Raw genomic sequence first — 136,177 nt, 5'->3', positions numbered from 1 at the left:
AGGTTGATAAGGGTTTAGAAATTAGTAATAAGTAATGCAATTACTTTTCAGACAGAGTAATTCGTACAGAAATCTAATTACACTGTATAATATGTAATTAGTAGTTAGTAATCAATTACTTTTTTAGAGTAACTTACACAATATTGGTTTGAGACTAGTCAGCTGTTTGAAACATTGTTTGAAGCACTGCATCATGGTAGATGAAGTTATTTGAAGATGCGCAGCGGACCGTTTGTGGGTTGTTGTGTAATGGATTTATTGTTTCTTGTTGTAGCTGAAACCATGTAGCCTAAGAGAAAAGTTAGACAGAATCAACATTTATAAGCTTATTTTTGAGTCTGTTGCTACATATAATGTTTCTGTTTTTTAGTTAACTCAGTGAAGGTCAAAGGTTTTTTTTTTTTTTGCCTACTATTTCTGCACCTGTACAGAAATATGATATGGCAAAAAATCTATAACACTTATAACACTATACACCGATTAGCCAAAGCATTAAAACCACCTGCCTAATATTGCGTAGGTCCCCCTCGTGCCACCAAAACAGCGTCTTTTAACTGCAGCGTCAACTCGCATGTCAAAATAGTATTCTGAGATGCTATTCTTCTCACCACAATTGTACAGAGCAGTTATCTGAGTTACCATAGACTTTGTCAATTCAAACCAGTCTGGCCATTCTCTGTTGACCTCTCTCATCAACAAGGCATTTCCATCCACAGAACTGCCGCTCACTGGGTGTTTTCTGATTTTGGCACCATTCTGAGTAAATTCTAGAGACTGTTGTCGGTGAAAATCCCAGGAGATCAGCAGTTACAGAAATACTCAAACCAGCCCATCTGGCACCAACAACTGTGGCATGATTGTTGGTGCCAGATGGGCTGGTTTGAGTATTTCTGTAACTGTGGTGGGTATTCTGAGATGTGGGTTGGTCCTGGCACAAGGGGGACTTACACAATATTAGGCAGGTGGTTTTAATGTTGTGGCTGATCGGTGCTTATATATATAAATGTATGTATATACCGTATATACCGATCATATATAGGCCCATATGAATGTATAATAGGTAGTATATATATATATATATATATATATATATATATATATATATATATATATATATATATATACAATTGACATAACATTCTTTATAAAAAAACTTTTGTTTATCCGCTAAACTAATTCAAAGTAATGTCTATATTTCCTCCTTATTTATTTACTCATTATAATAGGCCTTCAGCTGTTAAAATGCAAAAAGATATATTTGAATGTAATTCATGTTTTAAATGTATTCTACATATTTATAATATTACTGTAATTTTAGAAATTATAAATTGTAACCCAAGTAAATTATTTAAAAGATATTAACTTAAAATTGAGAATAAGTAAATGTAATCTGATTACAAGAATTTAAAATGTTATATATCAATGGACATATCACATTTCTGTATGGGTGTATATTGTACATTGTTTGGCAATGTATCTTGTAGTGGACAGAGTTTTTGTATTGTATTGTATAGTTTATATTGTTCTGTAGTTCTTTGTACTGCATTGTGTATTGTATTGCCTTAAACGTATTACTGTAGATTTTTTCATTTGCACATTCACATATTATCCCATGGACAATTTCCACCAGCCTTGCTCTGTGGCAATAAAAGTTTATATTCTATTATATTCTGCTTGGAAATGAAATGTATCAAAATTAAAGATACATGTTTGTTTGATATAAATATGGTATATCTTCAATTTATCTTATATTTTTAACTATTTTCAACCCTTTGTGTATGGATTTTCATGTATCTATTTTCATGTTGACTCAGTGATACAGTGTTCCCATTATGTCATCAGAGGCATAATTTGTATAAGGGCTGGAAAAACATGTTTAATGTGTGTGTGTGTGTGTGTGTGTGTGTGTGTGTGTGTGTGTGTGTGTGTGTGTGTGTGTGTGTGTGTGTGTGTGTGTGTGTGAGCGTGTATTTATCACTTTGTGGGGACCAAATGTCCCCATAAGGATAGTAAAACCCGAAATGTTTGACCTTGTGGGGACATTTTGTCGGTCCCCATGAGGAAAACAGCTTATAAATCATACTAAATTATGTTTTATTGAAAATGTAAAAATGCAGAAAGTTTTCTGTGAGGGTTAGGTTTAGGGGTAGGGTTAGGTTTGGGGGATAGAATATAAAGTTTGTACAGTATAAAAACCATTATGTCTATGGAAAGTCCCCATAAAACATGGAAACACAACATGTGTGTGTGTGTGTGTGTGTGTGTACGCACATGTAGACTGTTTATAGCTTCTGCACTGCCCACTCAGATGAGAAGAGTGCAGTTTTACAAACTTTCCACTCAAAAACAACTTGCTGAGAATCCTTAATGACAACATATTGTTACTCTAATCAAATTAAGATATGACCATGTACATAAACAGGACATTGGCAGCTCAGAGCAAGTCTTTGTTGCTCAGTGCTCCTATATGCTACATAATAAACCGTGACATACCGTATGTGCTTTAGTGAGCGAGAATTTGTTTGTAGAGATGTTTTCTGTGCATGGAGGTACACTAAAGCTCCAAAACAACTGAACAGCTTTGCTGTATCATGCTCATACATTCCCATGGGAAAATTCTCCTCTCCAAGAGATTGCAAAGAGTGCAGCAAAGAAGGCATAACTTCCACTCGGACAGTTACGAGGACTGAAGCCAGAGAAGAGGCTCTATGCACAGCCAACTGTCTTTTCACTAAATCATATCTGCCATTGTTCTAGGTGTGAGATCCTTCTCTGTCTGCTCCTCCAGAGGTGCTTCTTTAACCACATTGAATTGAAAGAAAAAACTACAACCTATTTGTATTTTGGCTTGCAAAGCTAAGAAAAAAAACTGTTAATAACAAGTCCTAGACCCTACATTTACTTTGACAGCACAACTCCACGTCAGCAGCATGACAGAAGCTTGGTGGTTCTGCAGGCCAGATGAAAGGCTTAGTTAATAAGTTCTGTTAGTCATCCCAGCCCTGTCTTTTTAGAGTAATGACACTTCAGAACAGGTTAGCCTAAATAAAATAAAGAGAGAGAGAGAGAGAGAGAGAGAGAGAGAGAGAGAGAGAGAGAGACTTAAACAGGACACTCCCTCCATTCCAGGTATGCACAGGGTTTTTCGCTGTATCAGCCAACACATTCCAACGTATGGCTCTTTGCTGATGCTTTGAATTATCAGGTAAACTATAAGAGTTGCTAATCCAAATGTTTTTGTCAGCTGTTAATCGATTAACTTCCATATATCTGATAGCCATGTTTAAAGAAACACATTGAAAGGCATTTTTTTTGCAAAGAAAAACAGCAAGAAAAAGTGAAATGCAATTGTTTGTTATCATAGGCACTGCCATATGGATGATAAGCCTGAGCCTACTTTTAAGTAACAACATGCTGCCTCCTGCTGGAAAAAGGAAAGCCAAATTTAAAATAAACTCACTCTGACCCACTCATATTATTTTATAACATTATAGTCAGTGTTGGGTAAGTTAATCAAAATAATAATCCACTACAAATGACTAATTACATATCTAAGCATTTTTACTCACATTACCTTATTGATTACTTTATCGAAAAGTGCGAATGACTTTACTTTTAAGTTCCTTTCTAAAAGACTTTCATTCAATCTCTGTATTTCCTCCTTGTTCATTGTTGCACAGGGTTCAGCTGTCACAGAAATGCACGTACATCTGAACACATGAATTCATACTGTAAATGTATTATACATTATATTATTTTTTAAATATGTTTTCACTTAAATAACTACTTTACTTGAAAGTAACTGTAATCTGGTTACAATAATTTGAAATCTACTGAGGAACACTACTTTTAGACTAATAGACAATTCAATTAGAGTTACTAAATTGTAATCTGATTACACTCTAAACTGATTGTCTTCAGTGTTGATAAATCTGTTACAGTTTAATATCTATAAGAGTTCCCATGTAATTCACACAGTACTGTTCAAATATCTGCCCAGAACCTGTACTGGTGAATCATTGCAGTGTTAGGTGCAACACCAGGGCAGGAAGTGTTTCACAATCTGAAAAGTATTTGGTGAACAGGAAGTAGAGACAATTGAAGGAAGGGTAAAACAGTGCACAACACTTATTTTCTCAACTAGGGAACCTAGCTGGACCTTTGAATCATTTGAACCTTTTTAATGTATTCTATTGCATGACCCTCAATGGACAGCAATTTGACCAACGATTGCCACAAAAAGTTTAGAGGTATTCAGGTATATGTTTCTTTGTTGTCCTTCTGGAAACTTTTTCCAAGAATTCTATCTGAGAATGTTTATTGATAATTTTATCATATGCTGTTTTTATGGTTTGACCTGACTCAGATATTTCATTACATTCACAACATTCATACACAATTTTTTCCACTTAAACATTTCCATTATGTGCACATTTTATCATCACAGGCCAGTTTATCATGAGAAAATTACAATATCAATAGATCTAGATTTAGGTTTGACTGATTTCCTGAAAAACTGGGCACAAAGATAGCAAAGGAAAGCTTGATTTGTATTTAGAAATGAAATACAACATCAGCATCTAATTTGCATATCATACTTATATTTATACATAAATAATTATTTATATGTAACAATAAAATCTCTCTTTTTGTAACTGGACCTCAAATTTATATCATTTGATAATTTACTTCTGAAACATTGGGACAAATCTAATTGTTGAATTATGTCGAGAATAACTGAGCATTTAGCCACAAAATATAATGCCATACCTATTTACTATGTCTTGAGGTTGTACAATGATGGGCAAATGAAGTAGCAGGGTTGGGAGGGTTACTTTTGAAATGTATTCCACTACAGATTACAGTATACATGCTGTAAAATGTCATTTGTAACATATTCTGTTAGATTACTCAAGGTCAGTAAAGCTTTCTAAATACTTTGGATTACTTCTTCAGCACTGGTAAATTTTTTTTCACTTGTTTTGACTATAAAAACTTCCAGTACAGTAAGACAAATTACACATGTTAAAAATACATTATCTGAAAAACATAAATATCTTATGCAGGGGTGTTGATCAAATTGATCTTGTTTAAACTATTTAGATATTTTTACAGGAAAACAGTACAAAAATTATTAAACAATTATTGATGATCTTACCTGGTAACATGCATATACAATAACTAGAAATAGCATTTTAGCTTAGCGTAAAGCTGACAAATTACACAAGGTTTATTTCTATTTCTTGTGCTCCAAACTTACTTCAAACATAATTCTCTGTCTGCTCGTATGAATGTAACACTTCATATGAAAGTGTTTCACTGCTGTTCAAATGCACTTTGGATTGCATTATTTATATGTGTAAATGTTTTCCATCTGAAAGGACAAAATATTAAATGAAACAAATGACAATAAAATGCAAAGTAATCTCTTCAGTAATCAAAATACTTTTTTTGAATGTAACTGTAGGCTATTCTAAATACCAATGATTTAAATTGTAACTAGTGGAATACAGTTACTTATTTTTATATTTTAAATACGTACTCCAGTTACATGTATTTCTTTAATCCCCAACCCTGAGTACTGGACATTATAATAACATTGTGAAAAGATGACTGGATTTTAAATGGCTATTTTGCATATGTACGATATAATCTTCACGCATGTTGTGTAGTTGATCCAGAGAGAGTATATTTGTTGCACTACAGCTAGATGGCGCCATTACTGCGTAGTACTCCATTGAGTGTCTGCCAAGGAGCTTTGAAATACTGTGTCTGCAACAGGAACTCGAGAGAGAGAGAGAGAGAGAGAGAGAGATCCAAGGCAACAGCTGAAATGAATAGATACATGAATAAAGAATGCACGAATAATAATATATAGGTAGTGGTTAACATGCAGCAAACCTTTGGTGGCAATGAATAGTTCGATTTGTGCTTGCGTGTAGTTGGGGTTGCTATCACGTTTGAGCATGCTGCTAAGCATTTCTAGGTGTCGAATTCCAAACAAAAGTTATCATTCCTTTTGTTTGGAACGACACTTCGGTTGGCAGCCCCTTCCCCAAGTGTGCTTCAAGGGCGCAAAAATGCTGTTTCGAAAACGCCCTACTATGTTTTAGGTGGTTGGGGGTTCTGGCAAGTTGCTAGGCATCGCTAGCTTTTAAAGAGAGAGAGAGAGAGAGAGAGAGAGAGAGAGAGAGAGAGAGAGAGAGAGAGAGAGAGAGAGAGAGAGAGAGAGAGAGAGAGAGAGAGAGAGAGAGAGAGAGAGAGAGAGAGAGAGAGAGATCAAAAGCACATTAAAGGCCTTGTGTTTGTTAAAATCTTGGCTCAGCTGAACATTCCTTCAGTGTAAGTCTATTGGATTTTTTCAGATTTTGATCACTTGCGCTGCAAAAAGTCCAATCAGCATATTGCAACCCAAGTCAGAACAGTCTGAACAGTCATTGTCAACCCAACATAATAAGTACTTCTGTTTGCAACATTTAAAAATACAAACATCAGTAACTTGGTGGCAGTGATCAGACTTACTATGACATAATTGGTTAAAGGATTAGTTCACCCAAAAATTAATTAACCTCTGTGTTGTTATTACTCTATATTACTTTCTTTCTTTTTCTTGACACAAGGGGAGAAATTGTGAGAGAAAAAAATGCATTCAGTGATGTCATACAATGGCAGTTTATAGTGACCACCTCTTCAAGCTTCAAAAGATTGCAAAAGTATAATTCATAATTGGTGAGAAACAAATAAAAATCGAATGTATTATTTAGTGAAAATGTTCAATGACCGTTGATCTCCTATCATGATAGGGCACAAGAGCAACAGTTCACGAACCCCTTCACAACACTGGGGCATTCAAGTGAAATCTTGTTTTGGTTATCAAAAAACAGGTCCTCCACAGCAATAGTGACAACAGAACACAACAGCTGCACACAAAAACAGAGAAAATAACTTACTAAACATGTGTGAAGAGTTTGTGGACTGGCACCAGTCTGGCACCAGTCCAAAAACTTTCAAAACTTTCCCCATTCTGATGGTTGATGTGAACATTAACTGAAGCTCCTGACCCGTATCTGAATCATTTTATGCACTGCACAGCTGCCACACATTGGCTGATTAGTTAATCTGTCACATTGGATGATTGTTGGTGCCAAATGGGCTGGTTTGAGTATTTTTGTAACTGCTGATCTCCTGGGATTTTCACATACAAAAAAATTCTAGAATTTACTCAGAATGGTGCCAAAAACAAAAAACATCCAGTGAGTGGCAGTTTTGTGTATGGAAATGCCTTGTTGATTAGAGAGATCAACAGAAAATGGCCATACTGATTTGAGTGGACAAAGTCTATGGTAACTCGGATAACAACTCTCTACAATTGTGGTGAGAACAATATCATCTCAGAATACTATTCTGAGATGCGGGTTGGTGCCGTTTTGGAGGCAAGAGGGGGACCTACGCAATATCAGGCAGGTTGTTTTAGCAGGCATCCCAACCTGCAAAAAGTCATTTCAGGGAGGCACTCTCCCTCTGCCATGGCGCTCCTGTGTCTAGATACACTGTCCTGATTAATTAAGTTCGGGAGAAGAGATAAAAGCCCGCCCACACTGACAATTGATTGGTTGACTTACCGAAACAGGCCAATCAGGATGCTCTCTGTCTTCACTTCTTGATGCACACACACACGCAAGGTCTCTCGCTCTCTCCCTCTCTGCCGTGCGCGCTACACGATTTGGAGCACAGTCTAACCGCTCTTGCTCGCTCGCTCTTGATTCCGGGAGATTTTAACTAATTTGCGGGCATCAGGGAGCCGCTATCAATACGCGGGAGACTCCCGGAACTTCCGGGAGACTTGGGATGTCTGTTTTAGTGTATGTGTACAGTATATTGGTATATACCATAATTTTACATTTATATGAGGAAAAAGTAGCACATATTTGTGTTATGCAACCTTACGATGAATCTGTGGATTTTGGCTTGATGCCTTGGCTGTCCAAATTATTTGTATCTCTGTTACACAATGTTTTGGAAGAGTGCCCCCAAATTCATCTGCTCACTTTAAACTTTTTGTTTATTAAAAGCAATTCATGCCTGGGCAGCTGACCTCTCCTTTGCTTTCGGACTGTTTTGTTTTGAATTGCATGGACAGAATATCCATCAAAACTAAATACAATTTGTCTGCATGTGATTTCTGTACTTGAACAACAACTGGGTCATGTGAGATGTTCCTGGCAATTATGTGCTGGCTTAAAGCTTTCGGATGATAACACTTTTCCATGTGTCTAAAATATGGAAGTAAAATTGGCCCTGAACTGGTAGCTTACAGATCTCTGCATTTCTCAAACGGCTATGATTTCTCCCACTTCTTTTCCTAACAGTAAAATAGAAACACTTTGATGTACAGATGTGGCCAAAAATATTGGCACCCTTAGTAAGCAAAGAAGGCTGTGAAAAAAAATCTGCATTGTTTATCCTATTGATCTTTAATTAAAAAAAATTCACAAAAATCTAACCTATAATTGAAGTAAAAAAACTGAAACATGGGAAATATCTTTTATCTAATATTTTTCTCCAAAATGCATTGGCCATAATTATTGGCACCCTTTTATTCAATACTATTTACATCCTTCCTTTGCCAAGATAACAGCTCTGATTCTTCTCTTATAATGCCTCATGAGATTGGAGAACACCTGGCAAGGGATCTGAGACCATTCCTCCATACAGAATCTCTACAGATCCTTCAAATTCAGAGGTCGTTGTTGGTGGACTCTGGGGTTCAGGTCAGGGAACCATTTTTGTGTTGATTTTGATGTTTGTTTTGGATCATTGTCCTACTGGAAGATCCAACCAGGTCCCATTGTAAGATTTCTGGCAGATTGTTTATGTGTTGGTATTTGATCTTGGATTTTGAGTCTGTGATGCCATGTATCCAGCTTTTTAAGAGGCTTTCTTTCTTGAAACCCTCCCAAACAACTTGTGGTGATGTAGGTGATGCCTGGTATTTTTTTTAGACTTTCTTACCCCAAGACCCAACTAATTTCTGCAATTCTCCAGCTGTGATCCTTGAAGATTCTTTGGCCACTTGAACCAAACCGTCCTCGTCACTGTGCATGGAGACAATATAGACACATGTTCTTGATTGGAATTTGTTAATTATTGCCCTGATGGTGGAAATGGGCATTTTCAATGCTTTGCTATTTGCTTATAGCCACTTCCCATTTTGTGAACTCAACATCCTTTTGCCACACATCAGAACTATATTCTTTGGTCTGACCCACTGTGATTGCTGATAAAGGGAATTTGGCCTGTGTTACCTCATATTTATACCCCTGTGAAACAGAAAGTCATGGCTGAACAATGTCATGTTCCTAGACATCCAGGTGCACTAAAAATGTAAAATATGAATGGGAATATACTTCAGATATATTTAAAAAATATGTATTTAATAATGAGATATTTCCCCTCTTTCAATTGTTTTACCTCAATTAAAAGGTTAGATTTTTGTGAATTCTTTGAATGAAAGATCAAAAGGATAAACAATGCAGAAAATATCTGAAAGTTGAGTCACTCTATAAAGGTTGCGACCTGCAAATCAAGCTGAGAAACACAAGGAAATTTCCAGATCTATCTAGCTTCATAGCCCAGACCGCAATTACTTGAATGTGAAGCGTACACTAATTTATACCACTTTCAGAAATTATTTTGTCTCTTTGAAGTTTCAGTTTTATTGGCAGGGGATCTAAATATTTAACCCGACAGCATTGCTGGATCTAGTCAATAATAAACCTGATAATGGCCTTTCATGCATTTTAGCCTCAAGCTGTTCTGTACATTTCCACACTATGTGGAATGTAGCCTCAACAGGAGGCAGCGTTATACAAATTATTTCCGAAACACCTTTGTTTTGACCAAATACGTTTTAAAAAATGACTTGTATCTAACTTATCTAATTCCAGCCATCGTAAGTTCCTTGGGCTGAAGGTTGAGCAAGTGGAATGCTTTTCTTTGCAGTGTGCAGCAAGTTGTTATGGGGGTCTGGGAAGATCAGCACAGCTGTGAAATCTCACAGTGATTCCTGTTTGTACAGTCACAGACTAGGTCAAAGTCCCACTGAACACAGGGAGCTACCAAGCCCTTGCTGCTTTATGATAGATTGGTCCTAATAAGACATTAGCTTAACACTGTGAGTTAACCAGATACAATGCGACAAGTAATTTGACTTTTTACACCTCAAGCCAAAACTTCTCTGTCACAACAATCAATGCCAATCAATCCATATTTCACAGAATGGGATACCTAGTGTGGGGCTGTAGAAATAGAACCAACAAAATGTACTGTCACTCATTACGGTAAGTTTAAACAAATACAAAAAATGAACATGGAAAAGACTTCTGTTATCACTTGTTGTTTATCATGTCACGCTTGGTTAGTAGAGGAAGTATGTCTGGAATTACTAAAGACTCGTTTCATGTGTTCAGAATCGGTTCTTTCTTTTGGGAATCAATAAATCCATTTGTCGTGCACTTTGATTTTTTTAAACTTTGCAGACTTTTTACCTTCACAAATAGCTATATAACACTACATGAAAGATAATATTTGAAAAAACCACAATAGATGCTGTTTTAAAAGCTTTTGTTTCAATGATATGAGACTTATTTTTTTATCTGGATAAATTATGCTTATAAATGACTCAAAACACATTAAAAATCAATAAATGTTCACAAATTAATTACCTGAATAAGCCTCTTTTATGATGAACATGTTTTACTTTTCTTTTTTTAGTTTGAAGTAATAAAAAAGGACTGTTATAAATAAAATGATAAAAGAGCTTAAGTTCTTATAAAGAGACAAGTACTGTAAGTAGGCATAAGTAGTTTGGAATTATTTTTGGTTATTTAAAACAATTCTATTAAATATTATTGTTTTAAAATACATATATTTGAAAAACTTGTCAACCAATTCAAAGTCAGGTGGTGTAGCATAATTAGCCATTTTGTCATGTGACAAAATAGAGATGACCCCTTTAGACACTTATGGCAGCATGTGATTAAAAAAAAAGAAAAACTGATATTTTGGCACGCATATGAAAATGCATATTTTGTTCAGGTCAAATGTAGTAACCCTTAGAAAACATCTAGATATTGGTTTGGTCTTGAAAATATTAAATCTGATGTAACTTTTTCCAGTGTTAAATACTTTTTTCTATCCCAGATTAATATGCACAGACAACTGGTTCATTTTCTCAAACACCGTAAACATTGTATCTCTGTGGCGCTTTAAAAAAAAACCTGTGTATGTTTTGCGAGACCTGTCCCAACGCAGTTACTCAACCAATGGCATGAGTTGGGTGACAGGACTATCTGAACAGCTGCGGACAAGAGGCGTATTCAGGAAGCTGTTGAATTTATACATTTTTGCATTTCCATTTGGTGGCGGTAGTGCTGAAATGACATGCATCAGTCAAGACATTTTTAATTGTATAGCAACTTACACAACACACATCGCTTCAAAGCAGCTTTACTGAAAATCATGCATTAACAGAAAATTAAGCTGTAATATCTATAATGTCTTGGGAGTCACCATTGTTTAATTTGATTAAATACGATTGTGAATTGGGTTTAAAAATGGCTTCAAATCTTTTTTTAGTCCGTATTTCAAGAAAATGCTATAAAAGTTCTTAAAAAAATGCATCAAATCAACAGAGACAAATTAAATTTCTACAATATTGACACATTTAAAACATGTTTTTTTTTTTAAACCTTGTTTGTCAATGACCCTTTTACAAGTTCCATTTTTTTTTTTTTATAATTCAGCACAATGTCAATGTTCCCATGCATTACCATTAAAACATGACAAAGACATGGAAACGTTTTAGAAAAACTCCTTTATTTCAACAACCATCGATAAAAAAAAAAATTAAAATAAACATTGACTGGAGGAAAAATTACATTCTTGTCCAACACATTTGAGGAACTGTTAAGTTGCTCTTGGTGAGCACAGCATATTTTAGGCATTATATCTCTATGTGAAAGAGTTGGACAAACTAATATCAAAGCATTTTCTTTATAATATTAATGATTGAAAATTTCTACCACCATACTCTAAAGCACTGCAAGGCAAACATTTTGTTTGCAACATTGAAGTGCATCTATTTATCCACTCTAAACCTACTAAAGAGGAAGTAGCAAAGTAAACCCAATCGGTGTTATATCAGCATTCATCATAAAACAAAGCAGAACAACAGGCATACATATTACATAAAACACTTTAACGTTTTAGCCATAAATGAGGGAGAGGAAAATTAGAACCCAATGGGGTCTTTGGCATCAGCTTTATGGTTTACAACATTTTATTCCCAAGAGTGTTTTTGACTGCATGACCAGACGAATATGCCACATTCTGAAATTCACATTCTTAATAGAACCACTCTACTCCCCATGTCACCATCAGAGTTTTGTCTGGCAGGTCCATACGCCTCAACAAACAGGACATCCCACAATCTTTGGCACCAATATTACCAATTCCCTCAAAATAAGAGATAGATAAGACACCAACCATCTCCATACAACCTCACTTTGGCTCTGTTAAAACACTAATGGTTAGAATGCCAGATCTGAATGAGATGTTTTAAAGTGGAGAGATTATGGATAGGACAAAACTATGCATGGAGCCATATTTTTAATTGCAAATACAGCAAGTGGAAATAGGTGGCAACTCTTTCGGAACAGGAAATCAGGGATGTGGCATCAGTGCTAGGCAATCTCATCATTGTAAATAAAACTGGCTGACCCATCTCTCCTTTAAAGCAATTCTTTGTGTCATTCACCTACAGATTTTTAACATCACACAAGAAATAAATGTACAGAGAAGACTTTCAATACAAGCATTGATGGAGGAGTAGCATGGAGAGAGAAAAAAACAATTTATACAAATACATGTATATACTGTATACACACACACAACAAAAACTTGCCTTTACAAATCTCTATACAAGTAAAAAAAAAAAAAAAAACCTGTTACTGTAGTTTTTCAGATTTGTGGCAATGAAGGCCATAACTGAGGCAGCCTTAGCATTCATTTTCTAAAGAGGCACGTAAAGGGGAGGCACTGACTGTGTCCCTGAACTACCAGAATCAGTCCTGTCATAGGAACCGGTCTCCCTTTCTCTCTTACATACACACACACTTTCACATTATTGACACTTCCCTTTAATCCTACTCCCAGCCAGAGAAGAAAAAGAAAACACTGTTGAGCTTTTAGGAGACACTATCTCCCATTAGGACTCTTAAACTCAATGCAGGAACAGCTTCCTGAACAGAGCAAGAGAAGCACCACTGTAACCCAGCATTAGCCATCATTTACCCACACTGAGGTGCTGTATAAGTTGTTGTGCCAGGGCAGGAGAAGAAAAAAAAAAAAGAAAAAAAACATTGGTTTCACAGAGTGCTGTTGTATGTGTTCTAAGCTAAAGCATCTTGTAGGCCAAGTAATCCTGCATGGAGAAAGGAATAGGCAGCGTGTAAACCTGCTGGGTGGGTATGACTCTCCGCAAGGCCATGCGGCACAGGTGCTGGAGGCTTGCAATACTGCGTGGACAAGCCCAGAAATGCACGCTGCCATCACGAGACCTGTGAGATGGACAGAAAAAAATAGTTCAATATAGAAATTAAAGTTACTGGTCCAGTGTATTTAACTTGGCACTGAAACCTGCCCTTTTAGTAAACCAAAGTCACCATACAATAATCAATGTCATCTTGAATTTGTACAGCCCTGCCCGTGACCTGTCAGAGTGCTGTCATGCAGTTAAGGATGAGGATTTACACCCTTACCGTAATGCAAGCCAACCAGTATAATGGTGCCAAAATAAATTCATTTGAATTAAAACTAGGCAGCAGAACCAGTTTAGTGTCTGTATTTCTCATACTGCTTTATTAAATGTGCTAGTTTTTTCACATTTAAAATTATTTTTCACAAACAGTCAGAAAAACATAAAAACGAACGAATGTGATGTAATTTACTGCCATTGGTCCACAAATATTCCAGGGTTTTTGCAGAAAAAGGCACTCATGAAAGCCACTTTCCTTACACCTTTAAGGGATTAACAGAGCAGTTTAATAAACCTAGGTTTCTCCCAAAGAACACCGATTATGTGGTCAATTAAACTAGGGCTGAAATGATAAACTAGGGTCGATGTTGTTAGACAAAATAAATTTGACAAATATTCATTGTGGAATAGTCGTTTGATCTAATTTAATGTAACATGAGATCACATTCAACTAATGATGAGCAGCACTGCAGCTCACACCTGACTAAGGAGAGGAAGAATTACACAGATCACAGTCCAGATTAGTGTTGCAACAGTATGAGATTTTCACAGTATGATAAGTCTCAGAAAATATCACGGTTTCACAGAATACGGTATTACACAATTACTATTATCAGTGAAAACAGAAGGATTATTTTATTTATGTATTTGAGCAAATACTTTATTATTATTATTGAAACCATTTAATTTATTGATGTGTAAAAAGTCTCCCTTTTGAAAATAAAAATAGAAAAAATAAAAGCTAACAGAATTATAATAAATCAAATCATAAACATGATAAAAACAAATAGCATGTAACTATAACATGTTATATAACTAAAGTATATTAGTTTATATGTTAAATGAACTACATTAAAAATAACATTTTGAAGTAATGTCCTACGATTATTAACACAAAATATACTGCTCCTGTCTAACTTTAACTCAGTGATTCTCAACTGGTTTTGCTTCAGGACAGATTTTACATTGGATATCAAGTGTCGACCTGCCATAGATTAAACGTAACCTGTATTTAATGTATCTTGGGTTGCATTTCCTTTTATGTTGCATTGTTTTGTTCATGGTTTTCCAGTACAAGGACATGCAGCAAGTGACTGTTTTTGTTGATGTCAACGTTTGACTTTCAGCACACAACAGAATAACAGACTGCATGACAATGATAAATGATTACTGCAAGAGTTAGATTAACATACAGGCGCGAAGGGACTTCAACATTTGTAAACTGCACAAATAATTAATGCATATTAGTCTCTGGCTTGCTTTTGCTCGCATGTCAATGATGCCGAGATCTACTTTTATATTTAATCACTGAGAAGGTTTACCTGCAAAATTAGTAGCACCAAACATCACAAGCAGCCTCAAGAATCGACAGAGCAGCCGTATAACACTTTTCCTTGAGCAGAATATTGCACTACAGATCGCTAAGTTTGTTCCAAGAGGAAGCGAGAGCTACAAAGAGCGCACTCACGTGCATGGTTGCCAGATTGCACCAAATAAGTATAACATTAGGTGGAATATTTCCAATTTGCACAAGCATAAATCTGAAATTGTGGGTGTTGCGCCTCTTATTTGGCAACCCTGAGCATGTTAAACACTTGTGGAGACACGTTATGTCCCAATGCAAGTTAACCGAACTATCCAATGAAAAATACAAACGCTTTAACGATAAATGAGCCGTGGGCCACATTAAACCATGTGGAGGGCTTGATCCAGCCTGCAGGCTGTAAATTGCCCATGTCTGCTTTAACAGTTTGCGAGATTATCATTAATTCTGCCTCGGCCATCGAAATATCTTCAATGGGAGAACCATGGCATTGCTCTTTCCCTGCTGTCTGCAACCCAGTCCGAATAAACCAATTGAGAAACAATGCTTTAACTCACACACACTCATGTCAGACCCCCTCTCCTCTCTCTGACATTTTCTCCGCTGCATTTGTGTGTGTGTGTGAGAGACGCAAGTTGATGAGTCTTACAGGCAGATGAGGAAAGGAGATGTGCAAGCGCATGTGAGATTCTCCGTCCGGTAGCATCAATATTCAAACCGTGGTATTCTGTGAAACCGGTATACGCAACCCTAGTCCAGATGTACACTAAACTTTCCAAACAGCTTCAGGTGTGGCAAAGACTTCCTCTCTCACCTTTGTTCACTTCAATCCATCTTTAACCCCCCCGCCCACCCCAAAAAAAACACCCCTTCTTATTAATAAAGCTGCATATTGCCAATTTTCTTCACAATAAGAAATGCACCGTGACAAGGTATTGAGTGTGCATCAGCCGGGTGCAGTTTCAATCTCTCCACCTTAGATCGGGACATTCGCGCAGCTAATAGAAGAGCCGCTGACTGCACAGAGAAATGCCAGTTTCAGAGTTTGTAGTTATCTACATAACCTGCATCTGTATTATTTGAACTTTAATAAAGCTATAATTTAATGTTTTTATAATTCCCTCATACTTTGCGATCTACATCAGCCGTTTGGAAAGTTTAGAGTGCATCTGGACTACGAGCGGTGTAATTCTTCCTCTCAGTCATGCGCAAACTGCAGTGCTGCTCATTAGAGTTCAATGTGATCTCATGTTAGGTTAAATGAGATCAAATGACTATTCAACAATGAAAATTTGTGTCGTTGTCGATAATGTCGACTAATCATTTCAGCCCTAAAGTCAACACAGCAGAAATAATTCAACATTCCTCTGAGTACAGTGGGAAAAGCACATACAAACTATATTAATTTATCCACACCAATGTAAAATATCAGATCATGAGATCCTCAAGATCTCATATACAGTATGTGCAATCCTAGAGTTTTATGAAAGAGGGAAACCCCACATTTGCAGTGCAATTCTACTGCAGGTCATGATGCAAATTTAAGGAAACAAATACAGCAACAACTCTGGAAATATTGCAAAGCACAGAGAACAAAAAGCGAAGTCTTTCTCAGATGCAATGTTTGTTATTTACACAAGCTTGGTAGGGAAATAACATTGCTGTGGAGAAAGCGGTACAGGGGTAAAGAGTACACTGATTATACAGTGGATGTAAGCAGAATTGCCACTTTCTGGTGACCAATCATTTTCATCATAAAATATACAAGTGTAACCAGTGCATATAATGGATGCCACGAATGCAGAAATGTAAACAAGAGAAATTATACATAATTATGGCATACATATTACTTAAAATCATCAAGTTGATACAAAATCTTTAACTGATCTTGTGTGAAATCTACTCATAGAAGTCATTTATAACATTTTAATGTTAAATGCAGTCTTATGTGCCTCAGTTAAATTCTCTAAAAAGCCTCACTGTTTCGAATTTGTTTGGAGCAAAAAAATGAAGACCTTCTCCAAGAGTATGTCAGGGCCTTAATAACATAGTAGTAACACATTATTACCCAGCAGCTAAGACACTTCCATCAGTAGAAAAGGCACAACAGAGGCCATTAGTGAGATGGGCGATGGCTTGAGGACTCCTCTCATCAATGCTCCAGAACCGCACCAACCTGAGGAACAAACACAATGGATTGTTACATTTACCGTGTGATTTCCAGTGCCTCACAAATGTATTCTTTTAAATGTCAAAAGCAAACTATGAAGCCAAATGCTAAACAAGACAATATCAAATTTGACTCAAACCTGGCTAACTAGATATATTTTTTATAATTTCATTTTTAAATAAGCAAAACAAGTAATATGCTCAGTCAGGAATATATTTTTATCCCCACGTCTGCCAATTTGTGGAGCACAAACAGCTTCATTTTCTCAGGAAGAGAAGAGAAAGACGTCTCCACCATGAATTGGCAGGAGGTGCAGCTAGGCAGATTTAGCAGAAACTGGATGCCTCATAGCGATTAATGGATGTCATATGAGAGGCATGTGATCTTTCCCAGAAAGAGGCCCTGCAACAAACACACCCCTATCACTCCACTAACACTTCATGAAAGCTGCTTGCTGCATCACAAACTATCAGTAACCTAGTTTCCATCCACTTTCGTGCTGTTTTGTTAGACAAATTGAAAATGCTTAAGATGTTGGCGAAATTTGCAGTCTTCTGCCTGTTTCCATTCAAATGGCCTTTTATCTCTAAAAATGGTTTGCGTGATATCATGCTTAGAAAACTCTTGCATACGTTTTGTTTGATCATAAAAGAAATCTGCCCTTAAGCTGTTTCCATACAGAAGTGTGCATATTTCGGAAATGGTGTACCTTTGACCTCCCAAATGTCCCGAGCCCCCTGTACAAAGAAAAGGCAATTATATAGGCCTAAAAATATGATTTTTTTTTGGTAATTATCTTTTTTATTTCATGCTTTTTTTTTTTTATTTGATATTTGTTATTAGGAGGAGGGCATGAGTGTGCGTGCCTAGTGCTGAACAGTCCCATCAGCGGGAGAGAGATAAGGAGTCGCCTTCATGAGTGCTGGAGAGAGAAACACACACAGATCTCCGTGTGTGTGTGTGTGTGTGTGTGTGTGTGTGTGTGTGTGTGTGTGTGTGTGTTTGTGGTCGACGCCCGTTATTATGTTCCAGTTTGATGTTATAATTTAAGTCTCGAGTGTTGATACGTTTTCCGCCTCCTTTCCTGAACCCCATTACAGTAAATTATTTAATGCAGGGAATTTTGACTACATTTTTTTCAAAAGCTAAACAATTTGGGTATATGTTAGGGTTACAAAAAAGCACACTGAAGCTTTACTCCTATTATTGTGTGTTTATTTTTTATTTAAAACATCTTGTGTACAACCATTTTTTTTTTGTATCGTGGGCTAATTTCATGACTACCATCTATTAATTTGAATGGTGTGGAAAAGCCAATCCAAAACCAACCATTAAGACCAATCCAAAACAGTGCTTCGCATACAATAAATGGGCTTTCAAGTCCAAATCCAGAGAAACTGATAATTTAGCAGTGGTCTCTTAACTTTTTCCAGAGTTTTTCCTGTATGTTTCTAGAAATGTACATGAGATACTCAGAATTTTGAATACATTAAAACCAAGGAAAATATGTATAATTAATATGTAATATGTACAAGTCATGGCAGGTTGACATTAAGTTCAGCTAATTTACTTAAGTAAATCAACTTATAAAATGCAAACTTAGTTCTACAAACATAACTTTTTATGGTATTAATAATAAATTATGTTTAAAATGTCACCTATAGAAATGTGTACTTCATTTATTTAACTATATTTTTATGGATTTTCCTGAAAACAATGTGGTGGACCATTTCTGGTGCTGTACAGCAAAAACAAAATCTTTTGATGGCAATTTTTAGGGAAAAGTTAAGTCTATAAGATAAAAAATATATATATCTCCCTGTTAGGGAATAAATAGGCATACTTGGCCAAAAATGATAATGTGATATGTAACTAAATGTGTCTTGACTGATGAAATAGTGTAAAGTAGTGTGACTTGTTGAATTTCTTTGGATTGGAATTCAGTAAAATTCAACATCCTTTCATTCCAATTAAAATTCCAAATCATGAATTGAAAAGTTAACTCTGAATTTTACACAAACCTGCCCCCAACAATTCCATAGTTTACTAATTTGAAATCATGACTTTTACACAAGTAATATTGGCATTATATTCATGCTGTTTAATCATAAAGGAACAGGCCCACTCAGTGAGCCTTGTTTTCCCCAAGGTTATTTTTCTCCATTAACCAACATCTTATGGAGTTTTGTCTTCTTTGCCACAGCTGCCTTGATCTTGCTCACTGGGGGTCTTAATATAAATATAATTGATTTATTTTAAGGCACAATTTACAATAATTTTTAACCGTACTATTATGACTCAAAGACATTACTATATTACAGCTTTTTCTGTTAAAGCATAATTTTCTGCAAAGCTGCTTTGAAATTATGTGTTGTGAAAGCGCAACACAAACAAATTTCTTTACTTACCTGTCATCAGTGACACTGGAAATGTGCCGACCATCGTGACAGAAGGCAACGGAGCGAACCCATCGATCATTTGCTCCTCCAGCAAATATGGGTGAGGGAGGAGGGAAGAGATGCCTGGAGGAGATAAGAGATCAACAACATGAGCGTTAACACACCGAGGAGAGAAAAAAACAAAAACAATAGACAAGAGAAAAGGAAAAAGCAAAGTTTTTACCCCAGCTCAAGCAGAATGGTTGCTGAATGAGGGTCCCATACTATGACACGGGTGTCATAGGAAGCTGTGGCCAGCAGAGCCCCATCAGGAGAAAACTCACAGGACACCACATCGTTATGATGACCCTCTAGCTTACGGATAAGTGTGTACTTATCCATGTCCCACAGGAAGACCTGCAATGCAAGAAACGTTTGTTATAGCCCACTGTACCATTTCATACATAAAATAAACATGTCAAGAGTTAGACAAATAAAATTAAACAGCAAGATAGAATGTGTTGTGCCATTTTTAGAAAATATTTTAAACACTACAACCAAACCCAGACAAAAATTGCAAGACAGTAACACATGCCATTGAAACAGCAGGGCTTAGTTGGAAATGTCAAATCAATGCACAAATTTCAATCTCTACAAAAGCAGATAGCAGTTGCAAGTAACTTTATCCATGTCAAATAAAATAAGCATACTGCTCAATTTTAAAAATAAGATGTATGCTAAAAATTACAAATTTGCTTATAATTACTGCAAAGTACATACAGAAATAATACACATTAAAATTATATTTTTTTTATGAATTACTACAATGTGGAAAAAAATATATACAAACAAGTAGTAACTTAAGGTAACATAATGTTACTCCACTGGTATCCCCTTTCAGTTTAGTTCACTTGAGTTTACAATAGGCTTGTACCGCGGCGGCGGAGGCCTACGAAGAGACACAGATACTGCAACAGAAGAGAACATTTCATGGCCAAAAGGTTGACTCCTTTGGCAAACACAGAATACAGAAACATCAGACTGAAAACTTTTCTAAATCAAAATCAGCTATGAGATTTTCTAGAGCTTGCTTTGCTCCAGCACAATACTTCAGCTTCTGGCAAAAATGTAATCAAACAGTTTGACATTCATTTAGGCCTAAGCAAACATCCTTGTTAATCTTTATTTGATCCAGCTATAGACATTGCACTTGAGCAAAAGCATACATTTCCATTTCAAAAGCTATTTGTAGTTTAAACATCCTGGTGTTGGTAGTGAAACTACAATGGTGCAAATACAAGTCTTATGTGAGATGAAAGGGCTTCCGTGTCCAAGAACTCTGCTGGTATTCAAATTAAGCAAAGCCAGATATTTTGCACATGAAAGGTCTTTTTGCAAGTCTGGTATGATTCTATACATATTAGTAAACTCCTGTTTGCTCCTCTAAATGCTCAAGCATAATGAGAAGCAACTGATAAAACTTGAGAACATCACAATTTGTTAATCAAAATATATATATATATATAAAAAACATCCACATGATAATAGGACTGGGCAATATGAAACAATTATGCAATATCTGATTACATCAACCCCCATGCCGAGGGTTGGTCAATATTTTTGCTTTATTGATTTTGTTTAAACAAATCTTTTCATTTCTAAATTCAAATTGCACTAAACGTAAAGGAAAAATTAAAATAACGAAGTGTTAAAAAAATCATATACAACCACCTCCGCAAATTCAAACATTTATCATCTCCAACGGCCCCATTTGCCATCACGCATTTATCCGCCTACAACAACAGATGAAAAATTAGTAATAGCCTACAAATCAAGTAATAAAAGACCCACTTAATAGGTGCTTAAACAAATTGAAAACCGCAGTTTTCATATCATGTGCAAGCCTAATAAATTCCCTTGTGTTTCCAAAACAATACTGCCAAATATGTGTTCTAATCAAATTTGTGTTTGCATTGCGTTTTGTAATTCAGTTAATGCTGCCTAAAGAAAATAACTAAATATTAGGTTCAAGGTGAACGTGGTTTGTGTTATTTTATGGTTTAATCACTTTCATCCGTTTCTTTAATACAAATCTCGCACACACACCTGCAGAGTTGCGTACAAAATGCATGTTAAGCGCGAATTGCTCCTTGGAAATATAGCAAACTAAACTCACATTACCTCCTGAGATTTGCAGCATTCTCATAGCCAACAATATTCTTGAAAATAGTTTTCAGATGACTGAAACAGAAAAGAAGGGACAACTCTTTACATGTGCATGTTCCACGAGACACCACAGAACAAACAAATGCATCAGACAAACACTGACGACTTTTTTTCGGTTCTTAAATTTAAGTGCGTTTCTTCAAGAGTGTGTCTTTGTGTCAAACAGCATTGCTTGTCATGTGTCATTCCGAGACGACTTACATGTTAACCACCACTGTTGCGGGTAGATTATCAAATTACCTGTGTATGAAATACCCACATTTGGACGAGGAGCTGGATTTAATCTTGTCGCACATGGTGGGTGCCAATTTCACACTCTGGGCTACTGTTTAATATATTTGGCGACTAAAAGATCCGTGGTTGTCATTTCTCTATATTGTCATCGTCTGTAAATGACTGTTGCAATTGGCATCGGGATATTTTTTAAATATCGTCGATATCCGATTACTTCTTCCTATCGCCCAGCCCTCCATGGTAAATGTTTTCAGCATGGAAAGTATTCACAAATCTGCTTCTGGTCCAAGTCTGGCTTCTTGCATGACGCAACAGGAATTCACAAATTTGCATAATCAGTTTACTCAATTTTAACAGAACCTATTTTCTTCAAAGTACTGTAATTCCAAAGTGGACCAATATTATTGGACTGCAGGCAGACCGTTGAAGCACAAGGAGCCCTTTCATTGCTCACACATACCAGCAATGCTCCCAACCCCCCATCAACTATGAACCCAGTTACAAAAGTGTGACTAGGGTTTTTGTTTTTAAAAGAAAAAAGACCAGCTGCCTAGCATCGTGGCTCAGAAACACATAGGTGCCATTAGTTCGGTAAACTAAGGCACTAATGAGTGGGGCTCGGTTTCTACTGATTGGCATGTGTACACACACAGCAGACACAATGCCTAGGACTCCCGTTTATACTGGATGACGTTAGAGGAGAAATGGGATGGAAATACCACTGACTATAGAGATGGAAAACAGAAACAGAAGGGAAAGGGGAAGGATGGGATTAAGGAGGTTTTCACTGCCAGGTAAGTCTTCTCTACTGAGAGATGTGGTAGAGGAAGGGAGAACTGCGACAGCAGAGGTAGACAGACATGGAGCAGAACCTACGTACAGGAAACCCTTGCGGGCAAGAGCATGGAAGCCCTTGGGGTGTGGGCACGGGCACATGAGCGTCCAACGGGGGCCGCGATGGCAGCCGTGCCCCACGTGGTCTGCACCGGCTGCTCTATATGTCAGCACGGCGCTTCCCTCAAAATCACTCAAACTGTTCTGCTACCACCTGGGACAAGGAAAGCAAGACACTTATGCACAAACACAACTGTACAGTTCAACCACTGCAGCTTGCTCAAGGGTGGAGAGTTAGCTAAGAGCTGGAGGAACTACAGCCATGGCCAAAAGTATTGGCAGGAGACATTTTGTTTCACAAATTATTCTGCTTCAGTTGTTGTGGTGTTGATTCAAATTGTTTCTAGATTATTGTGCAGAGTGATCAGATGCATTTTAAATAACTGCAAAAAGCTTTATTGGCCAATTTTTTTTTTACTTTCACAAAAACACAAATTTCATTGTTTTTCGGTCCTGACACAAAATGACCAGCCAACATAATTTCACTAATCATATCAGCAGCACCTGGGAAAGTGAGAATGAGTACTAATCAGGTGAAATAAATCACCATCATTCAGATTGGATTATAAGAGCAGACTGTTTGCTATAAAAAGGAGGGAAGTGCTTCCAATCATTGCGTTCTTGTTAACAATGGTTACCTCTAAAGAAAGACGTGCCGCCATCATAGCTTTGCATCAAAATGGCCACACGTGCAAGGAAATGCTGCAAAGAATATAACACCATAAAAGAAACATTTACCGGATCATCAAGAGCTTCAAAGAGAGTGCCAGGACCGTCTTCTCCTGAGTCAGCTACGGAATCGTGTCACCACCAGTGCAGAGCTTGCTCAATATTAACAGCAGGTTGGTGTGAGTGCATATGCACGCAGAGTGAGGCAAAGACTTTTGGACAATGGCCTGGGGTCAAGAAGCCACTTCTCTCCAAGAACAACATCAAGGACAGACTGAAATTCTCCAGGAAGTACAAGGATTGTACAGCAGAAGACTGGTGCAAAGATATTTTCTCTAATGAAGCCCCCTTCCGACTGTTTGGGACATCTGGAAAATCGATAGTCCAGTGAAGCATCCTGAGACAATCCATGTGTGGGGTTGCTTTTCATCCAAGGGAGTGGGCTCTCACAATTCTGCCCAAAAACACTGCCATGAATAAAGAATGGTATCAAAACGTCCTGAAAGAGCAACTTCTCCTAACGATCTAGGTGCTATTTGGTGATGAACTGTGCATTTTCCACCATGTCACAAGGCAAGAGTGATAATGAAGTGGCTCGGAGATCATTACATTGAAATTTTGGGTCTGTGGCCAGGCAATTCCCCGGATCTTAATCCCATAGAGAACCTGTGGTCAACCCTCAAAAGGCAAGTGGACAAACAGAAGCCCACAAATTGTGATCAAATCCAAGAACTAATAAGTCAAGAATGGATCTCAATCAGTCAGGACTTGGCCTAGAAGCTGATATCCAGCATGTCAGGGCAAATTGCAGAGGTTATGAAGAACAAGGGTCAACAATATAAATATTGACTCTTTGCATAAATTGAGTGTTTTTGCTAATAAAAGCCTTTAAAACTTATGAAATGCTTATCATTTTTCCCCCAGTATACCATAGAAACATGTGAAAAGATAAATCTACAATTACTGAAGCAGCAAACTTTGTCACTGCCAATACTTTTGGCCATGGCTGTAAAGTGTTGGATTTGGGGATGTCTTATTGACAACTTTGAGAGTAAATCTGTAATGCTTTCCTTGATGTGATGCCTTAAGGGCTTACAAATATATACAATCAGCATGACAACTCATTGTCAAATTATTTAGACATCTCATTGCCATGTAGCCTATATAAAACAGAACATTTTTACTGTTAAGGGTGCATCTCATTCAAATTATTTTTTCTTAAAAATAGACTGTGTAGCCTTTCACATGCATAAAGTCTATCATGTTGTAAATGGCATTTTTAGGTTTTTGGATGGAGATAAGAAAATAGCTGCATTGAAATGTTATTGAGACATTTGCATTTCTTTCATCTACATGCGTATAATAAGACACATCTATTCGAAAAATAAAAAAATAAAAAATAAATTCTTGAACCACATCTACAGGCAGGATTTGCAGGAGCAGATTATGACACAGAGCATTATGATGCTTTAAACATTAATTTACCACTCATTGATTGTTCATGGCACAACAAAAACAGGCTTTAGCAGACAAAAACAACCCAACACATTAAAAGAGAGGAATAAAGAACAGTGAAACATACCGCTTTTCCTGCACCAACAGAACAAAGGACTGATGAATCAGGAGAGAAAGTGCTGCAGTAGACCCAGTTTTGATGGCCACGTAGTACTTTCACCATGTTACCTACAAAGAACACAAACAAATTAGGTATACGAGATATAGTGATACATGTCGCATTTCATTTAGGGTTGATGCTAGATCAGATTTAACATTTACAGCTAGAAATATAAACAAGGTGAGATAAATCTTATATAATCACTTGATATTACAGAAAGAGCAGAGAGGAAAATTTAAAGAATGTCTAGCTTTGGTGGTCATATTTTTCCGTTTTTAAATACTCTGTATTTCTGCATGACTTCAGAAGTGGGAGGTTTACCTTCCCAGAATAGTAGATTTCCCAGGGAACAACATAAATATACTTAAGATAATGTTGAAATTATTTCGGTTTCAGTGACAGAAGTCCCAATGGTGACCATTTTGAGACTGGGGTAAATTTAGATGAAATCTGGCAAACATTCCTTCATGCTTAGTGTAAAAAAAGAAAAAATGAAGCTCAATTTTTCCCCAAAGTTGATGAGAATCATGTGATCCCCTTATAGCAGCAGTTTGTTGTCTAGGAAAGAAAACAAGCAAAGATTCCAATGTGGCCACTTATCACAGGGTTGGTTGTGTATGTGAATGGGACATAGTGTATAGCGCTTTGGTAACCGCTAAGGTTAAAACAAGGCGCTATATATGTGCAGACCACTTACCATGAAAAATACTTGGCAAAAGTTTAAATGTGATGAAGAAAAAATTATTATTGTGTGGCAACTAATTAAGATATGCAGTGTCAAACACAGCTAAATTTGGTCCACACCGTCATCTTTGAGGTCCCACACACGTAGAGTCTTGTCTCTCGAGGCAGAAACCAGCACTAAACTTCCATCTGGGGCAAATGTCAGGTCCCGCACAATTTCTGTGTGGTCCATCAGGTTCAACAAAAGCTTTCCTGTGTACAAGAAAACAAAATTGAGGATAAAAGGTAGAAAAATAGCCTACAGCCAAATCACTCTCGGCCAACTACAGTTTACAGTACAAAGTCCAAGCTAATCGATTCTGCGGTGTCAATGTTTTATCCCCATTAACAACACCTTGCCGTTCCATCTTGGGAGCGACATAGTTATATACTTTCTAGAACAAGTAGGGCAGTACAGGAGTCACACCAAATCACAAAATTCACATTTTAAAAACATTTTTTGTCTCTTAACGAATCAAAGAAATGGGAAATATTTCAAGGCACTTTGCATTAGAGTAAAAGGCAACAGAGGAGAAGAGGGAAAAAAAATAAAAAAAAAATAAAAACACGATTTCACAGCATGAATGCACCTGAATAGCTTGGAGGCATGTGTAAGCACAATGAGAGCAACCTGTCAGGCTAATCCACATTGAATCCCTACAATTAGTTTAATTTACATTGACTCAAACTCTTAACAAGTATTTCTGGAAATTTGATTGGGGTTTAGTACCAGGGTCAATTCGCAACCTGTCAAGTGTGAATACAGACGTTCACTAAGCTTGAAAAATTACAGGTATATGGCACAAGCCCTATCAAGATACTGTACAATACAGTGCTATCAGATTTCCAGGGGAGGACGATAAAGGCAATTGGAGGAGGTCTCACATCCTGAAAAGACCAATTTGAGTAAATTTATGGCAGTGCAGTTTTAGTTAGAAGGGAGGTGGAGTCATCTACTGAACAAAACATTTCTAACTCCTCAGAACAACCAATGGCAGTGTCTGTACAGGACCTGCCTACCCATTAATAAATTCTGAAGCAGGCAGAAAAAATTATAATAACTCATAAGTGCTGCCAACGATCTTCTGCAGTCAAGAACCACCTCCCTGTTTTATGAAAAATCCAATACAGCATTTGGCAGGGTTCTCCAAACACCGATTCATGTTTTGATCATTAAAAAACTGTGAAACGTTACAAGAGGCCAAGACAGCACCCCAGTGGCCATTCTCTAGGAAGCAATGAAAAATGGTTCAAAAGTTCAAACAGCAGTTGTATTGTGAAAGGTATAGCACACCTCTAAGAATCGATCACTCAGGTTTGAGTAAATATGTAAAAGTAAGTTTGTTTGTTATTGACTGGTGACAAAGGATTGCACTGAAATGCTAAAGTGGTCAGTGGTCAGTAGGGGATATAAAATTTTTTACATGATCTGAGCACTATAAAGCAATAAAAAGAACAGGTCAAAATGACCAAAGAAACAGAGCTTAAGAGATCATGTCAACACCTTATATAACCACCTCTCCTGACCACGCACACACCTGCTGGGAAACTGAAAAACAGGAAGCGACTATGCAGAAGAGTTGTTGTAGAACATCATGGGTAGACTTTTATTGCACATTTACTTACATTTAACCGCATTTACTACAAACTGAATCTAACAAGCATGTTATTCTACCTTGCCCATTTCATACTACACACCCTGAGAGGAGCCTCACCTGTATAGACGTCCCAGATTTTGATGCGGCCATTGTTGAGGCCGGTGGCAAGCAGTAGCTGGTCCTGACCGAACTTGAAGCGGTGCCATTCGATGTTCACGCAGCGACTCTGCTTCTCAGGAACGGAAGAGCCAAAGGCCAGCCCCCACACAATGTCACCGCAATCGATGGTGTGCTCTCTAGGCTCACCTGGCACCAAACTGCTCTCACTGTTCTGCCGAGAGAGTCGCTGAGACCCTGCACCACTCGACCGATCTTCCTTGCTTACAGAACTAGGACAATGAAAAGAGTTGGTGTTGGGATGAGGAGCATGATTACACATGTTGGTATGATTACGCTGTAGGGCTGGGCGATATTATGATGTAATCAGATACCGACGTTCTTGCAAATATCCCGATGCCAATTTTGACACTTATTGACAGATGATGATTATTGACAATATCAGGAAACAGAAAAAAGGAACTGGGATGCCAATTTTGACACTCATTGACAGACGATGATGGTTGAACATATCGGGAAATAGCAAAAGATCTGGGAATTCACCAAGTATTGTAAACAGTAGCCCAGGGTATGAAATTAGCACCCGTGACCCACTAAATGCTACAAGGCTGAATCCAGCTTCTTATTTCGCAAGCTCCTCGTCCAAATATGGGTATTTCATGCACTGATAACTTTGCTCCTCTACACGCAACAGTGGTGGGCGACCTGTAAGATGTCTCGTAATGACACATGACAAGAATTGCTGTTAGAATCAAAAGATAAGTGCTTGAAGAAACACTTTAGTCACTCCCGTCTTAGTTTCTTTACTACTACTTTATTACTTATTTGTATTAAATAAAGACAAGTGATTAAATGATTTAATCACTTCCGTCTTAAAGAAACAAAAAAGGCGAAAGTGATTAAATTATAAAATAAGAACATGTTCACCTTGAACCTAAAATTTTAATTTTGTTTTCTTTAGGTAGTAGGGCTGCAAATAACAATTATTTTGATAATCTATTAATCTAGCGATTATTCAACTATTCAGCAATTAATGCAACAATTAACCATTAGCTCTTAAACAATTATTCAGCTTGTGCCCAGACTTATTATTGTTCTAATAATAAAGAGGACTAAAATTATCCTTTAAAAATACCTCAAAATGAAATTCACTGAATTAAAGTGGGGGAAAACTATTAAAAAGTTTAATTCAGTAAAGTAACGTTTATTTCCTGCTGTACAATGATTTATTTGAATTGCTTTCATTTCATTGTGTACACTATCCACATGGTGTCCCTTTTGTGTAAAACTACAAATAATTTGCAACTGAAAAAGGTTTTATAATACCATGTCTTTTATGGATGTAGCATTTACAATGGTTTGTTTTACTTCTGACCATCAAATAACTTCCTTGTTAAGGTTTAACTCTGTTGTTAGCCCTCCTTATGTTGTAAAACTAGCGGTCTACTTTTAGAAATTATGAAGGCTACTTGCATAAGCATTTAATATTAAATCCAGGGAGAAAAATGTCACATTAAATCATGTTCTTAAAGTACGCACAGTCCCAATTTATATGTAGCTTGTTGAGGGTGAAGTTGGATTGCTGCATCCAACTCTGGTCTCATTTTGTTTTTCTGTTTTTTGCCAATGGTATTTTTAACGTTGAACGTCTGTTCTGCTGAGGGCAAGCAGCCAAAGGGCACTGATGCGAACCTCATTATGAGGACTTCACATTCTGAGTAGGACAATGGCTGTTTTGGCAGGCCCATGTACTCGGTGGCTGCCCTTCTATTTACGGCGTAAGGTGAGATGAGTGGTGACCTATGCAGTGCTACTGATAGAATGCTAAACTGGACCAAACACTGGGCACCACTGTGGTGTAGCCACCATGAATGCCCAGTAGGCCAAACCAGACGACCAGCACACGCCAAACACTGCCTTTTGTCAGTCCATAAAAACACAAGCTGTATTGTATCAAATCACAACAAAGAGATTGTGTATACTCACAAGCTGGCTAAACATTTTTTCCATGGTACAAGTCTAACAATCCGATGCCCTTGAGACCAAGCGAAATAGGAACCGTCAGGTGCAAAAGATACAGTCCAAGTCTCCCGTCCAGACTTCTGGTCAAAGGGAGCAACAGGAGGAAGGAGTTCCCCGATAAACTTGGCTTTACCTATTACAACAGAAAACAAATTAAAATAATCATAAGTAAAGAGTTACATGTCACTATTTTGTAACAAAAATGTATACATGGGCTACATGGCATTTAAAGAACAAAAAGATGAGGTTGTGTTCAAATTTAAAAATGGGTTGAAAATTAATCTAATCCAAGTTATTTTTTCAGCAAAGGTGTCTGAATGGGTTTACAGAGTCATAAAGGTACATTACAGCTGTATACTTCACAACTGTTGTACAATTAAAATGTATAAATTGATGCATATAAAACAGTTTAAATTTTTTTATTTTTTTTCACTTTCTCTGGTAGGGTCAAGTGCAAGTAAAAAAAAAAATGAAATTAAATGTTCAATAGCTGGCTTGTATATTCCTTTAAGTTTTATTTCTACTTAACTTTCGTTTTCTTGACTTGTCTCCATACAATAAAGACAATTAAGCCTGACTTTGTAAACACAGTTTTTATGTTGACTTATTGATTGAGAGTGCAGGTGGTGAAGCAAGGAGTCTGGAGAAAATGACTGTGGGGGAGGGTGTGGACTCGCTAAAGTTGTGATGGGTCGTTCATGAACGATTCGTTCATTTTGAACTAATCTTTTGTGACTCAGAAGACGAGTAGTCTCAGAGAGTGATTCGTTCATTTTGTTTGCCGCATAGGCAGTGTGCAGTAATAAATGATTAGTTGACCTTTCAACTCTTTTGGTCCGAGTCGTTCGTTCTTTTGTAACGTGACAGCCGTATACGATATGCACACACAGGAAACAGAAAATATTAGGTCACCTCTCGAGACATCTGGTCCGAGTCGCGTGACAAAAGAACAAATGATTCCAGAGGTGAACTAATCATTTCGGTTTCTCGTAATTTGTCCATGTCATTTTTTTCTCATTGGGACTATAATCAAAGTTTGCGTAAGTAGACGTATTGAAAAATTTAACATTTTAATTTAATTCTGCTCAAATAAACTATGACTTGAATATGACATTTACTACTAATAGGTATATTCTAAAATTAAATTAGGGCCTGTATGCACATACCAAAGCGTGATGCTTCAATCCCATTCGTTACATTTGAGGGAATTTTGAGTAGATGTGCCTGTATTTCCAAGAATTACCGAAATAAACTTAAAAGCACAATTTAACCTATATTGAAGTTGTCTGATTCCACTCACGAGTTATTGTTTAGAAATAGGTTTACGTTATAATGTACAGTAAATGCCCAGTACCTTTTGAACACGGAATAAAACACGGAATAAAATGTCCAAACAATACACTTCCAAACTTCCACACACACACATACATATACACACACACACATTTTATAATGTTTTTTTTTATTATTTATTTCATAAAATAAGTTTAATGTAAAATGTAGACCAACAAAAACTATGTAAAAGGTTTTAAAACAGTAAAAATGTTCAAAGCGAGTGGAGAAACGTTACATTCTCACTTTAATAAGTGCAGCACATTGATCATTTAAACTTTAACATACAGACGTGATCTGTGAAGCTAACTGAACTCTGCCATCTCCTTATTGCAGACTGTGTTATTGTTTGCCAATTTACTGTCACAATTTTGGCATGTTACGTAATATACATCCATAGTAAAAATATATATATATTTTTTAAATTCCAGCAAATCATACAGGCCAGGAAAGCAGATGTGTTGAAGGGCTTGTGTGATTGCGGATATGCATTTGCTAACGGACTACAAATGACTCAGAGTCAGGTTGATTATCGTTGTGATGCAGCCATTTTATAACTATTTTAGTACTGCTAGGCTTCTGAAATGTGTAGTAGTTCAGTGGCCGACGAAATGTAGACTAAAATATCAACCGGTTCCCCCAAAACAATCGACTCCAGCTTTTCGATTCTCGATTCTCAACGCGTCGGAATCGATTCTCGGCACTGACTCGGGCGTTTGTTTGGGTTCTATCTGCCTTCTCGGTTAATATTTTGCAAGGATGTCTTCATTTACACGGACTACACAAACAATGGAAGCAGGTGATATGCAATAAAGCCATATAAAAGTGTGTTCAATGTTAGATACAATAAAGAAAGGAAATTTGATTAATAAATGTTAAAATAGAAGCAAAAATATGTAGGCATAAAGACCCATCCCCCATGTAAAGCAGCCGTAGCAACGAGGAAAAAAAAGACTCACCTATTTCATTTTCGTTGACAAAATCTGGGAAGCTTGCCATCTAAATTGAAACGCGTCCCTTAAACCTACGTCTTCTTGGTTACTGAAATAAAAATCTTCAAATGAATGCGCGAAACAAACGGCGAGGGGGTTGTATGTGTGTCCTCAGTAAATTCGATGCCTGGGAATGCGGCGTGTCGCAAGTCGTCTCAACGCTTCTTTTTTTTTTTTTTTAAATAAACGACAATTAAATACGACAAAAAAAGATTCCTGTTTTTTCTTTAAAGAACAATTGTGCTTAACAAACTGAGATTTAAAAGAAACCAAAAACAGCAAATAGTTGTCTATCTCAAATTGCGACGTGATCTATTTGAAAGCTGTGTTTTACAATGGCTGCAAGCAAGAGTTCTGGGGATTCGAACAAACACTCTTTTGACGTCATACGGGTTGCGACGACAGAGCACCTCCCTCTGATTTGTGCAAATACTTTTAAGCGTGGCCTCTTATTGGCTGGATAACCGAGAGCCTAAAGAATGGAATGAAATCGTGTAAAACTGATCGTATAAAAATGATAAGAACCGTAATATCAGGATGTAATAATGTCGAACTCGAGCACGAGCAAATCGGAAGCCAAGGCACTTATTCATAAAGCTGCAAATTATATCTGGCAAAAACTTTGGGATGGAGAAATAAAGGGGAGACAGTTATATAAGATACAGGAACATGTGGGTACAAGAGGAGGAAGCTCATCTTTATTAAGAAGAAGAGAAGAATCAATAATAACAAGAATATGGATAAAATGGAAATTTTTATAAAATAAAAAAGCACCATAATGGGTTATGCAGTCACTGTGATGAAGTAGAGGCAGTTGAACATGTTATTCTACATTGCAGAGTCTACAACAATGTAAGACAAGAATTACACTCAAAATTGCAGACAAAGAGAATCCAAGGAATGCCATTAAAAAGTAGTGAAAAAACAAGGGACATTAGAAATGACAGATGATGTTTTGAGGTATATGAAAGCAACAGGATTATATTCGAGAATATACGTTTTGTGTGTGTGTGTATGTGTATGTGTGTGTGTAAAGGGGCTTTTGCACCATTACAGTAGGCACTGCACGGTACAATTCAACTGCTTTTTTGTGGTTTTCCACTGTGGATAGTACCTGGTACCTGATACTTTTTTAGTACCACCTTGGTCAAGGTTCCAAGAGAGCTGAGCCGATACTAAATGTGATGTCAAAATCCTGCAGATCACTGATTGGTCAGGGAGAATCGTCACTACCAGCGTCAATGGTTTTCATTGTCATCAACCCGCTAGTTTTAAAGTCAGCAACAGCGATAACAGTATCATTTGTTGAATTGTGAAAAAAGAAATGGCTGTGCGCAAAGCCACGCCGTGGTCAATAAACGAGGACCAGACGGTCCACTCGTTAGCGATGAGTGAAACGAAAAAGTCTCTCAGGAAGTGTATCAGCTGTTGGCCACACATGGTTGGTCCTACCAACAGTGTAGGGAAAATGTAAAAAACTTAAAAGTGACTACAGAACCATCAAGGAAAAGTGGAAGTGTTTTGACCAAATGGATGCTATCTAAACTGCCGAGCAATGGGAGGGAGAGTGCCCTGGACTGCGTTGATCCACGATGGAGGATGGTACATTTTGTTATGTTAACTCTATACTATGCTTGGACGCTTCACTTTATTTAGATGACCAGCTACTGGAAGCTTGCTTCTAAAACAACCAGGCCAATTTAACTGTTACACTTGTGTAAAGTCACCATGCAACAACTGCTTTATGCAGCACAATGGCTAATAACAGCTAGCGGTCATATTTTTGTTTTGGTAGTCATGGCAGTAGAGACGGCACAATTAAAGGCTATGACGATCAGCCTATAATCCCACCCATGTTTAGATGGCTCTAAACTGCAGTGGAAATGCAAGCTCAGAAAAGTAAAGTGAGTAGAGTTGAGGTGAGTCGAACCGTAACGTGCAGTGGAAAAGTGCGATAAGAGCTGTCCTTCCATATTGCTGTTCACAGTCCAGTTCAGTTGGTGGCGGTAATGCACCAAATGCTGGTTGGAAGTAGAAGAAGAAGAAGAATACATGCTGATAAGGAGTGTGAAGATGAGGCATTTAAACCCACTGTTGGATGTAAAGTTTTATATGTGAGAGCGAAAAAAGACAGTACGTGAATAAGATAATGGAACTATTTGAAATGTTCCAAAGATTTAAACTGAAAGTACAGAAATTTTCATTTACTATTGTTCTGTTGTATTGTTAATGTCTCATCGTGACAAATTCCTATGAGGCATTCCAGAGATCAAAGAATATTATGCTAAAATGCCCTGTTTCACATTTGAGTACCCAAAACAACTATCCATATTATTTTTATTTATAGATAACATATCTTTTTTTTTTTTTCATTCATTTTATTTCTCATTTTGTTTAGATGCAATTAAAACAAATGTAACAATGTATTTAACCCAAATCCTGTAGAAGTACATAATGTTAAAATGAAAAATGTGTCTACAGTATGTTTGTCTTCACAATTATATAAAAAACACATCTGAAAACTATTTCTAGATTATCTCAGCATCTGTTTTAAACAAAATAATCTTGAGAATGAATTCAAAACATAAACCTTGATGCCAACAAGCAGCACAGTGATGTTCATTGTAACAAAATGGGTGAAAAAAATAACTGATAAAAATGAAAAAAAAAAGAACAAGCATTAAGAATATTCCTCTGTCAAAATCAGCAGTAAGAGAAGAAAGACTCTTTAATCAAAGACAACTGATATCAGTCCGTTCCTTTAAACTGATCAACCAGGTAAAGAAGATCAGTAACAAAGAGGTCATTTGCAATGCAGACAGGCATACAAAGTATTATGGGATAGTATACAACAACCAGTGTTTCTCAACAAACAGCATATCTGTTGTTGGTCCTGTTTCACCTTTCCCTTAGAAGGCCAGCCACCTGTGTCCCAGACTCTGGGCAGGCGGAGGGGAAGACAGGAACTGATAGACGCTTCTGGAACAAAGGCTGTGTGCTCTTGCCTCAGAGATATCTTTGAATAAATTATGTCTTTATTCTTGTGTCTGTGTCTCACAATATACAAGAGTGCCCAAATGCTATTTCTGTTTCTGCTGTTATTGTTATCACATACATACTGTGTGTGAAATGTTTTGTGATTAGAGTGAGGGGACTCTCATAAAATGTTCTGTGGTAAAATGAAACTGTTATCTCTTTTAGATTTGCTTATCTTCTGCAGGTGTCTTTTGGCTATATATCTTGCGTCCGCAACCACTAAGTTGCCTTTGCATAGACCCGGATATGTTGTATGCATCTCCATAAATCTCACTAAGGCTCACATGAATCGTGGTCTCGTCTTTGTCTCAACACAGGTTTCATCTTTCCTCTCTCACCTCTTCAGCATTTAACAGAGTCGCATCTAAAGCTGGCTATACACTAGCTGCTTTTTCCAATGATTTTCAAGTGTTAGCATCATTACTGGCCAGGCTGAGGGAGACAGAGCACCTCTCAGCTGGAGGTGTTAATCACTTGAGCACCGGGACTCCTAGCCAAGTTAATGGATTTAACTCAAGCATTGAAAAGACACAAATATGTTTGTTTGAAAAAATCATTCTGTCACTGAGAAGAACTGAAAATATGACAAACTGATCTGAACTTTTTTTATAATCACACCCAGCTGCATATCATCACAAATGCTGATTAAATTTAATCAATTCAGAAATAATACAAAACCAACTAATGACTGATAAAAATAACGTTGATGGACATTTTACAGTTTGGGTGCATTTTAAAATATAACCTTGTGAATGTCATCCAAACTATGAAGAAAATGCAAGATTGTAACTATTTTAGTACCTGTTTTGGAACAATCAAGCAAGCTACAGGTGTGAAAACGCCCCAAATCACTCTACTGCAATTGCAGTTTTACTCATGTTGCTATTTTGTCAGAGAGAGATAATTGCAGTGAGTTGTTATGTGTCACCCCTCCACAATTTATTATTATCTGCAAGTGTGTCATACCTCTGACTTAATAGAGTGAGATCTCAGCAAAACAGTTTGCATGTGTGACACCTTCTGCCAAAATGAGTTGTTTTGATTCTGCTAGTGCAGAGCCAGCTTAAGCATGGCCAAGGTCAACCACATGTCCTGTGCTTTGGAAATGACAACCTGAAACATTTAAAAGAAAAATGTTGTCAGATAAGACTAATGTTGAGCTATTTGGCCTGCAAGCAAAGCCCTGGGGAGATTTTGACACTCCCATCCATACCGTTTATGTTCAATACATGACTTATGGTCCCGTAATGAGTCATTGTGAAGGAGAAATGTGAGGTGAGTGTATGACTTTTGTTTAACAATGAACAAGGTAGAACTCTAGACATTATTTTTAATTTTTGAGTGGGAAAGTATTTCAAAAGTAACTTAAAAGTAAAGTAATTTGTTATGTGATTACCTTTTAAATAAAGTAATTAGTAGAGTAATCTGATTACAATATTAGTGAAATAATTTGTCATTTGTTATGGATTAGGACTATTATTAAGTAACTTCCCCAACAATAACAATATGCTTTGGGATTTTTGTTTTTGTAACTGGAAAGCTTGTTGCTATCAAGTGGCTGTGTCAAGTTCAACAATTGAAATTAGCATTTTCAAACTGACATGGCCATCAGGACAGCTGTTGTAGCTGCTAAAGTGCTGTGTGTGTTATCTTAAAGAGAGTGAAATACATTTTCTTTCATTCTGGAGAAAGGAAGTCTTCTGAACGCAAATTACTTTTTAAATGTATGTTATAGAGAGGGGGTGGTGAATTCTTGTTGGATTATTTTAGGTAAAAGAGACACAGTAGACACTAGGCTACTGACACAGTAATATATCTTATGGTGTCGTACAGACAGGGTTGGGAGGGTTTTGAAATGTATTCCACTACAGATTACAGACTACAAGCTATACAATTTAATTTGTAACATATTCCGATTACTCAAAGTCCGTAACGTTTTCTAAATACTTTGGATTACTTCTTCAGCACTGGTAGATTTTTTCACTTGTTTTGACTATAAAAACTTCCAGTACAGTAAGAAAAATTACACAATAAAAATACATTATCTGAAAAACTTAAATATCTTATGCAGTGTTGTTTCTAAAACAAGATCAATCAAATTGATTTTATTTTAAGGATTTTTTTGATATTTTTACAGGAAAATAATGCAACAATTATTATCAAGAATAAGATTTTTACTCTAATATCAAAGGTCTTACTAGAAAAGAAGAAATTATGATCCAGCGTGAATTTTCTTGATAAAAAAAATATGATCTTGTCTGGTAACGTGTGCATGTAAAATGGCTAGAAATAGCATGTTAGCTTAGCTGACAATTTAGGATTGCATTATTTATATGTATAAATGTTTTCCATCTGAAAGCTAAATATTAAATGAAACAAATTATAATAAAATGTAAAGTAATCAAAATACTTTTTGAATGTAACTGTATTCTAATTACCAATTATTTAAATTGTAACTGTAGTGGAATACAGTTATTTACATTTTGTATTTTAGATACGTAATCCCGTTACTTGTATCCCGTGTATCACCAACCCTGAATACAGATAAGTGAGATGGAAAAGTTTTTCTTTGTCTTGTTTGCTAATGTATAATAGTGATTGTTTTATTTTGTCTATAGGTGATAATTGACCCGAGTACACCAAATTAAGGTCATCCAACTGGATATCTAACTGTAAATAATTTCACCACAAATAACGTAATTTAACCTTAAAATCACAGCAGTCAGAAAAACAACCATTTTGTTGTTACAAGTTAAGAAACAGAAAAGTGAATGTACTGCCCTCTTCTGGCTGTGTCTAGCTACCTCTTACAAACAAGCTTTTTGTTGTGCAGAATGACATGGCCAGACAGGGTACAACAATTTTATTGTTTATTTCAATAGCTAATAAACATCTGGATGGTAAGAAAAGTCTGGAACTTGAAATAGTCTTAAATGATATGGAATAATCACACTTTTTGGACAAGTAGACAAAAATTTGACAATTTTTTTCTCTCTCCAGAGATTAAACTAAGGGTACAGAAAGAAATAATGCCAAGATCAACAGATTTTGTAAAAAGCCAGTTTGGTAAAGGACATACAGTTGCTTCCATTTAATAAAAAATAAAGAGTACATTCCACTTATTGTTACGAGCCGCTCAAAATCACGTGGCTTACACACAACACCCACTAAACTGATCTTCCATCAATTTCCATTTTATCTCTCCCATACAAAGATACAAAATTAAATAGGAGGACCTTATTCAGAATCCAAGTAAACATACAAGGACATGTCAGCTAGAAAAGGAACTTTGCTACTGCAGTAGAATCAATAAGTCAACACAGTCCTTGAATTTTTCATATCAATCTCATGATGGGAAAACAAATGGTTAGCATAATGGTTTTATTTATTAAAATAAAAAAGGCAGTGCTACATGGCCCATTTTTGAAACCTCTGCACAGCAGCTAACCTTTTTTCATTGTGCCGTTACAAGAAAGTGAAATGAGGGCAAGTTCCCTGAGAGGAATAAACATGTTTAAGGAATATTCCAGGTTCAATACAAGTTAAGCTCAATCCACAGCATTTGTGGCATCATGTTGATTACCACAAAATATTATTTTGTTTAATCCCTACTTTTCTTAAAAAAAAAAAAAAGGAAAAATCAAGCTTCAGTGAGGCACTTACAATGGAAGTCAATGGGGCCAATATTTTGAGGATTTAAAGGCAGAAATGTGAAGCTTATAATTTTACAAAAGCACATTTATTTTCTTGTTAATACTAATGTATTATTTGAGCTAAAACGTTGTTTAATAACTAAATAAAATGTTTATGGTCCTTTTAAGCCTTTAGGTTTTATGGCATTACATCGTCATGCCAACAAAGTTGTAAAATTGGATTTAACTTTACAAAGAAAAGGTTCGTTTTTAGTTTATAACACTAAAATCATGGTAACACATTGTTTATATCTTGTGTTTTTTCCTCTAAAACAGTGAGTATTTTAATGTTTACAGATTGGCTCCATTAACGTCCATTGTAAGTGCATCACTGTAACCCAGAATATTGCTTTTTTAAAGAAAAGAGACAAGTCCAAATTAATTTGTGTGGCAATAAACATTATGCAACAAATGCTGTTAAATGAGCTTAATGTGTTGAACCCGGAATATTCCTTTACAAGCGCGATAGAAGGAAACATCTCACACAGGCAGCAGTGCATGCTGCAAACCACTGTAGCAATGAAAAGATATTTGAGGCAGCATTTATGGTTCTTCAGATACCACGCCAGTGGAACAATTTGGAAAACCTCTAGGCACCCTTTTCTGGAACGACAATCAACATCCACTTTCATTGTATGGAAAAAAGATGCAATGAATGTGAATGGTGACTGAGACTAACATACTGCCTAGCATATTTTGCGTTACAAGTATTTTTTCATTTTTACAATGGGCTCGGCGGAATAACTGTCCTAGGAATAACTTGAGTCCTACAAGGTTTTGCTACAGCAAAACATTTGTTCTTTTAATTCACATAATTTACTAAACAGATTAAAGGAATATTCCGGGTTAAATACAAGATAAGATCAATCAACAGCATTTGTTGATTACCACAAAAAATTATTTTGACTCGCCACTCCTTTATCTTGAAAAACAAAAGGCAAAAATCAAGGTTACTGTGAGGAACTTACAATGGACATGAATGGGTAGTTAAAAGGCAAAAATGTGAAGCTTATAATTTTATAAAAGCAATTATTTTAAACTCATGTATTATTTCAACTGTAAAGTTGTTTAAATCATTATTTTTGCAGTCATTTTAGGGCCTGTTGACATAACATCGTCATTGTCAATGAAGTTGTAATATGGACTAACTTCACAAAGAAAAGGTTAGTTAGTCACACTAAAATCATGTCAACACACATTTTGTTTATGTCTTGTGGCTATATTTTCAAAATGGTATTTTAACATTTAGCCATTCACTTCCATTGATGGTGCTTCACTGCAAACCACATTTTGGATTTTTTGAGTTGCTAGTCAATTTTTATTTTTGTGGTAATCAATATTATGCTACAAATGCTGTAGCTTATGCTTAACTTGTATTTTACCTGGAAAAATTATTTAAAGAAATCAAACAGATATGTATGCCACCGCCACATTTCATCATGGCTATTAACACTTCACAGCACACGTAATTGTGTGTTCTAGGCTTATGCATACACAGTTTGTCATTGATGATGCCTATGGCTAACTACATAATCAGTTACAATGGAGCACAAGTCAATTAATTATTGACAAACACAAATAGTGCCTTGGAAAATATGATCATGACTTCATATAATGCCTTTAAAACAAAATTACAAGCTCCCAAATGCATATCTGTAAAATAAAGGACACAAGAAATATGACGAACCAGTAACATAGTGGAATCAACATGATTGAATTTTTTGCCTTGGCACATGTAATACTTTGACGTTTTTAAGTTTTGTGATCTATTAAACTATTCGATCTAGCTGCTGGACAACATACTACTAACAAACTGATCATTGATGTAACACAGGGTCCTCCAATAAGCAACTTTACACAAAATCAATACATTGGATGCATAACACAAAAAGGAACATAACAGCACATTCTTATTTGATCACAGTTAGACCTCTGATCTTATGACATCGTCACGTGACCTACTGGAAGCACAGGGTTGGGGTAAATCATTCAGAGAGATTCACAGGAAAGCATACCACACAGCAGCGTTTGGTTGGTTTAAGGACAGCATCACTCAAATTGTTCTATGCTCAAACTTCTTTACAAATAGTTCTGTTAATTTAAAAAAAAAAAAAAAAAAAAGTGACCACTTCAAAACACACTTGAAAAAACAAACAACAGTATTCCAATGTTTTTAAAACCAGATATGGCAGTACAAAGATGAGATGCAGCGATTTGTCTTGTTTAAGTCATATAAAAATGACATTGAATTTTGGTATTGAGAAATATGTACAGTTGTAATAGCATACACATACAGTTGAAATCAAAAGTTTACATACAGGTTGTATCTTTTTAACCACTCCATAGATTTAATATTAACAAACTATAGTTTTGGCAAGTAATTTAGGACATCTACTTTGTGGATAAGTAATTTTTCCAACAATTGTTTACAAACAGATTGTTTCACTTTTAAATCACAATTCCAGTGGTTAGAAGTTTACATACACCAAGTTAAATGTGTCTAAGCATCTTGGAACTTTCCAGAAAATTATGTCAAGCCTTTAGACAATTAGCTTTTGAAAGGGAGTGTACTGAACTGGAGGTGTACCTGTGGATGTATTTTAAGGCCTACCTTCAAACTCAGTGCCTCTTTTCTTGACATCATGAAAAAATCAAAAGAAATAAGCCAAGACCTCAGAAAAAAATTTAAGTCTGGTTCATCCTATGGATCAATTTCCAGATACCTGAAGGTACAACATTCATCTGTTCAAACAATAGTATGGAAGTATAAACACTTCATACCGCTCCGGAAGGAGACATATTCAGTCTCCTAGGGATGAATGTAGTTTGGTGCGAAAAGTGCAAATCAATAACAGAACAACAGCAAAAGACCTTGAGAAGATTCTGGAGGAAACGGGTAGACAAGTATCTATATCCACAGGAAAATGAGTCCTAAATCAAAATAACCTGAAAGGCTTCTACAGTTTGCAAGTGCACATGGGGACAAAGATCTTACTTTTTGGAGAAATTTACTCTAGTCTGATGAAACAAATATGGAACTTTTTGCCCATAATGACCATCGATATATGTGGAGGACAAAGGGTGAGGTTTGCAAGCTGAAGAACACCATCCCAACCGTGAAGCATGGGGGTGGCAGCGTTTCACAAAATAGATGGCATCAAGGAAAATAATGTGGATATATTTTAAGCAACATCTCAAGACATCAGCCATGAAGTTAAAATCTTGGTTGCAAATGGGTCTTTCAAATGGACAATAATACCAAGCATACCTCCTAAGTTGTGGCAAAATGGCTTAAGGACAACAAAGTCAAGGTATTGGAGTGGCCATCACAAAGCCCTGACCTCAATCCGATTTGAAACCGAAAATTTGTGGCAAAACTGAAAAAGCATGTGTGAGCAAGGAGGCCTACAAAACTGGCTCAGTTACACCAGTTCTGTCTGGAGAATGGGCCAACATTCCAGCAACATTGTGAGAAGCTTAGTGGCTACACAAAACGTTTCACCAAAGTTAAACAAAAATGCTACCATATACTAACAAATTGTATGTAAACTTTTGACCCACTGGGAATGAGATGAAAGAAATAAAAGCTGAAATAATTCTCTACTATTATTCGGACATTTCACATTCTTAAAATAGTGATCCTAACTTACCTAAGACAGGGAATGTGTTCTACGTTTTAATGTCAGGAATTGTGAAAAACTGAGTTTAAATGTATTTGGCTAAGGTGTATGTAAACCTCTGACTTCAACTGTAAATAGACAATGTGCATGGCCTTACTTGGTAGGAGACCACTTTGGGTACAACCCTCTTAAAAGGAGGCCATCTCATCTGTATCTTATTTAATTTTATGAAAATTGGTACAGGAATGGAAATAGACTATTCAGCACCCTAAATTCAGACCAACTACAGACTGAATGGAGACCTGAATATTGCCGTTCTTTCCTTAATAGCAAAGATAAAGAAGATAGGAAAAAGTGTTTTTGTAAGAATGAGAGATAAAACTGGGGTACATACTTTGAGGAAAATTCTTTGATGTTTAATGTGCAGATTAGAATAATTGGCTAGACTCTGGGAATGGGCAGAGTCCGTTAAGAAATCAGGGAATACTAATGTGCCAAAATAACTCGCCATTAATTGCTTCATTTGGCTCAAACACCTAAACATACATGATTAGACTAGAAACTAAACAGTAATAAACAAAAATATTTGCCTCTTTTCAAATACTGACAAGTCAGAATTTCTAACAAATCATACACAAGTGGAAAAATTCCTAAAGTAAATTTTATTTTTTAAACCAAAAAAAAAAAATCACAAACAAGGATTTTCTATTAGGATTCAAAGAGGTAAATGCAACAAAAATATAATTCAGGTCAGGAAATCAGTACAACATCTGTTGAGTTTTACATATGAAACCAAATATTAACAAACAGTTACAATCCTAGAATTATAATAGTAATCAAATGCAGATAACAATAATCGTAGGCTTGCAAAAGGCTGCTACAAAATGATAATACAGTTTTGCCATAGCCAGTCGGGGCGTAGGCTGTTCCTCTCGAGTCCAGGATTGCTCGCCACTGAGCCAAGCACTGGATCCACTGAGATAACGAGCTATAAACCATGGGTCATTCTGAGGTCACCACGGAAACCCTAATTTCCCAAAAGCACAGAAGGATCTGGAATGAAATAAGGAGGAATGTAGAAAGATAAGGCAAAGTCACTAGATGTCTGATTGGACGTAGGTGGAAAAAAATATTAATATTTCAAAGTATTGTGACACGTCATTTAAAAGGATGTTTATACAGATCCTCCATACAGCTAGACTGCAAGGGTTTTTGTATAATGATAAACACACTGAAAAACCTTTTATGCGGGCTCTATGATGAAATAAATTTAGGAAGTTTAGCAATTAAAAGAATATTCCGAGAACAAAACAACTTAGGGTGCTGTCCCACTAGCACTTTTGGTGCACACTCGGGCTCGAATGATGTCAAAGTTCTGTTCGTTTGGATAATGTGAACGCTGTTTTCCAAACTCTGGTCCACACCCGCGAACCACAGCCAGGTCCGCTTGAAAATGTAATCTGGGGTACGGTTCATTTGAACTTTGGAACGGTTTGCTGCTGAAATGTACAGAATCATGCCAAATCTCTGAAGTGAACCGCTTGTGATGACATCATTTTCGCAGCTCACATTCTTCTCTTGGAATGCATCAGTGGACTCACAGCAGACAAACGCTAACATTCATCACATCATTGCACATTCAATGCATCTGCGAGAGACAAACACAAGTGTCTTTCTGTGATTGGCTATTTTTCGTGGTAAATCCAAAGAGACAAACTTTAATACTTCACTTAACACTAGGGCTGCTCCGATCAATCGGCCAATATTCAGGACCTATGACTTGATTGGTAATTTGGCCGAACACATAAACTGAACGCTTATGTTGAAAAAGTTGCGCGGCTCGTTTAAGACATCAGCAGGACTTTCATGGCATCACAGAGTGTGGGGAATACTGGCATAGTGTAATAAGACAGCAAACTTGATGCAGCAGTTAAGAATGATGCAGTGGGAAAGGTATGGCGAATATGAAAAGCTTTTGTACTTTTCTGTTAAGGTGACACATGCAGAAACATGCACTCTCGCTCAACACTCCTCATGAGAGAGAGCATGTGTTCCCCTCATTAATGTTCAAGCAGCAACAAGTGAAAAATGAACCATTAATACAATCATCCAACCATATGAAGAGGCCGGGAAGGAATTCATAAATATAAATCATTCTTTATACAACAGTTAGTTCCGGACTTCGAATCTGATTGGACGAGAGATGTTCCATGAGCACAGATGGTCTGACACCATCAGCACTCGGACACTTCACTGTGTGTTTATATCACTCCACTTGTGTTCGTGCAGTTCTAAAGTGTAAGAGCAGTGATATGTGTTAAAGGGGACCTAATGTGCAAAATTCACTTTTACATGGCATTTGAACATAAATGTGTGTTGGCAGTGTGTGTACACAACCACCCTATAATGATACACATTTTTTTAATCCCCATTCATCATAACCACGGTCTAAAATGTCAAACGTGACAAAGTGACATCACTTCACGAACAACTTCAGCATTACTGGTCAACACAGCTGAGAGACACAACAGACTGAATAATTACAAAATGGGTGCCGTTTAAAATTGCAGAGGACATTGCGGTTTCTATAGTGATCAACTCTTGCGCACTGGCTACCGCAAAATTAGTTCCGAAGACAAAATGGAGGAGAAACTGATTACTGCCGTAACGGGTTTTCACCGTAATATATTATCTGTCCTTGTTTGCTTACAGAGATATATATATATATATATATATATATATATATATATATATATTATTTATTTATTTTTTTTAAACGATGCGTGGACAAAGGTGTCTGAAATTGTTGGTGTGCCCGGATTATATAATAATATATTAAAAGACTTCATGAGGATTTACGCTACTTGTGATATGTCTGCAAAAAGATACCGGTCGACATGTCTGCATGTTTTGTGGCCCCTTTAAATATAGTTCACAAAACCAAGCATTCTGAACGAACAATGCCACCTATTTCAACTACATCAGAGCATCCACAAATCTTTCATAGTGTTGTTGGCAGGTCAGCCAGAGCTAATTTTGACACTCTCGCTGCCTCTAGTTTGAACGCACAGTGAGAAAGCTGATCTTCAGAAAGCATCTCTGCTTGGGTGTGGCAACAAGTGATAAGCACACGCTCAAGTCACACTCACGCGCAAGCACTTGTTTGAAAGAGCACAAGCTGTGATATTATTTCTGAAGTGACATTTTTGAATTACTTGAATTTTGAATCCAAGGTTTGGACGCATCATTTGGTTTGCACCAGTAACAGCAGATTCTGATCCATTATGTAAGAAAGTAGTTCCATGCACAAATGTGTTTTTATGACTGTAAAATGTTTTTCCTCATTTTAAAAAATTTACTTGTTCATTGAACTGTCACACTCGAGTGCTATATGGCCCTACATCAGCACTGCTATGATTCGGCCACAGGCCGAGTGCTGTAGGTAATCACAGCAGTGCTGATATAGGGCCATATCGCACTCTTGCTCGTGTGATATTGCTCAATTAAGATACCCTAATATAATATATTAAATATAAAGCACAAATAAACTAGAAATAAAATAAGGAATAAAAATAATTATATGAAATGACAAAGAATTCATAACCAAATGTCACATTAAGTTTAATTGCACATTTAGGTTTATCAGTTTGTCTTCACTTTGACATTAACCTTAATTTGTTTTATCTATCTTAATATAGAGAATATTTTGTTAGCCTATACTTGATTTAAAGTCTTTTTTTAAAGATTTTTTTAAAAAAGCATATTAAACTTTTTTTGTCAGCAAAATCTAGGCTAAGTGATATTACTGGGAAGAGGAAAATTAAATTAATAGTGACCGTGTTCAGAAAGCTTCGGTCGATCAGGTGACAAGGAGATTGGTATCGGCTCTAAAAATCCTGATCGGAGCATCACTACTTAACACAGGGACGCTTTCGATTTGTTACCTAGTTACAGTGGTGAACAGCTGCCGCTTGTACTCACGTTGATGATGTAATCAGGCCGCGGTTTGGATCCAAATAATATGATGTGAACACAGACAGTGCAGGCAGTGAGGGGGAGGAAACAAACTTGGGTTCAGTCCAAGCAATTGAACCAAGTGTGAAAGGACCCATTAGCTCAAATCAACAGCATTTGTGGCAAAATATTGATTACCACAAAAATATATATTGACATGCCCCTTCTCTTCAAAAAAAAAAAAAAATCTGGTTTCAAGTGAGGCACTTACAATGGAAGTGAATTGGAGCCAATCTGTAAACATTAAAATACTCAACTGTTTCAAAAATATAGCCAAAAAATATAGCCACAAGATATATATATATATATATATATATATATATATATATATATATATATATATATATATATATGCTGCTCTTTTGCTCAGTTTTGTTCTCAAAATTATCTTTTGAGGGTGGGGTTTTGAAATGAGGGAACGTGGCTAATTCAATGGCTCAGTCACGTGAAAGCTTCAGAATGCTAAAATCGTTTACAGCATCTTAAAGTCTAATGAAGATGAATAAAAAGAGAGTTAGTAATGATTGCAATATCTCACAAGTGCAAAATTATATCATATATCGATGTAATTTCATCTCACAAGTACCCTGCTGATTTCCCTAATATGGTGTAAATGATGTAGGAATCTCACCATGATAGTGGTTCTTTGTGTGGCTCCTCCTCTTCCTGAACAGCTAATCGTCTGAGCTGACTTTCTTCATCTGGAAATACACACCCATAGCATCCAAAATGAACCATGTATCTGATTTAGAGTGACAGATTGCTTTGTAAAACCTATCCAAATAGACTTTAAACTGCCAAGGAATACTGAGCAAACACACTGGTGTCTGAAATGGAAAATAGAAAAAGTCCTACCAATTGGGTTTCCTTCAACATCATCTAGGAGGTTGGCAGTGGAGTTGGCTGCACCCAATCTGGGAGAGTGGAGTCAAAGTAAACAGCAGACAACAAATTTACTGAACTGAAAACAAGGTCAAGCTACTGTGCCAAGAATAATATATAACATTTGCTGGGGCATTCACAGCCTTTTCAGAAAAAAATCAAAAAGCCACTACACTGATTGTACTAACATGCTGCTTACCAATAAAATAGCATCATGACTAAACCGTTATCAAATATTGAGTAGATCTTGAAATATATAATTGCGTGCCAATTTCAGCACTTTTATGCTTTCTCAATCCATATTTTTATTTTATACAATGTCATACGTGTTCTGATCATACTGTGTTAAATTAGTTTGACATATTCCTGGTACATGCCGAAGGATACGAGTGATGCCGCAACAATGTTCTTCTTTTAGACTTCCTTCGCTTCGTCTTTTCTGAGAACCCTCTGGCGATTTCAAACAGCTTCTTCCTGGTTGCTGCAGATGAAAATGCAACAGAAACGTTAGGAAGATCTGTACGTTAAATCCTACATTTTCAAGTGGACCTGGAGGCTTTAAGAGAGAGCCTTACATTTCCCCATGTGCTTTAGCTTGTCTCTAAACAGAGCGTCATCTGAGACTGCTGTGCATGCTTCTATGGATCCAGAAGCATAGTGGTCACCTGTTTTTGGGAAAAAAAGATATGTAAAGGATCTCAAGTGCCTCATGAATTTCCATTAAAGGGATAGTTTAACTTTAAATTTCAGAATGTTTTGATCAGTTTCTCACCTCCACCTATCATATCGCTTCTAAAGACATATGCAACCACTGGAGTCATATGAATTACTTTTATGCTGCCTTTGTGATATTTGGAGAGTCACACACTTGCAAGAGCTGTAATATTCTTCTAAAAATCTTCGTTTGTGTTCAGCAGAAAAAAATAAGTCATACACATGTGAGATGGCATAAGAGTGAGTACATGAGCAAATTTGAACTGTCCTTTAAAATAAGCCACATATATTACGCTTTGGCTTGTACTGACTGAAAAGACATTATAGTAATACATCTCGGTTGCCAGTGAATTGCCATATGCTTGCTAAGGTGTTCTGGGTGATTGCAAAGTAGCTGCTTGACATTCTGGTTCCTGAATGTTGTTCTCATGAAAGACAATCAAACAGCCAGGGGATTATGTCCCCTCCTTCAAAGTAAGTAAATAATATTTTTGCCTGTTTGATTGTCTTTCAGGAGAAAACTGCAAGTCTGAATGTACACATCTAAACAGAGGGTTTTAAAAATGTACATTATGCACATAAAGTGGGATGTACATGCTCACACACACAAGCATGCACAGAGAGTTAAAGTGAATGATATCTACCTGTGGAGTTCTCCGTGCTAGCTGATGAATGACTGGATTTGGATTTCTTTGACTCGTATTTCAATCGATCTGCAACAGAGACAGCAGGTGTTATGGAAAGAAGGCCTGGTACTTTGACATACCGCATTCAACGAGAACATTAAATCATCTAATGAGGATAGTTTCTAAAAAAAGGAGATTGAGACATATCTAGCCGTGAGACTAGCTCTGCATAAAAGCACAATAAGTATCAACTTAACCCTAACCCTCGATGTGATCGACACTGCTAATGGGCTTGCAGAAAAACTAAACAGTTTCATATTTTCATAATTGGCTAAGTAAATCAGCACTCTAATTCACTCATTGGGATTTGTGTAGGTGGAACGGTGAAGGGAGTGGAAGCTCGGCTGTCCCTTTTCGTGTGTGGGCAAGTGTCTTCCTACCTCTTTCCAAGGCAATGAGGAACTCTCGGTTCCTCTGTAGCTCTTTCATGAACTCCTCGTTTTGTAGGAAGAGAGCAATGCGCTCGTCCTCCAAATATTGCTTCAGTTTGCGCTCCTGCTCAGAAGCCACCACAGTCACGGCCTTCTGGGGTACTGAGGAACAAGAGGTGGAGGAAGATGGCTGGGAGATGCTACTCTGAGAGCCCTGCAGAACAGTAAAATTAGGGAAATTTATAAAAACATTAGACACTTAATGAAACTCATGAAAAAGTCAACAGCTGAAAGTAAACAAGCTGTTATACTTAAAGGGTTGGGTTTTAGCACAGTTCACTTTAATAAGATTTTTTATAAATAAACAGTTCCAGAAAAGATTAAGTAGAACCACTAGTCTACAGCAATTAGTTTAGATGTCAAAACGACTTTTAAACACAAGAATTTCTAGTCCTCCAACTAGAACTGTTCCCATTATGCGATAATAAATAGAGAAAAAAGCATGGTATTTCTGTCCTCAAACATGAAAAAAATAAATATTTGAGGTGAAAATATGCTTATTTGTCATGAAAATATCACATTTAATTTACATTTAGTCATTTATCAGACACATTTATTCAAAGCGATTTACAAATTAGGAACGTAGCAAGTAATTTGTACAAAAGACAAAGTCAAAAATATCTGTAGTATTACACTGCCAAGTTCTCAAAGTGGCTGGAGTATTAAAGAAGCTAGCGTTTTTATTCTTTCTTTTATTTTCTATTCTTAAATATTAAGTGGGCATTTAGTGTGGATTGGTTCAGTGCTCTTAGAATATACGTTTTTTCAGCTGGTTCTTGAATGTTGAGATGGTTTCAGCTAGTGATGCACCGATCGACCGGCCAAGGCCCGGAAGCAGCCGATTTTCGGCATGCTCGGCCCAGACCGGTGACTGGCCGGTCAGCCTCAAGTCTTTCCGATTCCACGCCGGTCTGTTTCGTTGCCACCCACGCAGGCAATAACGTCACAGCCGCAAGTAAACATGTCATTGGCATGGAAGTTCTTCACAGTGAGTGATGAAGACAAAGTTTGCAATGTGTAATAATTGTAAGGCTAAAAGTTACCTGTGGGGGAACCACCACAATAACGTTCGGAACAACAAACCTAATTGGACACTTAAAACACCATCACCCAGCTGAAAATGCCCATTTTCAAAAAGAAGCTAAAAAGTGAAAGCGGCTAAAGCTAGCCAGAGCGCAGAGCCAGCCACAAGTCAGCAGCCTCTCCCATCTTTCCTTGGTATGAGCAGCGAAAAGACCAAAGCAATTACGAGGAAAATCGCGAGAGAGTTTTGTTCATAGGCTTGTAATCTTTGGAATTGTTTAGTTAAGATGAGTAATAGAGAGAAAAAGGTCCATTTATAAAAATAGTGGAAAATGACATCTGTTTTGTTATATAAAGCAACTCATTTGCAGTTAATTGTTATTTCTACCTCTTTTCAGTCACAGAGCACTTTATTTTGAGAGTTGTTTAAGTGAGAGAAGATCCTGTAACTTAGTGCAGTTTGGGGGAAATTGTAATGTTTAATAATTTCTTTTATTATGAAAATAAAATTTTGCATTGAAGAAAGGTAGATTTTGTTTGTATATGCGGTCAATAATAGTTCTTAGAAAGAAAATCGGAAAAAAATCAGTATTGGGAGGTCACACTTTCAAAAAATAAAATAAAAAAAATTGGAAATCGGAATTGGCCAAGAAAATTGCAATCGGTGCATCTCTAGTTTCAGCAGATTGTGTGGAGGTTGGAACTCATTCCACCACAGAAGAACAGAGAAAGTGAATGATCGTTAAATAGACTTTGTGGCTTTTTGTGATGGACCACCAGGAGGCACTCATTTATTGACCGCAGAGACCGAGATGGGACATAGAGCTAGAGGAGTGAATTGAAGATGGTGCTGTTCTACAGGCTGTTGTGAAGGCCAGAGTCAAAGCGTTGAATTTGATGTGGGCTGCTACAGGTAACCAGCAGAACGAAATCAAGAGTGGTGTGACGTGAGCCCTCTGGTTGATTGAAGACCAGATGCACTTCTGCGTTCCAGATCATCTGCAGAGGCTTAATCATGCTAGCTGGGAGTCCAGCAAGCAGAGCATTACAGTAGTCCAGTCTTGAAATGACCAGAGCTTGGACTGGGAGCTGTGCAGCATATTCAAACAAGAAAGGTCCAATTTTTGATGTTCTGATGTTGTTAAGTGTGAACCAGCAAGACCGGTTGATGAGATGTGGGTAGTGAAGTAAAGCTAGTGATCTACCACTACTCCCAAGTTACGAGCTGTCCTGGTTGGCTGGGATCACCTTGCAAATGGCCTTTAAAATGTTTATGAGACTGACCCCATTAATAACAAACACTCTTCTTCACATTAAGCATGCTGGCTTTCTGTGTGAGAATTGCTGTAGCACAAGAAATGTCATGCTGTCAAATAGTGAATACAAATTGCTCATTGGCAGCATGGCTTTATGCTTGAACTTAAGATGGAAAGCTATATATGTACAAAGTAACAAGGAAGCCATTGTAGTTAAAACATTCAGACTATGATATGGCATACGAAACACCACATTAGGCTCCCTGCTTTATTGCATTAGCATGTTTTAGTGCACAAACTCCTGGGTAATAGTGCTTTAATATTCCTGAAAAGCAAAAGGGCTGGAGCAAATCAAAAAGGCCCAAACTCCACAATAACAGTGACATTTATATCTTCAAGCAGTTTTTGGACAGAACACCCTGAGGATACTTTAAAAACAGCTTGAAGTTTGTGCTAGATAACCAAGAAGATAAATGGATTTTAAACTGGTTTACAGGATTACATCTACCTGGCTGAATTTCAGTCCCTAAACAAGGGTAAAAGTGGCTATGAGACACCACAGCCAGTTATTTCATGTTAAATGCTCACCTGTATACTGTCCAATTGTTGAGGCAGGATTCGCAGGAAGTCATCAGGCAGGTTGCCAAGTAACGGTGGATTCCAGTTTTTGTAACCTTCAACTTGCCTTTGTCCTGGAGGAGGCTGGGCCTCAAATCTGAAGGAAAGTAGAGGTAAAGATCAGACAGGATACACCCTCTGTGACTTATTTAAATGACAACTCACATGGAACAATGCAAATGTCTTATTTACAGCTCCAACAGTGTATCTGACCCCTTGAATATGTCTGAATTTATGGAGATTGTGGATAAATTGGATTTCATGGATGTTCACCCATGGTTGTGTTGAACCACGTGCTTAAGGCTCAACCAAAATTGCAGTTTGGTTTATGGAAACCAGGGGGCATCAATTACAAAACTGAGACTAAAAAGGAATTAGTACTCTGAGACCAGTGACGATGACCGCATTACATGTTTCCAAGGCCAATACTTTTAGCATTCTTTTAAAATGGTTTTCAAACCATTTATATTCTTCTTTTTAGTTTTAAAGGGATAGTTCAGCAAAAATGTACTCACCCGTGTGACACTTTTTTGTGAAAAATGTACTGCTCATTTTTGCATGCAATGAAAATGAATGTTGTCAGTTCCTAACAGTCTGCCTAACATTTTGTTTCGTGTTCCACAGAAGAAAGAAAGTCATATGGGTTTGAATTACCATGACGGTGAGTAAATGAAAACAAAATGTAAATTTTGGGGTAAACTATCCTTTTAAAGTGTCTAGATTTATGGAAGGAATGATTACTAGAGAACATCAAAGTGTTTTTTAACCTGGGTGGAGGGTCAGGAGGGGCATCGGGGTATTTCCTGTCATATATGTGCATGTCATATGTTGGTGGGGAGTAGACCGGGGGCGGCTCCTCATCTGAGCTGTCCGGCTCGAGGGTCCGCTCTAGAATCTGATAAAGGTGAAAGCATAACACTAAACTCAGAGCAAATGTGAGGAAATGTAATTAGAGGCTTTCCATTGAAAAACACACACAAAAGACAATGGGTCTCATTCCCTACTAACTGCATACATAACGTAACTTAGCAGTGTTTTTACATAAGTTTGCAGAAAAGGTCCTCACGCAAAATTTTACCAGATTGCATATTTACAGGTGCATATATGTACAGTAAACATTTTTCTTAAACTTGTTCTGCTATTGATTAATAATGGTTATTCTAAATAAGGCACTGGGTGCCTGCCTTTTCTCCCCAATTAGGAATGCCCAATTCCCAATGCGCTCCAAGTCCTCATGGTGGCCTCAATCCGGGTAGCGGAGGATGAATCTCAGTTGCCTCCGCATCTAAGATTGTCAATCCGTGCATCTCATCACGTGGCTTGTTGAGTGTGTTACTATGGAGACGTAGCGCATGTGGAAGCTTCACGCAATTCTCTGCGGCATCCACGCACAGCTCACCACGTGCCCAAATGAGAGTGAGAACCACACATTATAGTGACCACGAGGAGGTTACCCCATGTGACTCTACCCTCCCTAGCAACCGGGCCAATTTGGCTGCTTAGGAGACATGGCTGGAGTCACTCAGCACACCCTGGATTTGAACTTGCAAATGCAGTAGTCATTGTAGTCAGCATCAATACTCGCTGAGCTACCCAGGCCCGGCTGCAGTTTTTAATATAGGTTGGCCTAGACTATATGTTATCCTGTTTTGGACCTCTCATGGAGGGGTCCTGAGTTACCCAACTATGCATTTCTCAGATCCCAATTTTGTGCTCTGAAATAAATCAGACCTACGGTAGAATCACTTCGTTATTGAACTTCTAATAATAATAATTTAGGCCCGCCTGTCTGTCTGTCTCCCTCTCATATATATATATATATATATATACACACTCACCTAAAGGATTATTAGGAACACCATACTAATACTGTGTTTGACCCCCTTTCGCCTTCAGAACTGCCTTAATTCTACGTGGCATTGATTCAACAAGGTACTAAAAGCATTCTTTAGAAATGTTGGCCCATATTGATAGGATAGCATCTTGGAGTTGATGGAGATTTGTGGGATGCACATCCAGGGCACGAAGCTCCCGTTCCACCACATCCCAAAGATGCTCTATTGGGTTGATATCTGGTGACTGTGGGGGCCATTTTAGTACAGTGAACTCATTGTCATGTTCAAGAAACCAATTTGAAATGATTCGAGCTTTGTGACATGGTGCATTATCCTGCTGGAAGTAGCCATCGGAGGATGGGTACATGGTGGCCATAAAGGGATGGACATGGTCAGAAACAATGCTCAGGTAGGATCTCAGGATCTCACTGGGATCTGAGAAATGCCTATGCATTTCTCAGATCCCAGTTTTGTGCTCTGAAATAAATCAGACCTACGGTAGAATCACTTCGTTATTGAACTTCTAATAATAATAATTTAGGCCCGCCTGTCTGTCTGTCTGTCTCCCTCTCATATATATATATATATATATATATATATATATATATATATATATATATATATATATAACATTACGGTTTAGCACATACCATATTTCTATGGGTACTTATGGTTTTAAGATGGTTACATTTAGAAACAAATGTTGGTTCTAAATCCTAAATAAAAAAAATTATGAATCATGGTTTCTGTGTGAATACATTTGGACAGGTTTTTTTCCCTTCTCAAATACAAACGTATGCACAGTTAGTAAATGGGACCCAATGAGCAAGAGTCAATGAGATTTCCATTTTAACAATTCAATCTGAGCATTATTATTAGCCAGCTATAAAACATGCATTAATAGTATTTAGATCTTTGGTACAAAGAAAATAATTCTCAATTTATTTATGGAATCTTTGTCACTCAATGCTTGCGGTGACTTTCATACAGAAAGATAAGCTTGTTCTGCTATAAAGTACAGCACATATGCATGCTGTTCCAACACATTTCCACATTATAAATAATGCAAGAGCAAAATACATAAGTGGGGAATCATGGTAGAACATATCAACAAAATGCACTGCAGTTTATGCTTCACTTAGGGTTGAATCAAAGTCTAACGGTAGAGCATCTCCACTGGGCCATGAAGCAGACGGTTAGTGCACGCACACAGACAGAGAGACCATAATGGGTCTCAGATTAGACTCAAAGACCCAGCACTGACACGGTTTCTTATCAGAGCAATCAGGTGTAAGAAGACCGAGACTAAGAAAGATATTGACTATTATACACTGCATTAACAATGTGAAAAGGTGTGAGAGAAAGCCAGGCAAAACTTGGCTAATGTTTCTCTATACATGTTCATGACCCATTTCAAATTTTTTCGATTAGGACTTTCTGTCTGCTCATATCTTTTGCTAGTGATGATATTGGACCTGTTAGTTTGGGCAGTACAGCCAATATAAGGGATTTCTATATCGTAACTAAAAGCATATTCAAAAACACACAAGGGGCGGATGGCTGCATAGAATTTCCTGAATGACGGACATTTAAACTTTGCAGAATTCTACAGGCACAAATTACTCATGGGCCTGCTCATTATGAAACCGTGTTGGGCAACCGGTTACCCTGAAGAAGTGCAACATAACAGGTGTTAAAGCGTGCTGACCTCTGGTGGGATACTGTCGTCCGAATCAGAACTGTCATCTGAGCCCTGCCCGTCAATGCTCATCTGCAGGAGCTGATCGATGGTGGCGTCTACAGCTCCGTTGTTGGAGCGGAGCACGCACTCGATCACCTCATAGTCCATGGTGGGGAACATGATTTTAAAGTCCTCCATGGCCTGGTTGAACTCCAGCCGTCGAACTTGCCGGTTGGGCCTGGAATTGTTGAGATCACCTGATCCTGAGCCTCCACCACCCCGAGACCCTCCATTACTGCTGCTGCGTCTGAAAAGGCTGGTCATCCTATGACCAACGTGCCCACGCAAGAAACGATGACACTGAGGTCAAGTGTCACCTGAGGTCTCCAACACCCAGTAACTTTCTCAGACTCTCTCTCTCTCTCTCGATTCCTTAGTTTGGTCTGCAATGATTCAAACTCACTTTTTCATCATTTCAAAAGCAATCTAGTCCACGGGAGAGAGAGAGAGAAATACGTTATTTCTCTTCTTTTGCTCGTTAAGCTGTATCCAACATAGAAGTATGTAATCACTGGTGCAGAGAAGGTAGATGTTTAGGTCTTTAGTATGCTAACATCCAAGATTCAGTGTCCAACAGTGCAATCTCCCTATTAGTTCAGGTTCATACTGAAAACAAACAGAAACAAGCAGTTATCAAGGATCTGAAGTGAAACAGTTCATTAAAGCAACCTTTGACAGTAAAACATAAACGGTTTAATGGTCTGAATAAATGTTTCTCATTGGCTTCCCCTGGAGGCCAAAAGACCCCTATTTGGTTGCTAGTTATGGCCACACATGGTGCTACAAAAGTCATCTATCCCTGAGGGATGGACATAATGACATGGGCAAAAAAAAAAAAAAAAAAAAAAGCAGATGAAAGATGAGAAAGTGAAATACAATGCGAATAATGAGTGTTTTACTCTAGGGTTGGAAATATATAAAACATTGAGAAATCCAGGGGCTGGATGACTGTAAGGGTATCCAAATACAACATATGGAAAAGTCATAGGTCTCATTACCCTACAAAATTCATTACATTACATATTCATTTCTGCATTTGGCAGACGCTTTTATCCAAAATGACTTTCAACGTATTCATTTGATAAATTTGTGTGTTCCCTGGGCATCGACCATATTTTCTTGGCACTGCAAGATCAATGCTCTAATAGTTGAGCTACAGGAACAAGTTCACTGTAAATAAATTAGTGAAGATCATAGAGGGCATGAGTCAACCTTTTTTAGGTCAATGATATGAAGGTAAAATAGTGTCTAAATGATATGCATGCGCAGCGTGAGATTTGTGAATGCGTAAATCAAATGGCAAGATAATTTTTTTTTGCATGCACAAAGAATGCTTTCTAAAGGTGGCAATCAAGTTGCAAGCGTAAGAGAAAAAATGGATTAGCCATACTTTAATGCTTAGCACAAGTGTAATTCATGTGTTGTGAATCTGTAATTTCATATTAACAAAGAGTAAATGAGGCCTGTATTCTTCTGACTTCCTTTTTCATGTTTCAATTTAAGCTTAACTCAAACAGAGTTAGGCCAGATTAGCACTAATCAGAGTCTAAGGAACCGCACAGCGAGACTGTAATGGTTAAGATTAAGAAGCAGATGCAGCATTTGGAATGGTCTTCGCTCAATAAACTGGTCTACAAGAAAAGGGCCATAGAGTACCTTTGACTTCAAATGCTTTTAACAGATTAAGACTTTATTTCAGCCAGTTTTTCCCTAAAATAACTATATACAACATTATAAAGTTTGCTGTGGAGAAGATACACTCACAGAGCACTATAGGAACACTATGGTCCAAATAAATTGCCCGACGTGTTGTGCATTCTGAGATGCTATTCTGCTCACTTAAATAGTACACAGAGTGGTTATCGGAGTTACCGTAGCCTTTGTCAGCTCGAACCAGTCTGGCCATTCTCCGCTGACCTCTCTCATCAACATGGTGTTTCCATCCTTAGAACTTCTGCTTTTTGACACAATTCAGAGTAAACTCTAGAGACTAGGGATGCACCGAAATTTCGGCCCGCCGAAAATGGCACTTTCGGTTTTCGGCCGAAAGAGAAAAAAGGCCGAAAATATGAGCCGAAAATATATACCTCCTCGCCCCGCCCCTCAGTGCTCAGATTTCATTCTGGATCGATCTAGCCCTTATTACGGCGCTACCAAACAAAGGTCGATCATGTCAGCGGTGTGGAAATTCTTCAAAGTTTCTGATAAGGACATCAAATTTGCGATCTGTAGTGCTTATTCAGCAGAACTTTCAAGATATATATATATATATATATATATATATATATATATATATATATATATATATATATATATATATATACACACACACACACAGAGTACAGCAAGAGATTCTACAGGAAAGTGCCACAACTAGCGCTGCTACACCCCAACTTGAGATGTATCTAGCGGAACTACGCCAGAAGCGACAATCCCCTTGACTACGGTCGCATAAACAAAGAACGCTTTCCGTTGCTTGCTTTCCTTTTGTTTTAATTAAAATTACTGTTGCATATTTAAACTTTTTGAAAGATTCTAGCTAAGTTCATTACTTGACTGTTGTTTTGCATATAATAGTTTTCTAAAACTTTACATTATTTGGATAATTGTTAATAAAATCTGTAAAATTAGATTTTTACAGAACTGAATGAAGAATAATATTTAATAATGTTTTAATATATTTTTTGTCCAATATTGGTGTGTTACTTTCAATAAAAGTGTGATTTATTTTATTGGTTTGTAGTTTTTCAATTCAGATTCATTAAATTCATGAAATTAATGAAAAAGTATAATATTAATACAATTATACACACAAAAAAAATCTTTTTTTTTCTTTCTTAAATAAGTTAAAAAAAAATAAGTGCATCCTGGATTTTCGGTTTCGGCCCAGAATTTTTATTTCAGTGCATACCTACTAGAGACTATTGAGTTAATAGTAATAATTATAGAGTGAAAATCCAAGGAGATCAGCAGTTACAGAAATACTCAAACCAGCCTGTCCGGCACCAACAATCATGCCACAGTCAATCACTGGATAACATTTTTTCAAAATATGAACTGAAGCTCATGATCCATATCTGCATGATTTTATGGATTATACTACTGCCACACAACTGGTTGATTAGATAATTGTATAAATAACTAGGTGTGTAAGTGTTCCTAATACAGTGCTCATTGAGTGTATACACTACAGTCTATGTTCATATTTGCATTGACAGAGTAAATGTTTTTAACAATGTATGCTGCAGTTAGCTTATAAGTAACTTCATATTTCATGAATTAGTCAATTAGTTTCTTATCCTAGATATCCTGTATCGTATATATGTAAATATAGGGCTGCCCCTGACCAAATATTTTTCTAGTTGACCAGAAGTCATTAGTTTAAGCCATTAGTCGACTAGTTGTTGCACATTTATGATTTAAATATAATTATTTAAATATATGTATTTTTGGGGGGCATTAGAAAATGGTGAGTTCCATGGCTGAGGAAGAATTTTATAAGTAACATTGCTAAAACTGTTCTACATTACAGAGAAATACTAAACCGTAATAATGAGCCTTTAACATATCAATTTTACAAGCGCACGCACAAAGCGAGCCACAGCGACACCGGCAAAAGCGGGAAAACCAGCAAGGAGACTGCCTGAACATTTTGTTAATTTATAGAAAGAAATGCACATTAGTGTTGTGCCTATAGATGATCTTGGGGATAGTTATTATTATAGTTGTTATGATTAGAAATAGGCTATTATTATTATCAAATTAATATTACAAATAATTTGCCCATAGAGACACAGACATGCGTTTGAAGAAACACACTTTATTATATTATTAAGAACAGATGACAGAAAAGTGGTCTATACGCATGTATGACACACTTTGTACGGAGGCATGCAATCTCGTGGAACACGGGCATGTAAAAGGTTTTCATTCTTTCTTTCTTGTGGATTTTTTTGCAAGAACAGTATCATCTATGTCTGCTGCAAATGACCTCAGACATCTCAGCTCAGGAGATACTTTGAGTTCAGTTCACTTTATTTCCACAGAGCAGTTAATTGTGTCCACAACTCTGCAGCCTATCTGTGATTAAAACATACAATAATACAAAAACACGTTCACCTCAAACCATGATTTATATTGCAGTGATTATTATCATCATAATAATTATTTTTACATTTATAATTGTTTTTATGTCTTTATTTGTGTAAGTAATTTTCCAGCTGCATGTAGAGAAGGATACCTTTGTTATATTAATAGCTTTTTCGTTTTTTTTTAAACGTATATGATTTAAGTTTTTCGTTTTTTAAATAAATGAATTGAATATTCAATGCAAAAAAATCACTAAAGCAAGAATATTCACCGTTCCCTCAGCCAAGGGGTTGGTGATATAATTGGATATTGCAAAATATATACAACAGCGGTCAAAAGATTTTGAACAGATTTTGCTCTTATGGAAAGAAATTGGTACTTTTATTCACCAAAGTGGCATTCAACTGATTACAATGTTTAATCAGGACATTAATAAAGTGAAAATTGCCATTACAATTTGAACTACTTCAAAGAGATCTCATAAAAAAAATCCTCCATGTGCAGCAATGAAAGCTTTGCAGATCCTTGCATTCTAGCTGAGCTGTCTGTTTGTTCAGATACTCAGGTGACATTTAACCCCAAATGTCCTGTAGCACTAGCCATATGTGGCTGTCTTATTGGGCACTTCTCATGCACCTTACAGTCTAGCTGATCCCACAAAAGCTCAATGGGGTTAAGATCCAAATATCTGTTGTCCAAACTCAGTGTTTCCTTGCCCATTCTAAACTTTTCTTTTTTTCTTTGCAATTCTTCCCATAACACCTGCACACCTGAGTCTTCTCTTTACTGTTGTACATGAAACTGGTGTTGAGCGTGGAGATTTCAATGAAGCCGTCAGCTGAAGACATGTGAGGCATCTATTTATCGAACTAGAGACTTCTCATACTTATCCTCTTGTTTAGTTGTACATCTGGCCAGAGGCGTTTCCAGCATTGAAGGACATCCGGGGCTTAGCCCAGACAAGTTTATTGTCATACTAGCAACCACTTCTCTGTAGTCCAAAGCTGGTGAGAGGGTATTCTTTGAGTTTTGCTCTGGCTGGGCCTGTTTCTACAGTTCCTAAATCTTCCATTCTAGTACTATCCTCAACTAACTCATCCTCTCTCCTCCCTGAATCATCTGTGATGCAAAAGAACAGATACAGCACATAACTTATTGCAAATCAGCTTCAAACAACTAATTCATCAAGTGCTACATATGTCAAATTGTAGACCAATACCATTGAAGAAACTGTATTGGGAAGAGCAGATCAGTGGGATTGCCCTAAGGTCTATCATGATTCTTGAATTTTCATGTACATTACCATAAAGTCATCACAACAGAGTTATATTATAGTGAGTAAAGTGAGGTAAAAATTATTTTTTATATATAAATAATTTATATTTTTTGACATAAATAGACAAAATGATGTATAAGATCCTAAGTTAAAGCAATACATGAATGACTTTAGTCTAAGTTCATTGACACACCATGGCATCGAACTGTATATAATTCTCAATGTTCATCTATCAAAATCCTTTCATTAGGAGCATTGGGATAAACAATGTTTCACTTTTAACTTTAAAGTGACTGATTAATTGTTAGCAGTTTCCATGCCTGATTCTGGCACAGCTGCTGCTGCTGGCTCCTCAGTCTGTAGCTCATCTTTGCTACACTCTACAAAACCATTTAATCAAATCAAAGTGTATATTTACTACAAACTAATATCACAAAACAAGTCACACATACATTTTATGCTAATGCTCATTGGTTATCCTTAGAGAAAACAACAGATGATAAACAAGAAAAGTATGCTTCGAACGGGACTCGAACTGACGTCTCCGTCATGAGAGGCGGCTGCGCTAACAAGGAGCTAACAAGTTGCATCAGTCGATATTACACCTTTTGAGGTCAGGAGAGTGAGGTTTACTCACTGCACAGCTATCTACCTGCTGGTTCTCGTTACAAGTGCAGTGTGATAAAACTAGTGTTCCTGGCTACCTACTGACTTCTTTCGGAAAAATCCCCATAGCCCCATTTGCTTCATTTTTGCTGTCTTTCCTGCTAACTGCTGTTAACTCGCCAAAATAAACGTTAATTGATGTCAACTCCTCCCCTTCCTGCTGCATATTCAACAGAGAGGAAGAAACGGAGTAGCCCATAGGCTACTGACAGCAAAGAAACTTATTCGATAGGCTAGATTATTTTTAAGACCTATGTCTATTTTACAGGCTGTATGCAGTATGTGCAAAGCCGAAGCACAATGAAATAAGGCCACTTATGATTTCGGGGGTTTACATAGGCTATTGTCCGGTTTCATATTTGTCAGTCAACATTTCAAAATACATTCGGGGCTACACTCAAAACATTCGGGGCTGAAGCCCCGGCAAAATCGGCTGACGCCGCGTCTGCATCTGCCCTTCCACATCTCTTTCTGTCAGAAAAGCTTAGCTTGTTAGAGCAAGTCTTTGAATACTGTATTTTACACCTTTGTAAGAAATCTTCAGTTTTTTGGCAATTTCAAGCATTGTATAGCTTCATTCCTTAAAACAATGATTGACGTTTCTTTTTTGCCAGATTTGACCTAATATTGACTTTGAGATCCACAATGTTAAGCTTCATTTAACGAACCAAATAGCTTTCAGCTGTGTTTGATATAATTGCAAGTGATTTTCTAGTACCAAATTAGCAATTTAGCATGATTACACAAGGATAAGGCATTCGTGTGATGGCTGCTGGAAATGGGGCCTGTGTAGATTTGATAAACAATTTATTTTTCAAAGAGTGATGGTTAGGGCTGCACGATTCTTGCTAAAATGTGAATCACGATTTTTCTCCATGGGAATTGAGATCACGATTCTCTTACACGATTCTCATTTTTTTCAAACAAAATTTATTGCACTCAAGTACAAAAAAAAACAACAACAACAAAACACAGGACATTCAGTATAATAAAGTGCAGCAGGAGTAACAAAACATTTTCTCCTTTCTTTATTTTAGACCCCTTAAAGTGAATAAGCTTTATGTTGTTGAACATAAGAAAACATTAACATATACAATAATAAATAAAAAATAACTAAATAGAACCTGTGCTTTTTGCTCCAATTGGCACAGAACCTTAAAGGTTCTTGGCCAAGAACACTAACCCATCAACATTGTGAGGTCTCAGGGAGGAACATGTCTCAGGGAGCTGGCATGTTACAATGTTCCCCCCTGTGCTGAAAACCCTTTCTGATGGGGAACTTGTAGCAGTGATACAGAGGTATTTCCTTGCCAGCACAGACAGTTTTGGATATTGTCCCTTGTGTTCTTTCCACCAGATTATGGGGTCATCTTCGCTGTCAATGTTTCTTGTGAGCAGATATGAGCCTAGCTCCATGTCAACATCATTCTCTTGAGAAGCATCAGATGGTGCTGCTGCCTCATTGCCCTTTGCTGCTTTTAAAAAACAACCTAAGGTCTTTCTCTTCTTTTCTACGGGGGGCAGCGAAGGCTGGGCGCTGGGGTCAGTTGTGGGGGACTTTGCTGGAAAAGAGAAAAGATCACATAAAAATCTTAATATTTTACACTTGTTAACACAAGTAACATCTCAGCAGTTAAAAGCTATGGTGGGTTAGCTAAATCCAATTTCAATTATTTGCAGCTGTAAACAATGTAGCCTAATGTAAATTTATTACTCTGTGAAAATAAATATCTTGAATCATGTAAAGATATACTTACCATACCAATGCTAGTCATCTCATTCTTCAGTCTGTCCTTGACACTGACTTTGTTGTCCTCGCTGACATAGTTCAGTTTAAAACGTGGATCCAATACTGTGGCTATGTCGAGCAGCTCCTGAGTGTGTGGATCACTATACTTTTCTTTAAGGTAATGCAGGATTTTCGACTTAATTGATCGTGCAAGACCTGTATCATCTTCCTGCACTGCCATCATTGTCTCAAAAAGGTGGAGGACCGGCTTGACTGAGGAGATAGTAACATACTGCTCTCCTGACAGAGCATCAGTAAAGTCTGCCAGTGGGGTGAGTGTCTTGTTGATCACTTCAAGGACTTCGATATCCTGCCAGGTTGGTGTCAGGTGTCTAGCCTTCCGGTCAGCAGAGAGAACATGTCCAATAGCAGTTTGCTGTTCAAGGACCCTCTGGACCATAGCTTGTCGGGATCCCCATCTTGTTGGGCACTCCGTTTTAAGCTGGTGTTCAGGCAGGTTGAGCTCCTTTTGGGCAATAGCAAGCTCCCTCCTCCGCTTCCAACTATGGCTGAAGTAGGCCAAAAGCTTTTTACAAAGACCCACAGCACGGTCAATCCGGGAATCTTTCATTGCATTGTCTATAAATAAAAATATGCTTTATCAACTCTGCAGTAAATTAATTTAACATTCCATAAATTTTCTTGCATTAAATGTAAAAATGGCTGTATCAATATTATGGCAAACATAAAGCAGGATCAACTTAATTGTGTGTGCTTCTATTTAAAATTGATTAAAAAAAAATGTTTTAAAGTATAAGTAATTAGTTAAAAAGGCACATTTAAAATGTAAAAACATACAATACAATCCTCAATGTTCATTTAAGCCTCAGAATAAAAATGGGCATTTATACTTTTATTTTTTCTGCTTATGTCTGGTTAATTTATAAATAAATTAGGACTGCACAATAAATCTAAATGCAATCGCGATTAGGCAAATGCTGCAATTGTCATGCGCATCTTGTCAGTAAATGCTGCTCCATCTGAAAGCTGGTGATGGAGATTTACTGCTGATTACAGAATCTGCTTTACTGACAAAATGTGCATGACAATTGCATTAGACCAGTGGTTTTCAATCCACAAACTTAGTGTAGTCCTAAATAGTACCTTGTGTTCTTATTTTATTTCTGTTTTTTTTGTCATATGTTGTTGTTTTTTTATTTTAAAAAAATGTACATAAAGGACACATTTTTCTGATTTAAATTAAAATATGAAAATTATGAAAATGTTTAATACACAGCTCACCTATAGCCAGATGTAGCCTATGGCCAAAACATTGAAGCCTTGTCCACTTGTTCAGGGAGGCTGCTTTTACAATGTTTGCTCCACTGTCTGTGGTGATGCACACCATTTTGTCCTCTTCCAAACTCCAGGAGTTGAGACTGTCCTTTAGTCCCTGTGCCAGTTCCTCGCCAGTGTGATCAGCGGGGAAGAACGTCGTCTGTAGACAGCGGCTCCTCATGTTGAAGTCATTCGTTATGAAATGCACTGTCAAGCTTAAATACGGCTCCATGGTTCGGCTTGACCATAGGTCTGTTGTTGCCGCGAAGTACTGCATATTTAGCATTTCTTCCTCGACTGTAGTTCGACACTGGGTGTATAGACCTGGAAGTGCAACGGATGAAAAATAGTTGCAAGAGGGCAACGAGTAGCGCTTGTCCAAAGTCTTTATCATTGCCTTAAATCCCTCGTTTTGAACTATGTTGATTGGAGCCATGTCTTTAGCTAAATGATAAGTGATGGCGTTTGTTATCTCTTTGTGCCGCTGGGAACTTGGAGGGTATGGCGATGCTCCGTACAACGTCTGAGTTATGGAAGTTTGCGTGGTTTGGCGGCTGGTATTTTGAGATGTGGCTCCCTTGTCTTTCATGGCTAACTCGTACTGTATTTTGTGGTGACGTTTGAGGTGATTGTATAGATTAGTGGTATTACCTTGTGGTGCTGCGACGATGCAAAAGCACTGCTTGCAAATTATAACTCTTTGCGCATCGTCTTCAGGTTTAAATCCGAAAAAGTTCCACACGGTGGAATGTGCTCCTTTTTTCTGTACCAATGTTGTTACATCCTCACTCTCACCGTCGCCACCAGGATTTTCCACACTGGGGTTCATTTTTACCTCTTACCGCTACAAATCCACCAAGTAAACTGACTTTTACCGTTTAGATCTGCCGCCTTGTTACACATCAGTGTAAACAGCGGAACGTTGCCAATGAGGGAGAGGAGAGAAGTGATTGAGATTGAGCGTGACCAATACCGCGCGAATGCAGCATGATGTAAATACAGGGAAATATACGAAAGTGAATCGCCATCATTAAGAAATGAGATCGCATTTATGTTTGAATCGAGATCGTGATTTTTTTTCGATTAATCGTGCAGCCCTAGTGATGGTGCTGTTTTATACATCAGCAATGTCCTGACTATACTTTGTGATGAGTTGAATGCCACTTTGGTGAATTAAACTACCAATTTCCTTCCGAAACAGCAAAATCTGTACATTATTCCAAACTTTTAGCCGTCAGTGTGTCGTGAAGGAGGGAACAAAACAAATTTAATTCACACACATTATATATTTTCCTGGACAACGAAATAACCGACCGTAGAGAATGCACAGATGAGTAGGTTCTTAGCCTGAGAGATGTTGCCCTTCACAACTGTTGTGTGAACAACACACATTTTAATTGTACTTTTTGTACTGAATTTTCTTCCAGTTTCATTTGAATGTTTTGTTAAAATAAATAAAAAATAATGTTTGAACATGTTAGTCGGTTTGAACGTAAACACTTCTTTTTTCTGCAAACAACTGACCAATCAAAACTTGGTTGACCAAGACTCATCTCATCAACTAACTTTTGGTCGACTATTGGGGGGCAGCACTATAATGTACATTGATTATTTTGTCATCATCACAAAATAAACCATGAAAGTATGGTCAGCACCCAGATTAGTCTTGTATCACCATGAAGTCGTTGTTTCATTTGCAGGAATGAACGGCTGGCTGTACATTATTACAAAGGTTCTTATCAAATAAATGGAGATAACATTGTTTTAAGGAAATTTGTTTAATTATCTAAGAGACATTAGAATTATACACAAGAGTGGTGGGTGGGTGTCTAAGTAGGTAGGTAGGTCAGTAGACAGACAGAAAGTCAGATCAAAACTCATAAGTGCCAACAAAACTATTATCTTCATTAATTTTATATGCAATCATTTACCTTCAGACTACTCTGCTGAAAACTTCCTCAAATCCTTAGCGTTCTCAGTCACCGGTCCTTTCCACATCTAGAGGCCAAGAGTTTTTCACATATCTGCTTTCTGTTAGAATGTGAAACAGGAATTCTAAAAATGCACGCGTCTGCAGAGCAACTTAATGTGCGAGTCTGCAACTTAACAGTGATGTTCTGGGATTTCTGTCCCTTTCCTTCTTAACCCCCTCATTTCCACCCTCCCATTCGCTCTTCTCTCAGTGCAGGGCAAAGAAATCCCTGCTCCGGCTAAACAATGCACACAGCCGAATATGAGCCAAGCCCACATAGCACTGCCAGGACCCATTACCTCTCACCAGCCTCTCGTTGGCATGGATGCATTTTGTGATGTAAACAGGATGCATCGCCATGCAGTGATATGAAAGTGTATGCACGCATGCAGAGATGCCGTCTAGAGAGGGGGGAGTTCTGTTCAGAGCTCAAAGTCAAATTCCCCTCGTAGCCAAGTCTGTGGCTTTAGGATTGTTTGAGTGAAAAGGTATTGTTTTAGCTCACAACTGAACTAAGCGCCTATTTTGCATCTATTTAATCATTCGGCTTAGACACTGTGATGCCTTGGCGACGCACAATGAGAGAGGTCAAAGAAACAAGAGAGTATAAACTCTTTAGCAAGTAGCAATGGCAGCCTAGAAAAATAAGCTGAAGACAACAGTGACTTAAGTGGGATAAGTTTAACATTTGTTACAGTGCTTGCAAGGCAGAACTGTATAGATTTTCACCTAACATTCTGTTTAGAGTTTGATCTTTTCCCTAGCCTTAAGTATTATATTTATGCAATAATTCAGACTCCATTTAAACTTTGTTTTATAGGCGATCGCAGCCTTTTGGTGTGCCATTTATTTCTGGTTACTGGTACTCTTAACATTTAATAACAAAATTAAATTAAATGTTGAAAATCTACCATTGAATTACATAAATAGATTTTAAATTTTGGCTGATAAAAAAAAAAAAAAAAAAAAACTTCATTATGAAGATTAATTGTCTGTTTTGGGGCTTTCACGATTATGACGACTAATTGACTGTTTTCGGGCTTTGATGATATCACGATTGATTATCACGATAAATCTGTCAGATCACTAAACACTGAGACAGAAGGACTGCAAAGGAGCATAAAAATGGTAGACGAGCACTCATGTAACAATTCCTCAAGTGTGTGCTTTGATCAATATTTAACCAAGCTCCAGTAACTTCAAAGTGCCTTAATATAAGATTATTAAAACTGTTTAGGGAGTAGCTACTGTTTAAACCTGATCTTTCAAACATCTTAAAATGTTGACAAGCACAGTGCCATCTGAGGAGATTGTGCAAAACCACCAGTCCACTTTTCAGAGAGAATAAAAAAGAAAATTCACAGAACAAAAACAGCCAAACAAACCAGTAAGCCCTTTCTGAACAAAGCAAGAAAAACATGATTTCTCCAAGAATGAAGGGAAGAAAAAACATGGGTCTGTTGATGAAAGATCTTTTCCAAGCAGTTTATGACATGATAAAAAGAATTCTAAATCTGGATGTTCAAATTTCAGGCTGTTACATACAGCCTGACTTCAAAACATCAAATGCAGATTAAAGAAAACGCTTGCTCTGTTGGGTGCAAAATCAATCTGGCATTAAAAAAATAAAATCAAACAAAGTAAATGGATGGAAAATAATAGATCTAGTCTAGTTATAATGTAATTTATTGGGGGTGTCAATGAACAGAACAGACCCATGGGAGGCAGGAAAAACTGGAAAGTCTTCACACAGGCACACAATGCAAAATTAATTGTAAAACAGACCTTAGACAGTGGCGGAATCAATTATACAGTCTATGAAATCTGGCTGCTTTTACTCATATGTGTATACTCTGAATGAAGGAAGCGTAAAGACAGCAAAAGTAGAATTATTCATGCCTGTAAAGGAGAAATTTTCTGGTGTCTGTAAAGACGTCTATCGGAATGCTGAATGATTCACTAACTGGATTGTTGCCCAAGAACCGTTAATTGGCAAAACTTCTTGAACAGTATTTGATTCATCACCGTTTTTCATTACATTTGGAACAAACCTAAAAAATGGATGGGGTTCATGTTTTGGCCTGAACTTGTCATTACAGGCATTACATTGCAGACACTTTCATCCAAATAAACTTGAAGTACAATCAAGGAATACATTTCTTATCAGTACATGCGTTTCCTGAGAATCGAACCCACAACACTGGCGTTGCTAGAAATAAGCTCAAGCAATTGAGACACAGAAACACATTTTAATGCGATTTGAAGAGGGTAAGCAGCATTTTTGTGAAAAGCATTATTATTTCTGACTCTTAAGTCAGATGAATGAGCAGAAATCAAACAATGAACCAAACTGCAGAAGGCTTCCACAATCCCCCCTCTTTCCTCTGACCTGGTTCCAAAGAGGAAATGGTCTCAGCCAGAATGAGGGAACTAAGCTTTCAAAACAGGAAGGAAAGAGGAGGAAAACAAAAAAGCTGACTTGACTTAAACCCCAGCATGTTCACTGTCCTGCTTCTGAAAGGGGTTTCGAGTTTTGACCCTGGGGGCATCTGTTAGCTAGTGACATAAAACCAATAATGGTGGTGATGATCGTAACAGACTTTTTCTGGGCCATCTGTCACAAAGGGAACAGAAGTTTGACACTGTCCTCCCTGGGAGCTAAACACATAAAATATTTGCCACGGATATTTTCTGGAAGTAGAGTGGCTCCATTAAGCCAATCTTCCAATACCAACCATAACCAAGGATTTCTTAAAATATCTAAAAATGTTTAGACCTTTCAAAATGCATTTCTAAATCTGGTACATTAACTTATGCGAAGCAATATAGAAGGTAATACTATTTTATCATTATTAACATTATTAAAAGGAATATTCCAAGTTCAATACAAGTTAAGCCAAATCGACAGCATTTGTGGTACATGTTGATTACAAAAAATATATATATATTTTGACTCAATATCTAGGTTAAAGTGAGGAACTTACAATAGAAGTAAATAAGGCCAATTTTTGGAGGGTTTAAAAAGGCAGAAATGTGAAGCTTATAAATTTACAACCCCAATTCCAAAAAAGTTGGGACAGTATGGAAAATGCTAATAGAAACAAAAAGGAGTGATGTGTAAATAATATTCACCCATTGCTATATTGAAAGCACTACAACTACACGTTATATTATGTTTTTCCTTCTGAATTATTATATATTTTTTTTAAATGTAGTCATTTCAAATCAAAAGAAAGCAACAAGCTCCAAAAAAAGTTGGGACAGTCGAGTGTTTACACCTGTGAAACATCACCATTTCTTCTAATAACACTTATAAAGCATTTGGGCAATGAAGACACAAGTTTGTTAAATTTAGAAAGAGGAATTTCCCCCCAATAATCCATTATGTAGGTCTTTAACTGCACAATTGTATGGGGTCTTCATTTCCATATAGTGTGCTTCATAATGTGCCACACATTTGCATTTGGAGACAGGTCAGAACTACAGGCAGGCCAATCTAGCACCCACACTCTCTGCTTCCACTGCCATGCACTTGTAATCTGGTCAGTATGTGGTTTGAAGTTGTCCTGCTGGAAGTAAATGTTGCTCCAAAATTTGTACATCTCTGTATGCATTCATGGTGTCCTCACAGATGTGTGAGTTACCCATGCCATGGGCACTGACACCCTTGTTTAAAAGCACTTATATTGGTTGCCCTGGGTAGCTCAGCAAGTAAAGACGCTGACTACCACACCTGGAGTCGCAAGTTCGAATCCAGGGTGTGCTGAGTGACTCCAGTCTGACTTCCTAAGCAACCAATTGGCGCAGTTGCTAGGGTGGGTAGAGTCACATTGGGTAACCTCCTCATGGTCACTATAATGTGGTTCTCGCTCTCTGTGAGGCGCATGGTGAATAGTGCATGGATAACACAGAGAATAGTGTGAGCCACACGCACTCGGTCTCCGAGGTAATGCGCTCAACAAGCAACGTGATAAGATGCGTGGATTGACTGTCCCAGACGCGGAGGCAAATGAGATTTGTCCTCCAATACCCGGATTGAGGCAAGTCACTATGCCACCACAAGAACCTAGAGCGCATTGGGAATTGGACATACCAAATTGGGAAGAAAAAAGGGACATTCATTCTTGTTAAAACTTTTTTTGGGGATGTAAAGTTGTATAATTTTTATGGTCATTTTAGGGTTTACAGCATTATGATGTCATGGCAATTAAGTTGTAAAATTAGATATATCTTTACACAGAAAAGTTAGAGATTTCATCACATGAAAGTATGTTAAAACATACTTTGTTTACTTCTTGTGGCTATACTTTTGAAACAGTGACTATTTTAATAGGGCTGAAACTATTAGTCAACGTTGGTGTATTATGAATCATAATATATGCCACTGTGCATTTCTTATCGTGAAGAAAATTGGCAATATGCAGCTTTATTAATAATAGAGAGTTTGTTTTTTGTGAGTTAAAGATGGATTGAAGTGAACAGAAAGGTGAGAGAGGAAGACTTCGCCCCATTATACACAGCAACAAAATACGTTTTTGATTTGTTTTGGCTTGTTTTCCAACAAAAAGATCTAAAACTCATTTAAAACAATGTACATTACTTTAGGAACTATACTGCAGAAGAAAAAAATTATCTGAGAATGTTGAATATAATATTAAAAATACAAATATTTTAAAATATCTAAAAAAAAAAAAAAGATGCTTTCATCTGAAAAGCAGCATGAGATATTTAGACTTGCTTTTAGAGAATAGATCTTGAATATAATATATTTTGTCTTTACTGCACTAGCAGAAGTAAAACCAAGAAAAAAAATCACATGTATGCAAAATACATTTATATTAAGGTATATTTTCTTAAAGCAATTCTAAATATCTTATGTTGCTTCTCAAGTAAATTTATCTTGATTTAAGGATTTTTAGACAATTTTAAATGGAAAACAAGAAAAAAACAATTGATCGTTAAAGGTTTGCAGTGAATTTCTTTATATATTTTTTATTAAGTTTAATTCAGTAAATGTCATTTAGAGGTATTTTACGGATGAGGATGATTTTGTCCTCTTTAATGTGTTAAATTGATCCCTGTGACTGGAAACGTTGATAACCCCTACACTAGAATAAAAATAAGTCAATAACCTTAATTTTATTGTAAAAGATGTTATATTATAACAAGCCATGTGGTCCAAACATCATAATAAAAACCCAACAGGTCTTTCTAAACAATGCAAGTATGTTAAAGGAGGCATCACACTTAATTTATTTTAAAATTCAAATAGCTGACAATTAAAACAAATCCACTTGTTTCAGAATTGGTTTAGGTAATATTTTATTTATAATTTTTGTGTCCACTGCCAAAACTTCTTAGTTAAAAAAAAAAGCACTACAAATGTTTCATAAATAATTTTGTCACTCAGTGACATCACTGCCAGTTTAAAAACTAAATAATATACTGTAAAGTTGAGCTCTGTGCTCAACCGGAGCACTGAAATCACTCAAAGGCCAATGATGGGGATCCAAAGGGGTCAACATACATCCTGTCTCACCCCCTGATGCCCTGGAATGGATTAGAGAGAGAGAGTCAAAAGAGCTTTCAACTGGATAATGTCACGCAAATAGGGAGGTGTGTAAATGAATATGTTGACTCCATCAACCCCTCCAGCATTTTTTGGGCAGTACAGAAACAAGGTCAGTGGCCATATGCAACTGAAGACCCTGTTAAGGGGAGAGGAGTGGCACAAGCTGTTTGACAGAGAGGTCTTTACCACCTCCATCATTACTGGGTAGATTACTTCTGAATTGTAATCTGGTACTGTTTACAAAATAGAAGAATACAATTTTAGTCAGTGACTCTTGGATCTCTTGGATTACATTTTAAAGGTAATCTAATATGATCGCATTTGTATTACTTGCCAATACGTGTCTATTTGATCTCCTGTGTATTTGAGTAGGATAAAATTGTACCTTTTTGACAATGTTGCGTAATTGCATTAAATAAATCTTAATTGATAAAAATATGAGAACTGATATGATTTTTGGTGTTTTAAATGCTATTTATCGGTTTCTTAAAAAAGGCAACTGGAATGATCACATTTTGTATGTTTCTTAAAAAGGCACTTGAAATTTTCTAATTTTGCCATTAAAAATGTAATCTATGTGTGGTAACAGAAAAAAATTGTCACAAAATCTGTAGTGCATTCATGTACATTTTTGAAGCACAATACAAAAACAATTCATGAATCAAAGACTATGTCCACATTTTCAAAACGCTGATCTGATCTTAAATCCCCTTACTGAGCATGTGAAAAACGTAAGCGTGGCCCTGTGTCATTTCCATATACAGTATAAAACGCAGCTGTCCTTGTGTTGAGTGTGTGAGAAACCAGCAAAAAAAGAATTACCAAGCAGCTTCTTTTTAAATGCTGCACTCTATATTCTGAGTGATGTCAAAAATGAAACTGGCCACTAAAATGATATCCTTCTCCATTACGAATATTCAGTGTGGCAGTATGGGAAGCACCGCCCACACAGAAGGCTCTGCCAAATGGGTAAACGCTGTGAATTTGCATGTCAAAGTTCACCAAACTTGAACTTCACGTGAAATCTGCAAAAAAAAACTCAAGATCTTACAGCAAATGCTCAAGGAAAACATTCAACTAGGCACTACCATGGGGTTATACTAACCATGCATTCCCACCAGAAGCGGCGAGAGCATCAGAATTCGCTCTGGCTGCCCTGCCTTCAACGCTCGTGGACGCTCTGACGTAGTTGAAATAGGCGGCAACGTTTGTTCAGAATGCATTGTTTTGTGAACTATATTTAAAGGGGCCGCAATTTAAACATCCAGACATGTTGACCATTTACTTTTTGCCAACCTATCACAAGTAGCATATATCCTCATGAACTCTTTAAAATGTGAAAATAAGAAATCGATCGATGGCAGAAAGTAATTAAAATTATAGTTGTATTTTATCAAAATAAAATACATTTGTAATAATAACTGTGGTCTTGGTTGCTTTATATCCCTGTAAGCAAACAGGGAAAGATCATATATTACTGGGAAACCCACCACGGCAATATTAGTTTCTCCTCCATTTTATCTTCGGAACTAATGTTTGGTGGGAAACAAAGTTTACACTGTAGGTGTTCTCTAGACTTCGCTAGAGCGGAGCACTTCTATATTCCAATAGGTTGCAGCCGAACCACGTCACAGCCCATTACCATAATGTTGACTGCACTTGAAATTTCATCTGACGCCCACACTGCCGAAGAAGCGCTTCCCGCTTCCGAGAGACGCTGGCTGTCATTGAAAATGAATGACTTACGGTCGATTTGACGCTCTTGCCGGCTCTGGTGTGAACGCACGGTGAATGGGCTGAGGGGGAAAATGGCATACCCTCCATTGTAAGAAATGTAAAACAGTGTAATGAGTAAAATACTGTCAACAAAAATGTCCCGTTGACTTAACTGATTCACTATGTATCCATACTAATTTATAATTCGTAACCATGGCTGGAGCCTAGGCTAATTCAAAACCTAGCAAACTGTCTACACAGACAGCATTTTGGGCATTTTGAGTGCCTCCAAATTTCAAATAGTTTTGGGCATACGAAGCCCAAAAATTACATTCAAACACACATATGCCCAGAAATTTGATTAGAACATTTGAACGCACATGCAAAGCCCAAAATTCTATTTTAATGTTCGAACGCGCATACTAAGCCCAAAAAACTCGATTCGAATATTCGAACACACATCCTAAAGTCCAAAAACTTGATTCGAATGTTCGAACGCGCAAGTGAAGCACAAAACGCGATTTGAATGTTCGAATAGGCAAACGAAGCCCCAAATTCGATTGAAGCGTTCGAATACACAAATGAATCCCAAAATACAATTTGAACGAGCATACGATGAATGAATCCCAAAATACGATTTGAACGCGCCTACGATCCCCAAAAACGACGTTTAAGGTAGGATAGGAAGCTCACTAGGTTTTCAAACACGGTCTAAATAAGATGAAGTACGACGAGACTGCTCTTCTCAGACAGTGAGTGATCATTTCACTATCTTATATGTGTAGGCTATATAGTTAGTTCAATGTATTTTTTTTCGACACGTTAACAAAATTGCTCACCAAACAGAACATTTAAAATGTAAAACAGGAGGCCGCTGTAGTTCACAACACACTCCACAACATAAATTCTGTTCTTACAAACACGCAAAACAAACACAAAACACCAAGCAAGCAATTTTATCATCTTACCCACTAAAATATTGTATTATTGAGCAAGCATAATCTGAAATCCGTAGAGTTAAATCGAGCTGGTATACAAACAAAGCTAGCTACTTACTCTGAATAGGCTACCCCAGCACACGTTCCCAGTCCGTTACGTTTTCCTCCTTTTATCCAAAAATATTCCCTATTTACTAATTTCCATGGCCTTTAGTAGACAATGCATATCGGCATGCATCATCTCTGTCGACACCGATTCAGACACGGTCGGTGTGTTCATGTCCAGTGCCTACAATCCCAGAGAAAGGGAACTAGCCGTGTATGTTGTTGTGTATGTGGTTGAATCAAAGGGATTGGAAAAAATCTGTCACAGCTATAATGTGAGTGTGAGAAAACAAAGAGCCACACAGCCGCCTAGTGTACAGAGAGCGGAATTACACTTAGTGCTACCCATATTCCAAATGTGCTTCATCACAAAAAACAATAGTAAATTGTAAAAACAGTATTTTTATATGTATACACAAATATATATTTATAACCAGTGCTGGGTATATTACTTCAGATATGCAATCCAGTACTGATTACAAATGACATGACAAAAATTGCAATCAGTGACGTAATCTCTTGGATTATGTTTCAAATAATCTAATCGGATTACTTTTGGATTTCCTTTTACCGTACTTTTATTTGATGTCACATGCATTTAAGCAGGATAATCTGTACTATTTTGATATAATGTTGCTTAAATGCATTGAAGAGAAGAGTTCCACAGCTTTACATCAGCAGTGTTTAGTAACTTGCATAATAATTCATCATGAGAAATGGTCTAATTTAAATCAGGGATAGGATGATTTAGAATTAAAAATGTTAAGGATTTTAAAACGGCAGAATTAGGGGATCAATAAATTATGAACAATTTGCCCAATTAATATGCAATAATGTAATTAATCCGAAAGTAACGGTAATCTGATTAGGAGTACATCATTTTTTAAATTTAAACTAGTTACAAGTACATGGTTTTGTAATCGTATTATGTAATCCATATTAAATGTAATCCTTTACTACCCAGCACTGTTTATATCTAAGAATAGGTCTAATATATTTTTCAATAAACAAGTATTTATTGTACATAGTTTGTAAGTTAATGCAAGTGTTGTATAAGCTTGACTTTTCAACAACACAGGATAAATAATGCACATTCAAATTAAGATTGAACCCTTTTGTAATCCTAACACTGTTCTAACCCTAACAGGATGATATAATTACCTCTTGTATAATTAATATTTCATAATTATTTTAAAATGCTATGTACCAAAAATTGCAATATTGCATATCATAGTAACCAAAAAGCCTTTATAATGGTAAGCCTCTTAGGTTTCTTAATTGTTTTAGTTAAACTGGAAACTTTTTGAAAGATTTACAGATTAATTGCAAACACAGTTTACACATGACAATCATTATTGCTCATGACAAGATCAGCAAACAAAATATGACATCCTCATGTTGTCATTCTGTACAGTCACTTCTACAAATACTGTCTGCCTACATGAAACTAATTAGGAAGAGTGAGTTTAATATTGATGGATAGATGCATTCAAATTCTTTTGACATTGCTGTCACTTCTCAGCTACTATTAATTTTCATCAATGTAATCAAATGTAAAAACATTTACTGTAAGGTGCTTAATTTCGGATCCAAACAGTGAACGAGACAAAGAATGCCTCAGTTAACTTAATCGTTGAATCTAAAAAATTTATTTAGGGCGTGGGTTGGGTCATACTTGGCAGGCAATCGATATTTCTGGACATATTTAACACCAATATTACACAAATATGTCAATCTACAATGGCAAAATTCCTTGCAAACAAGCTTCAACAAATCTCACAGGATATCAAAAAGAAATGAGCCAAGCCATACTTAAGTTCTTTTATTTAGACAACCCAAATAAAAAGGCACGTAAAACATTGCGCAATGTGTTTACATAATTATTCTTGACATACATAAAAAAACAAAACAAAAAACAGGAATGTTTTACCTTTATGCTAACCAAAAAAGCCTACTCTTCATATATACAAAATTACCAATGTTAATGTTCTAATACAAAAAGTCTTATAAAAGGTTATTTTAATTGTGTTTTTTCCTTGCGTGTCTATCATAACTACCACGTTCTCTGAGCTAAATGGTTTTGTACAAAGATATACATTCATTGGCCTTCGAATGGGTTTGCCAACTCATCAAAAGGACACAAAAGAAAAGACTGGACAAAGATTTTTAAATCTCCAATCCAAAACTGATGCCTTCCCCCCAATTTAAACAAAAGTGTTCTTTATAAGATACTAACACATAAGGAGTAAATTCATGTCAACAATACTTTATAAGATTAAAAAAAATAACAAATTCATTATTTCTCAAACATGACAACTTGATATTCCATATGCAAAATAGATTCTAAATCTCCACACACATTTGGTAAACAGTTAAACCGCAGTTGGCCGCCCAGGCAGTTTCCATCGCCAAGCGCTGCTAGCCTGGCAGAAAAGACTTGTTTCACTGTGGCATTTTCAGACATGCAGTTCAGGCACGGAAGTGATGCCATTGAGGAAGGACAGACATTTATCAAAGTACAATTCTAAACCTTATTTTCATTTTATGTAGTGTTTTTCAATCACATTCCTCAAATTCCAGTTCTTGAAACTCAGCCAAAATAAGATGCCTAAGGGGCCGTTCACACCCAATGCATTATTGTGAATAAGTGTCTGACTGTTGCGCTGCGTGTTTTTTCAGCATCTCGCATAGTATTGCAGCCTTTGAACTTTTAAAATACTCACTCATCTTGTGACACATTCGTTCAGCTTCTAGCTTTTTAAGTGCAATAATGCATTACGTCTGAACGGGACCATAAGCTAAACAAGGCAACATTTAGAAAAAAATATATTAGGAAATATTGTTCAGGCCATTGAGTGATTTCAGAGTTTACAACCCTACATGTCAGTCCATGTAATACTAACTTAAGACTACAAACTTTTCGCTACCAGGTACAATGGACAACACTGTCATAGTAAGTTGAGAAACACTGGAGTGTCAGTTAATACAAACTAAACTCATTTGGCAATGGTAGCTATGAAATCATTACTTAAAGAATGATCACATTCATCTGGTTTTACTCTGGGTTTGAAAGTCATTCATATCACACAAGCTCACACAACCCTAGATGAGAGGGCAACACATGACAAAATACCTTGCATTAGTTTCCCCATTTAATTACAAAAAGATGGGCAATACAGTTATCTGGCTGGGTGAACATGAGGACTAAGAAAGGCATATTGCTTTAATATCCAAAAGGGAGAGAAAAGCAAAGAGAAAAGCTGCTTTGAAAATATTTCTTCTGGCCTTATCATCATGTCCTTGCCAGGCGTGATACGACAAGTTTCACAAGCAATTTGCATGTCCACACTGAACGTGAAACTTCTGCGTGATGTGCCACAATCACAGCCTATAAGAACATATTTGATGTTTAAATGTACAGTTTTTGGGCCAATGACATTTCACAGTGGGTGGGGCTAACCAGTGAGACACCACTGAGATAAAAACCAAGTGATTGACAAAACATCCTGTCGCTTGCGAGTTGACGTGGTCATGGATGTTAGGACATGGTGTACAAGTTTGCCGTGCCTAAAACCAAAACGAACATCAATGTCCAAGTATTTTGACTCTTTTTGAATTATCGTCAAACAATTATTTGGAGCAGGGATACAGTAAACGATGAGAAACCTGAAATTCAAAGGCAGATTTGGTTTATACTTTGACTGGGGTAAACGAACATGCAACAAAGTTTTTTAACTTTTTACTCCTGTGATGGATGGCCATGTCAGCACCTATAAAGTTCTTGGCAACCTGGCCTCTGAGGTGCATCTCAGTTTTCATCAACAAAGGCAAGAATATGAAGTGTGTTAATTAATAGCATACAAAAAAGTTTTGGAAGAGTGTTATGCATGATGCTATGTACTACAAGAGTAAGTGGGACACCCTCAGCAAAGTTCCTGAGCAAAAGGTCCTTAGGAAAACAGCCCTCATCCATATGAGAAAGAGCAGAGAAGTTATGGTTACAAAACTAAAATGTTCTTAGGATAAAAATAACCTTTCAGTGTTTTGAAGTTGGCCATTAAGTGACCAGGCATCTATATGAATAGGTTTAACAACCAACGCTGAAAATATTTGATCTGAAATAATACTGCCATCAGAATATCACCAAAGAGATTTAATCAGATTGTTACTGTAATGTCCAACCCCTCTAAGCAGAATAATATCCCAGCTATTGAACCAAGAACATAATTATTCTACAATCAGGAATGACCAATACCAAAGATTTGAGTCTGATGAAAAGCATGTAGCTTGAAACGTCACGTCACATTTGTTAATTTCTGTGGTGAGCTCATTAAATTTTTTGGGAGCAACAGACTTTTCTGGAGTTTTTGTGGACATACTTTTTTGGTCATGCACCTGTATTCATTATATTGTTTGGATGTGCATGCTTTCTACGACTTCTAATACCAAAGATTACATATAAAGAATAATAATTATTATAATAATAAAAATAAAATCACAGCTATAGATTAAAAGGCTTCCAATTGAAGAAGGCCTTTTAAAAACTTATACTAAACTTTAGTTTTCCTCATTTCATAGAGTATTGTCTTAACACAAACAAACAAACAAACAAACAAAACATAAAAAAACCCTCTCATCTTCCATTACTGGAACACTGTCCCTTTTGTTGTACATGACTCATTAAAATGCATAAAACTATGAAATACTGATAAGCAAGCAAATGTAACAAAAATAAAATCCTCACAGTTAACATTTGCCAAAGTCCTTGAACCGTTAACACTAACAAATGTACACTATCTGAAGAGGGCAATCTGCTCCGCTTCATATAGCCAAACGGCAAGGATTTTCTGGCACTAGAAAAGTGAAATCACCAAACATACCGCTTCCACTCCATGCAATTACTATTTTTGTCCTCACTAAACTCTAGACAATCTCGATCTGCTTATCCTTTAATCGACCAAAGGAGACACAAAGTGCCAGCTAACTTCCACATGATGTCTGTAATCCTAGATGCTGCAGACTGCCTTCATTGAGACATTCCCTATACTTGCCAGGCTCTTTTTCCTCATAGCTGGAGAGGACTAAACAGGAGACATGAAGTTTACGAGGAAAGGTGGGCTTTTAGGATGCGGAGGCAAGGCTCAATTTTACCATGGTGGGGAGGAAGGCAGGACCTGTGAGAGGAAAGACATGCTATCCATCGAACGCATGGCGATGTTGAGGGGACCGGTGATGTTCATTGACATGGGCGAGGTGATGGCGACAGGGTGGGCGATGTTCATTGGTGCCGTGGCTGGGATGTTGACGGAGGCGATGTTGACTGGAGCAGTGATGGTGACCGGGTGCTGCAGGCCAATGGGGGAGGTGATGTTAACCGTGTTGGTGGTGATGTTCATCTGGGCGGCGATGGTGACGGTGTTGCTAATACTGCCGCGGTTCATGGCCGTAGTGTTGGATGCAGAAGAAGGAGTGACTGGCATGGCTGAAGAAGAGTTGCACACGTTGTTAGAGTCTGGATGAATAAAGTGGGAAATGAGTAATTAAAACGTTTGACTTTAGTTTCAGTTTATTCATCACATTAAATCACCCATAAAGGTTAGGGATTCTGTCATCATTCATCCATTCTCATATGGGACAGTGTACATATTGCGGACAGATGCCCCGGCTAGTGCATGTACCATTAGACCTAGCACTGTATTAGGGATTTTCTGATGCATTGTGATCTTCATTTGAATGATCTCAATATCGATTCGTCAATCCCAAGATCGATCTATAAGCAGCAACCCTCTACAATGTGAGAAAATCACTCAGATTCAACCGAATTTTTCTTTATGCATCTAAAAATGTCAGATTTCACTCACCAATGATTAAGTAGTATAGTGGCGGAGAAGTTTAGAAGTGAGATCCTTTTACTGAGTGTTAGGATTAAAAGTTTTGTTTGACTTTTTCTGTGTAGTGACCAAAGATGAGATACACGCAATCCATTTGTCATTGAATAATGTCTCTTTTAATATAACAAATCACACAAAGCACTAATGGATGCTTCTTATTTCTTAAACTGTGAATCCTCATTTCCTAGCTCCTCTGTCTTTGAGCCTGTGATCTGGAAACTGATCAAAGTCTGCCATCATGAACAACATATAAATTCTATAAATTCACCATGAGGGGGTGAGTACCGAGGATAGAGGAAGCTTCCCAAGGATGCTTGAACAAGGAACCACAAGAGCATTATATGCGGAAGACTTTTTTAGGTTGAAACACAAATTCTCATCCCCTTCATATCTGACACAATGGTTTTATTTCATGTTTCACCTTTGTGGTTTAAATAAACCATAATTGTCACATACTTTAATAGTGATCGAATAGTGATCGAATCGAATCAAATCGAGAGCTTGTGAATCGGAATCAAATCAGGAAATCTGTATCAACACCAAGTCCAACATTGCATCATATATCCTAGCAGGGTTTCTCCTGTCGTGAAATCTTTTGGGGGGCTTGTGCAGGATTGGAACTGCGTGTGCATTGCATGCAGGGTGATTTTGTGTATTGTCTAGTTAATTTTTTTCGCTTTTAGAGATTTGGTGGACCAATAGCAAATGTAGACCAAGAGATGGAGTAAGAGAAGGTAGGTGTGGACTGGCATACCTTTGTTACAGGGGGAGTTGAAGTTGGCCTGCCCGTGGGTTTTGAGGTGGCTAGTGATGTAGGCGGCGCTCAGCATCTTCCCACAGATGTTGCAGGTGATCTTGCCCTCATGCCTTATCATGTGTGAGCGCAGACGGTCTTTGGTAGCGAAGGCTGATGTACAGGCCTGCGTGCAGGAGAGCCCAATTAGTATTGTGTGAACAAACAGTATCCGGTACACGCATGCTTGAGCAACCACTTAAGAGAGAAACAGTTCAACTCTTTAGAAAACGACTTGACAGAGCCAAAAGTAATTTGCAGGAAGGAGAGGGGCATGAATTGTCTTACTGTTACTTGGCATTTAAAGGGTCGTTCTGTGGAGTGCACATGCTTGACATGACAGCTAAGATGATCTGGTCTGTTGGAAAAGTTATACACAATCAAAATTACCTCAGTGTACATTGGACACACATTTTTCATTTCCAGTTTCTGAAGAACAACCATGATATCTTAAGGATCCTAGTTTTCCTGTAATTCTTTCTTTTGTTTGCAAAATCAGAACACAAAATACTTTCATATCTGATCTTGATTTTCCAAGAGCGAATTTCATCATTTGGTAATTTTAGTAAACAATCCTGAAGGACTTCATTAATCTCGCTCGATGCATGCTTTGGCCAAATTGTAGTAATGCAGAAAAACATCCCTGATCATGAGTGCCAATAACCAAATTTTTGCTTCTCATATCCTAAGCCAGAAACCACTTTGCTATAGTCCAGAGGTTACCTTACCTTAAAGACATAGATTATTGCATTTTCTTCCATTTTTAAATATGGAAAACTCCAAAAGTTAGCAAATTTATCTAAACTAGAAAAGCTACCTAAACTCAGCCATGAATTGCTCCACCTACCGAGAGAAGCCCTTCCCACAAACGGAGCAGATATATGGCTTGTGCACGCCGCCGTCATGAGAGCGCACGTGGTAGGTCATACGGTCCTTCCTCTTGAAGCGCTGGTGACAGATGGGGCACTCGAAAGGCTTCTCATCTGAGTGTGAGAGCTTGTGACGATTGAGGTGGTAGACATCGCGGAAGGCTTTACCACACATCTCGCAGCCGTGGTTCTTCTTCACCGGTTTGGGGGGCTTTTTGGGTATGGCTGGCTGTTGCTGAGGCAGGGCCGACATAACACCAATGCCCGTGGATGCCGAGGTGGTGGCCGTGGTGAGGATGCCTGCCACTGTGGACACGTAGGAGGGAATTCCGTTGTTGTCCCGTGGCACAGTGGAAATGAGAGGCACCATGGTGGGCGCCGTGGTTGTCTTCTTGGGCCGTGACACCATCTTAATGCCCGTGTGACAGGACTCGTGCCGCCTCAGGTGGTAGCTGTCTCGAAATGCCTTGTTGCAGTAGCCGCATATGAAGGGGGTTTTTGACTTGGGCTCCTTCTTTACAACCACCGGACCACCGCCGCCACTGCCCCCTCCTCCTCCCCTTCCACCTGCCCCACTGGACATGTTGTCCTTGAGTAGGTCACTGACCGTGGGCTTCTGGTCGAGAGGAATGGGAAGAACAGGCTTTTGATCCAGTGGCTCATTCCCAGAGTTGAGCAGCGGCAGCAGGCTGTTCTGATGCTGGTGGTGGAGGGCTTCATTGGTATGCTAGAAATGAGAAATTGTACATATTAAAAAGTGCTGTAAATTATTTTTTTATTTAAGTGACAAGCAAAAGGCACCTCTATTACATGTCAGATATCCCTGAAATACTGCAAGTGCCATAAAATATCCCACCTGTCTCTGTAATAGCCCTAGTCTTGGTAAAAAGTGGTGAAAAAGATGTCAGAGGATGTGGTCAGATAGTTTATTTAGCCGATCTTAAGACTTTCTGCCTGTCTATAGCCACTTTTCCACTATTGGGCCAGTAAGAGCCAGGGCTTTCAACTGGTCAGTCAGGGCCTATAGCCTCGGACCTCAAGCAGGGAGACCAAAAATCAATCTGCATTTCCACCATCAGGCCAAAAGCCCTGCAGCATTTTTCCAAAACCCACCCTTAATATGGAACCCTGGTGCCAACGTCACACACCCTGCCCATTCCAAAAGCAAGAGGGAGACTAGCTAGCCCTTGAAATGAACATGGATATGTACTGTCTCCCTAATCACAAACCTATACCATTGTGTGCTGGATACACAACTTGGTAAGTTCTGCAACAATATACTTAATAATGTCTTTGTTTCGCCAGATGCTGCCGACCTGACGTTGCACATTTTCATCAGCCCAAATATTCAGAAGAGCCTTGATTTCGTCTACTGACCAGTACTCCATCTTTGACTATCATCCCACCTCAATCCCCAATTGGCTTTCTTTGGCCCCCAAGAAGGCACGATAAATCCCCGGAAGTGGCAGTGGGAACGTGACTGGTCCTGCCATGCACTAACACGCCCTCATTTGGCCTGATAGTGGAAACATGGCTAATCATTGTACGCTTTCACAGGGCAGCCCATACATTGTCCCATAAGTACCAGTATGGTGTCATGCACCCGCAAAATGCTCTCGGTCAGATGGCAAAATGCTCAGGGGAACCTCCTGCCCTCCATCTGCTCCTACAAAATGGTCTCCAAGTGTGTCTATATGTGCGTGTCTTTGCAGTGGAGATTTGAAAGAGGGGGCGAGGCTAATTCAACAGCTAAGTCTGATGGAGCACCCTTAACATGTTTATGGACTTGGTTTAGAGTGCAGTAGAGTGGTTTAGAAGCTTTTAGGGCAAAAAACATACAACACAAATCATAACACAATTAAAGTATGCATTGCATTCTCAGTATTGCCACAAAGGGCACTATGGCAGTCAATGCAAAATGAAAGTTATTGCAGGTAGGGTTGTGCCGATGGACGATGATGGCTGACCAACATCACGATGTAGAGCCACCATCGTGATGCCACGTCCCCTTTTGCGAGTCTTGCTAGTGTGACTCACTAATCCTAGTCTCTTCTATAGTTAACCTAAAAACTTTGCAGGGATTGCTCTGTAAATTAAATTGAGAATATAACTAATGCATATATGCTATTTTAAATAGTGTGGTATATGCCAGAGACGTGACGTGTTAGTCTGTGAAAATACCGTGTCAGGCAGGCTACACAAATATTGATCTTGACATTGTTAGCTTCTTGTCTTTTTTTACATGTCTTACACTGTACATTTAGATTAAAATATTTTATGTTGTAGGCTACAAGAAAATAGCCTTTATTAATTAATTATTAGTAGTTGTAGTGTCTCAGAAAATCTTGCTCATTGTCACAAAGCTCTTGTATACACTGAAGCGGCAGTTTAAGATAAACCCAGACCAGCTGAACGTCAAATAACTTTTGTCTGGTTAATACTTTTAAAGAACAATTTCCTTGGCCATAAATCCATAATGTCAAATCAAATGAAAGAAACAAGGTGAATATGAATAACACACATTTATTAAAACATAGAAGAACAACAAATAAAGAACTAGAAAGCAGGAACAACACTCAGACCGAAACTTCGGCATTAACATTTCACTTATAATTAGCAGCACAATTAACTTCAGCACAGGCTACAAAATAAATTATGTTATTGAAATATTGTAAAGTGGTCATATGAACTACACAAATGAACGTTTAAAAAATAATATGCAAAATCGAATAGCTCCATAACGGATGGCGAAAAATGCGTAAAGAAGTCTAATATCTTTCACCATAGACCATGTTTAAATTTCGATGTTTCTGGCCAGAAATACCAACATATTCACTTTATCTGGTTTTAATAAGCTGCGGATTGGAGTAACTACACTACCCGCTGTGCTGAAGACCCGCTCTGATGGAGTACTGGTAGCACATATGCACAGATATTTCCGTGCTAATCTTGCCATGAACGGAAACCTTTTGTCGTTCGTTTTCCACCAAGTCAGCGGGTCCTCTTCCCCATCAATGGCCATTTCCTGCAGGTACATGGTCATTTCTGCCTCGACCTTTTGCTCATCAATGAGTAAAATAACGAAATTATAGTTTTTAAGTGGAAAATAGTATTTATGTAAAGAGATATATTAAAATAAAAAGTGCACAACTCTTCTTAAGTGAAAGCTTAAACAAAAAATGCTTCACGTGTCGTGCAACCTACTGATAAAGCGCCGACGAGTCATTAGTTGGGTTAGTAAAATAACGAAATAATAATTTTTCATATCATTTTTGAAAATTATATGAAATTATATTAAACCCCCCCACCGACGATATCATCGTCCATCGCGATGTTTTACTGTCAACATCGTCAACTGCCAAATTAGGGGACATCGCCCAACCCTAATTGCAGGTGTTACAAATGTATATTTTCAGTTGATTAATTTGTTTTATTTAAAGCTTTTTGTTGTATTTAAAGCTTTTACTTTGTGTTTATGCTCAAAGTAACACTTTCAGGTAATTTTAACAAGGAACATTTAGAAACTTTTGCCAAACAATTTAAGGAAAATTTAAAACATTTGACCAAATTAGATTACTCACCTTAAATCTCTAAAGCGGAGGCTGCTTCAGCTAAAAAGGGACAAGCTTCATCATTCAGAACTCATTCAGAATATGAATAAATAACATTCAAAAAGTAATCGCTATATTGGATATCGCTATCGGAAACACAATTTTGTTTTATTGTTGCATCCCCATTTTCAATTGTTATGGTGGAACAACAGTTTGAAAAGATTTTTTTTATAGCAATTTTAAAATTAATTCCACACCAACATGTGCCAAATGCCAAAAGTTTTTATAGCCATTTAATGACACAGCAACAGATGTTTTATGGCACAGACATTGAAGGATAACACTATTGACCCCTTCAGTATTAATAGTATAATAACATTGTAATACTGTAGTATTGTAATAGTATAATAGTAGTATAATATACTTTGCATAGTAAAATATTTCTGTCCCAAATTCTTCACATTCACACGTTATTTTAAGCAGCGTTTGAAATTAACTTTTTGGCTCTCTGACCACTGTGAATTGTTCCAAAGTCCAAATAAAAGTGAGATATTTAACTTCCTGTACTACGCTGTAATGTAGAACAATCTGTGTAAAGTTTGTACTGGGTTGCACAAGTTTTATGATCCAGATATAGGAAAGTGCAGAGCGGTTCACTCGCAGAAGGGGGTCTGTGATGGCTCGTGCCACACTACTGCGAAAACCAGGCTTCAAACGCATAACACATAAGACATGCCAGCGTTTCAGAAGAGAACAATTTTTACAGCTTATAAAGCACTGAACGCAAGTTGTACATCATTTAAGTTGCTTTGGTGGACCGGCATTCGCAGTATTTTCAGTGTGGTGAAAAGTCCCCTGAAAACGTCACCTACCAAAGTGGCAAATAAGTACTATGGAGTTACCCGGCTGGGCGGGTGTTAATGTAGCCTGGATTTTAAAGCTGTCATACGAAACCTACGAGCCCTTATTTTGAATGAAGGAAGACCTTTGAGATGTGTGTATTTTAAATTATTTTTTATCTCCTCCTCTGTGTCCCTTTCTTTTACACTGCTTGTATGAGCCTGCAACAAACAAGAACATTTGCCATTACAAGAATGTTTAATTTAAAATGAAACTGGAGCGCTTTGTGTTCACCATAGAAATACCAGTATATTTTTTTGAGTTTGGTGCAAATTATTCTTAAAATTCCCTTATTTGGACAGTAAAATGTAAATGGAATTTGAAGTGCACAAAAAATCTCAAATAACCACAGCAAGACCAAATAACCATTATAAGATGATTATTTAATAATTGCGACAGGACTACCGGTAAATTGAATATCTGTCCCTTCAGGACACACCACTGTGTGTTATACAGACAGTTGTCCTGGTAGGCCCCTTCGGCCAGGAGACAGTCTCACTGGTTACAGTTTATTTTTAAAAGTTTTTACTTGAATTATCCAGTTTATCTCAAGCAACACTTGGTGCTTTATAATTCGCTATACAGCCTGCGATACAATGATCAGATTTTTTTTGTTGTTCCTAGAGTTAAAAAACAAGTAGGCAAGTATGCATTTTGTTTTAAGGCTCCATATGATTGGAACAATCTTCCTCTTTTTATCCGTTCTTTAACTTCACTTACAGCGTTTCGAAGGGCTCTTGGGGAATATCTTCGGAATATTTGTCTTTGTTTCTAGTTTTGTTTGTTTGACCATGGGCTTCATTGGTCATGTGTTTATTAATTCTAAAATTTATTTTTTCTTTTTTTTTCTTTTTGTATTACTCTTAGTCCTTGACCTTGTGCAATGCTAGTCATGTGGTTGTTTCTCTATCATGTTATCTATAGGGATCGTGTTGGGTAGGGTGGGGTTGAGCATTGTGAGCTGGTGTGTGTGTGTTGTTGTGTTTTGTTGTGCGGTTTTTGACCGTGATATTTGCTCTGCTGTTTTGGTTCTTTTTTTGCTTTGATGTATTGGAGGACCCCCTCGAAAACGAGATGCTTCATCTCAAGGGGTTAATCCTCGTAATAAAGATATGTTTATAAATAAAAAAAAGAAATAAATATTTCATAGGCAAGGTTATTGCGCAATAAAACACGATTATGCATTACTTGCCTTGTATGCATGAACTGAATGCCTGAGCTGTGAAAAATGACTGACTGTGATATGAGCAAGTGTTGCTATTGGACAGTATGTGGTTGACCCAACCTCAGCTGAGAGACAGTGTTAGATGTTTAGCAAAAATAGAAACTGTCTCATTTCCAGGGCATCTGTGCAACTAGGAAAGCAAGAGAAGCCCTGATGGGGTCCTAGTAGGGGGATGAGTCAGCTGTTCAGCAAAGTACATTATTACAAATGACATACTGGAGAGAGAGAATGAGGATTTTTTTGTTCAGATATAAGATAACATACACGGTCCATCAAAAGCAACTGACACTATGAAAATAATAATAATAAAATATTCAAAGGTCAAAATGAACTCAACCTCATGTTGTTCCAAGCAAATATGACTTTCTCTTTTCCATGGAACACAATAGGAGATGATAGGCAGAATGTTAGCCTCAGTAACCATTCACATTGATTACATTTGTTTTCCATTATATGAAAGTGAATGGTGACCGAGGCTAAACCTCTGCATAACATCTCCTTTAGTGTTCCACACAAGAAATGCAAGAACTGTCCTTTTAAAAAAGTGAATCCCTTGACTAACAAGAATGTATAGATCATGTCACTAGTAGGGATGGCCGTTTTGATAATTTTGTCTACTTGATTGCTCGAAGTCATTACTTGAGTACTCAGCTGCTGCATTGCATCTCGCTGTCATTCCAGTGTCTTGCATATTCATTATTATGTTATAATGTAGCCGGTTACAAAAAGTAAAATAAATTGCAATCAAAATATAATGCCTCATATTGTCATTAAATTAAGACTCGCTGGCCAACTTACTAAAAGAACACTCAGAAATCGTATTTCTCTGCTCTTCCTACAGGTTACCGTAATAATCTTAATAAGCGCACAACACTGTGTTCATCATGGCTGGCTGAACAGTGTATTTTCATCGTTGTCACTTCCGTGTACCAGAGTACTGGTGCTCATCCCTATTCATAGTAAGAGCAAGATGCAACTGTGCAAAATATCAAGCAGAGATTTCAGCAATTGTGCAAAAGATATTGACATAATAATAATTCCTTACATTTATATAGTAATTTTCTAGGCACTCAAAGTGCTTTACATAGTATGGGGGAATCTCTTCAACCAATCTGGCATGAGGACAAGAATGAGGCAGTATTTCACAATTCATAACTTGTAGTATAATAGTGCAATTCAAAAAGAATATTCTCCATTTTATAAAAACACAGCGGTTTTTAGTTTGCCGTTTAGAATTTCTTTGCTTAAAAAAAAATCATGTTTGGGGCTGAGGATTGAATGAGTGGAGGTTGGCGCTACATAACTTGATCATAATAGGGGGGTGACAGCCCTGAGCATGGGGCCCAAAACAAGAGCAGCTGAAAGACTACATGACTAAAAGCCCCCCCCCCCCCGCACCTGCCTGCATTGTCTCATTGGTCACGGCATCCAGTTGGTGGGGTTGGGTGGGAGTGGCCATTCACAAACACAATTGTACCAGAGAGATATTATAGTAAGGCCTACAGTAACAAGAGCTGCAGACAGGACCTGCCTCCAATGATATCTGTGCAAAATGCTATGTCATATTTAAAAGAATGTTCCAGGTTCAATACAAGATAAACTCAATCGACAGCAATTGTAGCACAATGTTGATAATCTCGTCCCTCCATTATTTAAAAAAGCATAAATGGCAGTTCCAGTGAGGCCAAAAAATGCCTCTAAATGGCATTCACCAAATTAAAAGGAAAAAAATATATGCTTTTTATAAAAATATAAATAAAAAAAAAAAAAACTGCAAACAAGTCCAAGTGTTTTGTATTGTTTTCCATTTAAACATATCCAAAAATCCTAAAAACAAGATACATTTACTTGAGAAACAACATAAGATATTGAGACTTGCTAACAGAGAAAGTCTCTGTTTTTCTGAAAGAGTCAAAAAGCAAGCTTATGTTGCTACAAATTATCTTGTTTTAAGGATTTTTAGATATTTTAAAATATTTTATATTATTTTCAACATTCTCAGATGACAACATTTTCTTCTGCAGTATAGCTCCTAAAGTAAACGTACATTGTTTTAAAGGAGTTTTATATATTTATGTTGGAAAACAAACCATATTATGGGCAAAGACTACCCTCTCTTTTGTTTGCTTTTATCCATCTTTAACTCACAAAAAACAAAATCTCTTCTTATTAGAGCTGCGTTCCTCCGATATTCTTTATGATAAAATACACACCACAACACAAATGCATCCTGCACAGAGTGTGCATCAGCCTCAATCTCTCCCCCTTAGATCGGGTCATTTCAACGACTCGTAGAAGAGGTGCTGACTGCACAGAGAAAAGGCAGTTTTGGGGTTTATGCTTAAATAGACGTCCTGCTTCCTTATTATGTGAACTTTAATAAAGGATGAATTAAAGATATAAAGTCAGGGTTTTTCCTTTAAAGACGCTCTGACATGCAAGTTTTGAAAATAAAAATTATCCCATTTAAGCCATCCTTGGTGTATATGACTTTCTTCATTCAGCCAAACACAATCGGTGTAATATTAAAAAATATCTTTATAAGCTTTATAATGCGAGTGAATGGTACCTTAGATTTTGAAGCCCAAAAAAAGTGCGTCCATCAAAAAACTAACCCATACGGCTGCAGGGGGTTAATACAGGCCTTCTGATATCGCCTTAACCCTCTGGGGTCTGAGGGTGTTTTGGGCCCTGGAGAAGTTTTGAAATGGCTTGACATTTGTGCTATTTTCAGTTGCTTACAAACATATTAATGGCTAAAGTCTGATAATACTGTATTCAGCACAAACTGGACTACAATAATATGTGAGCAACATGTGTGTACATGTTTGTATTTTTGAGAAAATAATATTCATGCATGGTTTTTAAAAAAAAACACAAATTTTAAGTAATTGAAATAAGGTCAAATAACACATTCTAAACATTTATTAGCGTAAATGGATTCCGCTATAACATTTGTGTTTTCCACAATGTGGAAAAATTACATAAAAGAACCATAAAAGTACCAATAAATGCAGTTCATATGACTCATGGATTTTATTCAAAGCCACTTGAGGACATGCGATAGCTCTGGGAATCACAAAAGGATGTGTTTAATACGTAAATATATAATATGCACGTGCAGCATCAGTATGTTATTGAATGGCACTGCTCTGTTTACACACACACACTTGCGGCTATTTTTAGCCCTCATGCGTTGCGCAACATTTGAGCGCTACTCACGAACAACAACTCATATGTAGATGCTCAAAAGTTCAGTTAACTCATTTTATGCATTTAGAACGGTGCCGGAGGTGCAATTTACCAGAATTTGAATAAGAAGCGAATTAAACTACTGTGAACTTGCCTACAAACAGAGACATACAGGACATCCTGGAGAGTTCAGAATGTCAAATTAAAAACCAGAGGGTTTTAACGTTAAAAGGTACACGATTGAAATGTATTACTGTTGTATTTAAAATTCTAAAAGTCAATAATAATAATAATAATAATATATTATAATAATAATCATAATTAGTGTTGTCACGGTACCAAAATTTCAGTAGTCGGTACCAATACCAGTGAAATTTCACGGTACTCGATACCATTTTTAGTACCAAAGCAAAAACATGTTACTAAACAACACTCTTTTATTAACAAATAAATTTTTCTTCACGATAAGAAATGCACAGTGACATATATTACGAGTAAATAAGTCGCGAGCAATCGCGTTATAACCTAGCTGCATTAAGTGTGTGCGCTCGAGGGATGGGCGTCCCAGAGGCAAAGTCTCTCTCAGCCGGGTGCAGTTTGAATCTCTCCCCCTTAGATCGGGAAATTCGCGCAACTCATTGAAGAGGCGCTTACCACACAGGGAAATGCCAGTTTCTGAGTTTTAAGTTATTAACATGACCTGCTTCTGTATTATTTGAACTTTAATAAAGTTATAACACATTAAATATAACTGCATTTGTAATGCCAGGAAGCTCCGGCTCCGCTTATTCCACAACGAGACTGCTTCTGAACTTACTTTTTTTATAATTCCCTAATACTTTGGGATCTACATAAAATAAACTGTGAAAGTTTAGAGTGCATCTGGACTGTGATCTGTGTAATTCTTCTCCTCCATCAGGCGTGAACTGCAGTGCTGCTCACGCGTCATTACAGTTTAATATGATTTCATTTGTTAATTTTCTTTTATGTGATTTTTCTCATAATTTTTTTATTTTCGACATCGTTGATAACGTCGACTAATCGTTTCAGCCCTAATGCAAATGATAATATGATTTTACACTAACCTGCTTTGGTTGCTTGAATTAATCCAGGTGTCTTGTCTTTCAGGTGCTTTATTAAGTTTGTGTTTCCTCCTTTCGTCAGAAAATTGTGAAAGCAGCGTTTACAAATAGGTTTTTGCTGATCTATGCGTTTCCCTTTTCATCAGCCTCAAATACATAGAATTTCCAAACCTGGCTTTTTTCACTTTTTTTGTTGTGAGCGTTCTCGACTCTGCATGGGTACCTTCAGAAATTCTGGTATCGTAAAAAAAAATTTGTTTCAGTACCGATTTTTGACAACAATAATAATAATTATGTTTTATTATTTTTATTATTATTTGTTTACAATTTATAATATTTCAGTTTAATGGGTTCCAAAAAATAACTGTGAATGAAAAGTGGACATGTCTAACAAATAAAAAGAGATCTGAATCCTTTAAAGTCCAGATGCAAGTTAAACTGCCTTCTTTTCTACTGAACACTTAGACTGGAATTACTATTAATATTGCTGCAACATTATCCAGCAGACTAGTTAACAATAAAGTTTTTCTAAATAGTTTGTATATTTATATTGAAATAATGTGTAGTTTAAAGTTTGTGTTTCTTCACATATAATTACCATCACTCAGTGAGGTATAGATTTGCTAAACTGATTATAAAAAAAAAAACTAAAAAACAATAACACTGGTATCGGATCGTTATCGGCTGATACTGAGATTTCAGATATCGGAAGAGAAAAAGAGGTATAGGTACAGAGGATCTCTAGAGACTGTTGTGTGTGAAAATCCCAGATCAGCAGTTACAGAAATACTCAAACCAACAACAATCATGCCATGGTCGAAATCACTGAGATCACATTTCCCCCCCATTCTGATCGTTGATGTAAAAATTAACTGAAGCTCCTGACCTGTATCCGTATCTAAATGTTTGGATTTGGGGAGGTGGTTAAATATCACTTTGTTATTTTAATGCTTTTTTAGTTTAGTTTAAAGTGCAATTTGAATTTAGAAATGTCTTTTGTTTACTTTTTTGTTTCAATTACTGAATACATTTTTTAAAGCAAAATCAACAAAGTGAAAAAAATTAAATGTACGTAACCAATTATTTGTTACGTACATTCAATTGCTACAGTGGAAAAATAAATCCTAACCATGCCAACTGGCCCGGATCAGAGTACAACGGCATGGTTTTGCATCGAGAAACGTTCTGTCCGATAGTGGAACATCGGCTATAGTGTAATTTAGGGCAGCACAATTAATCGTATTTTAATCGCAACCATGATTTCTGCCTCAGTGCCTCCCTTGGTTAATTAAACATAATCGTCTATGATATTAGTGAGCTCGAAAACAGAAGGTGTCAGCCAGGTAAAGCTGCAAATTGTTGTGCATTTTCATTTTAGGCTGTGTCTACGGATGATGGACCAAATCACAAGCTCTTTCCTAGTCCATTTTCACCTCACCTGACCAATCTCACTCTCTTCAGAAGTTCGCTACTGCCCAATCGCGCTTTCTCTTTCAAGCACATGCTCAAATACAGAACCGCACAGCAGATGTTTGGGAGTCTCAAATGTGCGGCGCACAAGGATAATGATATGGTGTTCTGAGCTCAATGCACATGAAACTAATTCCATCTCGTGCTGTGATATTGTATGTTTTATACAGAACAGCTGTGTTCAGAGTTTGGATCGTGCACGTCGCTAACGTGCACTGACAGGGTTATTTTATAGCGCTACGCATTTACCTCAGTTGCACATTTGCCTAATTCTAAATATATTTGGCCATAACAAGTGTGTAACAAATCTAAAGTAACCCCATGGCACCGGGGTGGTGTGAGCATAGAAGAGACGAGAGTATTTCTCCATGTATGTAAGGAGCACAAAACACCACTGTCACCTCTGCTGGTAACACACAGAAACAACACTGTCTTCATTCAAAATAAAAGGCTTGATAAAATAATTAAGCTTCCATCAAAATAGACGCTTGAGACTGTATAGCAATTCCGCACGCTCAATTATTACAGAAATATATTACTATTAGCCTATATATTACTGTAGGGTATGAGGATATAATAATGTTAATAATAATAATTTAAAGAATGGATCTTAAGAGGATGCAAGTGCAAACACCAGAGTAACTGTTTCTAATTGCAGTAAAGAATGAGCCTTGATTTTGGTCAAAAGGAATAATGTACAAGTTTGCAGTTCTAACAACTTGTTTAAAATTAGAGTTACTGTTTAATGTAACTATGTTTTTGTTCTTTTAGAATCAAGATCTAAGCAGTGGCAACAGTATTTGTTCAAATTGTGCAGCCCTGTAATAAAAAAAAAAGTGTACTTGAACATTTATAGACTGTCCCCATTCACAAGGGCTGGGTATTGATACAGATTTCCCAATATGATTTGAACTGTATATACTAGTTGTATTTTATTATTTTGGTCTCATTTTAGATAAAAAAAATCCATTAATTAAATCAATAAATATAATATTATACTGCATATTTAAAGTTTTAAACTTTTTTTTTTTTTTTTTTAAATGGCATAATTTGTACTAGGCCTATATACAGGTATTTACAATGATTTGTTGAACATGTGCTAAAAACCAGTGCTACCTCTTAAGAAAAGCAGCATTTCTGTAAAAAGCATCCGTTAATGAGCACACATTAAGGAGAGAGACTTGAATGGCTTTACCTCACTTACTGTATAGAACAGAAAGAGTATTAAAAGAGACATTATTCAATGACAAATGGGTTGCATGGATCTAGTCTTTGGACAAACACATTACACGGAACAACTTTTACGCTCAACACACGAGAAAGGATCTCGCTGCTGAATACTTCACCACTATACTACACATTCACTGGTTGAGTGATATCTTAACATTTACCAGCCAGTTGTCAAATATATACATTTTAGTTGCAAAGTGAGAAATTTGGCTGCAAATGCGAGTGATTTCCTCTCATTGTAGCAGCATAGAGTAAAAGATTCAGCTTAACTTGTAATGAACCTGGAACATTCCTTAAGTTTATAGGCTACATTAGAAAAAGAAAAGATTTGCCATTGCAATCATGCTCACAACAGACATATCTGTGAGTGGTTACAAGCTTAATTACCGCAAAAAACATATTGTAAATAAACTATTTAGTAGACCTACATGGAATCCTATAATTGACACTTTTCCCGAATAGTCAATTGCAGCAGCTGGAATTTGAAACTCTGATTTTTTTTATTTCTATTAAGCATGCAGACCTTGTATACATGTACTACAACAACATCAATAAGTCTGGTTTATGTGTTTTATTCAATGGTCTTTAAGGCCTCATAGGTGGTCTTTGTGGGCTTGATTAGGTGACCTCTCTCTACAAATGTGTAATTAGACAGAATACAGTTACATTGAGATAACTAAACCTGGAGAAGCACACATTATCTGCTGGTCTACTGTTTGTATTGGATGTACCATTAGAAACCGCTCTCTGCAAGTGTGTGTATATTTGTATTTGGATGAATACAAGATTGCCAAGCAGCCAGATAAGCACTCAAACCATGACAGTGAAAGAACAGCCTGCTGAGTCTCATGCTGCTTTAATGATTTTGATACAAATTCACACTGAAGGCTGAGGTCACTCCAACATTAATAACATGGAGGCAGTGAAGGGCACAGAAACTAACAGAAAATACCAAGAAAAGCAAGAGCACTTCAAATTGCAGAATCATATCTGAGAAGCATGCCTAAAACCAAAATGAAACCTCAAGCAAACTGCATTCATTTAAAATGCGATGCTACAGTCAACCTACATTTGATGACAGGTCACAGTGAATATAGGATAATCCGCATTGTGTGAACATGCTTAATATGAAGAAAAAATGAAAAGAAAAAAGGAATCCACTATATGATGTCTTTATAAAATCTCTGATATGCTGTAAAAATCTCATGTAAAAGACATTGTGATAGGTGGAGATAACAGATGCATGGTTGAATCTGTAAAAGCTTATTATAGGTTCCACTGCCCAAAAGTGTCAGAAAATACATAAACCAAAAACAATACCAAAATGAAACATCTTTAACATCAAAACCAACATATCTTCACATGTAACCTGTCAAAAAGATGACAAAATGGAAATGGCAAATGGAACTCCTCCACTCCAAAGAGAAAACCCTGTGAATCAGTCATCTTGTTTGCCACATTCGGAGATGCCTGTTGGGAGCTGGACAAAGCTTCGATCATAAATAACCTCCGAAGCCTGCAAAACACTGAGTAGTGAAGCGCAAGCCAGCGCTAGACATCCTAGTCACCAATTAGCAGACTGCAGTCTGGGACAGGACCCCAGATTGGTTTCATCAGGACCACGAGGCATCGTGACAATGGTTGCCCCATCTTAAAATTTCTACAGTTTAAGTGAGCAACGTGTCAAAATTAGGGAGCTGTACACACCATGCTAATTAATATTTTTCTCTACCGCTGAACATGCTTCATTCCTGCGAGTGGCGTCTCTCTCTCCCTGCAATAGACATAAGGTCCTGCATAAACCCTGATAAGTAGAGTTGCAGGCGTGGTTATTTTAACAACAGTAGCAGGAGGGGGACTGGGTAGCTCAGCCAGTATTGATGCTGACTACCACCCCTGGAGTCACGAGTTTGAATCCAGGAAGTTCTGAGTGACTCCAGCCAGGTCTACTAAGCAACCAAACTGGCCCGGCTGCTAGGGAGGGTAGATTAACATGGGGTAACCTCCTCGTGGTCGCGATTAGTGGTTCTTGCTCTCTCAATGGGGTGCGTGGTTGTCCTCCACCACCCAGACTGAGGTGAGTAACCCTACCACCATGAGGGCCTAGTAAGTAGTGTGAATTGGGCATTCCAAATTGGGAGAAAAGGGGATACATTTAAAAAAAAAAAAAAAAAACAACAGTAGTGGAGACACAGTGAGCAGCAATATAGATGGATATTAGCATCTTTTGCCTAAACACACTGAAGAAAACTGTCTGATACAGTTGAAGTCATAAGTTTACAAACACTTAGGTTGAAGTCATTAAAACTCCACATATTTCATATTAGCAAACTATAGATTTGGAAAGACGTTTAGGACATCTACTTTGTGCATGACAAGTAATTTTTCCAACAATTGTTTACAGACAGATTAATTAACTTTTAATGGACCTTTTCACAATTCCAGTGGGTCAGATGTTTATGTACACCAAGTTAACTGTGCCTTTAAGTAGCTTGGAAAATTCTAGAAAATTATGTCAAGCCTTTAAACAATTAGCCTCTGACAGGGGTATTGAATTGGAGGTGTACCTGTGGATGTATTTTATGGCTTACCTTCAAACTCAGTGCCTCTTTGCTTGACATCATGGGAAAATCAAAAGATATCAGCAAAGACCTCAGACAAAAAATTGTGGACCTCCAGAAGTCTGGTTCATCCTTTTTATTTAGACCTACAGCCCATATACAGTGAGGAAAATAAGTATTTGAACACCCTGCTATTTTGCAAGTTCTCCCACTTGGAAATCATGGAGGGGTCTGAAATTGTCATCGTAGGTGCATGTCCACTGTGAGAGACATAATCTAAAAAAAAAAATCCAGAAATCACAATATATGATTTTTTAACTATTTATTTGTATGATACAGCTGCAAATAAGTATTTGAACACCTGTCTATCAGCTAGAATTCTGACCCTCAAAGACCTGTTAGTCTGCCTTTAAAATGTCCACCTCCACTCCATTTATTATCCTAAATTAGATGCACCTGTTTGAGGTCGTTAGCTGCATAAAGACACCTGTCCACCCCATACAATCAGTAAGAATCCAACTACTAACATGGCCAAGACCAAAGAGCTGTCCAAAGACACTAGAGACAAAATTGTACACCTCCACAAGGCTGGAAAGGGCTACAGGGAAATTGCCAAGCAGCTTGGTGAAAAAAGGTCCACTGTTGGAGCAATCATTAGAAAATGGAAGAAGCTAAACATGACTGTCAATCTTCCTCGTACTGGGGCTCCATGCAAGATCTCACCTCGTGGGGTCTCAATGATCCTAAGAAAGGTGAGAAATCAGCCCAGAACTACACGGGAGGAGCTGGTCAATGACCTGAAAAGAGCTGGGACCACCGTTTCCAAGGTTACTGTTGGTAATACACTAAGACGTCATGGTTTGAAATCATGCATGGCACGGAAGGTTCCCCTGCTTAAACCAGCACATGTCAAGGCCCGTCTTAAGTTTGCCAATGACCATTTGGATGATCCAGAGGAGTCATGGGAGAAAGTCATGTGGTCAGATGAGACCAAAATAGAACTTTTTGGTCATAATTCCACTAACCTTGTTTGGAAGAAGAAGAATGATGAGTACCATCCCAAGAACACCATCCCTACTGTGAAGCATGGGGGTGGTAGCATCATGCTTTGGGGGTGTTTTTCTGCACATGGGACAGGGCTGACTGCACTGTATTAAGGAGAGGATGACTGGGGCCATGTATTGCGAGATTTGGGGAACAACCTCCTTCCCTCAGTTAGAGCATTGAAGATGGGTCGAGGCTGGGTCTTCCAACATGACAAATACCCGAAGCACACAGCCAGGATAACCAAGGAGTGGCTCTGTAAGAAGCATATCAAGGTTCTGGCGTGGCCTAGCCAGTCTCTAGACCTAAACCCAATAGAGAATCTTTGGAGGGAGCTCAAACTCCGTGTTTCTCAGCGACAGCCCAGAAACCTGACTGATCTAGAGAAGATCTGTGCGGAGGAGTGGGCCAAAATCCCTCCTGCAGTGTGTGCAAACCTGGTGAAAAACTACAGGAAACGTTTGACCTCTGTAATTGCAAACAAAGGCTACTGTACCAAATATTAACATTGATTTTCTCAGGTGTTCAAATACTTATTTGCAGCTGTATCATACAAATAAATAGTTAAAAAATCATACATTGTGATTTCTGGATTTTTTTTTTTAGATTATGTCTCTCACAGTGGACATGCACCTACGATGACAATTTCAGACCCCTCCATGATTTCTAAGTGGGAGAACTTGCAAAATAGCAGGGTGTTCAAATACTTATTTTCCTCACTGTATCTATATCAAACAGTATTTTTATGCTGCACTGTTATGTAAAATGTTTATTTGTTAGAGTAGATTGTCACTTTAAGGAATATATAAAAATGGACCATTCAGACTTACATTTTATACATTTTCTTTCAGGGGACATCCCTGAACCCAAATAAAGTATTTTTGGATCAATCAAAAGGTCTCCTATTTCCCATACATAGGTATGTATTCTGAATGTAAAAAATATTCAAACACAAAAACAGGACTGTTATTATTCAGCTTAAAAAACTGTTGACCTTATCTTTTAATATTCAAATCCAATTGCCCCCGACTGATGTATCTATTTGTAGAAAAAAAAATCACTTAGACCACAACACTTTGGCTGCTCTGGGCCCCCCAATGTCCTCATCCCCGCACAGTTTTGAAGAGATGATGTGAAAGTAAAAAAAAAAATTAAAATCCTAAACTAAGTACTATTGCTGCAAACATGAAGTTATAATAACAATTTAACACACACACACACACACACACACACACACACACACACACACACACACACACACACACACACACACACACATGTATGTGTGTTTCATAGCCATACTGACTAATGACACCAATTAAGTTATTATTATCAGGACATTTGCTGGGAAGGAAAAGGGGAGATCGGACCTCTTGAAAATTTAACTGAATACCCCTGCGCTAGACTGTCATTTCATTAGATCATCACATGGATGGAATCAAGCAGAACAATTAAGCACATTTTTTTTTTACACCAGCTTTTATGGGTCTATACACCAAATACCTGATATATTGATTATAAAGCTAATCAAAGTTTGAGGTGTAAAAGTTTTGTGGCCAAAACCATATTATGGTGTTTTAAGACATTTAAGTCTTTACAAGAATTAAACAAGGGGTGTCAATCCCCTAAATGGTCAGTAAACCCTGACAAGGTCCAGAGTAGTCAGTATGTTTAAGCTCATCTATGTATTTTGGGTTATGACCAGTGTAGGAAAGATGTCACAGGATGGCAGGATTTTAGTAGTGAAACAAGCATAGTGTGGTCAAGAAATTAGCAGTCAATGAATCAGGCAACAATTAATCTATGCTCAAACAAACATTAAAACTGATGCTGAAGCTTATGCTAAACAACAATTAGACCTAAGATTTATTCTTGATCAATTTCCAAGATCACAAATTTACATTTGTATCCTAATTAGCCTATTTGAACCTCGCTAAAAACAAAAGTTAGGTATGACGATGCAAATACGCCGAGGTTGATGCAAGCCTACCTGTGAACAGTCAAATCACAACAACTTTCTGGACACTGTCTGCTTCTCTTCTTCAATTTTAAAAGCAAATATATTTAGGCAACTTTTATGGAACAAAGCCTAGAGTGCCTCAAATGTTTTTTCTCCCAAGGGAAAAGATAGACAAAAAAAGCAACATTAAGTCACTACTTCCCTATACCCCCAAGAAAAAGCAGAGCAGTAAAGAACTTAAAGCAACATTCCAGGTTCAAAACAAGTTAAGGTCAATCGGCAGCATTTGTGGCACAGTGATGATTACCACAAAAATGTATTCCAACTTTTCTAAATAAATAAATATCTGGGTTACTGTGGGGCACATACAATAAAGTGAATGGGGCCAATCTGCAAACATTAAAATACTCAGTTTCAAAAATAAAGCCGCAAAATGTAAACAACATGCATGTTAACATGATTTTAGTGTGACCTTTTTGTATAAAGTTATACTCAATTTTACAACATTGCTGCCATGACGACATAGCTTCGCAAACACTAAAACCCTAAAATGACTGTAAAAACTTTACAACTCCAATAATACATGGGCTTTAACAGAAGAATCAATGTGTGTTTTTAGATAATTATAAGCTTCACATTTCTGTTTAAACTTCAAAAATAGGCCCCATTCACTTCCATTGTAAACGCCTCAATCTAACCATGATTTTTGCTTTCTTTTTTTTAAAAGATATATATTTATATATATTATTTTTGGTTTGTTTTTACTTTTCACTACAATTCAAACTCAATGCGTCTCGAAACCTTAGGAGACTAGACAGCATTTTAGACAAATTATAAGCCTGTTCGAACATTTCAATCGAACAGTCGAATGTTACCATTGTACCCCTAAATGTTGACCAGGTAGGCAATGTTACTAGGGTTTGAAACTACCTCCATGTTCCCTCCAATAAAATAAGAGAGTTGTGTTAACAATAAGAATGAAGAAAAGGAACAAAAACGAATGGAATATCAATAAAACAGCAAGAAAGAACACCTTGTGTTCCAACCAGCTTGAGTTCCAAGCTGCACTCAAAATACACACAAACATCGTGTTTTTTATTTTCTACGTAGACATGGACGCTGCGTCTGGCCAAAACAACCAAATTGTGTCATAACAAAATCAATGAGTACATAAGTCTAAGTCTTACGCAGCCTGATAAAGTGTTTAACTCGAGCTAAAAAGCAAAGAATCATATAAAAAGAGTGTAAATAGAAAAGAGGAGGGAAAAGAGGGAAAGAAATCCCTTGTACGTTTCCCTCATAGTTCACAGCTGGAAATCTGAGAGAGATGCAGCATTAGCGGCTAATGTGAGCTAGCTTAGCTACCATTGTTTTTACTGCTTTCAAATTGCGCTTTAAAACTTCAAATCTGCGCTGCTCGGGTTGTCTTTAAACGTCCCGATCGATTTCCTGTTTTTACCCGCACGTTTGAGAATTATTTCAACGGTTGGCTTACCTGAAATAAAAATGAACTCCAGCTCGGCTCCATTGCAACCCTTAAAAAAAATCTGCAGGAAACCTACAAGAAATCTACAACAAAGCAGCTAAACATGGCAGCTGCAACAACTTCCTGTAACCCCGAGGGCTAAACCATTTCATCTGAAATCCGTGCTGCTGCTGCTGAGATTCTGCAAGCTCACTCCATCTAAGCACAGTACTCACAGACACTTACACAAACACTTTAACGCAATGATAAAATAAATATTAAAATATATATTTCTTATAACAATAAACGACTTTGTACATCAACATCAGATAATTAAATATAATCTATATAGTTTAGGTACAAAGTAAAAAACTGATTTTGAGTAGGAGTAATGAAACTTTTAAAAACATAGTTAAACTTTTATTTATTTATGTTTTTTTTTTCTTGTTTGTTTATATATATATCTCACTGGTGGTCAAAAGTTTGGAATAATGTACAGATTTTGATCTTATGGAAAGAAATTGGTACTTTTATTCACCAAAGTGGCATTCAACTGATCACAATATATAGACAGGATGCTAATAACATGAAAAATTACTATTAAAATAAATAAAAAAAAAAAAATATATATATATATATATATATATATATATATATATATATATATATATATATATATATATATATATATATATATTAACTATTTCAAAGATATCTTGTAAAAAAATCCTCCATGTGCAGCAATGACAGCTTTGAAGATCCTTGGCATTCTAGCTGTCAGTTTGTTCAGATACTCAGGTGAAATTTCACCCCACACTTCGTGTAACACTAGCCATAGATGTGGCTGTCTTGTCGGGCACTTTACAGTCTAGCTGATCCCACAAAAGCTCAATGCAGTTAAGATCCGTAACACTCTTTTCCAATTATCTGTTGTCCAATATCTGTGTTTCTTTGCCCATTATAACCTTTTCTTTTTGTTTTTCTGTTTCAAAAGTGGCTTTTTCTTTGCAATTCTTCCCATAAGGCCTGCACCCCGAGTCTTCTCTTTACTGTTGTACATGAAACTGGTGTTGAGTGGGTAGAATTCAATGAAGCTGTCAGCTGAGGACATGCAAGGCGTCTGTTTCTCAAACTATAGACTCTGATGTACTTATCCTCTTGTTTAGTTGTTCATCTGGACTTCCACATCTCTTTCTGTCCTGACTGTAGTGTACACCTTTGTATAAAATATTCAGTTTTTTTGCAATTTCAAGCATTGTATAGCCTTCATTCCTCAAAACAATGGTTGACTGATGAGTTTCTAGAGAAAGCTGTTTCTTTTTTGCTTTCAGCTGTTTGATATAATGGCAAGTGATTTTCTAGTATTAATTTAGCAATTTAGTAGGATTACTCAAGGATAAAGTGTTGGAGTGATGGCTGCTGGAAATGGGGCGTATCTACAGTTTATAGTTTTTTCAAATAGTGATGGTGCTGTTTTTCACATGCAGTGACAGGACAGTGATGTCCTGACTATACTTTGTGATCAGTGGAATGCCTATCTATCTATCTATCTATCTATCTATCTATCTATCTATCTATACTCTATTTATACTTGTGTTCATCGAGTATAAACTTATCTCAAAGCTCAGACCATCAGCTAGCCTTCGGACTCTGTGATTTCTACATCAAATTGTCATGTTAGCTAAGGAGTATTGATAGCCATACGTATGACTCGATGTGCTACCACTAATCCCATGAGTGAGGAATGGTGGCTCATGGTCAAATCAATTTAATATTGCTCTCAATGATTATTAGTTTAGCTGTTTTTAACAGAAATGTGAAATGATGTGTAGTGTGTTTGTAATAGGGTTGCGATCCGCATATATTATGAGGGACACAGTTACCTAACTATAACTTAAGATGAGAAATTTAAGTTAAATGTAATACATAAGTACTGAATTAAAATGGATTAGATGTTAGATGTGAGTCTGTGATATAAAGCATACTAGTTTAAACATTTTAATGTGCAGAAAATAATTTCATCAGCTTTCACACTTTTAGAGCAGGCATAGAAAACATTTCTCGTGAATTAGCATTGTTTCCCCATTCCAGCAAGTTCTTTTGAACAATTTGTTTTGACTGTTCATGGACATTCATAGAAGTTGCATCCCATTGTATTTTTGGATCTTTGTGACATTGTATATTGGGTCTCTTTATCTGAATACAGTACAATGAGGGTTTTGGATGGATGCCTATGGTCAGCCCATTTGCCCCCTTTTCACTCACAAGTCCATTACCAGTGACAAACAGTGCTATTTTCAAATGTAGCAATGCAAATTGCATGTTTGTGCTTTTTGTCAAATTTGTATCAACAAGAGATCCAGAGGTGAGTGTTTATTTTTTATGCCTATTTTTCTGTTGTCATTTTAAACAATAGCTTAAAGGACTATTCCGGGTTTAATACAAAATGAGCTTAATCGACAGCATTTGTGGCATAATGCAGATTACCACAAAAAATCATTTCTAATCATCCCTCATTTTCTTTAAAAAAGCAACAATTGAGGATACTTACAATGGAAATGAATGGGGCCAATATTGGAGGATTTAAAGACAGAAATGTGAAGCTTATAATCGTATAAATTCACTGACATTAACTCTTCTGTTAAAACTTTATTATTTTAGCTGTAAATGTATTTAAATAATCATTTACTGGGCATACAAGGTTTATGGCATTACGTCATCATGGCAACAACATTTTAAAATTGTATATAACTTTACACAGAAAGGTTAGCAAGGAATTTTATTACACTAAAATCTTGTTAACACACATTTTGTTTATGTCCTGTAGCTATACTTTTGTACACAAAAAAAAAAACAGTGTGTATTTTTATGTTTATGGATTGGCTCCATTGATTTCCATTGTAAGTACCTCACTGTAACCAAAATTATTTCTTTAAGAAAAGGAGGGATGAGTCTAAATACATTTTTTGTGGTATCGAAATTATTCCACAAATGCTGTTGATTGAGCTTAATTTGAATTAAAGCTGGAACATTCCTTTAATGGATTCTATTACACTGACATGATTAGAAAACCTTGTGACATCAATTAGTGAACCATTTTCTGTTGTATTGGTAAATATTTAATTGATCTACCAAATTAAATAATGAGAATAATTGTAGAATGCACTTATCATCTAGTTCCAGCATGCACTGTAGATTGACCATGAAAGATACATTTCAACGTTATTTGTAGATAAATTATATTGATAACATCTACATTTCAATTCAAAGTAATTGAAATATTGGCATCTGAACACACAAAACAAATGGACACTGCCTAAACTGTGGCTTATGTAACTCTCAACGAGAAATCTAACAAGTTTTAGATTATAGCAACATAGCATCAAAGCCTTTGCCTTGCACAGTTCCTTTGTCTTCTCCAGATTAAAAAATGGGGGACTGGTCAATATTGGGCCGCTTTCTAGCAGAGGTGCAGAATCATTCGACAGTAATTGGAAAGATCTGGCTCACAGTGCTCCTGATTTTTCGTATACTGCTGGTGACACTGGTGGGAGATGCTGTGTACAGCGATGAGCAATCCAAGTTCACCTGCAATACCCTGCAGCCAGGCTGCAACAATGTCTGCTATGACACTTTTGCCCCAGTCTCACACCTGCGCTTCTGGGTCTTCCAGATTGTGCTGGTCTCAACACCATCCATCTTCTACATCATATATGTCCTCCACAAAATCACCAAAGATGACACGTTGGAGACAGAGAGGGTTCAGGCAGTAGCCAAGCACCCAGTAGGAAACTATCCTGGGCAGCTGGAAGGAGAGGGTGCCAAACCAGCATATGTGCCCCAGGGTGTGGGGTGCTGTGGCCAGGATGAGGGGAGTGTGCAGCAAAGCTTACTGCAGGAAGACTTTGGTGAAGTCAGCAAAGACCCAACCACACTCTCAAGTCAGGTTCTGCTGATCTATATTGTTCACGTGCTGATCCGTTCAGTCTTGGAGATCACCTTTCTTGTCGGTCAGTACTATCTGTTTGGATTTGAGGTGCCTCATTTGTTCCGCTGTGAAACCTACCCCTGCCCGACACAGACAGATTGTTTTGTATCACGAGCCACAGAAAAGACTATCTTCCTTAATTTTATGTTTAGCACCAGCCTGGGCTGTTTTCTATTGAACATTGTGGAGCTTCATTACCTTGGCTGGATCTATATTTTCCGGATGCTATGCGCTGCCTGCTTCCTGTGCTGTAGGCCTGAGAGGGAACTGTACCCTAAACATAATCTTTTGCTGCAAAGGTTTAGACACTCAATGCAGGGCAGGCTAGTCCTGCAGTCCCCCACAACAGCACTGTCTCAGGAGAAGACAGAGACATCTTTGCTTTCAAATGCCCCAGCCATCTCCTTTGAGACCGACTCCTCTCTGGAGTGCACTTCAAAGTGGAACCCAGAGGCGAGGGAATGCATGAGGATGAAATTGGCCAACATGGCTAGATTTGGTGGCAAAAAGTCCTGGTTGTAATGAGTAATAATGGTTTTTAATTTTTGTTTTAACTAAATTTAGTGGGGTTTATGCTTAAAACAAGAAAAAACTATTCACCACATGGGTAAGAAAAATAAACTTGTTTTTCCCCTTTGCATCAACCTTTGTTCTTACTACATTAGCAATTATTTTTTTTTTATTAGTATTAATGAAAATAAATTTTGTTAGATTTATCTGAAAACAAGATGAAATATCTTGTCATTTTGCTACGTAAATGTATCTTGAGAATGTTTACATACAGTATTTAACTGGAAAACAAGACTTAGTATGAAAATGAGCACACTGCAAAAACAACAACAAAAAATTTTTTTTCTTAATCAGTATTTTGGTCTTTTTTAATTAATCTATTATATATATGTTTTTTTACAATAAACATCCTTAAAAAAAGATACATTTTCATGAGAAGCAAAAATCATGAAAGGTATGTTTTCATATATCTTGAATCAAGCTATTAAATTTATTTTTGTTTTAAGCATACTGATTTCTAAGTCACTGATTTGTGTTAGATTTATGCTTAAAAAAAAATAATAATAATAATAAAAACTTAGGCAATAGGGTAAGTAAAATAAAATTCATTCAAATTGTATTCTGTGAAAACAAGACTTAATATCTAAAATGTTTAGATATGATCTTAGATGTTTTGATTTGACTTAAAAACAAGACAAAAATACTGATGATATTTGCTGTGTTAACACTTCTTCATTTTGGTCACTTTTATCCAAAGTGACGAGGTAAAGTACAAGTATCCAGTCAAATGAGAGTTCACGTGAACAGGGTTGTGTAATTGCTTTTTATGCTTGACCTAAAAAGAATAAAATTTCACCCATTTTTAATTAATCCTTAAGATAAGCACCTTTCAAAATTCTTGACATGTCTACCATAAAAATGAATATTATATATTCAGCTAAATGTCATAATATGATTATTGAATTATAAATGTATCATATCTCCTCAATTGTGCAATTACTTGAATGTCATTTTACACATTAGATATGTTAGAATGTAATTTTACTGATTAGGTATGTAGAATAATAATGTTTTATCTTTCTTATTTTTTATTTATTTTTGGCTCTGAGCCACAAATGATGTAGACTACATGAGGAAAGGAAATTTAGAAGTGTAATAATTAAAGAAGGGAGTACAACACACAAAAACTCCACAATGCTTTATCTGTGCATATAATACTGAACACATGGTTGATTTGAGTGAATTTTTGCCTTGTATACAGTGCGATATCTACTATATAGGCACTACATACTGTATTGGGAGTGCATAATTGCTTGAACTTCCTTTTCGGAAGGGCACTTTTTTGCACATAATAATGGATACCATACCTAAATGACACTGTATGCAATCAGAAGGCATATTCAGTAGTATGTCAGATTTTAACTTTAGATTCCAATGTATTTGTATATTTTTGAGAAATTGCAATAGTTAAGTAAATCTATTTTAAGATGAACTTCTCTTAGTTCTCATATTTTTGTTTGTTTGGAAAATTAGGGATTAAGTATCAGAGACATAGGAAAATACCAAATGGAGGAAAGGGCATTTACAAATGAGGTTTTAGTCTGAACTTGTTTGTAATATAGGAACAATGTAAGTATTTCCAAATGTTGTTTATCCAAGCATTTCTCACATCAAGTTCCTGTACTTTACATATAGGAGTATGTGGTGGATATACAATTCCAATATATTTGATTCTGTAGCATGTACCATCTTCGTTTGCTCATTAGGATGTGTCACACAAACATATTTCACAACTTAAGAAAACATACAATGAATGGCTTAATTTTAATTTGATGGAATAAGAATAAGAGGGGAATAAAAGAAAAACCATAAACAAAAATATTAATTTTCACATTGCCCTGAAATTATATTCGGCACTAACAGCAAGAGCTGACCTCTTCAGCTACTGATTTCTGTCCTCCAGGCCATAGGGGGGCACTGTTTATTTTGGATCCCATTTTAACAGTTTCATTCTGAACACTGTCTGTCCCAAACCTCTTTTGGATTTCAGAGGCCATTGTTAAAAATGCCTTTTCTACGTTGTTTGCATTCTTGGCACTTGTCTCCAGGAATGGGATTTTGAGTTTCTCAGCAAATTCCTGAAACCAATGCATGGAAATGATGTTTTATTTATTTTTTTACATATAGGTATATTCTGGTTTAGATTTTGTATGTCAACCCCACAGGACAGACTATACAAAAAGTTTGTTAGTAAGCAGAGGGGATTACCTTTGCTGTTGTGAAGTCCACCAACTTTTTAGAGGCAAGGTCTATTTTGTTCCCAACTAGCAACTTGGAGACATTTTCACATGCATAGCGATCAATCTCTTCTAACCATTGCTTCACATTATTGAAAGACTCCTGTCAAAAGCCAAGAAAGCAGATGTTTTTAACTTGATTAAACATCATTGTCAATACACAAAATACTTCAAATTTAGGATTACCTGCTCTGTGACGTCATAGACTATTATGATCCCATGGGCTCCACGATAATAGCTGGATGTTATTGTCCTAAATCGCTCCTGTCCTGCTGTGTCCCACTGCAGGACAGAGAAACAAATGCATGGAAGATGTTGAGAAAATTCTGAATATGTAATATGCACTAAAACATTTTTTTTATATTGTATTGCAGTTAAAATAAAACACACATATACATATATATATATATATATATATATAGAAAAATGCTTGTCAATATTATTTATCTTGTTGGGTGTTTAGGTATTTTTACTGGAAAACAAGACTTTTTTTTTTTTTTGGTGCAGATTGAGGATTAGTATCTTGCAGTACAGAAAAACAGAGATCATCCACAGTCACTTCTATGCCCTTGAGCCAGGCACTTAAGGCCTATCCGCTCCAGTGGGACCAACCCTAATTGATCTGTTAGTTATTTTGGGTACAGGTTAAGTGGAAAATTATCAATTAATGTGATTGTACAATAACTGGATTTTACAGCTCGATTTTAAATATTCTGTTCCACATACATTTTTTTTAGTAAAAAAAAAACCAAAACAACAACACACAGATATAGCTAGATAGTCTCAAAATATAACGTTAAGTACATTTCTTTAACGTTTACTCACAATTTGCAGTTTGACAGTCTTGCCTTCCATTTCAATAGTTCTGATTTTGAAGTCTACACCAATAGTGCTGATGTAGCTCTCTGTATAAGTGTCATCCTGTTGGAATAATTGTGTGTTGTCAACAGAAGTGTCAACACAAAAGGACTTATTTATGACTGCAATTCCCTTACTCATTTAGTTAATTTACCAACTATATCTTTAATAGTAGAGGGCACTTGTAGCATAACAGAGTTGCAAATTCATTTGTGACACCATTTACAAAGAGAAGAACTATTGTGCCTTGTATATCCCCAGCAACTGGTATAGGCCTACTAAATCTAGGCATAATTTATGTGATACATAAGCAGTAGTCCTCAGTTACATAAAAAGAGAATAATATTTGGCTTACAGCAAAGCGTAGGAGTAAACATGACTTTCCCACTCCAGAGTCACCAATGAGCAGCAACTTGAAAAGGTAGTCACTGAGGAAAGCCAAGATATGAATGTCATTCTTTAAAAGTACATGGCATATTATTTCTACAGGGTTTCATGTCCAGGGTGAGCTGCAGTGTTTACTTATTAATTGTGGTTAAAAAGACAATACTGATGCTCTTAATTAGTTCAGAATTATTGGCACACATTAAAGCAGTCTTCTTTTAGCTACAGGACAGGTCGCCTACTTACAAGGCACACTATCGGTTAGCAACACAATATATTTTAAACAACAAGAAACTACCAGATTAATAAGGTAAACAAGCAATCTACTTACTACTCAGGATTCATTATTAGCGGTTTCAATGCGCCTTACAAAATTGCTTCGGCAGTTATCTTTGTTTTCAGCTGCGTTCTGTTCTTGAAAATGCAAATGGCAACAACCATAGCAATAGTGAACCCAGATACAGCATCATTTATTCAAGCCTCCGATCAGGTTACAAAGTGGCCATTACTTGTTTTTTAAAGTTACAGGTGTCGAAATCAAAAGGCATGACACGTAGAAAAAAGCATGATATATTGATGTATACCATTCTGAAGACATGAAATTGCAGCATAATTACCGACCAGCATCATTCCTTATGCAATTAATGACTAAACTATAGACCTCAAGTTGTTTTATGCATCAACTTTAAATCCCATCAATGTCAATCAAATGTCAAACATTGAACAATTTAGTCATAGAGAAAATAAACTTCACATTGACAGTTGAGAAAAATGCGTGAGCCCAATACCACCAACAGCTTTCGAAAAGCATGTAATAACATCTGCAGACACTAGAGGTCGCTAAATAATATTGTAAGTTCCACTCAGAATATTGCCAAGTTTGATCATTCAATTCCAAACATTAAATTCCAAAATCCCTACATTACCGGTAGGGATTTTGGTTATATAATGTATTAACTATCAATTCGCAAGCCACAGTCAATTTATGCAAAATCATACTTCTAAATTAAGTAAAATATTTAAATAACATCTGCGATTATTGTAATGTTATTGCATTTATACATTTAACAGGTGCATTTATCCAATGTAATTTTGTAAGAGATTATTAATAAATGAGGAAAAACACAAGCAATTAATAAGGTGACATATTAGCCGTGCTGTAATACACAGGGTGGGGGTGTCGCTGTCCTTTTCTGCATATCGCTGCCCCACCTCCGTGAAGTTGGCACCCCATATAATTAAATAATCACCAAAACAATTTCATTCGTTTGTGCTGATTTGTGCCGCAAACATGACCGTTTGTGCTGGTTTGGTGTTTGAGATATTAAGCATTCTATTTTGGGCTTTGTGACGTCACTCTCCTCTCCATCTCGCTCAAATCGATACAGCTGTTGGTCGTTTGTGCTCGTTGTGCCGGTTTGTGCCGTTAAAACAAACTTTGTAGCTATTTTCCTTCCTTAGACGTAGCAAAAAATGTTTTCGGGAGTGGTGACGTCATTCTCCACCTCTTTTCTAAATCGCTCCTAACCGGTGTCATTCGTTTGTGCTCGATTTGTGCCGGTTTCTGCCGTTAAAATTAACACTTTATCTATTTCCATTCCTTTTAAATAACAAATATGATTCGGGGCTGTGACGTCACTTTCCACCCCATGTCGTCCAAATCGCTCCAAACTGGTGTCATTCTTTTGTGCTCGAACTGACACCCGGATTGAGGTGAGTAACTGCGCCACCACCAGGACCTACTAAGTAGTGGGAATTCGGAATTCCAAATTGGGAAGAAAAGGAGATTAAAAAAAAAAAAAAACAATATAGGGGGAAATCTAAATCTCACCAGAACTTTGAATTTATGTTGTTTTCCAAAATTGAGCGTAATTTTTTCATTTAGCTGTATTGCCTTATTGCTTCTGCTGTTTTTGTTTTGGGTTAACCATGGGAATGGCTGATGAAATGTGGCATGCACACATTCAGATTCAGCCAATATTTCACATCTTGGACACCCATAAAACGTTTATTGCCACCTGCTGACCAGGTAAATGCAAGGCAGCACAAGGTGCCAAATGTTTAATATAAACTGAAGTAACAGTTTTAGACCATGCAGTGAATTAACATGTTAAGACTGCCAACTAAAATAGGTGTTTCAACCATAAACTGAAATAACATATTTAAATATTAATTTCAAATAACGTTAACACTGAAAGTTGAAATTACATGTTTAAAATGTAATTTGAGAAAACATGAACATAAAATGAAATGAAATGATTTTGTTTTGACTGTTCATTTAAAAAACACCATTACCATGATACAACATTAATAAAACAAAACATGTTTTGACTGTGAATAGAAATAGCACTGTCAGACCATTTATTTTAAAAACAAACAAACATTTTTATTGTACTTACTGTGTTTTGTCAACAAATACATTTCCGTTTTTGCAACCTTCAAAACTCGACCATTACAGAAAGTCTTCTAAATCTCAAAATAACAAAACTTTAAATACTTACAAATCTCTCCTTTCTTAATTTTGGACAAAAACACATAAATTAGCTCTTACTTTCAACATTTACCCTCCCCGTTGAGTCTTATGTAAAGCATGCTGAGGGAAAATATCTACTGGAAAATACCGCATATTTACAGTTCGCTACCATTTATATTATTAAATATTATTACCTTGATATTTCAGCCTTTTGGAAAAACAAAAGTCTGTTTTTCATATGCTTTTTTACATCTGCATTGTTAAACACCGTAGTAACAACAGAAGGCCACATTATGATTTAAACTTCATCAAGAGTGTTCCTTCCAGGAGCAATAATTAATATGTAGAGACAGTGCATAGTGTTACCCACACAAACAAAAAACACCATTAGGGTAACACACTTCGACACGTGACACTAAAATAATGCAATAAACAACTCCATAAGCTATATAATAAAATGTAACTAGTCACGCAGGGACTTCTGGGAACACTCAATTATAGTCTTATTAACTAAATAAAGTGATTTTACAGGAGCATTTTAAAATTATTTACATTTTTTACAGTTTAGGAAATCACCCACTCAGTTTTAGTAATGTAAAATACAAAGTTTTTCCCTACACAAATGGATTAAGTAAACTGTAAAATTTCCCCTGTTACTTAGGAAATATTGCTGAATAATAATTTTTTTTTTACTTATAAAGTTATGTTTTGTACTTTATTTGCCACTACATTTGCAACACAAGCTATTACGTTTATGCAGTATTCATAATAAGGACACAAAAATTGTAGGTGTCAAAATTATTCTAGAGTTTATTAAACTCCAAAGTAAAATACATTTTTGCTGCTCATTCAGTTTACTTCAAACAAACAAAATTTCACCTACTGTAGAAATTTAGTATAAAAGTTTACTATGTTGGGATTTCTATAACTGTAAAAAATTTCTGTAATTTAATAGAAAAAGAATGCAAAAATGCTACTGAAAAAAGTTAATTGGTTAACAGGTTGTAACCTTAACATTTACAGTAAAACATTATAATATACAATAAATGTATATTTACATGTAATACATGTAATTTTACAGTAAAATATTGTATTTTGTTTAATAATAATAAAAAAGTAACAAATAATAATAATTATAAATAATAATTAATGTTAAATATTTATATTATGCCTTACAAGAGATTACATGTACTTTTACATTAAACGTTTGTTAACATCATGGTGAAAAACAATAATTGGGAATTCCCAGAATTCCCTGCATGAGCCATCACATTTCAGAATCAGAATGAGCTTTATTGCCAGGTATGCTTACACATCAAGGATTTTGTCTTGGTAACAGGAGCTTCCAGTGCACAACAATACAATACAGCAACAAGACAGAGATAATAATAATAAAAAAATAAAAATATAATAAAATAAAAATATAATTAAATAAAATTGAATAGAAATAAAGTATATATAGAATACACAACTCTCTCTCTCTCTCTCTCTCTCTCTCTCTCTCTCTCTCTCTCTCTCTCTCTCTCTCTCTCTCTATATATATATATATATATATATATATATATATATATATATATATTATATGTATATACACACACACACACATACACATGCACACGCACACATAAATACATCCCATCCAATGTCCTTGGGTAAGCACGACTTGATTATCAGGTTCCTTAGATGTGCCCGGAGGTTGAACCCTCCCCGGCCAGGCCTGTTCCCCTCCTGGGATCTCTCAGTGGTCCTCTTGGGCCTCCAGAGACCCCCCTTCAAGCCAGTAGAGTCAGTCGAGCTCAAGGCCCTCTCTATGATGATTGCCCTCCTGATCGCGCTCGCTTCCATCGAGAGGGTTGGGGACCTGCAAGCGTTCTCTGTCAGCGACACCTGCCTGGAGTTTGGTCCAGCAGACACTCATGTCGACCTAAGACCGCAACAGGGCTAAATGCCCAAGGTTCTTACGACTCCTTTCAGAGACCAGGTAGTGAACCTGCACGTGCTGCCCCAGCAGGAGGCAGATCCAGCCCTTTCATTGCTGTGTCCACACGCAGAGCTTTAGACGCTCTAAGCAGCTCTTTGTCTGCTTTGGTGGACAGCAGAAAGGGAACGCTGTCTCCAAACAGCCGCTTTCCCACTAGGTTGTTGACGCCATATCATTGGCCTATCACACCCAGGCCATGCCTGCCCCCTTGCGGGTTCGAGCATACTCGACGAGAAGTGTGGCATCCTCGTGGGCACTGGCTAACGGCACCTCCCTAGCAGACATATGCAGAGCAGCGGGTTGGGCAACACCCAATACCTTTACGAGATTTTACAATCTCAGGGTTGAGTCCGTTTCATCCCGTGTTCTCTCAAGTCCGAGCCGGTAGAACTCGGTAACGTGGAAACAACTGACCAGGTGTACCGCTTGCATCTAGCACCTTTCCCCTCCACTGAGGCAATCATGTTCGCTCTTATCCCAGGAGACCCCATTAACTTGGCTCCCTGGATGACTCCTCCCTTGCCCTCTGGTCCACGAATTCAGTGGAGGAATTCCCCGACCAGACCCACTACGGGCACTGAAACTACTCTGTACTGGAACAGGTGCTCCACAGGATGGGCCCCTGTGTGGATTAATCCCCCTGTGTGTATTTTCCGCTGTACGGTCCCCTTACGAGTGAACCCGTGTCTCCCTTAGGCAGTCCCCGCTGCCCCCTGGTCGCCGTGTTGTAGCAACTCCTCCCACTCAGCAGGTTGGATCTACCACCGTGCCATTTTCCACATGTGGCCTGATGTGATGTATTTCAGCACTCTTTACCTCCCCTAGCCTGGGCAGGTGTTGTCTCTGTGGGGTCTTTTCCCCCCTGAAAGAATAGGAATTGGAAAAGAATGCCTTCACCAATTGTTGTGATAGCATTAAGATGGCCCCAACCACTTTAACTCTATGCGAGAAACATAGAGAGAGAAAAGGCGGCTGGCGAGGTGAGATATGTTCTGTGCTACATTTTATGCAATTAAGTTAATGTTTATTACATCATTTTAGTGTCACGTGTGTTACCGGGATCGTGTTTTATGTTTGAGTGAGTAACATTGTGCACGCTCTATACATGTTAATTAATTTAATTATTGTTCCTGGACAGGTCACTCATGTGGACTTTTGTAGTTAAATGGGGAGATTTGTCCTGTTATGCTGAGATTTAGAATGAGAATTTCTGTAATGCTGGAGTTTTGGGGGTTACCACTGTGGTGAAGAGTCAAGCTTGAGCTTAAAAGGCCCTGGAAATAAAGGTTTCTTAGTCTAAGTCTCAGAGTTTAAAAAAACAAGGTGGAGTTAACCTACTTTAACTCTTATGGTTAAAAAACTGAAATGAAAACATCTAGGTTACGGATGTAACCTCTGTTCCCTGATGGAGGGAACGAGATGTTGTGTCGAAGAAGCGACACTAGGGGTCTCTCTTGAGCGCCGAATATGACTCTGATCTATGAAAAAAGGCCAATGGGAATTAGGCAGACAGTATTTGCATACCCCGCCCTGGACATACGGGTATAAAAGCGGGCAAATACGTTCATTCAGGAATTTCCTGAGGAGCCGGAATGGTCCGGCCACTACAGTGGCTCGGCTCAGTGACATGACCGGGAGGACACAACGTCTCATTCCCTCCATCAGGGAACGGAGGTTACATATGTAACCTAGACGTTCCTCGTCTGTCGCTCACTTCGACGTTGTGTCAAAGAAGCGACACTAGGAGTCCAATTCAAATCACGCCACGCGCTGAGCCATGTATGTGTACTGCTGACAAAAGAGCGGGTAGGTATATTTACGTACAAAGACGACCAGTTGTGTCAGACTGCATGGACCCTTCCCCAATGCCCCATAAAAGACATCGGAACCCTTTTGGTTACCCTAAGCAGGGGAACAAGGCAACACTTGCCAATCTGGGAACGGGGCGAGCCTAGCCGGGCCCATGTTTCTCACATGGAGCCAAAGTGCCTGGGGCCCTTACACGCATCGTGGGAAGGGGGTCTTACCCAGTTTCCTATTCTTTCAGGGGGAAAAGACCCTGCGGAGACCACACCTGCCCAGGAATGGGGAGGTAAGTGGCGAGATACATCACATGGGCCCCTCAGGTCACTTGTGGAAAAAATGGCACGGTGGTAGATCCAGCCTCAAGGAGGGGGGAGTTGCTACAGCACGGCGACCGGAGGGCAGCTTGAACTGCCTAAGGGAGACGCGGGTCCACTCGCAAGGGGACGTACCACGGAATATACACACAGGAGGAGTCCACGCAGGAGTCCGGACCTGTGGAGCACCTATTCCAGTACAGGTAGATTAAGTACCCGTAGTGGATTGGGTCAGCGAATTCTTCCCCATTGCAGACCCATAGGGCTAGGGAGGAATCGTCCAGGGATGCGAATATATGGAATGTCCTGGGAGAAAAAGCGCACAGTTTTACCTCGACCGAGGGAAAGGGCGCTAGGTGCAAGCGATCCACCCGGTCAGTTCATCAGCGTGTTACGGAGTTCTACCGGCTCGGACCTGAGAAGACACGGGACGATACTGACTCAACCCTGAGATTGTAAAATCTTGCAAAAGTATTAGGTGTTGCCCAACCCGCTGCTCTACATATGTCTGCCAGGGAGGTGCCCATGGCCAGTGCCCACGAGGACGCAACACTCCTTGTTGAGTGTGCTCGGACCCGCAAGGGGGGTGGCACGGCCTGGGTGTGGTAGGCCAATGAAATGGCATCCACCACCCAGTGGGAGAGCCTCTGTTTGGAGACAGCATTCCCTTTCTGCTGTCCACCAAAGCAGACAAAGAGCTGCTCAGAACGTCTGAAGCTCTGTGTGCGGTCTAAGTAGGTACGCAAAGCACATACTGGACACAGCAACGAAGGGGCTGGGTCTGCCTCCTCCCGGGGCAGTGCTTGCAGGTTCACCACTTGGTCTCTGAATGGTGTGGTAGGAACCTTGGGCACATAGCCCGGTCGCAGTCTTAGGATTACATGAGGATTGCAGATTTTAACCTGGATTTGAATTTGGTGGGCTGGTTATTGGATTTTTTAACAGATAGATCTCAGCGGGTGAGGGCAAACAGCACCCTATCTGAAGTCACTTTTACATCTACTGGTTCCCCCCAAGGATGCTGTCTGTCTCCTCTCCTGTACATCCTGTATACAAACCAGTGTCGCAGTTTGTACCAAGATAGATACATACTTAAGTTTGCTTATGATTCTGTTATTGTCAGCTTGCTATCAGGGAATGAGCGGGACCATGGGCCAGTCCTTAGTGACTTTGTAGAGTGGTGTGATAGTTCACCTTTACAGCTGAATGTATCTAAAACGAAGGATATGATCATTGACTTTCATGAGGTCACCACCTTCCCCTACAGTCACGGTTATTAAGGGCATGGATATTGAGCCCGTGGAGACATACAAATATCTTGGAGTCATTCTAGATAACAAACTGTGTTTTGAACCGTTGGTTGATGCTGTCTCAAAGAAATTCCAACAAAGAATGTACTTTCTTAGGAAAATGAATACTTTTAATGTTTCGATCAGACATGATGATTCTGTTTTATCGTGCTTTTATTGAATCGGTTTTATCTTTCTGCATATCTGCTTGGTTTGGAAGCCTCTCCTGACAAATAAAAACAGACTTGGTAGTCTGGTCAAAGTGGCGAGCAAGATTTCCAGGGGAAGTCAGGCTCAACCAGGGGAGTTATACATAAAACAGGTACAGAGGAAAGTTAGAGCTATAGCTCATTCACAGGATCATCCCCTTAGAACAGAGTTTGAGCTTTTGCCCTCTGAGCGGCGTTATCGAGTTCCTAGATGCAGAACAAAGAGGATGCACATATCTTTCATTTCGGCAGCTGTGAGGCACCTTAATGGCAATTAGCACTTCATATTAACTTGCACAAGTTGCATTTTTGCACTTGACGGTGTCCTGTATTTTACTTATTTATTTATTATACATTATGTATATTGGGCGCTAATGTGAATTCCTTCTTTGCTGGTTGGTTTGTTGGTGAGTGTTGTTGTATGTTATGTGTTTTATGTTGAGCATTGCTGCAAATTAAATTTCCCCTTGTGGGACAATAAAGGTACTTTGAACTTTGAACTTTGAATGAGTGTCTGCCGGACCGAACTCCAGGCGTCGCTAACAGAGAACACTTGCAGGTCCTCGACCCTCTTGATGGAGGCAAGCGCTATCAGCAGAGCAGTTTTTAGAGAGGGGGCCCTGAGTCCAACTGATTCTAGCGGCTCGAAGGGGGGTCTCTGAAGGCCCGTGAGGACCACTGGGAGATCCCAGGAGGGGAACAGGCTTGGCCAGAAGGGATTTAACCTCCGGGCGCCTCTTAGGAACCTGTTGATTAAGTCGTGCTTACCCAAAGACTTGCCGTCTACTGCGTCGTGGTGGGCCGCGATAGCAGCGAAATACACCTTCAAGGTGGATGGGGACAACCTCCCCTCCAACCTCTCCTGCAGGAATAGGAGCACTGCACCTCTGTGGGTCTTCAGGCCGGGAAGAACACCAATTCACGAACAAGTGCCACTTCAGGGCGTAAAGTTGAGGGGGCTCTGGCTTGGCTGATTGTGTCTACGACGGCAGGTGGTAGACCAGCTAGATCTACCGCGTTCCGTCCAGGGGCCAGACATGGAGGTTCCAGAGGTCTGGATGCCGGTGCCAGAGCGTGCCCCGTCCCTGAGAAAGAAGGTCCTTCCTCAGGGGAATTTGCCAGGGAGGGGCTGTTGCGAGGAGTACAAGGTCCAAGAACCAGGCCTGGGTGGGCCAGTAAGGAGCCACTAGGGTGAATTGCTCCTTGTCCTCCCTGACCTTGCACAGCACCTGTGCAAGAAGGCTCACTGGGGAAAATGCGTACTTGCGCAGCCCGAGGGCCAGCTGTGTGCCAGCGCGTCTGCCACGAGGGGAGCCTCTGTTCGGGCATACCAGAGCGGGCAATGGGAGGTCTCTTGGGAGGCAAACAGGTGTACCGGGGCTTTGCCGAATTGTTCCCAAATCAGCTGAACCGACTGGGGTTGAAGCCTCCACTTGACCAGGTCAACGTTGTCGTGACAGCACGTCCGCCATTGCATTGAGGTTGACGGGGATGTGAGTGGTGCGCAGCGACTTGAGTCGCGGCTTGCTCCAAAGGAGGAGACGACGGGCGAGTCTCGACATATGGCGGGAGCATACGCCACCTTGGCGATATATGTATGCTACCGCGGTGGTGCTGTCTGACCTAAGGTGGCGAGGCAGTCCAGCACTGACTGTGCATGCTCATTGGTGAGACGTGCTAACATTGAGACTGAGTCTAACTCCATGCCGAAAAAAGAGATACTCTGAACCTGAGTATGCTCTTTTCTCGGTTGACCTGAAGCCCCAAGCGGCTGAGGTGCCTGAGCACCTGGTCTCTGTGAGTGCATAGTAACTCTCGGGAGTGAGCCAGTATGAGCCAGTCGTCGAAGTAATTGAGTATGCGGATGCCGGCTTCTCGGAGCGGGGCAAGAGCTGCCTCTGCGACTTTCGTGAAGACGCGAGGGGACAGAGCCAAAGGGGAGGACTTTTTACTGATTCGCCTGGCCGTCGAATGCGAACCGTAGGAAGGGTCACTGTCGAGGCAGAATTGAGACGTGGATGTACGCGTCCTTCAGGTCTACCGCTGCGATTCAATCTAGATGCCGGACGCAAGTTAGGATGTGTTTTTGCGTGAGCATTTTGAACAGGAGTTTGTACAAGGCCTGGTTGAAAACTCGGAGTGTGCGGCGGCGCTGTAGGATTTGGCTGTCAGTGATGTTGTCGTACAGGCCTTGGAGGGGAGTACAGGGCGACCCCGCCAGGTGGTATTGTTTTCGGGGCATAGGTGAAGCGCAACAGCCCTATCCACCTGAGGAATCGCTGTGTACCCGTGGGTAGCGAGAGTGGATGAGCGAATGGCTTTGTGGAGAGGGGTGCTCTCCATGCAGACTTCAGCACATCATGCACCTCCAGGAAAAACGGGACCGGGGAGTGGCGGCTGTGACTGTCCAGTCCACCCCCACGCTGGCGGTGGCCCGGGCAAGAATATCAGACATCTGCGCGTCGGCCTCAGCCTGGGCATGCAGGCCCGCTGTTGCCTCGAGCTGCTGTTGCCTCGAGCACGGACAGGAGTCAACGAGCGTGCCGGGGGGGCGGGTGGTCCGAGGGGGCGTACCCGGCGGAGCTGCACCCGCTGCCGTCCCCAGATCGCCTCCTTCGCCAGCCGCACCGTCCTCAATCCCGTGGGAAGAACTGTTGAAAGCAAGTTGTGACCGCAACGTTGCCATGGTCATGCACTCGCAGTGAGAACATGAACCATCCATAAATGCTGCCTTGGTGTGATCGCAACATAGAAATACGCAGGGGTGGAAGGGCATCTTTACAAAGACGTGTCCTGAAAAGAACGTTCAACGCCAGCTGCGTATTTGCTCTTTTAGAGGAAATTACTCTTTCAGAGAAAATCACTCTTTTATAACTCTTTTAAGTTTCTTGCACTGTCGAAGCGCTCAGTGGCAAACTGCACTGCCGTGCAGAGAAGGAGAAAGCTGCTGTAATGCGCCGTCGAATCCAACAGGCAAGCATCAGAGGAAAACAGGAACAGCTGTGTGACTCGCAGCTGAATGCAACACGATCATCGGCTCCGAAGAAGATTTCTTAATGAACTCGACGTATTAGCCCACTTTTATATCCGTATGTCCAGGGCGGGGTATGCAAATACTGTCTGCCCAATTCCCATTGGCCATTTTTCATAGATCAGAGGCATATTCGGCACTCAAGAGAGACCCTAGTGTCGCTTCTTCGACACAACGTCGAAGTGAGCGACAGACGGGGAACCGAAAAACCAATTTTCCGGTAGGGAACACGTGTTCATATATGAATGACATTTTATGAAACTGGTTAACCAGTGGCTTCATAAAGGGTCATTTCAAATTGTGTTTCCAAATGTAGGTGATTTAAAAATTTCATAGGACATCTCATCATGTCTAATTCACCGCTAACACATAAAATATGATTGTTTTCTCATTTTCTCAAGATTAGTTTCTTTATTAAACATCACATTTTTATCTCAATAAAATAAAGTACACACAGGCTTTGTGTATTTTTATAACTTTGCAATAATTTTTATAACAAGCATATTTATGTAAAGTAAAGAAATAATTAATATAATAGAACAAAGAACCTGTTTTTGGACACAGAATTACTTTCTCACTAACCCCATTTAAAATGTTTAAAGAATAATAACAATAATATCTATAGGATTATTTAATCATGGTTGTTATTATTCATGATGTCATTCTCTGTCCTTTATTAACTTTTACTATAAAAATGATATTTTAGGACCTGCTTCAATATTATTGAGTTGAGATCTGGTGGCATAAGGTTTATTCATGAATTCTTCTCAAACCATTTAGTGACCATACTGTGTCCTGTAGATTAGATCCTTGCATTGCACTGTAAAATGCAGATGATTAGTGCATCAAGGTTCTAAACTATGGCATGATCAAATTAAAAATTGGCCAATGATGTTGCAGGACAGTTGAATTGAACTTTAAAAGGCATTGTTTTTGGAGCAGTAGGCTAAAAACAACCAGCAGTTAATTAAAGCATTTAAAGGTTATGCCTTTCCTAACAAAGGAACGATGCTTAATGTGAAACAAACTCCACTGGCTTTGTTTTACATATTGGCAAATCTAGTGTTTAATTTTATCTCTTTTGCTCTCAAGCATGATTCTAAGTTGTATATAAAATACCATTTTAAAAAGTAGAACAAGAAAGGTGTGTTTTATTCTTTGAAAATGTAAGTCATTTCATGCAACCTTATTGCACAAGCAGTACTTAAAATAGCAGGGCTGTAAATAGATGTTTTTTTTTTTTATGTTAGCCCTTTTCTTTTTATCTTAACTTTATTCCTTTACTATAATGATCTATTTTAAAGGCTTAGAATACACATCAAACAAATATAAATGTCATTTGTACAGATAATATTGAGCAATATTTGCCATGCAGTGTTTTATGATGCACCTGCAAAATGATCCTGTTAGGCAGTGACATGTCACAGCAGACTTCGCTCTTATTGGTCGACAAAAATTTGTGTCATCAATATAGCTCATCTTACTGTATTGCCTGGAGACCTGTTAGATGTTAGTCTTGCATGTCAACCTTTTGTATACTGTAGCAACTGTGATGTTTTGGCACCCCTTGTTGTTCATTAGTTTAATTAATGTAAGTCGTTTACTGACTTCTCTCTTGGGAATCTCATAAGTTTTTCAAAACAAAATAATAAGTCTTTTAGGAATATGCATGAAGATTTTCATTAGGTTTCATGAGTAACTCTAGGAGCATGGGGTATTTTCATATTACCAAAATGTTTTTGTTATATTTGAGATGGTAATGTGAATGGTTTGTAATGTCTATTGTGAAAGCAGTCATTTGGCATTTAAAAGTGCATTATGGGTTGTAAGCCACATAGACCCAATGCTGCCATATTCAAAAAGACAAGAGAATTTAAGTATTAAACAATTTCAGTTGTTTTTCTGGTGTCCATTTGACTGAAGACCTCTCACGGTATAACATTAACTGGGGTAGAACATGTCTTTTGAAATGTTATAAGCCAGATGTGGCCCAAGTTTCTTTTGTATTGTCAATTATTGCCATCTATTGTCTCTGCAATATTTATAACAAATAATCAAATATGTGATAATAAAGAATATTTGTCTATGGTTATAAAAAGCTAAAACTTACTAAGAATGATCCTAGAATGTTAGAAATTGGTTCCCAAAAAAGAAACAAATAGGAACTATATTAACGTAAGGGGAATGTACTGTGTTTAATAGGTTAAAGCCTAGTTACCTAATATCTACATACAATTTTAAATGTGTAAAAGGTCAAGGTACATAATAAAAGCCTTTAATAGCCTATACGTTTAAATTAGGGCTGTCGAGTTAACGCGTTAATAAAGCGCGATTAATTATACAAAAAATAACGCGTTAAAATAATGAACACATTTAATCGCAATACCACCTGTATACTCCAGAGGGCAGTAAGTGAAATTTCAGCTGTGTGAGCAACACACAGTTTATGCAGTGAAGAAAACAACACATATGCGTTACTAAGGGTTCAAATGCGAACTAAGGGATCTTAATATGTGTTTAAAGATTGAGTATTAAACTATTTAACTTGACACAGTGACCTAAACATTTAAATTTTATGACGCAACACACCCGAGACACGACATAAGCATGTCTGACGCAGGTCGTATGGTAGGGTGACCACGGGACAGTCCCGAAATTGGAAGCTTTGTCCCGCGTCCCGCAAGTCATAAGCAGTGTCCCGCATTTCAATTTTGTCTGTATCTTTATTATTATTTCGGCATCCTTTTATTTCATCGTCCTTTAATCACAAAATCACTATAAAAAAAGTTAATAAGAAAACACTGAACATGCGCAGCGCAGCCTTTTGTTCTTGCCAGAGCGGGAAAACACTGGAAAAAAAACTGCAACAGAAAAAGGGGTCTATCCGGAGCACCCGAGAAGAAAAAGTGTCTTTGTTCGTATAATAAAGTATTGGAGAAAATATATACATGGTTAAAACCAGTTACAGGTGACCCTAAAAAAGGAGAGTGCAGGGTATGCCACCGAAGTTTCACGGACAGCTCTGCTGAAGCTCTGCTTTATGTTTTCACTTACATGTGATGAATATGGGGAAAAGAATGAAATTGGAAAAAAAGTGGATTTTAGCACCGGTTGCCCGTACTACTTGCCACCTATTGTACACTACTTCTTAAGAAAACAGAAGTCACACTTACACACCATAAAATTATTTAGTAGGATTTTTATTTAGGCAGTGAATACAGTACTCTTTAAAAGTTCTCTGAGCCAATAAAATCGCTAGGACGTCAGATTGTTACTCAATTTCACAGGCAGACTCATTTGATCTCAACACTGGCAGTGCTTGTGTTAAAAAAAGATGCATTGGTAAACACACTCTAAAGTTTGGCATTTAATTTCATGGTCATAACATAACGCAATATCAAATTATTATATATTTAAACTAGGGCTGTCAATCGAAAAAAAAAAAAATCGAATTAATTACATGGTGTCCCGATTAATTAATCACGATTAATCGCATATACAAATATTTGTTGAGAAAGCCCCTCATATAACAATAATTCAATATATAATGATGAAATAATTATACACAGTTATCTTTAAATATAAAAAATTATATATATATATATATATATATATATATATATATATATATATATAAAATTTAACAACATTTAAGTAAACCTGACTTTCCTAAAACATGCCTTTAATGCAAGAATGTTTTTAAAATAAATATGTTCATTATTTTATGTGAAGCCAGCCAAGTTATTTTCATATTTTCAAGGTTCTGGCATTTGTGCCAGCTCATACTGTTATACTTTGTTTTTCTCTCTTCCTCGTGTCTCACACATGGATCCGTGCGCCGTGGGAACGCTGATCGTTGTCAGGGAGGCGTTGATCATGGCAATGATTTACTCGCCGTTCCACCTGCTTCACTCTGATTGCACTCCTTGTGTTTCCCGTCTTGCTTTGCCAGTTTCTTGTTTGCTGTCAATGTTAACTGTGCTCTCTTGTGTGGTTGGAGCTTGCACGTGTGTTTGTGGTTACCTTCCCATTTGCCGTCGCCTTCGCCAGTCCTGTGCCCAGTTCACGAGGAGAAGAATTCCTCTGTCTCTGCCCGCGTCTCGGGAGAGAATATCTTCTGTGCTTTGCTTCACTATAGGCCGACATTTACTAAATTATCAAATGCTTAGTAACGTACACATGAAATTACGTAATTGTATTGTTGTGTTTTAGTAAATAAAATCTTGATTTTTATTTTGTAATGGTTTACAACGGCTGTTAGATAATCGGGTCTACCAGACCTTCCTTATCATTTGTAGTCAGTCAAATATTTCCGTAAGCACATATGCCACTGAACATCTTCAAATAATGCCTTAAAAAATTAAGTTCTAAATTAATCAAATATGCCTCTACAAGTGACAAAATCACGCTGCTCGACTCCTCGCTCTAATCCCACTCTGCTCCGCTCACATACTCTGGTTGCCACCCATTCACTTGCATTGTATGGACCTACAGAGCTGAGATATTCTTCTAAAAATCTTAATTTAAGTTCAGCAGAAGAAAGTTTTACACATCTTTGGTTGCATGAGGGTGAGTAAATAATGAGAATTGTAATTTTTGGGTGAATTATCCCTTTAAGGGCTCTTGTCAGATCTGGACGTTATGTATAATGCTGAAATATAATGCCTTCTTTTGCTATTTCATAGCTTTTAAAATCCTGTGTGGATTCTTATTTCAGTGTATTTACAGTTTTCAGCATTGTAAGTATTTATATAATTAGTTCTGTACAGCAGTACCACCGCTCTCTAAATGCAGAGAACGCAGCCTATTAGGGCACAACTCCAGTTGTGGAACACACACACTGTGTCTGAAACCGCCCCCTATCCACTATATAGTGCACTGTTTCGAGTTTTCGCTATTTTGTTGGAGTGTCTGAATTCTGAGTGAGCCACTCGTTCCCTACTTTTGTTCACTCATTCTTACCCACAATGCACTCTAATTTCAAGTGTACATTTCAAAGTACATGGACAAATTACAATAAATTACAAATTCATTCAAGTTAAACCCAGTAATATAACGACAGTAATGCCACACATTGTAAAGAAGTAAAAGTAAAAAAATTTATTAGAAATTTACTTGCGTGAGAGTAAAAAGTACCCACTTTTAAACCTACTCTAAAAGTAATTTTTTCCCCAAAATGTTACTCAAGTAAATGTAACGGAGTAAAATGTAAGTTACCACCCACCTCTGTTTTCTGTGTGTAGTGAAATTGTTTTCCTATTAATTGAAATTATTTTATATAAGCCACCACCGACAACAGTAAGAGAGAGAGAGAGAGAGAGAGAGAGAGAGAGAAGAAAAGAGATTATTAGCATGGGTGCAATAACATGCAGTATTTTCAAATGGTTTTACTGCATAAGTTCAATTTAAATGCATATACATATATTTACTTTTAGCAGGGAAATACATTTACAGTGCAAATTATTGTTACTCCAGGGATGCTTGTGCATCAGATGCTGGAAATGTCAGTCATTTCCTTTACTGAAAAGAAATGGAAAAAATCCCACACACTATTCTGGCTTGCTAAGAGTATCAAAATTTATTAAGCAACATTTCGGTCACTTGATCTTCATCAGGCATTTACAAACAGAGTGCACCAGCACCATACTGAAATGGAATATGTTATTGGTTAGCAAATATCCAATCACGTCTGAAATGACTGTTCTGATTGGTGGATCATCTTAGTCGGACTGTCTGTCTTGTGCTACAGCAGCCCTGTGCATGCTTAGAGAGAATCTCTGTACACTTTAGAAAATATATACTGTATATATATATATACACACACACACACACACACACACACACACACACACACACACACACACACACACATGCGCGCACTCAAATCACTCAACGGTGCTGCAGAATCGCGTTAATAGATTGAAAAATTTCTGGGTCAAAAGCCTACTCATTGTTCTATCTACTCAAGCCGTTTCTCTGATTTTTTGATCATTACATCTACAAGGCACTGATCCATCTTTTTAGAAAGAGCCTTATGATGGCACAAGCGCTTGTCTGCCTGTGTCTTTCAGTGTGCATGTTAAGATGAGCGGAAGAAGAAATAGTTCCCATCTTACACAAGTATTTGCTAATATAGCCTAATCCTTTTTTTTCACTTTAATGCTTATGATTATTTTTCATGTTCATGGTAACCAACATAGGATGTTATGGGCAGAAGAATGAACAATTTCTACACAGAACGACTTAAAGTAAATCCAGGATTTACACTGGTATTTCCTTCAGATTTATTAAAACTAAGACACAGAGAGGCACCAAAATTATTCAACATCATAAATTAAAGACTCTGCCCTGCTGACGCCCAACAGTCTACCAAAACCAGGTGTAAAAGAGCTAGAGGCCTGAAATGAATCCATAAAATGTATCTGTTGAGTGTCAACTGTCTTCCAAAACAAAATAAGAATTTTAACTCTCTAAGCTGAAGGAACAACCTTTCCCCAAAACCCCACTCAGAACCAGTCTTTGTCCTTCAGTTTAACCAATTTGCTACACTTAGAAAATAGAAAAATTAGGGAGCATGAGACATTTTCTGTTGAAGCATGATTGTCACATCCTAAGAAACTGTACAAGACAACGTCCCATGTGATGGTCGACAAGCCAATGCCCACACCTGCCACGGCGAACGAGCCAATACACATGCTTGCCACGGCCAACGAGCCAACACCCATGGCCCACAAGCTGGAAGCTTTGTCCATCCCAGGGCCAGCCTTGTCAGTCTCGTCCATCCCAGGGCCAGCGTTGCCAGCCTTGTCCAACCCAGGGCCGGCGTTGCCATCCTCGTCTGTCCCAGGACCAGCGTTGCCAGCCTTGTCTGTCCCAGAGCCAGCATTGCCAGCCTCGTCCGTCCCAGAGCCAGAATTGCCAGCCTCGTCCGTCCCAGAGCCTGCGCTGCCAACTTCGGCCTCCTGGAGGAGGAAGAGGAGGAGAAAGACTTTTGTTTCCAAGTCTCTGCCCATGTACACGACCACAGAGGTCGTTTCCAAGTCTCTGCCCATGTACACGACCATGAAGGTCGTTTCCAAATCTCTGCCAAAGTACACAACCACGGAGGTCATTTCTCTCTGTCCATGTACATGACAACAGTGGTCGTTTCCGTGTCTCAGTCCATGCCCACGACCACAGAGGTCATTCCCGAGTCTCTGTCCATGCCCACGACCACAGAGGTCGCTCCCGAGACTCTGTTCATGTTCGTGACCACTAAGGTCTTTTCCCAGTCATCCAGGGCTCTTAGTTTTGAGCCTCCCACGGCTCCGCCTTCCACAACTTTGCCCCAAGTCATCGCAGCCTCACCAGAGTCAGCTCCAGGCCATGTCACAGCCATGCCAGAGTCAGCTCCAGGCCATGTCACAGCCATGCCAGAGTCAGCTCCAGGCCATGTCACAGCCATGCCAGAGTCAGCTCCAGGCCATGTCACAACCATGCCAGAGTCAGCTCCAGGCCATGTCACAGCCATGCCAGAGTCAGCTCCAGGCCATGTCACAGCCATGCCAGAGTCAGCACCAGGCCATGTCACAGCCATGCCAGAGTCAGCTTCAGGCCATGTCACAGCCATGCCAGAGTCAGCTCCAGGCCATGTCACAGCCATGCCAGAGTCAGCTCCAGGCCATGTCACAGCCACACTAGAGACAGCTCCAGACCATGTCAAAGCCACACCAGATTCAGCTCCAGGCCACCTTTTAATCTCTATGCTAGTCTATTTTTGCTTGAACATTATATAAATGATTTCATTATTTTTATTAAAATAAGAATGAGAAAGTACATTTATTAAGCATTTATAACTTAAAATGAGTTAAAATTGGCTCACTATTTGGCAGATATTGCATGATAGCCTCCTTTTTTATTCATATTGTTATAACTGCACATACATGATTAATTATGCATTTGCAGATGATTTATTAATCATTAATGAACTCCTTTATAAACATTTACAAATGCAATGTTTATGTAAAGTGTTACCAATAGTATATACTGTTATCATCAAAGAAAATAAAAGTATAAGCATGTACATTTGACTTCTGTTTTCTTACGAATTAGTGTGGCAATTAGTATGGGTGACTGGGGTTAATATATATATTTTTTTACAATCTTTTCCCCATATACATGTGAAAACAGACAGTGTCTGTACGCCTTTCTATTTTAAATAAAGATTAACACAAAATGTGTAAGTAAACTGTCTAAGGACAGTGTGATATAAATGAAAGTATACACAATGTCTTTGCGGTGAATTCGGGGCTCAATAAAATTTGGGCAGTGCACAGAAGGTTTTGGTTTAGGTATGTTGCATGGATTGCAGCTTTCTTCGGCGGCTCTGCATCTCACAGACCGGTTGAGAGTGGGGGTCACGATGTGAGCATGGGAAAGAGAACAGTATCTCGCCAACTCAAAAAAAATCACACACAAACTTTTAGCGTTAAATAAAATGTGTGTCGTTTACCTTAAAGGTAGGACACATGTGAATGTGGCTACCTGAAGCCTCCTCTATTTTTCTGTTTGATTTCTGAGTACTTCGTTCAAAAAGATATGACGGCATAGAAATACATCAAGTCTTCAACTACAAACTATTCAGACACTTTTCAATGTATTCACACCCTTTGCAATGACACTTGAAATTGAGCTCAGGTGCATCCCATTTCTCTGGATCATATTTGAGATGTTTCTACACTTTGATTGGAGTCCACCGGTGGCAAATTCAATTGATTGGACATGATTTGGAAAGGAACACACCTGACTATATAAGGTATCATAGCTGAAAATGCATATCTGAGCAAAAACCAAGCCATGAGGTCAAAGGAACTGCCAGCAGAGCTCAGAGACAGGATTGTGTCGAGGCACAGATCTGGGGAATATTACAAAAAAAATACAAAATAAAATGTGGCTATATTGAAGGTTCCCAAGAGCACAGTGACCTCCATAAATGGAAGAAGTTTGGAACAACCAGGACTCTTCATAGAGCTGGCCGCCCAGCCAAACTGAGCTATCGGGAGAGAAGGGCCTTTGTAAGAGAGGTGATCAAGAACCTGATGGTCACTCTGGTTGAGCTGGTCACTCTGTTTTTTTTTTTTTGTCTTTTTGATGAGACGTTAAACTGAGGTCCTGACTCTCTGTGGTCATTAAAAATCTCCCCCATTGGCCCTTCTCAATCATAGCCTCCTAATAATCCCCATCCATTAAATGGCTGTATCACTCTACTTTCTCCTCTCCACCAATAGATGGTGTGTGGTGAGTGTACTTGCGCACTTTGGCTGCTGTCGCATTATCCAGGTGGATGCTGCAAACTGGTGGTGGTTGAGGAGATTCCCCCTATACTAAGTAAAGCACATTGAGTGCCTAGAAAAGAGCTATATAAATGTAAGGAATTAGTGGTAGGGGGCCCCATTTTAAAAATCTGCATAGGGCCCCCAAAATGCTACGGTCAGCCCTTGGTGGAAGTGTGACAATATATGGATGTTTTAAAAAACCAATGCCAATCTCGATAAAAGACAAATTGGAAAAAAAAGCATAGTGATAGAGAACATATTCATAACACAAAAATAGTAAAGCATTATCTGTTTCTGCAGTCAATGGACATTAAACTGCTGAGATGAGAAATTTGATTGGAGGATGATGACATCATTTTAAATTACTGAGCACAAAATATTTTGTTTTGACCGTGTTTGCCTCTATGGGCCACATTTTGTCATCCCTAATTACACCCACAGATGTTAAACAAAAGCTGTATTTAAACATAATAACACTACTAATTAAATACCCACAAGAAACGTTTTTGTTAATTAGTGGAACTTCAATAAAGTAAATGTATTATTTGTTTGTACAACAGTGCTTAATTAGACCCTGATGACTGTGCATCAGTTTTAAAGCCCTTTATAAATCTCTTTCCTTTTAGAACTGGAAAGAGATTTATATGCAGGATTTCAACCCGAAGCAAGATTTCGAGAGATTGGTGGGGATTTTATTTAATTGTTTGTTCTTTGAAGTGCCAGTGGTAGCTTCACTTATCGTGATAATTTTTGTCTCTGTGATGTATGTTACAGTAATGTGTGTCTATTTATGATTGTATGAATGTATGAAAATAAGGTTGATTTTATACCACTGAAATTGAACATTTTATCTAGAACTTCAATGTTAATTTACTCAACAGTTCTGCTTATTTTGTGTTAACAAATGCAGTGTGGGTGAAAATGTATGATGATGTATCTAATAATGGGCAATCCTACCACTTTTAATATGTTCTTAAAAGGATAGTTCTCCCAAAAATTTATTATTATTATTTACTCATGTTGTTTCAAACCTGAATGCGTTTCCATCTTCTGTGGAACACAAAAGGAGATTTTATGCATCTTTTTTTTCTATACAATGAAAGAGAAAGGTAAGTAAGCAGGGCTGGATTGGTAATAATGCATACCAGCATTTTCCCGATGGGCTGACGCACTTCAGAACTAATCAAGGGTGGACTGGCCATCGGGAGAACCGGGACTAATCTAAAATGAGCCTCCGCAGTATGCAGAACGGCCCACAAAATGGCGTCACAATATGATGAAGGGGGCAGCGATATGCAGAAAAGGACAGCGACATATTTTAAACATAAAAAATTAATTGTGTAATAATTTTTCTCTTTTATCCAAATCTGCAGGAGTTCCAATGAATTTTTCAACTGCCTTCAGCAATGGAAACAATACTTTTGATGAGGGATTTTATCTAACTGCCTTCCGTACTTTGGCCAACAAAAACAACCTCATTTTTGGCTTGTCAATTATCTACATAATCAGTTTACTGGGTAATTTTGTCCTGCTTGCTGTTGTACTCATGAATTCCAGCCTACAGAACCCCAAGTACCTTGCTGTATGTAATCTAGCCATTGTTGATATTTCATTTAACAGTGTTATCATTCCTCAAATGGTGCCCATCTTTGTGTTCAACCAGAACCATCTCTCATTTGAAGCCTGCTTTTCCCAAATGTTTTTCATGCATTTTTTTGGTGACATGGAATCTTTTTCCCTTGCTCTTCTGGCCTATGACCGCCTGATCGCGATCTGCTGGCCCCTGCGTTACACAACTCTAAACACCAATCTGAAGATGGGGCTCATAATAGCTGGGATTTGGTCTCTGGTTTTTCTGCTGGATATTTTCCCAGTCTATCTTGCTGCCAGGCTCCAATACTGTGGCTCTAGAGAGGTGCAAAGCTGCTGCTGTGAGCATGGAGCAGTATACAGATTGGCTTGTGCAGATACTTCTTACAACAGGAAACTGGCTACTGCTAAGACAATGGTTACTTTGCTGGGCCCATTGACTTTTATTATTTTAACTTATGTTATTGTGGTGGTTACTGTGCTGCGGATAGCATCCACAACAAAGCGCTGGAAGGCCTTTCAGACTTGTCTCACTCACTTGCTGTTGGTCCTGCTCTATTACATCCCAGTCATCCTCACGTATGTACTAGGGAACCTGCGATTAGTTCAGTATTTGGAACTGTTCACCGCAGTACTGACTGTATCTGTCACACTCCCCCCAATGCTTAACCCCATCATCTACAGCTTAAAGACCGATGAGCTGCGTGAAAAGGTAGTTAAGTTTCTGGGTAAGCCAAAAGTGGCACAGCAGATAATTAACTATTAGACAAATGGTTAAAAATAATTTTCTTTATTCTGAAGAAGGTACTTTTATCTTTAAAGGCATTGCTTCACATTAAGAAGCCACATTAAGCAGAATATATTTGTAAATAATTTCTGTTAGATCTAATGTGTTTAAAACCATTGTGTATGAATATTGCATTGAATAAAATTTTAATGTATGCATTTATTAACTCCTCGCCAATAATAAACAAAATATACTAAATGCTTGCTCTCAAAGCCCAGATGCATTATTATTTTCATATTCATTTAATTCTTGCCCATCAACATCAGTATAACGTAACTCTCCAACTCCAAAAACTGACTTTTGAGTTGGATGATTTGGTTTTGGCAGTTAACTGTGAATCTGCATATCTAGATTTTTTAATTCAGACATTCACAAACATTTAATGTGAGTCAAAATAATAACTACAATATACTTTAAATTAAGATGTCACTGTAAGACCTATTGTTAATAGAAAATCAGACTAATTATGTGAAACTTTTACAGACTTTTTAAAATGAGAGGAGCCTGCAACAACACACACATTAAAGCAGTACTACTGTAAAAATAATAAATAAATGTCAGTAGCCTAAAATGTACATTATTTCATGTGGTACAAAATGGAGTGGTTTATTATTTCATGTAACTGAATCAAGCTAATACATACTGTTGGTTACACTAAAGGAGGCCATTTTTAAAGGTCAGAACAGGTACAAATAAAAGTTTCACCTTTTACAGTGCAGGAAGTATTCAGATATAATTTTTTTTCCACAATACATTTTTAAAATAGGAATGTATGGTCCTTTCCTGGATCATGGTACACAGAAATAATTGTGAGCATCTTCATTGAACATTGAAGATTTCACACTAGAGAACATTGACTGCTCATATGAACATTGAATCATAAAAACAACTTATCAAGGGCGGGGCCAGAAGGGTGGCACGGGGTGGCAGCTGCCCCCTAAATTGAGCTTTGCCACCCCACTTGCCACCCCAACTCGGACCCCGCTCATATCCTGGAGATGTTGTGCAACGGCTTAACTCTTTCATGTCACGCATGGTCCAAAACAACTTTCAAGCCATGTGTGGGAGGACACGGTATTCCGCCTCAGTTGAAAAATACTTTACAATTACTGTTCAAGTACTGTTGTATCTTGCTTATTTACAATGAAACAGCTTCTCTCTAAGTATCTATTTAGTCTGGAATAAGGAAACTACCCAAATAAACATAAAGTACACATTTGGAGTCAATCTGTAATATCATAGGCTTCAAGACTTCATCCTGGAAAAGCCCATGCAACTAATATAAAACACCCTGAAAAAGAATGCAGTGCAATTTGTTAGATCTTGGAGTGTGTAATCCGAAAGATGCATATTCTCATATCCCCATTAGATGGCAGCAAAAGACCAGATCTGCAATTAGCACGTATGCACTTTTTTCATATAAATTTCAAAGTGTATATATGCTATGCTAAAGAAACAAGTGAATGATAAAATGAATGTTAGTAAAATAGCTTGCCAAATTGCCAAAATTCAAATGCAATAGTTGGCAATTAAGTGCTGAATGGTTTCTTAGGCAAAGGACATTCAAATTAATTAAATTAATAATTCTAATCAAATGAAAACATTCAGGAAAGCAGACAAACCAAAAGAACTGGTTGTTTTCAGGTCAAAAAGGAATGAACCAAGATGACGAGACATTAATTAAAATTTTCTCTGTGTAAAGTAAGCATACTCATTAGTAATCAAGCACTCAGGTAATGGTTTTATAAATCTCTTTATAATCTTTATAATAGATGTAACTCTATTATAATGCTATGAGAGGAGCTCTTAGACTTTGTTTTTTTTTTTAAAGAGCAGCTATAAGATCAAGAGAAGGTTAAGAATTTTATAGCTTGTAAAATATTGTTGCAATTACACCCCTGCCATGCTAAATATACTTTTATTGTTGTTTCTAAATAAACAGATTACTAAAGCCATTAGTTGAATTCTTGGGGTTCAGGTTGGACCCCCCTGGCTACAGTGAAGACAATAGCAACACAAAACTGACTTAAACACTCTAAACTCTGATAAAAGCACTGTAACACACAGTTTCAAGTGTTATCATTGTGTTCTTAAGGTGACTATATGTAACCTGGAGTTGGGGTACTCAAGTTCGGACTCCGAGTCATGAGTCCAATTGTAATGGACTTGGACTTGTCACATACTCGGATGAAGTTTTTCTCGGACTTGCCTCGAACTCGAGCCTTTGGCACTCAGGATTTTTTTCCAAGTCCAGCCGAGTCCATGGCATTTGATATGTGATGCAATTAACAAAATAAATAAATAAATAAAAAACGAAACAGAAATAAATGGACACTGTCTGCTAGCAGTTGTAGCACCCATTGATTTCGTAGACCTAGCCAGAGTTTGTCTCACCATTGAGCAAAAAAACCTACAGAACGGCACACTCAGGCAACCAGTACGCTTAAATGTTATTACGGAGACTGCTGTATAACATCGATTACCGAGGTGGCTGACACAATGAACACATAAAGACAAGTATGTAGCTGTGGCAGGGCGGAGGGCGGGGCCGGGTCGTGATCCTACACACCCGGTCCCGTATTAGGCTATTCAAGCCTCTGAGAGGGATAAAGGTCGACTGCAGAGGATTGTGCGGGAGAGAGAGATCGTTTACGGACTTGTCCGTCATGTGTGTTTGTCTTTTAAGTTTGTCATTAAAACTATTATTTACATTCTCAAGCCGGTTCTCGCCTCCTCCTATCCATTGATCCCTATACAGTAGCCAATGTACTAGAAACTACAAAGCAGTTTCGCAGTGGACCTGACAACTGCTAAAATCGCATGTGTCCTTTGTGCAGCCAAGGCGGTTTCATCGTGGTTAAGAACTTCAATAAGTCAAGTCACCCACATCATGTCTCTCACAGTTTACTGAAACAATATACAAATAAATGCCCAAAATAATGCAAAAATGCATTTTCAACAACAAGCTGAAAGAAACCGATCCATGTACTCACGCAACTCGTGAAAATGTAAGCGGGGTGTTTTCTGAATGTTCATTTTCCCCACGAGCACGGA

At 37.8% G+C, this 136,177-nt stretch overlaps 7 protein-coding genes across 8 annotated transcripts; 2 read left to right on the top strand and 5 right to left on the bottom strand.

The window, feature by feature from the left end:
* Positions 1-11,856: 11,856 nt before the first annotated feature.
* Positions 11,857-32,456, bottom strand: wsb1 (WD repeat and SOCS box containing 1). The gene is made up of 9 exons (XM_052106755.1): positions 32,078-32,456; positions 29,751-29,919; positions 27,765-28,036; positions 26,131-26,262; positions 25,294-25,394; positions 19,933-20,105; positions 19,719-19,832; positions 17,209-17,316; positions 11,857-13,619 (listed from the first exon to the last, which is right to left on the bottom strand). Exons 1-9 carry the CDS (start codon positions 32,115-32,117, stop codon positions 13,457-13,459), a joined length of 1,272 nt encoding a protein of 423 aa, XP_051962715.1. The 5' UTR covers positions 32,118-32,456; the 3' UTR covers positions 11,857-13,456.
* A 5,544-nt stretch (positions 32,457-38,000) lies between these two features.
* cuedc1b (CUE domain containing 1b) lies at positions 38,001-75,286 on the bottom strand. Its single transcript, XM_052107530.1, has 11 exons — positions 75,073-75,286; positions 55,626-56,264; positions 52,850-52,977; positions 52,053-52,179; positions 49,135-49,339; positions 48,713-48,781; positions 47,930-48,019; positions 47,742-47,835; positions 47,328-47,386; positions 47,104-47,173; positions 38,001-43,511 (listed from the first exon to the last, which is right to left on the bottom strand). Coding segments are annotated over exons 2-11 (1,140 nt in total). The 5' UTR covers positions 55,923-56,264; positions 75,073-75,286; the 3' UTR covers positions 38,001-43,510.
* On the bottom strand, positions 63,201-65,585 carry LOC127629494 (E3 SUMO-protein ligase ZBED1-like). Its single transcript, XM_052106587.1, has 3 exons — positions 64,721-65,585; positions 63,447-64,057; positions 63,201-63,251 (listed from the first exon to the last, which is right to left on the bottom strand). Exons 1-3 carry the CDS (start codon positions 65,583-65,585, stop codon positions 63,201-63,203), a joined length of 1,527 nt encoding a protein of 508 aa, XP_051962547.1.
* Positions 75,287-76,875: 1,589 nt separating the features above from the next.
* On the bottom strand, positions 76,876-102,421 carry vezf1b (vascular endothelial zinc finger 1b). Of its 2 annotated transcripts, none has more exons than XM_052106983.1 (5): positions 102,323-102,421; positions 82,591-83,339; positions 82,032-82,101; positions 81,705-81,870; positions 76,876-80,571 (listed from the first exon to the last, which is right to left on the bottom strand). In XM_052106983.1, exons 1-5 carry the CDS (start codon positions 102,353-102,355, stop codon positions 80,207-80,209), a joined length of 1,383 nt encoding a protein of 460 aa, XP_051962943.1. In that variant the 5' UTR covers positions 102,356-102,421; the 3' UTR covers positions 76,876-80,206. The 2 variants fall into 2 exon arrangements, with proteins under 2 accessions (XP_051962943.1, XP_051962944.1); XM_052106984.1 differs by having other exon boundaries at positions 76,876-80,541.
* Positions 102,422-104,559: 2,138 nt separating this feature from the next.
* Positions 104,560-107,249, top strand: LOC127629759 (gap junction delta-2 protein). The gene is made up of 2 exons (XM_052106985.1): positions 104,560-104,657; positions 105,715-107,249. Exon 2 carries the CDS (start codon positions 105,723-105,725, stop codon positions 106,800-106,802), a length of 1,080 nt encoding a protein of 359 aa, XP_051962945.1. The 5' UTR covers positions 104,560-104,657; positions 105,715-105,722; the 3' UTR covers positions 106,803-107,249.
* A 1,250-nt stretch (positions 107,250-108,499) lies between these two features.
* On the bottom strand, positions 108,500-110,761 carry zgc:171927 (uncharacterized protein LOC100124616 homolog). Its single transcript, XM_052106986.1, has 6 exons — positions 110,661-110,761; positions 110,301-110,373; positions 109,913-110,008; positions 109,274-109,369; positions 109,059-109,190; positions 108,500-108,928 (listed from the first exon to the last, which is right to left on the bottom strand). The coding sequence occupies exons 1-6, from the start codon at positions 110,672-110,674 to the stop codon at positions 108,707-108,709; spliced, it is 633 nt and encodes a 210-aa protein (XP_051962946.1). The 5' UTR covers positions 110,675-110,761; the 3' UTR covers positions 108,500-108,706.
* Positions 110,762-132,127: 21,366 nt separating this feature from the next.
* or40a1 (odorant receptor, family 40, subfamily A, member 1) lies at positions 132,128-133,102 on the top strand. The gene has a single exon (XM_052106586.1). It carries the CDS (start codon positions 132,128-132,130, stop codon positions 133,100-133,102), a length of 975 nt encoding a protein of 324 aa, XP_051962546.1.
* Positions 133,103-136,177: the final 3,075 nt, after the last annotated feature.

This window comes from Xyrauchen texanus, chromosome 36 (genome assembly GCF_025860055.1).
Source record: "Xyrauchen texanus isolate HMW12.3.18 chromosome 36, RBS_HiC_50CHRs, whole genome shotgun sequence".
NCBI lineage: Eukaryota > Metazoa > Chordata > Actinopteri > Cypriniformes > Catostomidae > Xyrauchen > Xyrauchen texanus.
Note: the sequence above shows the minus strand (reverse complement) of the source record. Positions and strands in the feature narration are given on the sequence as shown.

Excerpts from the sequence above, each read along its gene's own strand:
- zgc:171927 (XM_052106986.1), bottom strand. Across the intron at positions 109,370-109,912 it reads AGACTGTCAAACTGCAAATT|TGGGACACAGCAGGACAGGA; the intron begins GTGAGTAAACGT and ends TCTGTCCTGCAG. Across the intron at positions 108,929-109,058 it reads TGGACTTCACAACAGCAAAG|GAATTTGCTGAGAAACTCAA; the intron begins GTAATCCCCTCT and ends CATTGGTTTCAG.
- or40a1 (XM_052106586.1), top strand. The coding sequence starts at position 132,128 with ATGAATTTTTCAACTGCCTTCAGCAATGGAAACAATACTTTTGATGAG.
- LOC127629759 (XM_052106985.1), top strand. The coding sequence starts at position 105,723 with ATGGGGGACTGGTCAATATTGGGCCGCTTTCTAGCAGAGGTGCAGAAT.
- vezf1b (XM_052106983.1), bottom strand. The coding sequence starts at position 102,355 with ATGGAGCCGAGCTGGAGTTCATTTTTATTTCAG. Across the intron at positions 81,871-82,031 it reads CCTTTAAATGCCAAGTAACA|GCCTGTACATCAGCCTTCGC; the intron begins GTAAGACAATTC and ends TCCTGCACGCAG. Across the intron at positions 80,572-81,704 it reads CAACTCCCCCTGTAACAAAG|ACTCTAACAACGTGTGCAAC; the intron begins GTATGCCAGTCC and ends TTATTCATCCAG.
- LOC127629494 (XM_052106587.1), bottom strand. The coding sequence starts at position 65,585 with ATGAACCCCAGTGTGGAAAATCCTGGTGGCGACGGTGAGAGTGAGGAT. Across the intron at positions 64,058-64,720 it reads TAGGCTACATCTGGCTATAG|ACAATGCAATGAAAGATTCC; the intron begins GTGAGCTGTGTA and ends TTTTATTTATAG. Across the intron at positions 63,252-63,446 it reads AGATGACTAGCATTGGTATG|CAAAGTCCCCCACAACTGAC; the intron begins GTAAGTATATCT and ends TCTCTTTTCCAG.
- wsb1 (XM_052106755.1), bottom strand. The coding sequence starts at position 32,117 with ATGGCAAGCTTCCCAGATTTTGTCAACGAAAATGAAATAG. Across the intron at positions 25,395-26,130 it reads GTGGGACCTCAAAGATGACG|GTAACATGGTGAAAGTACTA; the intron begins GTGTGGACCAAA and ends TGTTCTTTGTAG. Across the intron at positions 17,317-19,718 it reads TCCAGTGTCACTGATGACAG|GTTGGTGCGGTTCTGGAGCA; the intron begins GTAAGTAAAGAA and ends TTTGTTCCTCAG.
- cuedc1b (XM_052107530.1), bottom strand. The coding sequence starts at position 55,922 with ATGACCAGCCTTTTCAGACGCAGCAGCAGTAATGGAGGGTCTCGGGGT. Across the intron at positions 48,020-48,712 it reads TAGCACGGAGAACTCCACAG|GTGACCACTATGCTTCTGGA; the intron begins GTAGATATCATT and ends TCCCAAAAACAG. Across the intron at positions 47,174-47,327 it reads TGTTGAAGGAAACCCAATTG|ATGAAGAAAGTCAGCTCAGA; the intron begins GTAGGACTTTTT and ends GTGTATTTCCAG.